This window comes from Falco rusticolus, chromosome 12 (assembly GCF_015220075.1).
Source record: "Falco rusticolus isolate bFalRus1 chromosome 12, bFalRus1.pri, whole genome shotgun sequence".
In the NCBI taxonomy this organism is placed as follows: domain Eukaryota; kingdom Metazoa; phylum Chordata; class Aves; order Falconiformes; family Falconidae; genus Falco; species Falco rusticolus.
Window position 1 is genome coordinate 2149975 of NC_051198.1, and position 105861 is coordinate 2255835.

The 105861-nt window shown below is 37.5% G+C and overlaps 1 protein-coding gene across 15 annotated transcripts; it reads right to left on the reverse strand.

Annotated features, from left to right (window-relative positions):
- Positions 1–1583: 1583 nt before the first annotated feature.
- CCDC88A (coiled-coil domain containing 88A) lies at positions 1584–81522 on the reverse strand. 15 transcript variants are annotated; one of them, XM_037405226.1, is made up of 34 exons: positions 80434–80995; positions 80219–80319; positions 61677–61785; positions 57376–57445; positions 52739–52797; positions 51279–51362; positions 50626–50766; positions 49322–49491; positions 45125–45206; positions 44299–44457; positions 40293–40439; positions 39173–39317; positions 38263–38447; positions 35979–36116; positions 32426–33496; positions 31749–31876; positions 27801–27942; positions 27004–27180; positions 26315–26476; positions 23206–23483; positions 22855–22998; positions 21609–21795; positions 21108–21253; positions 20381–20473; positions 19974–20188; positions 14111–14194; positions 12867–13070; positions 12489–12560; positions 11875–11961; positions 11443–11523; positions 9792–10057; positions 7642–8128; positions 3177–3276; positions 1584–2627 (listed from the first exon to the last, which is right to left on the reverse strand). In XM_037405226.1, the coding sequence occupies exons 1-33, from the start codon at positions 80494–80496 to the stop codon at positions 3212–3214; spliced, it is 5742 nt and encodes a 1913-aa protein (XP_037261123.1). In that variant the 5' UTR covers positions 80497–80995; the 3' UTR covers positions 1584–2627; positions 3177–3211. The 15 variants fall into 15 exon arrangements, with proteins under 15 accessions (XP_037261123.1, XP_037261125.1, XP_037261124.1 ...); XM_037405228.1 differs by lacking the exon at positions 11875–11961 and having other exon boundaries at positions 27801–27939; XM_037405227.1 differs by lacking the exon at positions 11875–11961.
- Positions 81523–105861: the final 24339 nt, after the last annotated feature.

The following is a 105861-nucleotide window of genomic DNA, read 5'->3' on the forward strand; positions in this document are numbered from 1 at the left end:
ATCTGTTAATTCAAGACATGTGCGTTTTTATAAAAATAGCAACGCTACTGAATGGTTAGGGTTTAATAGTTTGAAATGCATCAGCCCTCTGCTGTCAAAGACAGCTAGGAAAAATCCAGTCACAATCACACCCTGAAATGAGCTTGAAAATATAATGATTTAGAATCAAGAGATATTTTCCTTACATGTTTATGGTATTTCAATTCTCTTTCGTAGCAGCTACGTCTTTAGTAAGGGCTACCGGCGTTCCAGATTTCGTGTCTTTGTCTGTGAAACTGTTTCCTCCAGCCTCTGTGGCTCTGCCCGCATTGTGGTACAGGCATGGCAGGGAAGCCAGGCTCCACCCTAGATTCTCATTGCTTCGGATACTCCTCTCGTCAGGGCTCCCTGGCACAATTGCTATCGGGGGAGAAATTCAGCTACACCCTGAGCTCTGAGGGCATACAGGAACACACCGGTCACCTGCATACAGGTATACAGGCCTTGACACACCGCACCTCTTCCAGCCGCTGCCATCCGTCCCGCCCGCCCCTCTGGTGGCACCTCATTGCTGGCTTGGAATGCCCCGAATCCTCCTCAGAAACGTCACAGTTACCGGTTACAACGTGGGAAGTTATTCCAGATGCAACTGAGTTCAGGCTGCCTACAAAACTGTTGTGGAGCTGGAGGGCAGGAGGGCTCTGGGCTTCAGATCACTCCTGGGACTGCTGACCTATGGTGATGCTCTGCAAAAACCACTATGAAAATCCTGACGCTGAGAATAAGGGACCAGAAACAGATGCTAGAGTGGGTTGGTAATCAAAATAAACCAATTATTTTCATGAAATACCAGAAACATCTTCAGAAGAAGAATGGAAATTCTATGTGGTAGAGAGCTGCAAAATTGGTCCTATTTCCACTTAAGAAAAAAACACTGAAGTGTTTAAGTTCTCTGTGACAACAATCCCAGGCTGAACCAAGTATTTATATCATAACACCAAAATACTCTGTTCAGATCTAAGTCTTTTAGCACATCTTATCATAAAGTGTTTCAGAAGGGATTCGCATTAAGGAAGAAAACACAAGAAAATTTCCACTTCTAAAGCTTACTGACCTTGCCTCTTTGTTCCCCTTTCTGACAGGAGTTCAGTAAAATAAAGAAACGATTTGCCAGTGTGCTTTCAAATCTGTTGAACTGCCTTCTCTCTCCAGTGAAAGATGATTCTGTTCCAACTGTCCCTGACAGCCTGAGCCTTCATAAACGCCAAAACCTGGGAGCCTCACGAAACAAGCTGTTCCCAAGCGGTAGCGGCTGTGCCACAGTCCGGGCAGCCTGCGAGCCCAGCGCCGCATGCAACTGTGCTTACCTTTACTCATGGGAGTGGGGAGAGCTCTAGGGGAAGTTACACACATCCCTGTTGGAAGACAGGACACTAGGAGGTTACACAGTTAGCTTAACCCTTCAGAACGGGAATATGAACGTGCTTACTGGTTTGTAATAAAATATAACTATGGTAACTCATTTTGGATCTGCTTTTAAGTTCTTATACACTTCTTCTGAGCTCTCTGCAGATGCTTTCAAGACAACAAATATATGCAACCACTGAATGTACCAATAACAGTTGTTGACTTTAATATAAATCAATAATGAACAAAATGCATCTTACTAGTAAAAGATAACCTTAAGGGGAACTGATTGTAAAATGCATATGATATTATTTACATTTCTTTTTGCCATCAAGAAACCTCCTAAGCCACAATCAGCTCATGTCAAAAGACAAACAATAACAATAACAAAAAAATTACTCAATACATAAACATTGTAAGACAGTCTTATCCTGGAAATGCCATTTGTTGAGAACAGCCTTATATTAAAATAAAAGTTATAGAAAAATCATACCTGACAATTTCCTGTCAGAATCATATGAACATATATACGCAGAATAACTTGGGAATGTGAAAAACACAAATGACAAACAGTTCTGTATCATACGATTATCCCATGACTCCCACTTCGGTTAGTCATCCAACTTTCTCATGTATGTAAACAAAGTTTTCTCCTGCAGTATGCAACTAAAATCAGCATAAACCTTTTTAAGAGCAATTTCATGCAGATTATGCTAACCCAATAAGGCAGTGAAGTGCCAGTAAGTTGTGAGGTTGTTGTATCTGTATATACAGTCATTTCAACAAAATGCTACAGCATTTATTTTAGATTTACAGAAGCAAATATAAACTGCTAGTTATGGGATTTTTTGGCTAATTATTAGCAGAAGCTTAAGCAAATCAGTGGCTAATTTCATAAACAGAAGATGAAAGAAGTTTTGTTTGTTTTTTTTCCCCTGGAGTAATTCTTGAGACCTTTAAATTCTTGGTCCTTAGGGAGATGAGAACTGTCCTTTATTCAGTAGATCTTAACAGTGCAATGTGCAATAATTCCTAAGACCATCTACAAATTTTCGGCAGTAGACTCCAGTAGAGCTCCTTGATTCAAGGAAGGAAGGAAGGTAGGTAGGTTTTTATTTCCTGCTCTAGTCACGAAGAATGTAAAAAATTCCCTTAATTTTTATTAATGATTCCTACAGTCGCTGTCTTGTTACTTCAGATATAAAGGCTTCATACTGAGATACTGAAGGACACTTTTCTCTCTGTGTTCAGTTGAAAGGTAGAAAGAGAAAAGAACGTAAGAAAAGCTTAAAGTGTAGAAGTATAAAATACAGAGTCAAGTCACTAACAGAACTAACAGCACTAATAGCATGCACCAAAGATGTTTTAATGAAGTCAAGAGAAGGACAGAATGCCAAAGACAAGCTTCATAAAAAAAGGCAGTTTCCTTGTAGCATAGAATACTTTCTATATTTTGTTAAACTACTCTTTTAGATTTATCTGTCCCTTTCTAAGGACTTCAATATTACTTCTTAATGTTATTTCTTTGATCTTTCTTCTTCAAGAGATTTGAAAAATGTGTGTAATTTTTACAGGCAAAAGGCTAAATGGGATGAAGTTCCCTGCCTACACAGGCAAAATAACTGCTGTAAAACAACCTCTTCTGGCCTAACTAGTAAGCAAGAGAGAAGCCAGTTAAGCAAGCAGTATTTACATCTGGTTAATGCAATGTGCACTTGTTCTTATATGTAATGCTGTTAGTTTGTTGTAAATGAAATTAATCTCATTTACATTTTGGGCAGGAAACTCACCACTTGGCCCACATCTCATGTAGTGGGTAATAGAATTAGGAGCTTTGTTGCTCCCTAGACCTGCTTTTTGAATTTCTGCTTTCAGGGATAGCTTCCACATCTGCAGAGAAAAGCATTTCATGTTATTCATTGTGTTTACCAGGACATGAAAAACACCCTCATGCATTAAAATACATTCTACTTATTAGTAGAGCAAAAGAATATACAAACACTTTTTTTTTTTTTTTTTTTTTTGGGTAAGAGGAAAGGACGGAGGAGAGAGATAGGAAGAAACTCACTGGAAGTGCCTACTCAACTACACTCATTAAAATTAATCCCAGCATACAGAATAACAAGGTATTATTATTTTCAAAGCCATAATCAGATATACTCAACTTTTAGATACACTAACTCTAAATTTCTGCCTGTATGAGAAGGAAAAAAAATAAAAATCAGATGTAATCAAGCCTGACTGAAGCTAGTAGCAAACTTAACTCGTCTTTGCATTTTTACCTGCCACACATTGACAGAAATGTTCACATTCAGTTCTGCAAAACAGAAAATGATCTTTGCATGCAACAGTTTGAACATGCAAAATGCAGTATCTTAATTTACTATTCATGTAAAGCAAAGCATCAAGCAAACCTTTAATGCAAGCAAATTTTTGAGCCCGAACAACAAAACCCTTTTTTTTGGCTAGCAGCCACAGGTTTAGTGTTTATAATTACCATGCAAAGCCCTAACTTATACTTTTTAAATGCAGCAGGAAACCAAGGAATAAGCAAGCACACCAACGTTTTACGGTCAGCCACCTGAACGGCTGAAGAGCAGTAGCGATTAGGTCTGAAAGGAATTTCACAGATCCTTCCGCTATTTGAACATAGACCAAGAGAGACATCCATGATGTTCCAGCATAAAGACCAAAAAGTGCAGGAAAAATAATCCTTGAAAACATTTGTTTCCTTTCAAAGATAATAAACAGATGTTGACAATTTATTATTCAGGAACATTATAAAAATCTTTAGCAGCACGCTTTCCCTGCCGCAGCTGAAAATTGAGCAAAAATAGAGGCACAGAAAGATATTATCTTCAAAACTGAAGTGCAATTCATTACAAATTTATAAAGCAATGCAAAATAGTAGCTTGAGCTGGACAAGGTTAGTCTACAACTCACGTAGAGGACATGAGACACTGGCGTTCAAAGACACTCACACTCGGTTATCCTGAAGCCCTTTGTGTATAAGGAGAAGCTGTTTTAATGCTGCCCCCACAATGGAGTTAAGTAATACACAGGCTGGAAAGGCATTAAATATCAGGCATAAATGTTAACCATCAGATTTGGTTTGTATGCAAAAGTTTGGTGCTGTGAAAAGAAATGAAACAATGCAAACTGAAGTGTCCCACATGCAGTGGCTGGGGAGAAAAAGAAGACCAAAAAAAAAAAAAAGTATTTTGTTGCCTTAATACCAAGCTTTAACTTCACTTTACAGGGATAACCTTTAAAATTTCTCTTTAGACCTTGGCCTTGCTCATGACTACAATCGGGGTTCAGTGGTCATGCTGGAGGGTTCGTAATACACCTGGAGATAACACTGGTATTTTTTGCAGCTGTGGCAGTCTAAGGACCTAAGCAAGACGAGGCTGGCAAACAAGGCAATAGCACGCCTGAAAGCTTCTCTGATTTCTTGAACAGCCGTTGATCTAAATAGAAGACAGTGCCTCTAGCTACCGATCCTGTTCGATCAGAACAAGCTGGCTCGCTGCAAGACACAGGCTTGCAATCAGTTAAGAGAAATACAGCTACTGGTAGCACAGTATGAGTTTACAACAAGCACTCTCAGAGCTAAGGTTTTCTCCATCACTCCTTAAATAACTTGCAAAATGTATTACACACACACCACTTCAGGTAACAGCACTGTTCCGCTCAAAGCTAATTCAAACACGTCTACAGATTAGTAGAAATGAAGTCAAATGACATGACCCAAGATCAGAACACTGATCTTGCTGTGTGAGAGCAAATGCGTGTGAAGTTACCATTATATTTCATATTTGGTGGGGTTTGGTCAGGGTTGGGTTTTTTTGTTGTTGTGTTTTTTGTTTTTTTTTTTTAAATGGTGAGACAATTCTAGAGGGAATACAGCAATAACTAACAGCACACTGTGAACAACACTGAAGAGAAGCGAGAAATTTATCAGCCCAGTAATAATGGATGCCTGCAGACATGGTGAAGGATGGCTGCTTTGTATTTTCAAACAGTAATTTTACTCTCCACAGAATGTCTTTTCAACGTCTAATCTTCTCCCTTCATTCCTTTTCCCCACCGGGAAATGTAGCTGGAGCTCTGGAAAGGGCCATCTCCACATGTTATTAGCTATTCTCCTGTTTGAAATGGCAGCCTTATAGATGAACATATGGGATGTCTGCTGCTTTTCCTGGGGGAACCGTGCATTTGCTACCCCTCCCTAGATAAACACTGAGGAATTAAAGTTCAACCCACACAGAGTACTACAACTGCTGCAAAACTGCTGGCAAAAGAAATTTAATTGTAAAAAAAATCAGCATATAGCATTCGTTATTTTCAATATTTATTTTCATTTTTAAATATTTTTCCTCTAGATTTATTTGCATTGGTTTTTTTATAGCATATGTAATTTTGGCCTACCGTAACTGTCAGTAACTATGTCCTCTTGCAAAAAAGTGCTAATGTCTGAAGCCTCACATAATCATAGTTTCAGTACAATACAATTTTAAATTCTATTTATGTTTACCATTAAGAAGTTCCAAGCAATTGCAGAAACAGTGGCATATTAAGTAATTACTTTTCAACATTTCTCTTTAGCTGGTTACTCGCTTAAGCAGTCCTACGCTCCCATAACTTTCCAAGCAATTTTGGGGTTTTTTTTTTTAATTTATTTATTTAACTGTGGTATAGTTTAACAGTTTTTCTGTTATTTTGTTGCACATCTTGCTTTCTATTATATCAGTGTTACTTCTATTGAGAAGAAAAAATGAATTTCCACCATAATCAATACAGGTCTTTATTACCATACATCACAAGGAGTCTCATATTAACTCTGTTATTTGACTCCTAATAAAACCGTACACTTCACCACATTTGTACACCAGACGTGGAAAGACAAAGCATACAAAAGGGAAAAGGTGGAAAGGATCATTTTTTCATTACAAGTGCTGCATATCATGTGACTATTTATTACCTCTTTATAAGAATTATCATCTATGTTTAGGATTATGAATGGTCTTTGTATTTATCGATGTTCAAATATTTTAATAAGGATGAACAGTAATTTGTTTTTATTGTACAAGCTAGAGGCGCTGAATTATTGGGCTAGAACTTGTTCCTTGTGCAAAGCGCATTTATGCCAGGACATGGCATAAATGAAAGGGGTAAGACACTGAACTCTCTCTAAATGCTTCTTTTCATTAGTATCTCGGTTTTGAAAGGGGAAGGAAAGACTTTTACTCCAGATACATAATCAATGTGTTACTGACACATCTGAAAGCATCAGCACAACTGAAGAGTACTGTCTTTGTACCGGCCGTTCTGTTGCTCACGGGGCCATTTTTGGCAATGCAGCATGCGATTGGTTTAACATGCATTCAGGAACGTACAGGAAAAAAACAAAAATATTTGTGATGCGTGACAAATAAAAATATAGCTGGTATTATAAAGACTTCAAGGCATGCAAAATATATACAGTGCAATTAATGTTTCATGCAAACTTTGGTGAGGTTACAATTGTACAATCAATCACACATGCTAGAGTACACAACTGAGCCCTGTGCCGTTGTGCTTGGAAAACAACCCACAGACCTAACAAGAATTCGCTTTTTTCATCGTAGTGATATTTTCTCTAAATTCAGGAGACGTTGAGAACACCTAGATGTCACATTAGACTATATATATATATATATTTAATAGCAGAACTTCCTTATCATACACAACCATACTCATACCACACAGTTTTATTATCTTCAGAAACCAGTAGTGGGGATTCAGCCCCACTGGAGTTTACACAGGTGGTAGGAACAAGTTCACTAGTTAGAACTGACCATAGGTCACCAGGATCAGATTTCTGATTAGCTGAAGGCTGTTGCTGATTTTTTGCTACTGATCTAAATGCTGACAGATTTGCCTGATCAGCTGTTTTTGATGTAGTTCTCTGGGGCAATCCACTTATATTACTAACTAATTCGGTGTTAAGGGATAAAAATGGCTGAGTCACAGTAAATGATCCTGTGCTGTCATTACCAGATATACTGACTTTATCATTAAACACACTTGTGCTTAGCAAAGTTCTCTCACGAAAATTTGACCTTTCCATCCTTGAAGTCTTAGGCACATCAGAGTTACAGCCTAAATTATGTGGTTTAACAGTATTAGCTGCATCACTCTGTGGAACACAATCTACTCTGTAAGCCACACAGTGAAAAAAATTAGAGGATAACTGGTGTGCTGAGTACTCACTAGAGGTTGATGGAACACTCCTGTCAGCGGTGGACGGTGCTGGATCAACTGATACCGGTTGCCTACTGTCCTTAGATAAAAAATCGTGAATGCTTGTCCTTCGAGTAGTTCCTTCTGCTGTAGAAATCACGCTGCTTGCACGAGGTAAGGTAGCATAAGGATTGCAATCTCTTGATTGTCGCTGTGATACAGTTGCTTGTATCTTTTCTTTAACTGATTTGGCCTTCCCTTGAGTGCCTGATGTAAATTTTATCGGAGAGCTGGTGAAGTAGGTATCTTCAGTTTTACGAAGGCTGGGCCTTACAAGTTGTTCTGGTTTAATGGATCGTCCATCTGAGAAATCAACTGTATTTTTTACACTTAATGATCTCACAATACCACAACCGGCAGATGGCTTTCTCAGCTTTTCCTTTCCTGTCAGCTCTGCGGACTCAGATAAGCTTTTCATGACTTCATCTAAAAGATTCTCTTCACTTGCAGATTTCATCTGTCAAAAACATGGAACACCTTATAAATTTTAAAATATAATTTTGACCTTTTCTTAAGCAATCCTTGTGGTCATAAATGAAGACCATTTCTAAGCAGCTGGCTTTTTGGTTTTATTTTCTCAGATCTAGAAGCAGTATTAAAATCTACAGTCACACTCATGAGTTTTTTGTACACCTTACAAGTACTTTCAAAACTAGGCATCAGACAGACCATGACGATCTGGAATTAGTTCCTGTAATACTGATTAACTCAACAAATCAGATGATCAGAACTTCAAGTTTATCATCATCTCACTCGCCCTCTGCCATCACTCATCAATTCTTCCTAAGCGATTTCATATAGACTATTAAATTTTAACTTACACCGATCATCTGGAGCTAAAACCTTAAATTTGCTATGCGCTTAAATAATTAAGACAAAAATGAGACAGTAATACAAAGCACATAACCTTTAGGCACCCTTGGTGCCTCAGTTCAGACCCAACAGCTCCCAGTTTTTTTCTTTTTGGAGAAAAGACTTAATAGCTAGGCTAAAAACCGTTTGTGATTGCTATCTACAGACTCAGTGGAAAAACGCCGTAGTCGTCTTCAAAATGGTAAAAGAGATAATTTGGAAAGAATTAAGCTAAAATCATTATGGAAATGCTCTGGCAGAAGACTTGAAAGAGACCTCTTGAATACCCTTCTAACCTGAATGATTCTGTGATGCTATGAAAGGGATTCTGTGATTCAACAACAGCAGTGGACTAGACTTGATGACTCAGGTGTTTTATTTTATTCCTACTGCCAGAAGAGTATTGTCTAATGCTTAAAAATCAAAAATCCTTGTCAGAGACCACAGGGAAGAAGTCATTTTAAGCGCTGTAACAAAAGAAATCCAGAAACTTAATCGAGACTCAAGTCATGACCCCAGACAACGCCAATCACAATTCAGCTGTGAAAGTGTATTTTTCAGTTTCAATTGTGTTGTTAAAAATAGGTGGAGTCCGATCCTCACGCTTGGTAATCCCTAGTCACAGGAACCAGCTTGCTTTTATCCTAGAGCATGTCTAGGTTTCACACAGATCTATTCAAGAACTAGTGGTGAAGAAATTAAAATATTAGCAGAGACAAGGGGATTCTGGGCTTCTAAAAAACTGTCACAGATTTATGGAAACGTTCTCTTTGTCTTATTCCTCTCAGGTTTCAAGGGGCTCCAAAGCCTTTTTTTTTTTTGCCCAGTAGTTAAAAAGATGAAACTGAAGCAGACAAGAGTCTCTCCTCAGGGAACGAAGTATAGCACCTTCCTGTTGATGGAAGACAGATCTGACAACAGCTCTTACTGAAGGCAGGTGCTGAGCTGGAAGAAGAAACGTACACCTACTTGGAGGCTGCGGCCTTCCACCTGAGCTCTGACGAGCCTACCACATGTCAGCACACCAGACATTCCCGTGCAGTAGGGATCGACGTTTATACCCAATTCAGTAACCCGTAAAGGGTCAAGCTGTGAAATTTCAAATGATCTGGTGTATGATACAGCAAGGATACAGCCCACACCACTTCTTAATGCAGGTGTAACCAATCTCCCTACAAAGTTTGAAAGCAGTTCTACTCACTGTAAGTCTTCTATTAATTCTGTGCCCATATAGGATAATATGTAGTTAAAATATTTTATAAACTAACCTCGCTTGAGGTACTCTTGTTGCTTTCTTCTAGAAACTGTTGCAAGGTAACAACTTCACTTCCAGGAGAACTGGTTTTGGTCGGTTTTCCACGACTATCCAGTGTTTCTGGCATTCTTTGCTGGAGCACAGGACTAGACCTTGTATGTCCTTTCAAATACTGAATAGGACTGCTGCTGCTGCTCGACCAAGCCTCGTGTTCATGTAGCAGACTAAATTCTCCGCTGCTGTGACTTTGCGGCCTGCTTTGATTGTGAACTGCACCTGCTTTTGGGGTAAATGGTATTAAGTATTTCCATAAGAAAAATACATGAAAGCTGTTAAACAGTGTAACAGTTCTCAAATCTGGAACATTATCAGATTCAGTTAACAATAATTCTATTTAAGAGACTAAAAAGTCCATTCGTCCTTTTTTACTCAAGCCAGATGTAATTGCACTCCCTTGACTTACCTCTTTCAGCTCCTTACACATGACATGATTTTTTGGAATGAAAACTACCTTTCACTTATCATCTGGGCTTCCACCTACATAATGCTATATTCCAGGAGACTTAAAGAAAACGCCTCCATTCTTGTTCATCATCACTGTGAGGCACGCATTCTTAATATAATATTAATGAGTTTTACATTAAATGAAAGACAAAGGATGGAACAGAAAGAAAAGATTGTCTTCAAAGTAGTTCTTCAACAAGAACTACTGCGGAATGCTGCTTCTCCAGCAGGTTCTGCCATTACTTCTAGTTTACTATAATTGTGACCTGAAGAAAGCATATGGCATTAAATGCAAAATATATGACACACACCAACTGTTTTTATTTTTCAATAACTGTGAATTGCTTAAAAAATACTGATGAATAATCAAGTATTTCCCACTTCATGTTACTCCTAAGAAATGAAATTAAGTTTGAAGAAAGATGAATTGTTTACAGCAGAAATTTCTAATACGGTATTAGAAACTAGGGCAAGGAGTACTTCAGAGAATCTTTTACAGAAGGGAGTAATCAAACAGAAAGTAAACTAATAAAGCATTCATCTCTAAATTTCCAGACAGATACTGTTTAATAAATGCAAACCATGAATAATAAATGAAGTCTTGAGTAGGCAGCATTCTAGTCTAGCAGAATGGCCGTTACAAACAAAAATACATCAAGACTCGAAACATATGAAATTTAGGTAAGACTGCTAAATCCAGGAACGTTATTAATCTTTTAAAAATAAAATATAAAAGTTCACAGGATGGTATCCATATGCCATTTTGTCCAGTTTGTGTTGTGTGCTACACAGCTTTACAGCAGCAGTACACATGTAGTAGGGCACTAGGAGAAAAAAATGGAGCAACTTCTCTGCTTAAAACCAAGTGAATTTGAAGTAATTTGGGGGGAATTCTTATTTTGTAAGATTATTAAGTGGGTTAGGTTTGGTTTCATATAGTATATCACCCTTTTAATATTCATTAAAACTATAAGTTGTATTAACACTTGTATCCTTTCTTATTTTGTGGAATCAAGGCTATATAAAACACTTAAAGTAAAACATGCTGTGGTGTGTTGTGGGAATTTTTGTGGTTGGTTGTTTTTTTTTAACCTATGTAGATGATCTTACAGAGGAAAGAATGGAAATGAAGCATGTATGCAAATTCACCTACAGCATACCTTTGACTTCATGGAGTGAAGCATTGTTATTGCTATTGCTAGTGGATGTTCTGCCACTATCAAGGCTGGCTGGTCTGGAAGCTAAATTGAAAATTAGGAGACACCATGATGAACAAACTTTTAGCAGACAACACGGTACCTTTACATTCTGATCACAGAATGCTCAGAGGCAGGAATCATGCACTATTTCACAGGCTGAGCATGCCCATTGTCAACAAAGTGGTTTCTTACAGATCAGAAAGCGAAGGGATTTCCAGGCAGTCCAAGAGGACGCTTTAGAAAAGGGCACTACAGGAATAGTAAGGTACAAGGGAGAGGAAAAAAGAAATAGAGTGTACATTTAGAATTGAAACTGACTGGTTAGTGGGAAACCAGGATTTTACAGATGAAAAGATGGGCATGCAGAAAGCTGCTTGTGATTAGGTCACTTACAACAGATTTGACAAGGAACCTTGCACATTGTTGAAATGCCACGAACAGGAGGAGCAAGAGCATCTGCACAGATAATGTCCTGTACTCCTATCCAATACAAGGGAAATGTGCTGTTATTATCTTCAAAACATATTAGGTGTTTAGTAACTAGAGTTAAGCCTCCAATTCTAAATAAACTATTATAGCTTTCACTTCATAGCTTTGCTTGAAGGAACACGTAATGATTTTATAAAATACAGTACAAGACAAATTTAGGTTTCAGTGAACAATAAACACTGGAAAGTAAGGCCAGATTTGGGCTTTTTAGGATTGAAATTATACCTTCTTTTTATTTTACTATTAACTCCAAATAAATTTTTAAAAGGGAAAATGTTTTGATCCTGTTCAGATGCACTTCACAGATACTTTCTACTAGAGATATAGAACATCTATCTGATGCAGTAGTTAAGAAAGAAAAGAATCATCTGAAGAAATGATACTACTATACATTCAAGAGATATGCAAATCACAGAAAGCATGCTCACTTGTAACAATGCCATTCACTTATTTTTCCAAACTTCTTTAACATTCAGATAATACATCCTAAATTCATTTAATTAAAGTTCACATCTTACCATGAACTCTTGATCCTGTACTAGAATCATCACTAATACCTTGCGGACTTACATCTTCAAAGGATGTAGTATCTATACACAGAGATATAAAAGCAGATGTAAAATAAAAACAAAATTAAAAGATTATTGAAATACTTATCTGTAAATCATACTGAAATATTTTTTCAAACCCATCCATTTTTACTTAGGTAACGTTCTGTAGGAAAAATCCTGACACATTTTATAACTGCAGTTATTAAATCCATTCAGTATCTTAGCACTGCAACTCACTTATCAAGGTTGCTTTTTGCTGAAAACTTAAAATACAAGTAAAACCCATATTTATATGAAATTGCTGTTACACAATCACATCACAGTGCAAAAAGCTTCTACCTATACCTTTATTATTTAGCAACTGCTTGGATCTGAAGCCTGTAGAAGAGTTGACAGTGGCAAAGTTGATAGCTGTAGTAGAGAAGGCCATAGCTCCCAATTCTTTCCTCCTTTTACCCGTAGATATATCATCAGGACCCTCCAGATGTTCAGAACTACCTGTCCATTGTCCTCCTGCTAGGACCATGGACTGCACCAGGTCATTCATGGCTGGGATGCAAATGAAAGCAAATGATCAGCATGGTCAATGTATTTGCTTCTGTTCTTATTTTGTATTGCAAAATGTTGGACAGTTTTCTAAGCATTAAAGTGTACTGAAACTGGAAGACACGTAAACACAAGATCATCCACGTTATGACATGCAATCAGCTCAATGAAATGACAAGTGTTGTAAGTCAGAGACTTCTTTCAGCTCAGTATGGGTCTTAAAACTGATTTTATTAGCTATAATCGCCATGCTTGCACTGCAGTGGTATGTAGTATGTGTGTTAGAAGCTTTGGTACACTGTTTGCAATGATAAAATGGAATGAGTAAGGATAAAATGAGCAAAGGTGCTTATACGATACAATGTCAACAATGATACGGGATCCTTGTACAGTGCAGGTTACTGCAGGGATACTGTATTTTACATAATAATAAATAAAAGGATCTGAAAAAGATGACATCTGATGATATCCACCTTTACTTCACAAAACCAGAGAAAATCATCCACCCCCATTATAAAATAAATCAATACAACATTTTGGCAACAACAACTGATGAATACTTGGAGTGACAGACCACCATACAGCCTTGTGCTATTTTCTACACTCTCTTTAACAAAAAATTACAGTGGTTTCTTAATAAAAGGCTTACAAAATGTGTAATTTAGAACTATTTAGGTTAACACAGTGCACTGTAAATTTATATACACATAAGAGATGTGTATATAGACAACTATGTATACAAATATATGCAATCACAATGCACTGAATATATATATATATGTATGTGCGTGTGCTTGTGCATGTAAATGTGTGGGCATGTGTGTGCACATGTGCACATATATAAAGTATTCAGTGCCAAGGTTTAAAAAAAAGAAAAAGAAAAAGCAAAAAGAAAAAGCTCCAGCTCCTTGTATTGTAGCAGGACTTGCACATCGCAAAATAGGAGGAAAAATACAGCGCAGTCCAGGGAGAGGTTAGTGAAAAATTAGTAATGGAAGCCAGTGTAGCCATTTAAAAGAAGCTGAACTGTCATAAAGTCTTACACATGGAGCGACGGTAGAAGGCCTTCATTTTGTCTTTTTCCTTCGGTCTGTTCCTCAAAAAGGGCAGTCTTTTCAGTGCAACCACTTTTATGTCATAGCATGAGGAAAAACGGAAACAGGGAAATGAAAGAAAAAAAGGGAGAAGAACAGATGGAAGTTAAATGTTGAAACTAAGGACAGAAATGAATGTCTGAGTTTAAGCTATGTATGCTATGCTAAAAGCTATCATTCTCATGCTTCCATGTGTGATAATGAAATATGAAAACTACACTGAAATATGAAAACTACACTATGAAAACTTTAATATACTCAGCAATGCACCGAAAATAAAGGTGAAGAGCCTAATACAGTTTGAAAGTTCTAACTGCCAAGCTCTTGAAAAAAATAAAGGTAACTTCTTTGCAGACGATTATAGAAACCGACAATTATATAGCTTTTACTGTGAAAAACAGTATTTCTCGAACATAAAAATGTGAAGCAGAAAAAGCTTAAAATGAAAGCAACTCTACTTTACAATATGTCCACATCATTATTTTTTGAGATTAATAGCTTTTGTAATGTTTTGCTCTGCATCTCTAGTAGGACACAATCTCTTGTCTTCATTTGCTCCATTTTGTGCTCATTAATAATTTTGGTCATCTACTGCCTTGTAGAAAAATTACATGGACCTTATGTTCAATCTACTGTTTGTGATTTTAATATTTTACTGAAATAATCCACTTCAAATCTGTAACAATAAAAATAAAATCAAGATTTATTGGCCGAAATGGTATACACCAATTTTTTTTAGCTGAAAAAATACCAAAGATTTAAAAAAAAAAATAGCAAAAGAAGATCCAAATATGAGTGTTGCTGTAACATTTTGAGACAGCTAAGAGAAAACTGAGATACATAATGCTAGGAAACAGAGTTAAAATTAACAACAGTATTAAAAGATGGAGGAGGGGGAAACCACAAGTTAATCTTGTCCTCAGGTCCAGCTATTCTGCATTAGTAACTGATTACTGGCAGACACCTGCATTTTGAAGCATCAGATATATGTGTCAGCTGGCTGCCAAGCATACAGGAGCCACATGCAAACAACTGGCATGTAAAGATCCGGAAAGAAATGCATCATGAAATTATCAAAATGGTCTTATTTATGCAGATATGAAAGCAGTGTAGTCCAGTCTTATCAGCCCAAGATCTGCTTATTTTATCTCTCTGAAGTCACTTTTGGGACACATGCTTTGTCTTTCACCTTGGTTTTCTGCTCAACCAGTGGCTTGCCATAGAGCAGTTTCTATTTGATACAGCAGTGCATATATAGATACGCATTTACAAGTGCACATGAACCACCTTGAAAGAGAAACCTCCCTCTCCACCGTATCATTCTGCATTTGCACTTCTAAGTAGTCTACAATGCAATACATTTTACGACTTCCCATGAATGCCTGACTGGCATAGCCACAAGTGCCAAAAATAAGCACAGGTTTCCACAGTTGCAAAATACAACTCTATCTTGACCAGAGGGGGACAGCAAACACCCTCCTATGTCCAGTCCTTACAACGTGGGGTGGGGAAGAACAGGGAGAAAAGGCAGGCACATGGGCTACCTATGTAAGATAGGAGTACACAAGTGCAATTTCATCGCTGAATTACTCACTACGTAGGTATACAGGTACTTTTTATTATGTACGTACATACGCTTGTAGATACATCATAATAACCAGGGTTTTTTGGTTTGTTTTTTTGCAGATGAAGAAAGTATTCTTTCTCTAGTAGATCCTGAAACATTAAGCCAAAACCAACTCAAACATACGTGCTGCCTGGCTCAAAAAAAAAGCAGAGGCGCTGCTAAACCTCCCATAAAGGAGGCACGCGCGCTGTCGATCTAATTGTATATGACAGTACATAGCTGCCAAAGGAATACGAGGCACAGCATCAGACTAGCTTGCTAGAAGGTAAATTTTCCAACAGGTAACTAACTAATCAGTATTAGTATTAATGCCATCAAACTAAAGCGGTAATTCTGTTCTATTTCTACTTTTTGTCATCATGGTAAAACATGACTCTCCCGTAACTTCCATAATCCTTTACAGACAAGATAACCGATCCCTCTATAATCCTTTACAGACAAGATAACTGATCCCTCTTAATTAAAAACATCCACCCTAATCTTGTTATAAAGTAACCAGGGGATGTTCAAGAATCATGTGAGTCTTCCATGATTCTTGTTCATTAACACAGATAACCTCCAAAAGGGCTGGACTTACAGCTCTCAGCAATTGTACCAAACACAAAACCTCACTGCAACTACTTGCTCCTGAAAATCATACATCAAAACCTGTCCGTTGGTAAAATGCAACCTCCTTCGGAGGAAGAATTATGGAAGTTATTTCTGCACAGAATACGACTAAAGAAATGTCCTGCAAAAAATAATGGAATGGCAGAGCTACAGCAGAAACCACCAGGTCACCACTACATTTAGCTCCGGCAGCTTTATCTCTCTACACTTTTATTCCAACAGACGTTAAAAATGGGATGGCAGGAGGGCTATTTTGGTCTTAAGTAATCATCTACTCAAAGAACTCTAGTTATAATTCATTAACTTTTCTTTTCTCTTTTCAGTATTCTGTGAACATATTCTCAGCTCTGAAAGCAAGAACAAGTGATGAGTCTTGCAGAATTCCTCCGCTGATCAGGAAATCTCCCACTTTATAATCCCACTGTTTGCCAGAAATACTCGGGGGAATTCTGTATGGACAGTATTAAAAGCCTCCAATCGTTTTGTTCATGCACACAAGAAAGGGTTCAGCAGACACCTTCTAAATGTTTTGGTAACAGAAAATGGAGCCCAATGTACTACCTCCACTACGATACCATGTGTCTGCTACTGGTCCTACTATTTAAAGATGACAGGCTTACTGATAGCCTTCATTCCTTGGGACATTGTTAATAATGTGAAACGTCTCCAGTGGAATCTAGCAAAAGTACTATGTTTTGCTCCACAGGGGGAAGAAAAAAAAAAAAAAAAGTTTCTACTTGTCTGCCCTGAGTCTTCTAAGCAAAAGCTCAGAAAGGTATCCCATCCCCTCGGAGGAAAACAGGCCCTGCACAAAGCCAATGTCAGATCTATGGTATTCACCTGATCACTAAAAGTGTTCAATAAATATTTGTGTTCAGAATCTGGGAAGACTGAGGATGTACTTTTAGCAGGTGAATACAGATAACAAAAGCGAAGGCGAAACTCTGCAGTCAGAGGAGCAACAGTATCCACACCGCCTGCAAGATCTAACTGGTGCTGCACACCGCCACAGCCTACGGGCACCCCTCCTTTCCAGAGCCCCTCTGGAATTTGCCAAGGGCTCCAAGCCCCCTGTGACACCGCAGCTACTGTTTTCTCCGCAGAACAGGGTAACCTGATTTTTGTGTCAAGATCACCTATCTTTGTAAGATAATAGGTCTCTTGAAAACATTTGCATGAGAAAATGTCCTGTATTAGGAAAACAAGTCTCCACCACCACCTTCAAAAGAAGAAAATCTACACATTTCACATAGCAAATCCATTTATCAGTAGTGGTAGCAGCAGAATAATTCATTTTGGAATCAATATCTCCTCTTGCTTTCTCAGACAGGGGATACGGGGCAGGAAACCTAAATCTCTCAAAGATCACTGTGTCAGATAGTCTGTCCTCTAGCTTTTCAGAACAACTGATTTGTGCCAGTGACTGCAACTTGGAGAAAGTAAACTGCCTTCTCTTGCCAACTGAAAGACACGCAGGACATTTCACCTCAGCAGTTCCCTCTGGAACCACCTCCATTCCCAGAGGCAGGGTGGAACGGGACGTGTCTCTCCCCGTACCCAGAAGTGGCTGTGACGGGCATGGAAAGCTGCAGTACCTGAGCAATTGCACTTCCAGCTTTTCCATTTCTTTGAGTTTCTTTCAGTGCAAGCCGCTAATGCCAAGCCACTTCTTACAGAAAAGAAAGGAGCCACAGTATCTTGGTATTTAGGATTTACAGTCATTCTAAAAGCAGAAGAAATAGACTGCAAAACATGTACCATTATCTGTACTTCTCACACTGAGATACTCTCTTAAGTTTGTGAGACAGAACTGTCCCAGTAAGATTGTCAGCATTGAACTGGCACATAATTCAGCCAAATTCTATCAAAAACTGTGGTTTCCATGGCAACATGTGTACTGGAGGAAGGTTAGGATCCAGAATTAGATCAGCCCTTCCAGTTTGTGGATAAACACACTGGGATTAAGGGCAACATGAACAAGGTCCATGGAGTAGAAAATTAATGAGGTCTGAACAACTTCAAACCTCTTTTGAGGATCAGCCACCGTAACTTCAACCATAGCTTCCCCAGGAGGGTAACTGCACACTACAAGGTCCCAAGTATCATGCAAAGAAAACTGTCACATAAAAGAGCCTTTCCAGGACATGAAATCGTTGACACAGATGCAGATGGTCTGAACCAAAGCGTGCACACTCTGGACTCAAACTAAGACACTTGGAAACACAACCACTATACCTCCAGTCACTCCTGAATTCCACAAGACTTCCAGTTTATATGTAAAAGCAACAGTTGCTTTTTTTAAAATTCATAAGTACCTGTTTTGAACCCTAATAGACCCTTCCACTGGAAAAAAACCGTTTCCCAAATTGACAAGTTTGCAATAAAAGTGTTAAAATGTATCCTTATACTTATTTTCTCCAGTTATTAAAATATTCACAAATCTGATTTTAAGTTTCCCTTAAAGAAGTGGATTTAGATGTTTTAACTTTGACTAAGCTTCTGCAATAAGCACAGGAGAAAAAAAATTACATTATAATGGCTTCAATAATTTTTAACACCACAAATTCTTAGCTGGCACAAAAACCAGAATTGCAATCTGCTGCCTTTTAAAACCCGGAGACATTAAATTTTTTAAAAAATACTGCAAAGATTCTGTGTGAATGTAAATACACATGTATCCTGATGCTTTTATATGCACAGCCAAAATGCTTTTGGTGCATAATTAACAAATAGAATCATTACAACCTGATAACTTGGCTGCAATATTATCTCTTCAAGTTGTGAAAAACTGGACAGATTATGATTCATGCCAGAAGTGGGTTACAAAAAAATATAGATAATAAAGATACATGCTGCACTGAATCTGGCCTTTTATACTGTGAGCATCCTACCATGATGGCTATCAGGCTCTTTCAAGGTTCGCAAATGGTGTCTGGAATATTTCATCTACCCACCTCTCTGTAACCCCCCCGCAGTCTCCCTCTCAAGCCACTTAACTCTAATCTTCAGGATCAGTAGCAATATCTTTTCAACAGCTTATGTCTCTACATTAACTCTTCCTATTGCATATTCAAATATCAAAACTCTTCATTGCTGGTTTTGGGAGATGCTGCAGGAACACCTCCAGACCGAAGGTCTTTCTAGCAACTGAAGGCTGTTAGCACAGCCACAGCTTGGAAAACCCTTCCAAGACAAGGGGAAAGATTCATGCTGGGACAAGAGGAAGAAACAAAAAAGGGTACTAGTGGTGGCAACTGACCCTCTGCCTAAAATTCTGTTCACCTGGCCCAGTAACAGTGCTTGCTTTATCTTACCCAAGCACCATAAACATATTTTAACACTGAAATTCAGAGCTATACAAATGCTAAAAACTACTTCCTGGCCAAACACTCAAGGAATTTGCAAGAAGTCAGTATAAATCTGTCATTAATAAATTAATTCAGGCTTCATTCCTAAAGACTTAAATTATCTTTAAAAAAACCCACACAGACTTTTCCAGCACCTCTTAATTTTAATCATATCAAAAAGACATTTAGCCAAGGATTATTAGAAGAAAAAATGTTTTGCAGTACTCACTACTACTCTTTTTGGTCCCCAAGGTCTGGCCATCTTCAAGAGAGTTTGAGCCCACAGAGGAACTATCCTGACTGTCCTGGTGGGGCAGCTGAAGAAATCCTTCACTGGATTCTGAACGGGTAGGTGTAAGGGTCACGGACTTCAAACGTTCTCGATTAACATCCTTCTTAGATTTTATCAGCTTCCTCATTTTCAGAGTAATCCAGTTGCCCCTTCTGTTACCAATAATACAGTACATTTATTGCATTTATAGTGTGTTACTTACGCTTTAAGACCTTTCCTAATTTGTGTACAAGAACATAGACATGATTCTGCTCCCCTGAAGTTTAAGGAAACCTTGATTTTCAGCTGGAACAGAACAGGTATGTCATGCTTTAGATTTGTCTTTATATCACGTTCATGAGTACCTTCTTGGCGGAGATGGTTCATAAAATTTATACTGATCCATTATCTTCTCCTCCAGTTTCTCCTTCTGTCGCCTTAATTCATTTAGCTTGTCACTGTAAACAGAAATTAATGATAATGTATGCTTCGAAAATGTATATATATATACATAATGTTAGTAGCATGTTCCTTTCGATATCTGTTATCTGAAAGTTGACACCCTTCACGAGGAATTCTTATGTAACACTTGCTTCTTACTGAAAAATCAAGAAAGAGATACAGCAAGCAAGCAGTCTTACGTTTAATGGCATCATACAAAATTTAAAAATTTCCATTTGCCTTTGTTACACAACAGAATTTCCCCCCTTTTTAAATAGCAATAAAGGGCATATCAGCTTTAACAGAATCATTTAGACAAGCACATTTTCTCTCCTCTCAAATTCGCTAAAAAAGTTCAGAGATTACAAACAAACCTAGAAACTTTGCCTGCAGTAGAATGAGGAATCAACAACATTTTTGTTTCCTCATTTGCATCGTCACTAATGAACACAGTTGCACTGATGCTTTAGAATAAAAATGTAATGTTTGTAGTTTGTTATCTGATTTTCATAGATAATTTGTTTTTAAAAGAGTAACATTTCAGAAGTAGCACACGTTAATGTCTACATAAAACAGAAGCTTTTTTTAAAAAAATACAGGTATTAGCATAACTGCCCTAATCACAGTAATTTTATTGTTTTAAAAACTCACATGTACTGCCTTTGCTCTACATGGAAGAGATCCTTGCTTTCCATATTCTGCTCAAGTAATGTTCTATTCTGTAGCATTAATGTCTGAATTTGATCTAGTAGATGTCTGTTTTCCTCCTCCAGATTTCCTTTAAGCTGGCTAAGCAGCTGTTAAAATACATGAAATGGTACATGTATACGTGAGCATAATTTACGCACAGATGAGATTATCAAGAAAATCTACATCTACAAAGGTATTCTGATAGTCAAATCAAACTGAAAACTTTACTAAATCATGATTCAGCTGATAAAAGCCTCTTTGATGCTTTAAATAATTTAAACCAGTTTACCTAACACAAGCCCCAGTTTTTGCGTTGCCTATACAACAGGCAAATTGCTTTAAGACCCACTTCGTTATCTATAAACCAAATGACTCAAGCACTTTATATAATGAGTCTATAAATACACTTATACAAATATTACAATGATACCAGTCATGAAAAATAGCATAATTCTCACGTACCTCACACTGATTATTTAGTTTTGTTGATGTAATATCCAGTTGTTGATACTGTTCTCTGAGTTTAGAAAACTCAGCTTCTAATCGAGTTTGTTCTAGTTTGGAATTATTCAATAATGTTTTCAAATTCTTATGATCAGTTTGGAGAACTTCGTTCTCTCTCAGGAGCTGACTGTATGTATGAGTAAGCCTGGAATTAAAAGACACCATAAAAGAATACATGCAGATAGAAGGAAATGTATTCATTACCCACATTCCTACTGAAATGTACAGTTTCCAAGGCTCTGTACCGCTCCACAGAACACATACAAACATTTCTTACTATCATCCATGGTAGGTAAGTCATCTCAGTCTCATTTGCCTTGCTGTGCATTCTGCCTTTAAGCCAAACACCCTGGGTTCTCCATACGTTTGAGAATAAAGCAGGATTTCTAAATGTGGACATTCCAACTAGTCTGAAGATGCCACTTTTCAAAATACAAGAATCTTACAAAACACCTAGAATTTCATGCCAACACAGAACAGTAAGTAAATGGGAATGGTCCAAACTTTGGCAATCACGGAGGTTACATATATTGATTCTTGGGCTCTCTTTGTCCCTGCTGGGCCCTGCCACGTCCCTTTCAAAAAACAACCTCCAGTTGCTACTAATCCTCCTCGCACAACAGCAAAGGTAGGAGGCATTTAATTGTGAGCCTCTTTATCAGACGAACACATCTGAACACTTCTTCTTGAGGTTGGGAGTTTCACGCTCTGTGAGTACTACTATTAAACCTGACTACTCACGGCAAGATGTACCTCAGCTGCAGGGGTCAGGCAGGGCTTCAGCACCCACTGCATTTCTACTCCTGCTGGCATCAACCTCAGGTATCTCACCCTTTAAGCAACTCATGCAGAGCGGCTTGCTTCCTCTACAGCTCACAACCATACTGCACAGTGCTTAGCATCTTGAGACATGCCAGACCATCTGGAAATTCAGTGTCCTCAGGCTATGATAATTATTTTTTGTGGGTTTTGGTTGTTTGTTGGGGTTTTTTTAAAATTGTTTTTCTGTTTTGTTTTTCTAAAATTACTATCGCAGACCAACACACTGGAGTTGCTGTAAGCTATGGATCAGTAAAGTCCTGAATTGCAGCACCAGGTATTAAGAAATGCGAGAGCATGCAACACTTGTTTAGATTGTACTGGCAAGTGCTCAGAACTCTATTAATATATATATATCTCTCTCTCTCTCAGACTTTTGCTTTACCTTTCATTTTCATGACGAAGTTTTTTATACTCTGTTGCTACAGTTTCATGTTTTTCACTTTGTTGCAGCATCTTCTCCTGTTCTATCTTGAGTACTTTCTCCAGTTCTTCCAGCTGTACTTTCTGTTTCAGCAACTGATTGTACCTGCAAACAGAAGTAGCATTTAAGCTTCTTTTTTTGGAGTGACAAGAAAATATGGAATTTTTTTGAAAGGGTGATCTTTCAAAGTTTTAAGATCTCAATGTTATATTTAAGCAACACTAATTTTATTCATACTAGTTATACAGTGTTTTTTGCTTTCTGCTCAGGAATCTCAGACTCTTAATTCTACTCGTGCATATTGGTATTTACCTATCTTCTAAGTCCTTATGCTCCACCTCCAGATTTTTGTGTGCAGATTTAAGACTTCCATGTTTAGCAATCAGAGATTCATACTCAGAAGCTTGGCGTTCATGTAGGTGTTCAAGTTTTTCATGATCTTTGAGAAGCGAATCATACAATGATTTCAGATCCTCATGTTCCTTGAGCACACATTCATTTTCATTTTCCAAAGCAGACTGCTGAATCAACAGCTGTGCATTCTGATTCATAAGGGATGTGCTTTGAGAATTAAGGGTAGAATTTTCAACCTGCAGTTATAAACATTTGACAGGAGTTGCAAATTAATTTCATAGTCTGGATTATTTTGTCTATCTCCTCCTATTGACAGATTTCTTAAGTGTAACCCTTAGCATCTGAGCAACTTTCTAGTTGTTCCATTACCTGAAAACCTTTAATGGGAATAATTTTTTTCTTATATCCCCACAGACAATTCCAAATCAAAATATTCCAGTAATATTTTTTATAGCATTACTGCAAGACAGCACTTAAGAATATGCTTAAATTGACGCTGCAGGGGGCAGAATAAAATTATTTACCTTCAAATATCTGTTAAAGTGCTATCTAGAAGAAAGGCACATTTTCCTTTCAGCACTGATAGCTGTAGCATCACAATACCTCAGAGAAATGGATCACCAGTGATCCTCGTATCACATAAGCCAAATCTGTGACATGGCTAAACTTGCCTTCCATATTGGCATAGATTTGTTTTAGTTTTTTAAAATCTTGACCGTACAGAATCTCTATTGTCACCACAAAATCCTTATTGTACCTATATATGCTTTACAATGAGGCTTCAAACAGTGGTATCCATTTAACAGAGAGAAAGGGAAATAAAGTAATAGCACCTGGAAGGAACTACCCACATTCTGTGTTACTGAGGAACTGCCATTCACGGTTCTCTTCCACCAACAGTAAGGTCAGCTGATCACCTTACGTATGTGTTGTGAGACCTGGTGGAAAGTACTCTTCTAGAAGAGCACAATTTCTTCTCCAGCAGTTATGGTAGCACAGTATTAATTTCTATTAACACATTACAGCCTTCAACATTAGACACACGAAAAAAATCCCAGAACACCAAACCAAAACCAACTTAACTTTGTATGCTTTTGGGAAACGAAATCTAATCCTTTGATATCTTAAAGAGAATTGACAATACCTAACGTGTTTGTCACCTGCTCTGTATTAGGCTTGTTTCCTTCTCTTTCCTATTCAAGAGATTAAAACCACAAACTACTGAGGCTTCTAATACCCTCAGGGTATCTATTGGGGGGGGTGTGGAGAAAAATCTATCACTCCAGTGCACGCTGTTACTAAGGAACAAATCCCTTTCTGTTGGAACTGCAGCATTCTTTGTTACAGATGAGAAAGCTGAACCTTTCACTGGAAATGAAGTAATGTCTGATGGCATGTGCATGCTGTGAAACTTCCCTTGACTGAATCACCGAGTTTGATTTAGTTCACAATTCCCAGCTATCCTTTAAGACATCTTTTCTCTTGTATGTTCTTTATGGGTATCAGAAGAAACACAATTACCTAAGAACAGTTTTGACTTGACCAAGTCCATGTAGAACAGCTTAGTTTACACTTCAGATTTAGCTAATAGTTAATCACGCTTATTACATATTTCACCTTTTGTTCTGATGTACAGTTGATGGAAAGTCGTCTTGCAACTTGCCTGAAGCTACGAGCAAAACAGCTGAATTCTCAAGGAAGGAGAACAACTCCCTTTCTCAGCCTGTTGGGTGTAACATGATTTCGTCATCCCCAGCAACAAAAATTACATTGCTTGGTGAGGTTCACCGCAATAATTTTAAAAAATGAAAGGCGGAAAATGCTTCCTTCTCCCAACTCACTGCCCCATTACTTTCAAATATCTACAGTTAATTAATTCTCCAGGTTTTTCAGATAGCAAAGGTCTGTGCCGTTGTACAGTTCACAAGGCAAAAAAAAGGAACTACACAGATATTCCTGTTTTTTTGACAAATGGTTTGCAAAATACACAGAGAATTCTGAGTCCCAGAGATATATCCTCATCTGTTTAAAATAGTGCATCTCCATGCCTACATCCACTAATTTTTAACAGCTAGACAAGACACAGTGTGTGCACCAATGTTCTGTTTTGTTTGTAGGCTCGCCAGCCACAAAGAGGAGTACTGTTCACTAATTAGATTTCAATGTGGTAGACAGAAAGTGCATCTGTGGTACAACTAAGTTCTGCTTTCCAGAAAGAGACAGGATGATAACTTGAGACATTCACAAAATGCATTATTTTACACATTTAAAGACTCCTTCGCTCTTTGATTTTTGTCCACCCCAATATTGTTTACTATTTCTGCTGAATTGCAGACTTTGTATTCCCTCTTTAAGTAGCTTCAATCCTTATAGCTCCAAAAAGCATTAGATCCACTAACCACAATATTTCATTTACGGAGGGACAGAAGTATTTAATAAAGCTGTTAAGGTATGAAGAACGACACCTGAATTTTGGCCATAAGAGCTGCAAGACTCTGTGGGCAACCACTTTTATAATTTCCATGGTCACACATTACCTTTTTTTTCCTCTGATTTATCTGAATTCAATCTTCACATTTTATGTAGTTTTCAGAGGGTTTTTTTCAAATCTTCTGTACTTACTAACATCTTGATTTTCCTCTTAACTATGGCTTTTACTTTTTTTTTTTTTTCAACTCTATTTATAAAAATAGAGAAAATACTGAATTTATTAGAGTCTCTTTGGACACACTATGTCCCTGACCTAATTTAGAAGTAAAAAAAAAAAGTAAATTAAACAAAATTATCTTAGAAGACTGGATAAGAGAATCTACCTCCTAAGTATAAAGTCAAGAGTTTAAATTGAACAAACATGAAGGATTAATACCAACTTCTAGAAATGTTACTATTCATCAGCAAAGTGTCATTTGAGAGCTCATGCAGATTATTTGCACATTATTTTCTTTTCTATGTCTGTACCAGAAGTGAAACGTGATTTACAGTACATTACTGCCATTATCTTTAAAGCTTTCATGTGAAAAAACTTTGAATTAATTTTATTTTTGAAAGCAAAATAGGAAAATATTACCTGCAGCTTGGCATTTTGAGTTTGTAGAGTTGTATTTTGTTCCTGTAGAGAAACAGTCTGTCTCTGAAGTGCAAGAATCTGAGCCTGCAGATTACTATTCTGTGTCTCAAGTTGCTTTAATTGTGTCTTCAGTGCTTGCTTCTCTGCCTGCAGTGTAGCATTCTTTATATGTTAAAAAAAAAAAAAAAGAAAAAAAAGAAAAAAAGAAAAATTGAGTTCACGGCTGTTTACCGAACTTTGAGAAAACCACCCCTTGTTTCTCCAAAAGAAACAGAGCAGCATGACTTCGCAGAGATTTACAAGGTGGAAGTAACACAAAGTGGTATTATCACTGTAGGTTAAGATTGAAAAAAATGGGTAACTAATATTGTACCTATGGAGAAATAGTAGAGAAATCTCCATGACTCATATAAGTAACGATTATGTAAGAGGGATTTAAGAGATATCAAGTGGGTTCAAAAGGGCCAATGTACATTTCCACATTTCCTTTTAAACGCTGGTCAAGTGCTTTATGAAATCCCTCAGAGCAGAATCCAGCTGCTTCATGAAACTGTATTTAATTCAGGTTCTGCTTGGTGTGTAAACTAGGTGATAAATTGTATACTTTCTTAACAATACTCTCATTCGTATTACTGGAACAGCTCACAACGAATAGTTAAAATCAGAATAGTATTTAAAACACATCTTACATTCCTTTCCACTTCGATTAATCTATCTTTAACTTTCAATAATTCTCTAGTAGTTTCCTGATTTTCTTTCTCCCACTTATTGACAGACTGATTTTCTTCTCCACTTCTTGGAGGTGAATTCTGAACCATCCTTTCCTCTTCTTGTCTTTGCTTGAGAGCTTCATAGTTCTTCTTCACCTGAAATTATTTAGGACAACTTCCATTAGGTTTAGAATTTTTCATTGTCTACATCTTGATTTATTACGTGACCATACCACTTCCCAAAGAACAGTAAGTGCTACATTACTGTATTTCCACATTTGCTTTTTGTATATGTTTGGGGAGATGATGTACAAATTATTTATGGATATGGATAGCTTAACCCTGAGAAACACTTGCCTAACAAAGAGACCTCTATTTTCTGTTTTATTTCAGCACTTTTAACTGTATCCCCCAACTTTGTCCTACAACCAAGGAGATTGTGTTTCTTTTTTTAAACCAGTCCACTTGGGCTGTTCAAGGTAGGTCAGAAAACTGAAAATGACTACTTTTGGCATCCCAAATCAAATCAACTTCAGATTATTTATCCACCTGACATATTCAATGACCAATGAATAAACTCAACAACTTTTCATGTGATTTCTACACTGTGCCTGTATTACTGCAGTCTCTAAAAAGCAGTCATGCCTTTCTCCTGCTTTACCTTATCCGAACAATGCGCATCTTTTGCTGTCTTACACAAAAGGTCAAATGTAGAAATAACAATAGCTGGTATAGGAATACTTTAATCTTACAGAAAAAAATGTCATTCTCCTTACTGTTTTAAGTTCCTGACGGAGTTGCTGGTTTAGATTTGTTGATTCTTCTAAACGAGCCTCCAAAGCAGCAATTTTTTCTTCCTTTATTTCAAGAGACTTCTTAAGTGTGGATTCTAATTTTGACTCCAAAAGCTTGTACCTACTGGTCAATGACATCACACACACAAAAAAATATCTGTATTTCAAAAAATTGAGGTATTTAAATTCTAAAGTGTTCTGAAACATTTCAGCATACATTTAGAATACATTCAGAAATGCTTGAATGCTGACTCTATTCAAAGCATGAAGACACCTCAGTACTAGTATCAAGCCCTATGTTTAAAAACAGACATAAAATGGTAGTCAAAAACATTTCTGAATCCTTCTTTCTTTTAATTAGATACACAAAAAGCCACGTTCAGCCACACCAGTAGGGTGCTGGCTTTATTTGGATTGTTAGTGTGTGTGTGATGACAGCACTCTTCCTTCTGGCTCAACTCCAGTGAATCCAGCGGGGACCCGAACCAAATTAGAATGCGAAATATTTGGAGAGTGAGATTTTCCATTTCCATTTCCTGCCAGCTCACAAACAGGAGGACGAGGGAAGGAGACGGAACACAGTACTTTGCAGGTGCATACTCATTTGATGTATGAATGTACAAATTGCTCACTCTGCCCAGCTGCTTGATATTTTAAGACTGTTACCACTCCTGATGTGCAAAGCTTCCATTATTTGCCATATTTACAACACTGTAGGGCACCTAAAAACCCCAAACCATGTATCTGGGAAAGAAGTGGTCAGATTTAGAATATATTGGTTTAGAACAGCATCTCCTTTTAAGAAAATACTGAAAACCCACACTAATTAATCACTTTTAAGCACTAAGTCACTGTACGTGTACTCAGAATCTGGAAAACATCCCACATCTCTTCACAGTGGGATAAAATAAAATAAACCAGACCACTAATATCCCCCTTTTTAATCTCAACTGCTGAAGAATCTATCAGTTTACTCAATGGAACAGATTGCAAGAGACTCCTGAATGGACAACAGCATTAGATCTAGTCAGGAACTGGAGCAGAAGACCAATGGTAAGTGAATTCAGAAGTAGAAAGCTGTCCAGTAGCATCATGTAGTAGGATGAGAAATCCTAGATTTTAAGGTATGACAAGTAATTCACAGGGACTTAAGAAGCAGTAGGCAGTCTATGACTAGGAGAACAGATAGCATTTCATCTTCTTGAGCTAAAGCATGTATTCAGCTACAAATAAGATTTTTTTTTACTGAAAAGTTAACACAATTATACAGGAAACAAGAAAAAAGATTAATAGCAGAGATCCAATATCCAGTTTCCTTTTGAACACCTGAGAATGAAAGATGGTACAAATTTCCTAATACCATTGAGATGTGGTAATTTCAGGTTCAGGGTCAAAATCCATTTGACTAAAGACAATAGCCATTTGAAAGGCAAAAGAAAACTGGTCTCTCCAATCAGGGAGAGAGAAATTGTGCATTTTTCATTTCCTTCATCAAGATGAGAGAGGCTGACCAAAAATACACTGAGAAGTAATTTTGGCTACAAGGCCTGAAGAAATAATTGCTAACGCCCCACCTACGTCATGATATAAGGAAAGCAACCCAGGTACCTTTTGGATGAATGGAAAAGCTGAGAATAATGGAAAGGCAGGATAGTGGCAGAGCAAAATTTCAAATCAGCCAATGTTTCCCCTTTGAAAACAAATATTGCCTATTCACAATTCTCCAGCTCTACATGAAGTTTGAGAAGAAGCTCAAACAGTAGCATAGCCCAAATTCCTCCACATCTAAAACTATTTGGCCACAAGCCTGAGCTCAGAGGTAGGCTAATGTTCTGGGTAAGCTTCAAGATACAATGCTCACTGCGTACCTCCCCATGATCAGCCTGAATAGGCACATCATACTCAGCCTGATATCCAAGTATCTTCTAGCATCAAATATTCCATCTGCTTTTGTGGTGCTCTCACATAATCAGTGCTCGACAACCAAGTTTACCACAAACACCTTTCTAGACAGGCATTGTCTCCTGCTGCAAAGCAATCTGCAAAGAATTAAGCATGAGCTGTTCTTAGGGCAGTGCAGCTGAGCAGCACCAGGTTACAAGAGATCTAATGCCAGTAGCTAACATTTGCCAAGTGCAGGTCAACCAACATGTAATGCTTGAGCCTGCTCCTTGGTCTGGGCTCTTAATACATAATATATAGGTAGCAAAAAAAATGAGCAGTGACTCCTTGAAAAAGGAATAGCCGTTAGAAGAGAACTACGGGGATGCGGGGCAAATGAAAGGAACATTAACTTATTTGTTTAATTCCCAGACACAGCTAACCTGAAAGCAAAGGAAGAAATTAAACCAGTCATGATAGGTGCCATAAGTATGTTAAAAGTTCATTTACAGATTGTAATACAACGAAATCTGGATAAACCTCTCTATTCCACAGGGACACGTTACTCCAAATCTTCTTCCAAATTAGATTTATAGATCCAATGTAACATCATTATGTAAAATGTGAAGGAATCACTAGTATTGTACGGCCCAAAATCATAATTCATATAATGTCACAAACCTACAAGAAGTGAACCTACAACATCTCATCTTCAGAAATACAAGCACTTGTAAAGGGTAAGCGCTCTTGTCTGGGAAACAGAAGTAGACTCGCAAATCCTCTCATATAGTATAATTTGCAAAAGCACCTTTACAGAACAATATTAACTCCCTTTGCAGAAGCACTCCAACCACTTGGAATCTGGAACATGATTCAGAAAACTGTTGCTCAGTCTAGACTTCGTCGTCTAAGTAGTTTAAGCTTCAACTCAGCTCAAGGATTAGTTCTTTGTACAGTATATTGACCTAAGGACAAACCAAATGCATACTATGCACTGTATGCTACACAGTAATGCTTAAATCAGAAGAGATCACACTAGTCAAAGTTCTGAGGACTTTTCTTGACAGAATTTCTCATCTGTGAGCTGAGAACAGTGGATGAAAGACACCACCAGAAAACAAGAGGTGGTAACAGATTCTCCCTACAGGATTCTGGCACCACCCCAGTAACAGAGCACTGGAAGCAAGAAAGGGAACTGAAGGAAAAAAAAAAAAAGTTATTTGGTTTTATTTTTTTATATATATATAAGGCCCAAAAATCAATCTAAGTGTTCACAAAAATCGGTTGTTAATAACAGATCATGAAAGCAGCTTTGTTGGTTTTGTTTTTAAAAAGCACAACTGAATAGCATCGTGAAATAATGATTGGCTAGAAGCCCATACTAGTCTGCTTTTCTCCTGTCACAAATTTTCCTCAGATCCCTGCAGGATAAGACAGAACACAACATACAGTAGAGGAAACAGATGTCAGGATAGCAGCTGCTTTATAATGGCAGGTGCGGTAGAGTGATAGAGCCCTTATGAAGTTTCAGAGACACTCAAGAAGTATTGGATACTTCCCAGCTTGTGTAAACGGGAATGCAGTTTCCTTTTGGTAGGAAGAACTAGAAGGGAACAGTTGTAAGGAAAGAGCAAGACAGTTTTAAGGTATTTAACCCATTTTGTGACAAAAGTGTAAAAACCATTTCTATCAGTCAAGCAGTCTAAAAGGAAAAATCCCCAAACTTCGGTCCTAGTATCTTTTACTGCTACTGTTCCAGCTGCTCATTAGAACAGAAAACATTTTCATTATACATTAACTGTATCTACTGACATACCTCAAGAAATTTCTTAGTAACAAAAACCAGCAACTCCCTTTCACAGCCAGCTGAATTTTTTACAAGCACATCAACTACCTTATTAATTTCAAAGAACAACAAGTTCCATTTTGGGTCTATTAGTGTGCCTTAAAAATCTAAGGGCATGCATGAAACCAGTCCATAAAACCATCTGCTCTTTATGAATAAAAAAAGACCCTCACTTCTATGCTGCTGCAGGTGGGCATTCTTACCTGTCATCACTGCTCTGCTCATCATGCAAGAGACGCTCCTTGTTTAAGCCTATTTTTTCAAGTTCATGGGCAAGTTTTTCTAGATCATTGTTCATTTGTTGAGTCTTTAATTTTTCATTCACCAAGTCCTTATGCAGAAAAAATTACAGTCAGTATTATCACATAAATCAATAATGTAGCCTTAATCTTAGAAGTGCTGAGGCAAGAGTCTTTTATCGCTACATGACTGGAATAACTCTGCTTTCCTTCCAACTGTTAGCTTTCAAGCTATATTAGACACTATATTGCAACTGTTAATGTGAATTCACTCCCTCCCTTCCTGTAGAACTCGCCTTTCAAATTGGGTCTTGAACATTACGGTGAAGGGGAGGTGTTTCAGTCAGAACAAATACTAACATGAAGAACCTGAACAACGTTCATTTAACAAAGGCTCCATGGCTGCCTGTACGCAACCTTACAGAACGAGGTATAATATGGTTATATTATTCCATTGTTTTATTATAATTATATACATTTTGATTATCTAAAGCTTTCCCTACTGTAGCCATTAAAGATGTTAGTAGTACACAGATTAAAGCATAAGAAATACAAAAGACAACCTTTTTTCAAAAATACAGATATAATTTCTCTACGTTACAAACAGATTATGACTGGAATGGTAACTAATTTCTGCTTACCTCTCGTAAAGTGACAAGGGTTTTCTTATCAATGGTAGCTCTTTTCACGAGTTCTTTATTTTCTTTTTCTAGTTCTTTCAGGCGAACACATGACTCTTTATATACAACTATTTCTTTAAATAGAGATTTATTTTCCCTTTCCAGATTACTAATTTTTACATTGTTTTCTTCTAAGGTACTATCTTTAATTTCTGCTTGTTGTCGAAGTCTCTTATTTTCTTTCTCTAGCTGTTTCTTATCTTTTTCCAGTTGAGAAGTCTCTTGTTCTAACAATTTATTCTCCTTTTCTAATTGTTCTAGGCGCTTACTAGAGATTTTCAACTCTTCCAAGTTCTTTTGCAGAGTCTGATTTTCAGACTCTAAATCTTGTAATTCACTTTCTAATTGCTGAATCTTCTTATTGCTGTTTTCAAGGGCTTTCTGTAGCCTTTGGTTTTCTGTGTCCAGGCCTTGGTAGCTGACTTCCAAGCGTTCAGTTTTCTTAAATGAGGCTTTCATGAGTTCAAGGCTTTTTTTAAGCTGCTCCTTTTCACTCTCCAGTTCCTTATTTTCTAGTTGTAACTGTGCCACTTTAATGCTTGTACACTTCAAGGATTCAATTGTTCTTCTTAATTCTAAATTTTCCTCATCCAGTTGCGAATTCTCCTTTTCTAATGATTCCAATTGAAAAGTGAGATTTTTTAGGCTATCCAAAGTTTTTTTCAGTTTTCTGTTTTCCATTTCCAGGTCTGAGTTTTCTTGTTCTAAGGCCTCGATCTTCTCACAAGTAATTTTTAAGTTAGTAATTTTTTTCTGTAATAGTTCATTTTCCTTCTCCAGACGATGCAGCTCATTCTCAAGTTCTTCTGCTCTCTCCCCTTTCTCTTTGTAGTGTTCCAGTTCTTTTCTGACTTGTTTTTTTTCAAATTCAATCTTATTTAACTTACTACTGGTCTCTTTAATGGACTCATGAAGGATTTTATTTTCTTTTTCAATTTCTTTCATTCTCGCTTCAGCACTGATTTGTGAGCGTTGTCTCAGAGAAGCTACAGTTTGATTCAAATGTTCATTTTCTTGTTCTAAAAGCTTAATCTAATTTGGGTAGAAAATTTGTAAACTCTGGTGAACAACTTGCCAACAAGTAATTACTTCCATATATAAACTGAAAGTTACTAAGCTAGTAAGATTACATCATATTTCCCTTTTATTTTAAGTTTTTTAAAAAACAATTCTCTTGCTCTATTGGTATTTAAAGCATTACAAACATTGTGTATGTACACACATGGAAGTCTGACAACAAAAGAAGTCAAAGTGAATCTTCAAATATCTTCCTCTTGGATATTAGCAAATAAAATAAAAATAAAAATAACAAAGCACAACCCAAAAGAAAGCTGTATCTGTTTTTTAGCATAATTTCATTTTCATTTGCATTTATCCAGATTTAGACTTTCTTTTTTTAAACTCTGTAATTTCCAGAGATGCGTGTCCACAAAGAATGAAAGTGTAGTCAAGTTCTAAACCAAACCTGAGATGCAGGGAGGTGTGGGATCCATAAAAGTGTCTTTATTTCACTTTGAAAAAACAGAGGTGATTGGTGGGCTATGAGGGCATCCTGATCAGTCAATAACATTTTGTGAAGGAACACATCAAAGTTACATTAGTTTTCTGAGTTAAAATGAACCCTTGGACATGCTGTTCCAACAGCTTCCAGACAAAGTAAATCATATTATAACGGAATTGTTTTCTTAGGTAACATACTCCCATATCTACTTCAAGGATAAAGGCAACATTTACAGCTTAATCTTAGTACATCTTGACTTTTACAGTTACTCCAAATAATTAGAAATTATTTGGGTATGTAACAACAGGCAACAAAATCCAGAAAACTGTTTAGATCAATATTTAGGAATACACTAATAGCATAAGGGATGTTTCAACAATAAACTGTTTTGGAGAAAGCCAAAAGTGTCAGTTGCAATGATAAACAGACTGAGAAAATTACAGACTGTTCTTTCATATTTAAGTCTGAATGTAACTATTAATTATAGCATCTGTGACTCCATTCCCAGCAATGACAAACTTCTGAAATGATTAACGAGAAACTAATCAACAGGTGTGTAACACCACAACTTTGTAACACTTCTTTACATAACCTTGTACTTTACTGAACATGTATAATTATTTTCCATGAATTCTGCTCCTATAAACGAAAAAATAATGATCAATGCCTCCATAGTTTCTGATTAAATCAAATGACCCCTGTATAGTCAACTCACACTAAGCTTCAGCACAGGATTTGTAAAAGCCACAAAAGATGCTGCTAACCCATCACAGCTCTTAAGAACATTATTTTTAAGCAGAAATAGTCCCACTGAAATGTCAGTCCTACTCCAACACATTTTAAAACAATATATGTATCTGTGATGGTTGCACTGGGACTTAGGACTTACTCCAGAAAGTTTTGGTCCTTTTTTCCTAGAGCATACTTCTAATACAATGTATAAATCTATTACTGTAACAATGAAACTTCTAAACAAGTCAAGCTGGCATATTTTCCATATTTTCTTTAAAAGTATCCTTAAATGAAAGTAAAGCTTCAGTGCTGAGGGTTTGGGGTTTTTTTGGTTTGTTTTTGTTTTTTTACTTTTTCTCTCTTTTCTAAGTCTAGAATTTCATTTACTGATTAAATTTGGCCTTTAAAGTTTTCAGGACTTTTGAAATATAATATTCTGTATTGCAACATACAAAAGATAACTACAGTTCTAATTCTGAAAGACTTGATTACTAAATGGGGCATATTTCCAGAGTTTCCATAACTCTTGCTTTCTAGTGGCAGCCTTCCACAGGTCCTCTGAATTGCTCTGCAAAGATCTTTAGAAGGTGTCAGCACCCTTAGATACAGATACGTCAGTGACATTCAGTACCCACCCCAATACAGCTCAAATCACTTACAAAGACCCAGATGCCTGTTTCTGGCAACCAAAAATAAATTCTGCTAGCCACCCACAAGTCACAGCTAGAAAACATTCCACTATAGGGCAATATTATGAAACTGGACATGATGGTTCCTACCCCAGAAAAACAAGACTGAACGACACAGGAAGAACAGTTTCAGCAGTGGAGCAGCAGACCAGCTCTGCTATACCGGTCTCTGTCTGGTCCCTTCAAGGGACAGGCTGCTGCAATTCTCATTAATACTCCGACATTACTTCAAACACTGACCAGCTGTCTGGAACCTGTTTTCCTCCATTGAGCGGCGTCTGGCTTACCTCCAAAGTTCCCAATTTTCTATTTTGGCTGAGCTGCACCCTTTAAGCAACCATAGCAAACGTACAGCCCAGGAAAGCCACAGAAGCCTTACAAAACACTAAAAAGTTCTAAAACTAACAGTGAAGCCTCAGCTAAAGATGAATCATGTGTCTCACTGGCTGCAGGTCTTAGACAAACAATTGTGCTGCAGATGTGTCCTTTCAGCAAATCTGCTCCATTTACAACACTTTTGTGCCTGTAAAAAAAGTACAAAAGGAGAACAGTACAGTACAATGCAGCATTAAAACTTGATTTTGCTACTCACTTGTCGCTCTGAGTTTTCGCGAAGTGTTTCAAGTGTCTTTTCAAGCTGTGCTTTTTCTTTCATCAAATCTTTGCTCAAATTCTCACTGTTCTGAAGACTTTGTTTCTCTTGACTAATTTCATTCTCTAGCTCTTCAAGCTGGGGAAAAAGAAATACATTTTTTAAAATGTACTTAAAAATTACAATAGTATTACTCTTAGCTAGGTTGAAGGTACCCCAATAGCAATGAATTTGTAAATGAAGAAGGTTGAAGGAAAGAAGAAAATGGAATCTTCTGTTCTATATCTGAAACAATTCATCTCTTCTTTACTTCTGCCAGAATTTTCTCCCTGGCTCAGAAGACTGTATCTATAATGTACTTTTGCATTAAAAAAAAGGGTCAGATTTTATTAGGCGCTGGGTATTTCCCAAGCATCTTTTTTTCTCTTAAAGTTCCATTTTAGTAAGATTTTATACTGCTTCGCGAAGTCCCTTTTAACTTATAAGGACTGAATGTTGTTTGATCTTACTCAACTATTTCAAGAGATACTTATGACTGTTCCTTGGGAATTAAATAAACAGGTTTGTTTTGTCAAATGGTTCCAACTCACAATGTCACCAGACAGCAAAACTCTTTACAAGTGAAAAGAAGCAAGTGTGATTTTTCTGTCACATGTAAGTTATAATTACTTAGAATATAAACCTTCCAGCAGATGATTGCTTCGATGTCAAGCCCATTGTCCACGTGCTACCCAGTCCTAGAGAAGTCCAGACATAACTCAGACCCCAGGCAGGGGGAAAACTTTTAGAAATAAATTATCTTAGTTATATACATTTAATTGCTGCTAAGTAATACTGAGAAGTAAAATCACAAAGAGGTTGTAGAATGGAATTTGTTACTCCATGAAGCAATTTGTTGATCCAAAATATGCAAAAAGCATGGTATCAATCAGGCCAGAACCTGAATTCAGTATTTCTCTTAGGATGAGAATACTAGTGTTTGACCAGCCTTTTGTTTCCTTCTCCTTCCTTCTCCCAAATTCCAGTTTTCCCGGTCCCTTGCTTAGCAGACCAATGCATATTTTACAGGGATATTGGCACTTTAATAGGTTTTTGCAAAGGAGAAGTAACTGGCTCAATCGCCCTAGCAGCAATGCAGTCACCCTCCACTTGGGAACCAAATTTACCCATTGCCTGACCAACTGCCAACTGGGCACTGGAACTGTAGTTCCTGTGGTCACTTACCTTTTATTTATAAGACTATTATTGGTTTGTTTTAAGAGAAAGCGTGTCCAAATACAAGTAGGCTATGAATACAGGATTGGTAACAGGCATTTTGTTCAACTTCATGCTTTCTACTGAAGTGATCACTGTTCAAGTATCATTTTTAGGGGCAAGTGAGAAAAAGGACTTGTCACCAGACATCTAAGGTGGTAAGAACAGTAATCAGACAACCACAAGGATCTACTGCTTCTTATACCTACTCCTTTCTTTTGTATCCTCCTAGCTGTCTTTCTGGTACTATACAGAAACTCAAAGCAGCACACAGGCTGCTGCAAAAACCATCATATTGTTGAGAAATCAGAAAAAGCATGGAAGTATGAAATAAAGTAGGGATTTCTTTCATATATTTTTAATTATCTCTTGCCCACTCTAAGAACAGTCTAACACCTGAAACATCTGAAGCAAAAGCTATTTCAGAAACTTTAAGACATTTCACTTCACTGTAATTAGTCCCCGTTTTTCTCAAATTTTTACTCTCTATAGATATCACTGAATAAACTATTTGATAATACGTAATTTGCAGAGTAAAATATTGTAGATAAATCTGCCAAACTCCTCTCATTCATTTGCTCATCAATTCCTTGGCCCGTGTTCTCTCTTTCTCAGTTACAAATGAGGACACATAACAGAGTTTTTCTGCTTAGACTTACCAGTCAATCTCCACCTATGTACACACACCTTCCCCTGATTACAAAAAAATAGTGTTCTCAAGTATCATAAAAGTTTCATTACTCATTTATGTCCCTAATATGTTAATATTTTTCCCCCTACTGGTGTAAGACCTTTCTGAATATAACGATCGCATTCTTACATCAATAAAAAAGCATCACTGAAAAAGAAAAAAAAAAAATCTCTCAGAGGTTGTTTTCTTTTTACCATAACCTTACAGAAACTGTAACACAATTTAGACCCCAGTAATACTTTTTCCAAAATAACAGGAATTCGTAAAATTATCCTTTAGAAAGAAAGTGGCTAGCAACATTATGCAACTCAGACAATTCAGACATACACTGATGATTACCTTTTTGCTAAGTCTTTGGTTTTCTTTTTCCATCTTCAGAATCCTCGAACTACTGCCTTCTACAGAACCCACTGCACTTTGCAATTCTTCCACTGTCTTCAGCAAACTTTGGTTTTCCATTTCCAGCTTCAGCAGTCTGCTTGATGTCAGTTCATTTACTTCATGGCCAAGTGATTTCTGTGGCACTGTATGAGAAAAACACCATAAAGAAAAAAAGGTTACCTATTACCTGGTCTTCTTGGACTTTGCATTTTTAGACTTCGGGGATATAGAAGCCTTTGATGGTCCTCCAATGCTTTCTTGGTGAATAGAGCTAGTTAGGATTAATTACCCATCCTCCTTACCTAACAGGTAAGGCTGCAGATGCATAAAAGGAAACCTTCTACTCATCCTAATGTTCCTAATCACAGCAGAGATTTGTTTCCTGAAACTGAGGATGTATTTCTGAATTTCCACAAATCCTTTGTATGGGATCCCATGTATGACCAAGCATGCTATATTGGAAGAATCAAAACTTTTGCCACAGCTATCTCTGCAAACTATTACTCTGAGAAGCTTTAACAAAACTTTCTTAACTTTGGGAACAGTAAAGCAAGTCTGAATGGCAACACAGTATAACTCCAAGATATTTATGGGGTTCAGTTAAACAGAGATACAAACAAGAAGCACAAGAACAGGGACATTTCATGTAGGCTCTATCTCCAAGGATACATGGGAATGAGCAAAAAAAAAAACCAAACAAAACCAAACCACAAGAAACGCCCCCCCCCCCCCCCCCCAAACTGTCACCTTCCCCCAGAGAACAAGACTCTCTACTTTAGAAATAAGGACCTCTAATTTCCTAATGCTGTCCAGCCTCTGAGCTTTCAATTTTTCTATTTTATCTGTTTGCAAGTATTACTCTGTTTACCTTCAGAAAGTTCAGTAGTCCTATTTATCTGTTCAAGTTCCCAGCCAAGATGCAATGATTCATCCATACTTTGTTTCTGAGCCATTTCTAGAGTCATATTTTCCTCCATGAGCTCCTCAATCTTCTTTCTGTCCATATCACGTTCCTTAAAAATTATTTCATATGTAACATTAAAAAAAAGTCTCAACATGCATAAATTATTTTAGTATCTAGTATGCCACAGAGGAATGCAAAGTGTATTTTCTGATTTGCTAATACACAGTAGGCAGGGAGGAACAGACAGAAGTATGGAGAACTTGCAAGTGTAACAACCAGTAAAGAAAAATATGCAGAGAAGAACCTCTTCTCATCTTTTTCAAAGTTCACTTCTCTCCAAGTACCAGGGAAGAAAGTATACATAAGCACAGCTTGGTAGCACACAAAAAACCCCAAACTGACAAAGAAGCAAAATTTTACCTTCTCTAATCTATCCTAAGACTACTTTGATGCAAAAAAGCTGTAACAGGACTCAGTCTGTGATGAGAGCTTCTCACCTGGCTCTTTACGAACCCCTTCACCCAACACACTAACAGGAATAAGTTGCAGCTGTAACTCTCAACATTTTGCAGAAAATGAAAATAAACAGAAGGTAATAATCTGCTGTCCCTTGCAGAAAAGGCCCCCCAACCCACCTACCCCCGGCAAAATATGACTATATTTTGGAATACTTATTTTTGGAGAAAACCCAATTAAAAACAGAATTATTTTGCGAAGAACCTTCTGATAAATATGTCACCATATTGCCAGAATTTGAAATACGAATCGCCTCTTTTATCTATGTATTTAAGTGACAAAAGACTGCCTTCACATAAAAAACCCCCTCATCTTATTGTTCTTACTAATGAGTCTTTGTATTTCTTATCACTGTAATTTAGCTACCCAATTAAACACTGTACTGCCTTTTAAGAAGAGTACTGCCTTTGCAGTTTTTCCTTCCCTAGGAAACTATCTGAAAAGCGTTAGTAAATCAAGAAATACCCTCTTCCTCTCCTCGCCACTATTTTGATTAGAAATTCTTTCATTAAAAAAAAATTAATTCAATGCACATCAGTTGTCTTTGTTATCCTCCATTTACACTTACCATCTCCATATCATGCAATTTAGCTTTTAATTGTAGATTCTCTTTTTCTAACTCATGTAATTTATCAGAACGGGCTCGGGTCCCCTCTAATTGATCTTCCAACATTGTCTTGGTTTCTAGCAACACCTGATTGTCTTCCTTCAATTCCTACAAGAATAAGCAACCACAAAACCTCAACAAAAGCATTTCCTTATTCATACAAACTTTGATACACATAATCACTAGTTTTAGAAATGTTGCTCTAATGCTAAAACACTCTTTTGGAAGCTGTAACAGACATTTCATAAAACCAAAATTACAGGAATTTCACATAACTGTAACTTACAAAACTGTTATGAAAAGAAAATTCTAATTAAATATATATTTTTAATAATTAATAATATAATTAATAATTATATAAATAATAATTAATTAATATAAATCAAATAATCCCTAAACCATTAAGAATAAAGTATTTGTAATTACAATCAAACCATAAATATCTCTGTGATTTGAGATGTGATCTGGAAAGGCGTATTGCACATGCATGGATTACAGCTAAACAAAAGGCTGACATCAATAAAAATTAGAGGTGTCTGGCTCAAAACAAACAAAAATAAGTACTTCACATACCATGTAACTGAACTGCGGAGCTTACTGTACATAACTGTGTAGATGAAAAGGCTTACATGTGTTGAGAAGTCATATAATTCATGCAAGAGGCCAGAAAGCTCCAAATACCACCTCTTACAATGTTAAGCATTGGAACAGGCTGCCCAGGGATGTGGTGGAGTCACCATCCCTGGAGGCATTTAAAACATGCCTAGCTGCAGTGCTTAGGGACATTGTTTAGTGAAGGACTTGGCAGTCCTGGGTTAACAGTTGGACCTGATGAGCTCAGAAGCCTTTTCTAACCTAAGTGATTATACAATTTTATGATTTTGCCGAGCAGAGACTGCTGGAGGCCAGGAGAGCACAACAGGAAAGTATCACCAGGTACTTGCCCTGTTCTTTTACTCTACTCTAGGCATCTGCTATTGGCCACTGTCAAAGACTGGAGATGGATGTAGGCGCTCCTCTTCAGTCCATAATTTGTTTTATTATCAGACTGAACTCCCTCATCTTTGGTTGGCAGGAAATTGAGAACAAAACTGAAGAAAATAATTTTCTACAGGCCATAATTAGGTTTACAGGCCGCTAGGCAAACTTACTTAAGCCCAAAGTAAGGACATGATGTTGAAAATATAACTGCATTCTCAAACTACAACCAGTTGTATTCAAAAGTCCTAAACAGCTTTAGTTTATGTACATGGAGGGTTTTTTTAATGGCATCTGATGAAAATAATAATGTGTAAAATCATACAATTAACAATTTTAGTCATTATATAAATACAAAACTTTTCCAACTTCACTATGCAGTCAGCTGCAAGATCTGAAAAAAGATCAGTGAATACAACATAAATCTTTATCCTTCAAACTCCTCCCTACACAAATATTAAGTTAACTTATAATTATTTTTAAGAAGCAAAGCCAACTAATTAACATCTGTCTCTATTTGAGCATGCTTGAAAAATCAGACAGTTAGAAGCTATGAAACATGTAAACAAATTTCAGGTTTCTTACTAGTTTAAACATTCTATGAAAATGAAATTTCTACTGTGCAGTCTTTTACACTAACTTCTTCCTTTGCCAATTTTTTTAACCATATGCTTTCAGTCTCTCTTAGAACAGTAGTAGATACACACATAAAGTCATTCACATAAAGATGATTTTCAAACAGCTCACATAAGGTTTTCTTGTACGCAGTCAGGCTGATAACAGTGTTCGCCACTCACAGTACCTGATTTTCCAACAGAGCCAAGTATGCTACCCTAGTACATCATATATAGTTAACAGCCAAATACTCTGAGGAAATTAGAGACCATAAATCACGGCACTGGACCTCTATTGCTGAGCTCAAATTCTACACCAGTATCTTGTTTAAACTACGTCAAACACTTAGAAAAGATCCAGAGTTGGAAAGTGATTACCAGCCTTTGTTTTTAAGTGGCATGCAAAGGCAGCTTTGGAGCGTCCTCAAGAATGGATGTTTCAATGACAGCTGGTAAGGTCCATATTTAGTGTATCTTGAGAAAGTTTCCGCCAATTTCATCAGACTATTTCACATTACACAGTAAGATGATAAAATTATTTCCACGAACAAGGCTAAGAACAAGTCATCTTAAAAAAAGTAATTCTTGGGAACCATGACTTTTAAGTTTCAAAAATGCCTGAAGTATTTTTAACAATGTTTTAATCTGCACCATGCACCTTGTCTCTCACCACAGTCTATTAACTTTTTTACACTGCACTTTGCTTAGAAAAACTACCAATCTCATTTTGCATTAAAAAAATAATAACTCCCATGTCAGTTGATATGCTTTATTTCTGACTAAAAGTATTGTTGCAAGTTTTTGATGAAGGAGCTGCAACAGAACATTAAAAACATTTGGGTTTTGCCTTGCAGTTTTTCCCCTCTCATCACAGTAGCTTCTATCACAGCAGTAGCTATTTTATGCTGTAACATATGAAGTATACATTCGTTAAAACATTTCAACTTTTAAACATTCAAAGTAAGAAGTCTCTTTCCAAAGGATGCCATATCAGTGGTAATGAGCATTATTTTTTCAGATGCGGTAACTAGAATGTTTGGGATACTGCATCATGTCCAGGCAGCAGTTCACTGGGAAGAAAATCTATGGAGGTTCACAGATCACAATGTTGAGATGTTGCTTAGGAGTTACTGTATTAGAAGTTGTATAGAAAAGTCACTTCTCTACTGTATTCAGAACTGATAAAGCGATAATTAGAGTATGAGACCCAGTCTTAGGGACTCCATTTTAAGATATGAATTAAGACAGAACCCAGAGAACAGAAAAAACACCTTGTAAGGCACACCGTTGTGGGGCTGCAGAAGATGAGGAGCTAGAAGAGAGGACACATAACACAACACAGTCTTCAGAGAAGAAAAAAGCTGCTACAAAAGGCTGCCGACACTTTGGTGTTAAAGCACCAATTAATGCCAAGCATTCGTTTGAAGTGGTATGGGTATATAAAAAATAGGACTGAATGAGTTCCCAAGACCCCATTCAGGCCTGTGAATCCAAGAAGCCACATTAAATGAAGGAGTCAGGTAAAAATACGCTGTGTCATAGTTTAGCCTAAGATCTTGTTTTCACTTTTTGGTCATTTTTACACTAAAAAGCGAGCTTCATACCAGTATCTCAACAACTGCATCTACGCAACATAGTATTTTTAACAAGCATTTATTTGGAGTTGTCCCTGCTTTTCTAGGGGTACGTGGGTGGGTTTTTTTTAATGACCACCTTGACAATTTCTTTAAACTTTCAGTAGTTTTGACTCCCATATGTAACTGTTTCTTTCACAAATTCTGCCACCTTGGCATTTGCCCAACAATTTTGCCATTTACAGACAGAACGATGGCCTATTAAAATCCTGCATGCTGATTTGTTTCCCGAACTTCTAATTCATGTCAGAACTGTAAGTGTCTCATGCCTGGTGTCAACGCATCTTTTTTCAGTACATTTTATCCATGGAATGCAGTCATGCTAAACTCATTTATGTGTATAGCCAGCATTTCCTCAACACTTTACTTAGAAAATTATCTTCTCTTAGGAGATCAAAAAGAGGAGAAAGGTTATTACATTTATAACACATTTTTAACTAATTCCTCCTTGGGTTTCTCAATACATAGTATAATATCCTAAACAGAGGCTCCTACTGATCTTGCTAGCTTACAGCTACGGTGAATACTGCTGACTTCAAATGAAGCTGCATGCCACTACACACAGGGACTCTTACCCTAAAAACTGTAATTTATCACAAAAAAATGACTATCATATATCCTAGAGCAAGAAGCTGTAACACTGTTTTCACGCCCCAATGCTTAAGTCATCAAAGCAACTTTGAAAAAGCCACAGCAAACAAAAAATGATGGTTATTTGCTATTTTTTTCCCCTGAATATACCTCCACTCTAGCTTTGTAGAATTCAATATCATGCAGCCTCTCTTTATACCGGCTGACTTCACTTTCAAGCTTGTCGACTCGAATTGCCTTTTCACGAAGGGCATCTAATTCATCTCTATAGACTCTGGCAGATCGGGCATCTGAGAGTAAATTCATATTCTGGAAAATATGAAAATACAGCAATTAAAGGCAAGAATAATGGACAGTACATGCTGAAGGATAACATAGCTGCTTCAGTATTTAAATCAGGGTAATGCAGAGGAATTAATTCTGAGAAAGGTAAAAAAACCAATTTTTTTAGAGGCTCAGTCCAGATAACGTATTTCCAAGAAAACAGCATTGGCCTTTTTCAAGGAGAAGTATGTACATATGCGTTACTTTCAGAACAGTGCATTCCTTTTATGGATAATATTCTCAAATGACCCCCAATAACTTCATACACTCATATCCTAATAATAAATCAACCAGGTGTTTTCCCTCATTATCAACATACAGACTCAAAAATATAAAGAAAACCAGACAAAATTTGAGTGCATTGTTTTTAAGAAATATTCAGCGTATGTACAACCATGGGATCTGTTGGCGGTAAATTGCCTGAATGCAGAAACAAAGAAGTTAGAGAAGGAATACTAACTTAACTCAAAATATTTTTCCAGCATGCTAGACCAGATAAAGGAACAAATTACACAAGACCATGTTCAAAGTGTGAAATAAAAAAAGCATGAAAACATAGTTCCTAATAAAAAAAAAGGGGGGGGGGGGGGGCAAAATCGTTCTGATGGTGGCAACTTTTTTTTTTTAAACACTAGATTTACAAAAACCATACCTCTTGCTGAAGTCTCTTTAGTTCTGCTTCCATCTGTTCAAGTTCTTGTTTACAGTCAAGCAACTGCTCAGTCTTTTCCTCACTTAAAAGAGAAAACATGTTTCAGTTAAATATGACCGCAAAACTTTGTAATTGTCATCTTGTATGAGAATGAAATACTGAGATTCACGAGACTTCCCTCTTTTAATCTAGAACTTCACGGACATCAGAGTGTAAAACTTAGGTATATCATTATGCTTTAGATATTCTTTAGGTCTTAGTCTACATCTAATCCTTTAAATTTGGTCAGATTTTTCATAGTCCTTTGAATTGTTGTTCACTATGATTTCCTACGTATGCAGGGCAGAAAGCATTAGGGTGCGATAAGGGATCTTTTTGTGATAAGGGATTTTTGTGTTAAAAAAACCCAGACAATACACATGAATGTGTACCAGGAGATTTACATCCAAAAGTGAACTTTGAATAATTTCAAAATATATGTTCAAAAGGTCCAAATATTTTCCAGGTGAACCAGACAATGACCACCAATGCATCCTGTCACAGATCAGGTAAAGCCAATTTTAAAAGCATTTTTATACTTTTGTAATTACTCTTTCTCTTACAGAGAAGAATTAAGATTTCCAGGTGTCTTTTTGCTCATTAAAAGAAGATATCACTTCATAATCTTAATTTTATGAAACACATAATGAATTTCAATTTTATGGGAAGAACACAGTATCTGGTTTAGTGTTTTCAGAAATTTATAATAAAAACAATTTCACATAGAATACTACAATCCTTACAGGACTCATTTTTAATTTCCAGCTAACACTTATTTCTCAATGCTCAAAAAATAAGTTTGTTAAAAAAATGAGTTTGTTAAACAATGAGTGAAGTACAAGGGAAATATTTAATTCTCTCCAAGACACAGAATACCTAATGCTCAAAATTCAATTGCACCTCAGAACAAACTGTATTCACTGTTGAAAAAGCTGCCAAATCCAATATTGTATACTCATAGAAGATATATCGCACATTCAAACTTGTTACTATATTATTTAATATTTTGCAACACAAGTATGAAACAGAACAGAAGTAGAAAAGGGGGAAATAAGAGAGCCTAAGGTACTGAAATGCATAATACAATCTACAAGTAATCATGCTAACATACATATTTGTTTTAAACAAAACCGAATCAGTTGTTTTTAAAAATAAGCCAGTCTCACAATGAACGACCTTTTTGCAACCACATAGCTTCAAAAAGGTTATTGACAGCCTACAAGTACACGAGGGTTCAACTACATACAGCTCACTGCAACATCACTGCCCACAGCAGATATCAAAGTTTTCTCTCTATGTAGGTGTTCAGAAACCATACAGAAATAAAAACGTATTCTGTATTATATTAGATTACTATAACTTTTCCATTAACATTCATATTCCTGTGTTATCATTCCACACAGAAACACACAGGACTTAACATAGAAAATTAGGTGTGCAATTTCCGTTCCAGAGTTTCTATATTACAAGCCTCAAATCGCTGTTTTGCATCCAACTGAAAAATAATCTTTACAGACCTTTTGTAAGAAATTATATTAGCTTCAGTGCATATTAAACCAGGTATGAAGGTTCGTTGCCAAAACCAGATTATAAATACATTTTAAGATTAACATTTTTAACTTTGGAATTAATCTAATTTTTAATTTATCAAATAAATGCAGCATTTAATACCAAATGCTAGAGACATGAGTTAATTTATCAAAGTCTAGTGTTTTAAATATACTGCTAAGTGTAAAGGGAATTTATTTACAAATTGAATTCAAATAAGAGTGCAAAATGTGAAATGTTCTGAGCCATCACTGTTGCCCTAATTGCATGCTTCAGCTACAAACTAGAGAGGATTGTACTAAATTATACAGAACATACCAGTGTTCACTGTTTAGGCTATCTATTAACTGTCAATCAAACTAATAACAGCAATTTTTTCACTAATTTTCTTGGTGCAGCTGTTTATAGAATATCCTGGGCGGGCTCATTTCAGCAGACACATAATAATACAGACATCAGAAAAAAGGAGCTGTATCTTTTTGTCCTCTGTTCTTCATGAAGACAGAGATTTAGTGGGGGAAGGGGATCCTCCGAGTAAATCAACCAGATACTTAATCCAGTCAGCTAGAGATGATCTGATCTACAAACTCTGATAAGAGCAGACCAGCCTAACTGTGACTTATGCTACCTTCAGCTTTTAATTTTACCTTTCTCCTCTCTCCATGACATGCTGGATTAAAAAAAACCTGCTGTATTTATGCTGTTTCTAAACTATAGGCAAGTTACTATACATATTGAATCTCTTCAGATTTAACATTTGTATTTTAAGTTCAGACTGCACATACTTCACTCTGCTAAAACAACATTACACATTGCTACAGGGAGAAACAGATTCTCCACTAGACTATTATTGTTCTTCCCTTTAAACAGCTCTTCACTACTGCTCAGATTTGTTCCTAGGCTATGAAGACAAAGTACCCACTGATACTTAGTGAGTCAGTTCTCTTCATAAAATAGAAAGGATAAAAAAATTTCATTAGCATATGAAAAACAAAGAAACAAAGGTCTTGGTTACAGTGGGAATGATTTTTCACAGCACTTGGATGAGGTGAAGGAGGTGAATGTACACTTTAGCTTAAGAGCCAGGAGTAGTAGAAAGCACTCCCTTAACTGGATGAATGTAGCATGAACGTAGGATGAACCTTAACTGGATCTAACTGACCCAAGCTGTAAAATCTACTCGCTTTACAAATTACACTATTCCTTAGACATAAACAGCCAACCCCTGCCAGTAAATGCAAAGCCTGTTTCACTGCATAGGTTTGCAGTGGGCCAAGAGATTTAGTGGAGTTTGGTTTGCATAATTTTTTTTCTTTCTTTCATTTTTCTCTGTAGAGCAGCATGGCAGACAGAAGTGGAACAGTACTGAAGGGCATGAGCAAATATCGTGCAGACAAGGAAACCTCTACACAGAAAGAAAGAAAGAAAGAGATGGGGGACAGGTGATTATGCTAATGATAATTTTCTTCCTATCTGCAACAAATGTAAACATTTCATAAACTGTGAATGAACTATAGATGGCTCTTTCTTACTCCGTTTCCAACAAGAAACAGGTAACTAAATCACGCTGCCAATAAGGAATCACTACAGCACTATCACCTTTTTAAAAGGACCGTTTTGCCACTAATCCTCAAATGGTCAGGACACGGCTTTTGTCTCCAGTCCCTAGCTGGCTGCCACATGTAATAGTTCAAGTGTGTCACCCCATAGTTGCCTCAAATCACAAAATCACAGAACGGTTTGGGTTGGAAGGGACCTTAAAGATCAGCTAGTTCCACCCGCCGCCACGGGCAGGGACCCCTCCCACCAGCCCCGTCCAGCCTGGCCTTGGGCACTGCCAGGGATGGGGCAGCCACAGCTGCTCCGGGCAGCCTGGGACAGTGCCTCATCACCCCCACAGTAAAGAATTTTTCCTAATACTTAACTAAATCTACTCTCTTTTAGTTTAAAACCATTAGCTCTTGTCCTATCACTACAGGCCCTACTAAAAAGTCCATCCCCATCTTTCTTATAAGCCCCCTTTAAGTATTGAAATGCAAAGCTATTCTCTTAGACACATACATAAATACAGATATATTAAACCCACAGTCAGACATTCATTAATGATAACAAACAATAAGAGGAAGCACAAAGAACTTGCCTCTGGAATAACAACATGGACACAATATGTAATAGAAAAAGATAAGGCTGCATTAGATTAGCTGTATTTCTAAAAGACCTAATTCATGTAGAGCAAAGAGCCCATTACTGTATTGTAATAAGCTCAAGAGATCGTTCAAACAGTTTTTCAAAAATTTCAGAGTGCAAAAGATACAAAATTACCATAGCACTAGTTCACCAGTTTCACTATGTTTATGGTTAAAAAACCCAACGACATAATGCATAATACAAATTAAGACAAACACCGATGTATTTGTCACACCGGTTCACAAATATGCTTACATTATCAAAATATGCTTCCTGGGGTGCAATAGCTGAAAAAAAGCATTTAAAACATAATTTCACATTTGAAAGAATGAAGAATTTGTCTAGTACTACTGTTGTGCAAAACCAACATAATTTTAAAACCCTACAACTCTCAACACACTTCTGCATTCTCAATGTACTCACAGCTCTTGCCTAAGCCGCCTTATCTTCGCTTTGGCATCTGCTAGCTCTACTGACAGGTGCTGTCTGCTTTCAGTGCGTTTCATGCCAGGAGATCCACAAGGTGATTGTGCTGCTGATGCATGAGGTAGAAAACGGAGACAGTCCCGTTCTTCTGAGAGTTCTATGATAGTCTGAGGGGGGGAAAATAAAGCATAAATGCATTCAGAGAGCCAATTCTATATCACAAACTATATAATTCACTGCCTTAATAAAATGAAGGCTGAAATGAAGCAAGAATAATGGAAAAGTTTTGCCATGAAAGAAGTCAGAAGCCCTACACACTATATCTTGAGCAGATAAACAGTCACAGCTATTTAACAGTACTGTTTGGCTATTCTTAAACTCCTCAAATTTAGACTTTCAAGTCCACAAAATTATCAGTGCTCAAAATGGGCTGGGTGATGAAAGGGCATGCATTCCTTGAACATGAGAATAAATATGTATCTCTAAAGAAACTAGTGTTCTTCAGTGAGCAGCAGCATCCTAGGATAATAGGAATATTCCTATATCATCATTTAAATACAGGTGTTATCCTAGTATGAAGATCTCTTGTATTTTAAAGTCACTTTTCCTTTGCGTTGCAAAAAAGTATTACCACATAACCTCTTCCCTCATGGTTAAGTTTATGGTTTTACTCTTATCAAGGCCATGAACTGGAAAGACTAAAAGTTGCTAACTGTCAAAGGAGTATTTGGAATAATTGCAACATTAACATATCCACACTCTACTGAAGGGCAAATCTGGGACCACCACGATGATTCGTAACTTGCAGTTTTTGTTAAATACATTTCTCTATCTTGATTCTCACACAGTGCGATGGTTGTGCCTCATGATATGTTTGTAAAACCCCTCCTCTCCTAGTATGGACTCTGCTCCAGTTCACTCAAACCTATACCAGGGGATACTGTAAAGTAACAGGTGTCTTTCAGCGACTGACTTGCATACTGATAGGTTACTGACTCCTGGAAACTTCAGCTGGTAACAGCATTGGATTTTCTGTTTTCAGCTACAGATCACCTATTTAAAGTTCTTTCAGACACTGGTTACAGGAAAAAGATAAACTGTTACTACCTTTTCTAGTTTGTCACAGTATTCAGCAACTAGTATGCACACCATAACTATGTGAGACTTCCTGGCAGTAAGGAATCCTTGCTTAAATATGCTAACAGGACACACATTAAATTATTAGTTATAAAAATGGTAAGTTGTATCATCTTAAAAAAATATTTCTTATATTTCTCTTAAGTAACAAACCACACCCATACCTCTGAGTGCTCATCTCTTTCATCTATAAGTCTTTTTAAATGTAGCGCCATATTTTTCAAGAGAGGTTCAACATACTCTTGTGTCAATACAATGACATCCATCCACTGCAGGTCAAACACATTTTCCTGATTATGAGTTACCTACACAGAATGAAATGGAAGAGAAAAAAAATATCCTCTTTAAATTGTAAGCGTAGGAAGGAAGCACAAAGAAAAAAACCTTGAAAATAGAGGAAATTGTATGTAATGGAATAGTTGCCTGTCTACCTGGAAGTAGTACCTTGTACTTATGGCAAAATAAAAAGCAAAAGGCGATTATTTCATTTTTTATATATTACATATCACATACACAGGATTTGAATTACGTTTTATAAATAAATTCACATACAAAACTTTCACTTAACCAAATTTGCTGTAAAGCAACAAACTTGCTCCCTGGCACTGCATTAACAATGTAATCCAAAAGAGCTCGATCATGAAATCTTTTTTGTGAATCAACTTAAAAAAGTAAAGGCATTTTTTCCTTACAAAAAACACTAGACACACAAATCACATATTTGATTTACTTGCTTTTGACCAGATGCCATTATTCTTCTTACAGGACAATATTCCACCTCTGAAAAAAATTAAAAACACAAAAAACCCCAATGTACCTCTTGAATATGGGCTGCAACAGCTGCTCTAGTATCAAAATCCAGACTTTGGATTCTTTCAATGAACTCTTCTTTCTTCTGACACTAGAAATGAAGACATCTATTTTATACATTCATATATATATACACACACACACATAATCACAAGTATTTTCATTCTTCCTTTGTATTTCTAAGAGCTAAAAGTGATAAAGCTGACATTATAATGATCACATTACTAAATTATTATCCAATAATTTTGTTGAGCAATAAATACTTGATTTATGACATGTCACAGTAATTGTAACTTTCAACATTAATACAGTGACAGAGAAAAAACAGGTATTGAAACGGAGCAAGGAAAAGGTTTCTTAAAATAGCTACTTCTTCAAATTTTATGATAGTGAGTTCCACAGGTTTTTTTTTTAGCGTCCTTCTCTAGTTGCTTATTTAAGTTGTTATGAACACATAACTGATTCTATTTTTTCAGTTTAATTAGCTGATGGTTCAAACTTTCCTAATAAGAACAGCATTCTATCAAAAAAGTTACTAAATACGTGAAACAGTTTCAGTAAGATATATCAATAGGATAATTTTTCGGTACTTTACCATTTTCTTCCTTTCTTTACAGTATCAGGTAAATGGACAGTATTGCAATTAATAAAATATTAGAAATCCCACATACACAGTTTGCTATATTCGTACAATAAAATGTAAGAGGGTGTACAGTTGTAGCCATTTTAACTGTAAGAATATCCAAATTTTCAAGGAACGCAATGGTACCACTAGAGGAAGGAAGTTACATACCACCTCAGCTATTGTCCTGGTTTCAGTTGGGATAGAGTTAAGTTTTCTTCTTAGTAGCTAGTACAGTGCTGTGTTTTGGCTCTGATGTGAAAACAACGTTGATAGGACACTGATGTTTTCAGTTGTTGTGGGGTAATGCTTATACTAAATCAAGGACTTTTCAGTTTCTTGGGCCCTGCCAGCAAGAGGGCTGGGGGGCCACAGGAAATTGGGAGGGGACACAGCCAGGACACATGACTCAACTAGCCAAGGAGGTATTCCATACCATATGATGTCATGCTGAGTATATAAACTAGGGGAACAAGAAGGAAGCAGGGGCCATCCAGCATTACGGCATTTGTCTTCCCGAGCAACTGTTACTCATAATGGAGCCCTGCTTTCCAGGAGATGGCTGAACACCTTCCTGCCAATGGGAAGCAGTGAACGAATTCCTTGTTTTGCTTGCGTGTGTAGCTTTTGCTTTACCCTATTAATTTTTTTTTATCTCAACCCTTGAGTTTTACATTCCCTTCCAATTCTCCTCCCCAACCCTCTGGGTGAGGGCAAACGAGCAAGTGGCTGCATGGTGCTTGGTTGTCGGACAGGGTTAAACCACGACAGGTATTAAAATAGTAAGAAAAGAAATCAGTAACACTTAAACCATTTCATACAGATATAAACATAATTAAACTTACCTGAACCGCACAACCAAGTAAAAGCAGGAGGAGTTTTTTTATTTCTTCAGTACCTGGCTCTAAGAAGAAAACAAGAACAAAAAAATGGTAGGTGCAGAATGGTTATTTGATCTTCTTCCCCTACCCTTCAGAAAACATCAGGTTTTCTCATTATTTTCACATGTTAACCTAGTTTAGAAAATAAAAAGATGAAGAAAACGCCGTCTTTCCAGCTTTCAACTTAGCCTTTTTGCCATCTAACTGCCAACTTTCACTGTTCACAAACAGGGTTAAGATCCATAATAGTTTCAAATGGAAAAAAACATCACTTCAGTCCCTTGTAAAGCAAAACTTCAGACTGGCATTTTCAAAAGTGCTTTGCAGACCTACAATCAAGTTTTCACTTTCTCAGTTATCTCAAGGTTGTTACAAAAGTGCTTAAATGATCTGCCACTCCCAAGCCATAAGAGTTAGGTGACAAGTTCATTTAGAACATTTTATAAAGCTGAATTAGATATTCATCTGCACATCTAAAAAACAAAATGTATTTCCAAATCTGCTCTTAAGCATCTTAATCTCCTAAAGAAGCTTAAGTTAAAGAACTCTGTTTACAGATTAGTAAAGATGTTTCTTACTTTTTACATTCAAAATGTCCTCATCTCGCTACTAAATATATGCTATATCTAGAATACAAATGCCATAAAGTAAACACTTTAAGGATGGCAAAATAGCTTTAGGCTAGCTGGAATTAGATTATTTGTAGTCAAATATAATTTTGCTTTACTGAAACAGAAAACACTATCCATTGGGCTACCTAGGAATAAAAGGGTCCTAACAGCATCCTTTCTACAACATACTCTGGGTTTTAGCCAATAGTTTATGTCATTGTTAGCTAACCAGACAAAAGCAATGCCATCAAACATAATAACGCTGGGTCTGGATAGAAATCTGACCTTTATTCTGCAAAACTGGACTCCTGAGACACAGCTGACGTAACTACTGCTGATAACAGATTCAGTCTCCGCCCAAACAGCAAACGGTGAATGTCTGGCATGTACTGAAGTATGCACAGTCATTTTTGACCCTAACCTAAGTTACTGAAGTCCCTTTTTTTTTTCCCCCCCAAAGGTTTCAGTTTGTAATCACAGATGATTCCAGTGACCATGAGACAATTATAATAATCTAAAAGAAAATTCAACCAGAACCTTCCTTCTGAAATGGCAGTTTGCAATCTTCTTCTACATTGGGCAACTAGGTCTGTTTGGGGCAAACATCAACATCAGAAAGATGTAACCAGTCACTTACAAGCACTTGAAAAACTGTCTCCTTTGATGTGACCCATTTTTGTAAGTGAAGTAATGTAAAATCCTTCTCAAAAAGTTACAGATCTAAGATAATCTTGATCAAAGGAGGAAATTAAAAAGCAACATACAAAAAACCTAAACAAACAGACACAGAATCTTCAATGATTTTGACTAGCTTTCAGTAAAGAGTCAAGCCTGCTGCCATAGAGCAGAGATGAGTGACAGATGCTAAGCTTCTCCACCTTCCTCATAGCTTCAGCAGTTCTCTGTGCATTATAACATTAATTAGAGAAACTTTTTTCCACTTTGACTCAACCTACTTCTCTTAGAGGGAGATATGTATAATCCCAATGAACATGTAACGTTTAAATTTTTCAAAAGAGGTTTGTCAAGTAAATACGTTACAAAGAACAAGGACTCAAATGGGGGATCTTTATTCATTTATACGGACTTCTTCTATCCCAAAAATTCAAGTTGTGAAGTCTTTCATACAGAAATAGAAAATACTGATGCACATTTCCATCAGAAGCATGCTACTTCAGCTAAAGAAGGGGAACTCCACCTGGCTGCCTGTCTCAATCAACAAAGGTTAGCAATACTGTAGCTGAAGGAATGCAACCCAACATCTCACATCCTATGTTCATTTACCCCAATAAATTCATCACACTTTTTTTTTTTTTTTTAAGCAATTCCTGAACTCTTTGGATGCTCATTTGCACACTGCTTAAACATCTCTTGACTGGCTTTTAAAAGCCCATCTGAATATCGTTTCCATGTCTCTCCCCCACATTCCCTGAAGGAACACAGCAAAATACCGAACCACCCCAGCCTCCCACTGCTACCAACCATCTTGTATGTTTTTCTTCCTTCTGCTCCACTGTAAACACAGAAATTGATCATTCTCTTCTACACCCTCCAACCTGCTGCTTGAACTTTGTCCCTGCTCTATCCTATCCTTCGCTCTTCCCTGCACTCACTCATACTTTCATACCCTCTTTAGCCTTCCATCCTCCCCCGGCTTTCTCCCTCAGCAATATGCACTTGTTTTAATCTTTCTTCTTCCTCCACTAAAGAACACTTGCCTCATCATTTTCTCCTTTCTCCTTTCCTCTGTAACTTAACATTTACAGTCACAGCCTGTAGCTCTTCTCCAGTTTTCTCCTCAAACTGGCCTCCTGCCAATTAGCTCAACTGAAACGTTTCTTGATGAAGTCTCTGATGACCTCTTTTTTTACCAAAGCTCAAATCCAGTATTCTATCTGCATTTTCCTTGATTAGCCAACTGCCTCCAATATAATCAAACACGTGTCTCTTCCTGAAATCTTATCTGCCCTTGCCTTCTCCAATTTGTCATCCTCTGGTATTTCTGTACTAAGCATTCCTTAAGAGCAAAGAAGTAAACCTGGGAGACATTCCCACAAAAAAATCACAGCTACAGTCTAAGCTTTAGTGGACCACATCTGAAGCATTAACAGAGAATCCACTTTTGCTATGGGGGCTTGCCTTGATGCAATCAGATTTACACAGCAAGTCTCTTAAAAGGTCACTGAGGTTTGATTTTGCTACACTTGCCCACCAAAGGAAAAAGCTTAAAAATCCCTGTAGGGACGAGGTCCTTTTCAAGTTAACACAGCAAGAACAGTCCTAATTTTCAAAGGGGAACGGTTCTGGATGGACCCCAATGGAACAGATCTATCTTCTGATTCAGATCAAAGTCCATGATGAACTCTGGCAGGAATCCAAAACACCTTGAAGAATATTGTCCATATATAACAATTTTTTTTTTTTTTTTTAATATGTGGGCTATGCTACAGTAAAGTCTTTATTTTCTCACAAATCCAGTAAGGTCCCCACAGGAGAGCAATGTGTACACCAGCAGAGGTTCCAGTTGCCAAACCACAAAAGCTGCACAGACTTAGCTGAGGTCCCAAAACAGGAAGAAGCCTTCTTATTAATGACTAAAGCATAGGGGTAATGTACAAAAATAAATACTAAGCTATCTTTGTGGGGTTTTGTAGTGCATTTTTAATACAATATCAGCATACTACACAATATTGTTAAAGACATATTTTGCCTCAGTATCTTGAAGAGAATAAAATAAAATGCCACTACAAAAACAATACTATGACATGGGTGGATTAATGTGTTTTTTCACTAAATCTGGTTTCTAGGCAAATCCGTGGAGTCTTTCAAAAACCTTAAGAAAGTCTGGAATCAAAATGTAAAAGTACAATGCATTCTATTCTTTTGGAAGAGACCACATTCACACTTCTTGGTGCATATGACAGATTACAGTATCTACACATATAAAAACTTAAAAAGGCTGTGACCTCAGAAGCAAAAGCAGCAATATTCAGAAGCAGAAAGTAAAAATAATAATAAAATAAATTAAATCAAGATACCTACATAAATGGGATATATGCAGATGGGATATGGAAAGTATCAACGTTATGAACCCTGGAATTGAAAAGTGAGGTAACACAGATGGTTCTTCTTGCTCATGAGAAAAGTCTTGTCTCACATACACGGAAGCATGGCATATAAGACATCTTAAATAAATAAAAAAAGCCAGGGGAAGCTACACAGCCTGTTAGAGTAGTTCCTAACCTCTCTGCTGAGGTGCTAGAACATCAGAAGTAGAACACCTGGGACACATTAGACCCAAGTAAATAAATTCTGCCCAATCCATAGTGGCTCCATGCAGGCCAGGTGTGTCTGCTCCGTGCTTCTGGAATTGAGAGCATGGTGCAGAGATTCCCAAGTGGCTGTGGATAGTCAGCTGGGTCCATACAGGCTAATTTTCTTGGTCTGAAAATTGCAACTCTCAGAGCTGGAAGCAGAGAAGGTGGGAGCATGGAGAAGACAGCGTCAGTTCAGGGGAGAAAGCAAGAAGGTAATTGCAATATTTTTCAGGTAACGATGTAAGAGAAGCAGGAGAGTTTTGGGGAAAGAAAAACAAGGATCAGGAGTTGGACCAAGTGAGATGCACTGAACTGCCAATTTTCTCAGGGGTGGCTTACATCAAGGATGGTTAAAGTACAGTAGTTGTGAATACATGAAACTTATACTTTGTCATATCAATAGCTCACTGGTTGCTGGGAAACGCACTTTGTTTCAGTATAAATCCTAATGACAGCCAGTGCTGAGGTTTGGACAGAACACATTTTTGTAAGGCGTGGACCTTTGGTGTGAACAAAGAAAATGTTACTACTCATTATTAAACCACTTATTTGCTAAAAGTATTTACACAATCTTCTGTTGAAAGGCTCAATCCTATATGCATTTTATTTCCAGTGAAATAATACAAATTATTACACTGATATAAATTTTCATCTCAGTTAAAAATAAACTTACCAGAAAAAGGATTTTTGCCAATTATTAATACATTTGGCAAAGACATCATGATCAACTGCTGCAAATTCTCCTATAAAAGTTAATTAAAATATTATTTAAATCATGTATTAAACAAAAGCAAACATCAAATACTACCCACCACTAAAGAGAAATTAGTATTACGTAAGTAGTTTAAAATTTTTCAGGTTTTAATACATACATGTTCAATAATTAATTATTTGGAGTCTAATTAAAATTTAAAAAAAACTTACAAGTAAGAATTACTTCTACAAAAGCCTTGGTTTACTGGTTTGCAAAAGCATCTCAGCATAGTAAAATCCTCTCATAACAATGAGCTGGCTTACAGATCTTAAGCCAACTAGATCCTGTGCCTCAGAACGTAGCAAAACTCCAGTAAATTATTAGTATTCATGTTTCTCTGGCTAGCTTATTGATAGTGCCAACAAAATCTAAGTTGCATTTATACTATAAAAGATTGATTTTCTCCATTTCATGTCCATAGTCTCGGTGGCCTTGCCAAAATGTGCATATGAAAATTACACATTGCAAATTTTTCTGCTGCAGATACGCTGGGCCAGTCCTGAATATAAAGGTACAAAACCCTGTCTGCATTATCAGGCAGAGTTTTAGTTTGGTAAGTCCCACACACTCAAGCAGCAGCTTTGCCTATCTATTCTATAGATTGTATCAGTGGATAGTCAGCCAGTAATGGCTGTAATCAGGTCAAATCCCCAGTCTAGACAGAGCATATAATTCTTCTGAAGCAGAATAGTCTTCCTCCTGTTACCAGATGTTTATTCACAGCAGATGCCATCCTATCAGCAGCTCTGGAGTCATGCTTTTTGTTTTCCCACAATGACAGATTCATGAATACATAAAATGTTCATACACAAAAGCAATGTATTCCAGAACCATCACGGTTTACATCCAAAAGGCACATACTAGGTGTCAAGCCAAAAGCCTAACATAAGAAAAGTGAACTTGCTCCATGTCAAATTTAAAAAAAAATGACAGGATTTCCTGAAAAACACCTATAGCAATTATTAGCTATAGCTATATTTGAAAGGTGTCACCAGTTAACATCATACATAATTTTATCTGAATTGATTAATGTTAGACTGAAAAATATGTACTGTCATTGCACATGCCCAAGACATATTATAAGGAGGGAGAAAATAGCTTTTTTTGCTATAATATAATAAAAATAGCCCACACTAACTAGCTGTGACTTGTACTGCTGAGATCTTGATAAAGAAACTTTTCAAATTAAAAGAAATTAAGTGCACCACAGGAAGTTTTAAATCTATAGAAAACATAAAATGTAAGAAATTCAATGAGTGTTTATAGCTACTACAAACCAAAATCACGTATTTTAAGAAGGGGGGTGGGGGTGGGGTGGGGGGGGCTTTTTTATCGTTTGTTTTTTTGTAATAGCTCAAATAATTCCATGCTGCTATTATAAAGCTTTTCTTACTGTGAAGCAGAGCACAAGCATGGATAACCAAGAAATGTGTCTTCTGTGGACTAGTGACATTATCGCCTCTTTTCACACCTCTACCTTGCTTCACAGATGTCTACCACCTTTTCTGTCACACAGTGCGAACTTCATCAATAAGCTTGGTGCAACTGCTCTCTATCTGTGTTTACTTTGAAAATGACTGCTTCTATTAAAAACCTGAAATTGGAACCTGTGTCCCAAAATTCACAGAGTTCTATTAACTGTTGTTTAACCTGCAAAAAAACCCCACCCTATTTACAAAATTCTGCCTTGCTTGTACAAACTTTTTACAGTTCATTGGCATTTTTTTTATTAAAGACTCACACATCTGTCAAATCAGGCTGACAAAGCACCCATGGGAGTCATGGAAGCTCAGGGCTTCAAAACTCCAAGCCTACCAAAACTTATAAGGTGGATCAGTTCTCCTAAATCAACTGCTGAGAACAATTACACACTCTTATGCTGCCAGGAAATGGATAAGCTCAGAAGACTGGTTTGGGATCTGGTAAGATTCTAGTGATGCTATAAGGAAGTGAAGCAGCTTCCCTGGAAAAAGACGACACAATTGTAATTGCAGAGAAGAACAAAGATGATGCAGGAACCAAAAAAAATGTATAATCTCACAAACACTTTGATTTTGAATGTTATATGCTATCGCTGTAGTTTTTTTGATAAGTACATATACAACACTGATGCAATTTTTTGCTATACTTAGAAAATGCTTTCCACAGCTGTTATAAAAACACATGGAATAAACTAGCATGGACAAGCTCACAATAAAAAAAAAAATAATGTTAATGAGTTAGGATAACAATGATAAAAATTAAAAATCCCCATATCCATTAAGATCTTATTCCTGCTCTAATATTCCAGATATTAGCCAATCTCAATACAGTGGATACTTTCCACATTTCACTACTCTCAGATCTCGGGCATCCCACTGAGATCATATACCAAGCACAATGCCTGTATGGACAGCTTTCCGAAGCACCCAGGTGTGAGGGCTCATGCCTCTGTGAAGGAGTAACCCAGGCTATGAGAGACTTCTCAGATGGATGCCAAGGCATCCGTCAAGCCCTAGCCTTTCTGCCTTGGGTAATTTCACAGGTGACAGGAACTTAACTGATCCCTTCTTGAAAACAAGTTTACTGTGCTACCTTGCTAACCCTTGCACAGGCTGGGGAAAAGTACCAGCTGCCAGGCTGCAGTAAGTCTGACAGGAAACAAAGACTACAGTCCATCTCTTAAAACTTCTCTCCAAACCAATAAATTACCACAATGTGTAAACCTCCCCGTATGCATGTGAGCTTGCCCGAGTCAACACCAACACATGCAAAAAGCAATTTTAAATTTGAACAAGCATTCTAGTTTGGCCTTTACCCCTGCTAAAATGCCAGACCTGCAATATTTGCAAGTTCCCCCTACTTGTACTGTCTGCAGAAGTTGGCATCTCACAAGACTAGAAGACAGACTGGAGAAGGAAATGGGGGAGAAGCATAGAAGTTCTATATAGCTTACACTTACCCAGGACAAACTTGAACCACTAAAGGATGGTGACTAGTTTTACCATTGATTGAGTAAGAATACTTTTTTGTTTTAAAAAACTGTAATAAATAATTTCTCACACAAAGGCTTGGAGTGACATTCACAATCCTGAATAGTTTAAAGGTTAAGCTACATAAATGCAAGCAATTCTGCCTGATACTGCTGCACTAGGACTGGCAGGTACCATAAAGTCAAAAAAGCACAGGGAACGCTTTGTATTCAAATAAGGATCAATCCTGTCAGTGTTTGTGCCTTCTGCTGCACCAGTTGTGAAACACTAATGCCTGATCAAAAATGACTACCATCAGGAGATGGAAAAGCATATGGGTCCCGGCAGGCAGCACTTACACCCACATGTAAGAGCTGCCAAGAAAAGAATGATGTGAATACATGCATACATGTGAAGTGCTAGCTAGAAAGATGTACAGTGGTTGACCACTGCAGTAAGTGACAGTTGAGGATTTTCACTGTACTTTGGAGTTTTTGAAACCATACACTACGTGTATACACGAGGAAAAGCATGCATCAGTACAGGCTTTGCTGTGATGCTCTGTGGGTGGCAGATCAAAGATTTTCTCCCAGATCTTGACTCTCCTGGCAGAAAGGAGCAGGGAAGGGTGGAAGGGCACTAGAAGACACACTGTAAGGGACACTGGTGAGATGTGCAGTGTCCTACTACAGCATGTCCATGTGTACACCACTCTATCCAGGTTCTGCTTCTAGAAGGCATAGTAACCAGCTCCTACCTATCACACAAAACACACAAAAATTCAATGGCTATTTTATAGCTCTAAATTAAGTCATCACGGTATTTACTATGAATTCCCATTTGATTATTTTCACCTCACTGATTTTTTTCCTACTGAAAATCAAATTAATTCTAAAACCAGTAAAATTAATCACATTCTTTTTACAAAGACTCCATTGATAAGACTAAATGCACATGTAATAATTTCTCATAGGCACAAAAGTTGCTTCAATTCAGAAAATACCAACCAATACCACTTAATATACTATACGAGCAACTGAACATGTAGAATATCTATTACATAAACAGATCATTGCTCACATACAAGTGTTTCCAGATTACTATTATAGCTATAAATAGTGTGATAAAAAATTTGACCAGATTCATAAACAACCATCCATACAAGTATCTCAAAATATTAATCTCATTTTTGTTACACTTAAAGGCATAATTATAAAAGAATACTTAGAAATAATTCTAGGCAAAACAATACAAGAAAGAATTACTGACCTGATAGTAAGTTTTAATTTGTTTCACCAAAATAGACAAATTTTGAATCCTTAATGATGCATCGTTGTTCACTTTTTTGTTTATCCTCTGATTAGCAGACTTTGGATTACTGGGGGGAAAAAAAAAAAAGAATTAAACATTCTGAACATTAATCTTTAAAGTTCTCTATATAAAAAAAACTGCACAGTTAATATGTTAGTGTAACAACTTCTTGTCTTGGCTACCATGCCTTTTTTTTCCCTCCAGAAGTAAATAAGGAGTTGTGGAAGTAACTACCAAAGGCAGAAATAAATACCTGGAAACATCTGTCCCTGATACAGCTAGTCAGACCAGCACCCTTTTTGGCTATTAACGCAGTATGTAACTGGAAGCACCCATCACAATTACCGGAGAATGAATGGAAGTAGAAAGTTTTTGTGGTTCTGCACTTCTCCACAACCAGCCTCATCCCTGACGGAATACAGAAGGCACAACGCAGCTGTAACGTAAATATTCCAGCACATACTGCAGACATAAGGAATCATTCTCACTGATGCAGACAATTACGAATAACAGAACTCAGTCTGGCTACATTAACAAATGTCTGCATACTGAAAAACTACACAATGTTGTTTTGCTACCATGAAGCACAAAAATAGAATGTAAGTTCTAACTTTTAGAAGAATGAGGAATATGAAATACATCGTGCTAACACACACTATATTATTTTAAATTTATTTACAGATGACTGAAATCTGTCAACAAAGAGATTATTAATTGGAGTTTGTCATGTACTTTCACATTCTACCAGATTTTTCTCTGGTTTATCTTGGCTTCAGAAAAGAAATCAATCCCTTTTTCCTTTACAAAATAGAAAGGATCTGAGGAAATGGAGATGAGTTGCCCTTTTTCAATACCTCATAACATACCAAGTTATTAACCACACACAAAACAGTGTGACAACCATTCATAGTGATTTTTCAAGAAAAACAATGCAGATTCAGTGCAACTCCCCCACAACACCCTGTAAAAAGCTTAGAGAATTCACAAGGGACAGCCCATGTGAAATTCCTTAACTTTTACAAAGATACTTGATCCAGTTGCACAATGCAACTTTTGATATTTAATGATACTATTGTATTAATGATATTATTGTCAGATAAACATGCAGCTGGCTGGAATACTGCACTCACACAAGAAACTACCAAATTTTCACTGTCGAATTGTAGGTTCCTGCAAGGGTGTGTGTCTGCTGGGTCTGGTTTTATTCAACATTGTCATTAATGATGTAGACAATCAAATACAAAACACACTCACCAGAACTGCTCTTTCCAAAACTTGGGGGGGGAGGGAGCCCCCAAAAACATAAAAACAACCCTCAAAAAAACCCCTTCAAAGACCACTATAGCAATTGAGAACGATCCTGATAAAGTCCAAAAGTGGTGTGACAGCAGTTCAATAACAACTCGTACAGACCAAGGATTATACCTGGGAATCAAAGGCATAAAGAGGAGTAACTTGCTGTAACACAAAAACGACCTGAATCTTGCAGTGGGTACAACCAAATACCAAGGGAAAAGAAATGCCATTGCCAAAAACCCGCTAGTTCATCATTTTTCATACAAGTGTTGTCTAAAAGAGAGGTAGTTACTCTACACATGGTACAGATGATGCTTCGGTTACTAAAAAGTCACACCTTCAGGGAAGGTCTTGTATTTGTACTTTTTCCACAGGTGAATCCCCTGGGTTCTAAGCAGCATGCAAAGGCTCACCACAGGCCCTCCCTCAACTACGTGGGCATACCGTATTGCCAGGTGGTGTACAGGTACACCTGCCCCTGGAGAATGGGAAGTGCCTGTCGAAAAGCACATCCATCACAGAGTGTACACCTGCAGAGTTCCTTAGAAGGACGATGAATGGAGCAGGTTACAGGTCAGCATGAACTGCCCTGGCAGGACACCGAGGACCTGCAACCCAAAAGCCACATGCTACTGATGCACATAAACTGAAGGCTGTGTAGAGGACACAGAAAAAGAATATGCATCTTAGAGAACAAATATATATAGTTTCTTTTGACAAAATATGTAAGTAGTCTATAAGATCATCAATATAAATATGATTCATACATTTCTACACAGATACTCGATTCAGCTGTAACGCATAAGTGTGAAGAACCAATACCTCAAAATGAACTCTTTCCTCTACTCCACTGAACACAGCAGTATCGTGACTTATTTTAACGCAATTTATCACTTCGATACGTAGTTTCACATATTCTTTGTATAAGTGTCACTGTAGACAATACTTACAACTTTTTCATTTAAGTTATCTAAACAAACTTTTATTTGCCTTTTACAGCTTGCTTTGGGTTTAGCACATTAGAATTTTTAAAACATGTATTTATGTCTTTTCTTCAGTTTATTGCTATCAGATTTTCCTGGCTTGTAAGCATGAATAGAAATAACATAAAAAACCACTACTGCGAAAGAAAGTCAGATCATATATAAAACACACTTCCAACACAATCATTTTTTGAAAGAAAAGCAGCAAGCATAGCATCTTTTTTCTCATATATATGAAAGTAAATCCAGGAAAATTAGGACATGGATTCTTACACAGGAAATTGCCTCATTCCTAAATGCTCATCACCACGTTCCTAAAAATATTATTGACAACTGAAGTATATTTTAGGATATATTAACCAAACTGCATGACTAAAATGTCACCTTGGATTTATCAATTCAGCCAACCTACAGTTGCAAAAGAAACTAAATGGGCTAAAAATTATCGTACTTCGCAGATGGGCAGAACTGAACTCCTTTCCAAACTGAATTCATTCACATTTCTTAAAATTCAGAAGCGAAAATCCAGGATAAATCCTGCTGACCTGATGGCATACAGAGATCAGCTGAAGTCTCCTATTTCTACATTCATATCTCCAAAAGGCTGATTTGGGCTCTTAATCTTCATCTTTAATCTTAATGACTATCGGATTATCTCAAGGCTTTTTCATCATCTTCAGCAGCGTTTCTATGGCCATACATTTCAGATGACTCTCCCTTTAGAGCACTCAAAACAGTGGACACTAGTTTCCTGGATATTGTAACAGCTCTTATTTTAGTATCAACACAAAAATTAGTGTGCAACCACAAGAATTCAAAACAGCAATGTCAGAAAAGTTCAGGTGTTACACTTTCTCATTTCAAAAGCTGTACTAGAAAATTTAGACAGATCTCCTAAGAACAAAAACTTTAACATTTGCATAGCACTGAATTTTTGCAATGGCTTGTAAACATAAATCGTTACACACTTTTAAGATAAATTGTTTCTATCCCAATACTACAAATAGGAAATGAACACAGAAACAAATTCCTGAACAACAGCAGAAACAATCAGTGCCGAAGATATCTGTGTGGAGGAGGAAAAAGAAAAGAAGGTGAGGGCAGTGAGAACCCAAGATTTCTTAGGGGACAAATTCTTAGTTCCCCACCTCTGTCACCACTGCCATCTTCATGTTTTGCAGAACAATATTTCACTATGGGGACTTGCACACACCAAAGACACATCACATGAGCACTGTGTTTTATTTGATGATATGAAAATAAAATTTTAAAGTCAGAAGTTATAACATTTGGGCAAGATCAGGAACTCTAAGGTGTCATTATACTTGTACCTGGACTTTGCTCCTGAATACCATCATTTCAAATGATGCACTAAAAGGTACTAATGGAATCTGAACACTTTAGTGGACATTTGGCAACAGTGCTACAGCAAGTGATTCTTATGTTTCATCTTCTCCATCTTAATCCTTAGAAATCCAACAGAAATCAACTCTACCAAATAATGCATTAACAAAGATAACCAGAAATTTGGTGGTATTAGTCTTGTGTCAAAGTTAATGTCGATACATATTAAAGGTACTTTTAATCTTTCAACTACTGTTGAAAATAAAGTAACTTAGTAACTTTATTTCCACCAATCACTCCACATATCCTCCCCCCTGCCTTTTTTTTTTTCCCCCCTTTTGTTATGTAGTGTGTATCTTCATCTATCAAAACCAACTCAATGGCTAACACACATTCTTTGTATTTAACAGACATTTCAGTTTTGTTTTGTTTTGTTTTTTTATTATAAAAGTTAAACAGTTTTGGGTCAAAATGATTCATTCTTATATCTTAAAACGGAAAGCATTCAAGTGTTTGGAGATTTTTTTTTTTCTTTGGCATTAATTGCAGGAAACTATTTACGAAACTGCAAATTTTGCCGAGAAAACTTGGGCCACAGATGTGCTCTGGAATGGTATCTTTACCACTTGAAAAAAACTCACAGTTCAGTTATACAATACTCTGCTAGTACAGAGTCAAAAATTACAATCAGAACATCAGCCCCAGGACAATGTGGTGCAGAGCAGATTTCTTTTAATAACTTTAAATTTTTCCAAAGATTATGGTGACAGGTCCAACAGAAACCCAAAACTCAAAATTCCCTTAATAGTTTTCAGTTTAACCACTTCCTTTTGAAGACCAATAAAGTTCTGTTACTTAAATATCACTACTAAACTCTACCAATCATTTTTAATGTAATTGAACATGTACCCTAAGTAACTCATCAGAACTAGTATTTCTTTGATTTTGTCGCTTTCTTGTAAAGATTGTCGTAGTGGCTCGTTATTCTTCAAACACAGGAGGTAAGTTGCCTTTGAGACTCTCAATCAGTACATGCTTGCAATGACTAGGATGACTTTGACTTAGAAAAAAAATTTTCTAACTCTTCCCAAAGTGAAAATCTGCTCTCAATACCTTCCAGTGAAAACCAGCCTTTAGCTCTGTACACGGTAATTTAAATCTTTCTAACCACGTGATGTCACTGAATGATTATATTTAATATATTATATTTAATAAACACCAAATATTAATAGGCTACCTACTAGAATGACCCACATGTAGAAGCGTAAACGTTTAAAATCGAGACCACTGAAGAATCCTTCAGTGTTTGTATTTATCAATGTTCCCTAACCTTCAGTCATTGATTTCTAGCTTTCAGATTATGTTTGAACTGTCAGTTTTGGATTGCAATGTACATTGAATAGCCAAGAACAGGCCTGACAGATCACTTCTCACACCATGTGCTGTTACCAAAAGGACTGTGATTAGGTCCTTCAGCAGGACATTATTTTAAAGATAAACTCACCTTCATTCCCAATACTGATAACCAGGCCTCATTCTCTCAAAGCCTCCAACTTTAAAGCTCAGTAGTCTCCTTAATCCACAAAACACCATTTTAAATAATCTTCATTTAGTCAATGTGGTCCATCTCAAGTATTGATGTCTTAATTCGTTCCTCTCAAAGAGGAAATAACATAGCATGACGTTAGCTACACATTTTCTATCACAGGTTGTTTGTATAATTGTATTTTGTCAGACTGGTCCAAGCCAGGAATAAACATAGTAATTTTCTTACCAAGCATTTGAAATAACTGTATTTCATTAGTTTTTCTCATTAAAGTCCAAATATTTTTCACACAAAGATAAAATTCTAAACATAAATTGCCAAAATCTGTATTGCTTTCAAGAGCACGCATCTTTAAGTTAAATTAGTTGCCAGAAAATATAAAGTATTAGAGATTTTAATAAATTACCTGTATCCCTATGTTGAATTGTTTAATTTTTACGATCAAGAAAATTTTGGTAATAATTACATTTTTATTAATACTAAAAAAATCTGCTTATTAGAATACACTTGGTCCAATACCACTGAAATAAACTAGTACATGGTGTTGGGAATAGAAAAAGATGCAAATGAAATAATTTTGAAAATAAATCTGTTCTAAAATAGACCACTGTAGAAGACAACTTTAGAAAACAGGTTTTTTTAAAAAACATAGGATTCTAGTGGCTACTGTGCTAGTTACACTATAAACATTTTTAAGGCAATGCATGCTCTGAACTCTGAATTGCTCCTTTTATTAGGTGGACACTGAAGTGCTTCAGTGGCAAATAGCCTAGCAAAATAGGGCAAATCTGTCTAGAAGTCAATAGGAAGCAGAGCAGTAAAAGATACCCTTAAGCAATTTTACATTTAAGAGCAACCTACTTATGACAAGATACATTAATTTCAATAGCAATAAAAACAGATGAGAGCATCTATCCCAATAATGCATTAGTTTAAAAGTACTGATTACAGAGAACTTCAGTGATTTTGAAATACTATCAGTGTCATTAATTACAGATTGAGACCTCATATAATCAGGGATTATGTGTCTTTAATTTTTCATTGACCAAAATCTATCAGAAATGGGAATGTGATAGCTTAATGGCTTCATGCTTAAATCTATGCAGACTGCAAACCAGTTGTGTCCTCTCTTGCCATCTGTTCCTTGATGGTACTTAATCATTAAGTCTAGTATTACAACAGACCCTAATTTTAAATATATCGTTGTTTGAATGTATTTGTTAAGTACAGCGAAATGCTGAAACAAACACTCTGGGAAAAAAAAATCTGCACAAGTGTACATCTCAAAGGGTAATAAATATCAACTGTAACTGTGATTTAGCGTACAGTAGCACAGTATTCATTTTTACACATAAACATTGCTTGCCTAATAAAGTTATATTTTTTGTGAAGTCCCTTTCATTGGAATACTGAGGCTCACTCTTGCTCTCTGCCAGATATTTCAATAATTACTGATACCAGAATTTTTTGATAATTTCTAATATTCAAGCAGCATTTCCATTATTTACTGTAAGCAAGAAAATCATCACATACAAAATGTATTTCACAAAGAAATTTGATACAGCAATGTCCTTCTACTGTGAATGTTAAAATATAACCAAGGCCTTCACTGGAAAGTAGTTGATACTCTGTAATTTGCTTTAAACACCTGTAGAGACACCAGACAAAGCAGTACCTTAAGGCAACAAAGTTACCAGAAGCACCTCTGCATACGGGGCAAAAGAAGCAATTTGATCAGTTTTAAAATCATCAATCACAGTCAAAGGGTCAGTCTGCAGGAGTTACAGTATCAAAAAATGGCACAGGTTCTGAAGTACAATATTGTCAGTGTGATCTGAACCTTGTGATCACGCACGTTCTAGAAACACTAGTACAAGACGGCATACATCAAACTCCTCCTGCATCTATCAATCAGTATGATCAATTTCTGCTGCCAAAGAGTATTTCCATACTAAACCTATCAAAAAGATAAAGAAAAAATAAACTGCACTCCTTTTCTATACCTTTGGCATATGTTCATCAGGATTTCTGTGTTGATAGAAATGGATTTAAATGGATGACTTCCCTAAAGAATAATTCACAACACAAACTATCCACTGTTGAAGGGTACAGAGAACTAAATCATTACATTTTTATCTGAAAAACAGATGTCAATAGAATCCTTCCACCTCTTGAAAAACATCATGCAAGACATGCAAGCCCTGAGGCTGCAATGATTGACAATACTGAACGATGTGATGGCCCAGTGGTATTACACAATGCATGCATGACTATTATAACTGCAGAGCCCCAGTTTGACTTGCTGAAGATACAAGGGACGTACGTTCTAGATTTGCTCAAGTGTTCACTTTTGAATCCTACTTAGCCATTGTATCTTTGTGTGCTTACACAGGATCCGGTAAAAGGATGCTCTAATCTTAACTTGCAATAAGCAAGTGGTGTGATTTATACTAACCACCCTTCTCTAACTTTTTAGCAGGCATTTATGACAATCTACCCCTTACTTGTAGAACACCTGTATTTCTACCCCTGGGACAATACTGTTTGAGCAGCGATCACTGCACAGTTAAGATGGTCATGTAGTTCTGCAGACATCTACTCAAACATCTAAAGGTATCATTACAAATGCCAAGATATCCTTTACCACAAAATAAGGTGCGTATTAGCATCTCAATTAAGGACATTTTGCTAACTCTGCACTGACTGACTATATGTACCCAAAGTTCAACAGTTGTATTGAAGGTTTTTTGCCTCATGCCACTGAGTTTTATGAAGTAGGCCTACCCAAAAGCCTTTTGGCCCTTGCACAAAACCCTGCTTCCTAGGATTATGTCCAACACCACGAACTGTTAGGAGGCTGAAGTCCTATATCTACTTTAAAAAAAAAAAAAACCACAACCAAGCAGCCTACAACACATTGACTGGCTGGTGAGGAATCACAGGGAACACTGCCAAGAACATATGAGTAGATACAGAGCATACGCAGCTTTCCCACTCCCTGTCTTAGCTCTGCAGCATCTGACCAGGCTGAACTACTCACAGGGCAGCTGCACAATGCCTAAGCTCTCTTGTTGGCGCTCACTGCAGAGGAGTTGCCTAATTACTCATGGTTGAAGTGAGCTAGAATAGCAGTATCTGAAACAGTGCCACAAGCCCTTACACCGAGGAACCTTGTCTCTCCCTTCTCCATCAATATGGACCTGCTGCACCTCATGACCTCAGAGCTGCTCTGACCAACAACCGCTCTGCTGGTTGGTCTTACTGTTAGTGATTACGATTACTATTTGCACGAAGAGACATCCCCTCACATCTGTACGCTCGCAGGTTTACACATCAATGTGCACACAGTCAGACAAAATCATAGTAGATTCAAGTGGTGTGGTGACTGATCTGTAGTTTCTCCCTCCCAGGGTTTTAAAGAAAGCAGAATCCAGAACAGCCCAGATTTAGTGGATGTGCTTTCTCTTTTCCTTAACATTGATAAGGAAAAGCAAAATGTAGGAGAAAATAAGACATGAAATAAAATAGGTCAATAGTCATTTACTCAGAACACACTTGCTTCACTGAATTAACATAACCCCCAAAATCCGTAACTTCTAAACACAGAAAGCAACAGCTGTCTTTATCATCAGATAGTATGAGACAACTTTACTACTATTGCTTCAACTTGACTCAGATGTATACTTTTTACATAATACCTTTTAGTGTGATGGGAAAAGTAAGTTTTCTGCCAAAGATTGAAAATAGGGAATCACTTACTACACCAAGGAACCTGGGTGAGTGTCCTGCAACAATCAATGAGAATGTGGAGTAGCCTCTGCTCCACAGCCAGCAAAAGGTATGCTGGCAACCGCCACATTAAAAAGTTTCACTGATTGAAAGGAAAATCTGTAAGTTTCAGAGTGTCACAGAACACTTAGCACTATCACACAAAATAAACACTCCTGAGTATTAAATAACTCAGAATTCCTAGAAGAAGCGACTTTAGAAACAAAACTTTTTTTGAGCAAACAGATGAGAACCAGAAAGCCTGACAAACACTCTTTACTACTTCAGCAAACCTAAGTATCTTAAAAGGGTCATCTTGTTGGGGGTTTTTTGGTTGTTTTTTTTTTTGGGGGGGGGGGGAGTGTGGGGTGTGGGGGGTGTGGTCATTGCTAAAGGCCTAGTATCAACTATTGTCTGAAAAGGTAGAATTAGACTGTAGTACTTGCACTACACTACTTTCCATATTAAAACAAAAAGGCAGCAAGAGGACAGAGTCCACAAAGGACAAGCAAGAAAGGAGATGGATATTCCACAGAAAGTTTGGCTTTCTACTTTAAGCATTATGTGTTTTTTTCCCTTTTGGGGTGAGGGGGTTTTACTTCTGAAATGAGTTCAAATGTTAAGATCTATTCAGTCCAACACTAATTAACAGAGTGACTGAAAACTATCTGACTTTGTGATTAACACCTCAATGTAACTGACCATTAAAACACTGCAAACATTCACACCCACAATAATCCTGTGACAACAGTAAGATTAGCTTCACATAAGTAAGCACGTTCAGATTTGGATCACAAGGTGCAGCGTGACTTGATACCAGAGGGCAATAAAGTGAGAAAATGTTTTTACCATCTACCTTGGAAAGAACATTCTGCAGACATACAGGTAAGTAGTTTGGAAGAAACATCAGAAACAGTTATACAAGAAACAGAATAGAGCCAGCAAGTTGTCATCACAGATAGGAAGCAGCGAGCAGCACAGAAGGAAAGCAAACAAGCACTTATTGCCCTCAGCAAATGACATTTGCGGAGCTAACACACTTACCAAGATATGTAAAATATATTAATGTAAGGGAAAGTAATGTAAGCAGGATTTAAAAGCAACACACATTTATAAAGTCTTCTTCATTTAAGCTTAAAAATAACCTCTTAAAAGATTATTGTTTGTATATACAAGTTTTTCTCTTCTACTCTAACCAACTTCCAACACAACAGCATGGGCTTTGCTTTATTTGATAATCACAGCACTACCTTATAGTAGAACTTGGAAAGATGTTCATTCATTTTATCCTTTACTCTGAACTCTGCTGAAGCTATAAATTCTCAAAAATAATTAGTTAGTTCTTTGAATTCAAAATTGCCTGACCATAGGTAAACATCGCACCCAGTAGTCAAAAATGCATGAAATACTGATGTGAGATCAGTCTAATGAGATGACATCAAAGCTACCTGACTATTGCACTTTTAGTGACTAAAAAGATCTTAAGTTGTAAAAACAGTGCCACATAGATTTCCGTTACATACTTTAGGTTAGAACATTATGACTCTAGAATTTCCCTTTCTTACCAAGCACAATAAACCTTCTCTAAGTAAATCAATAAAATATACATCTTCATCTTTTTCCTTACAAATTTTTAGACCACCAAGTGACAGATCTGAGCCCTTTGTATAGATTATTACCAAGAATGAGACAAATTCAAATACAATGGATAGAAGGGGATTGCCAAAGCCAGTAAGTTGCATTTCTTGTAAAAATTTTATCTATGTGAACAGCTTCACTGCTTCAGCACACTAGCTGAAATGTGTTATACATTGTGCATGTGCATCAATTCATGTGCAAGCTCCTACTGAATTAGATACAAATAGAACAGTACATGAAGGACCTTACCCCTATTAACTACCAAAGCTACAAGGTAAACATACATATAAGGGCCCGTAAAAGTGCAATTTTTCATCTTAAAACATAAATATTAATATTCTTGCTAAGATGCAAACAAGCACTTTGTAAGTATGACACCTGTCTACATTCTATCATACATCAACTAGTATCTGTATTTTGTTTCTGTCTGGCATACACAATGCCCTGAATATATAGCAAGTATATTCCCAAAATACCAGGAAGTGACACCAGACTTTTTTTTGCTCAAGGGCTTAATTAAGAAAAACAGGTATCACACAAACAATAAAGACCAAATATTTCCCTGCAGTTTAAAATAAGATTAATTTCTGTAATAAACCTAAGTGGACTCTATCTCCTATCAGTATAGAAAAGGAAACAATTTTCAAGTATATCTAAACATGCAACATGAAGTTTCAATCAACAGCCAGGAATATGATACAAGCTGCTTATGAGTTCATCACTTACTATTTCCCAATCCAAAAATACAACACAAGATAATTTTTGCATTTTCCTCAGAGTAAGCTAATGGGAAAACGTACCAACAGAGTTTGGGTCCAGCAGTAGCCTTGCTTTGATTCAGTGCCTTAACATCAGTTAGTCTGATGAAAGAAAGTGGGGGCATTTTTTAAATACTGCTTAAAAACAACTGTCTCAGAGGCCCTGCCTCTTTGGAGCATAAATACAGGGCTCTCTAAAACAAAGCAAACAAACAAACAGAGACTCCCACACAGTTATTACCAAATAATCTCTGACCACTGAGGTCATGTGCTCTAACAAAGCAACATTTTGAAAAAAAGTCTTGATCCCTGAATAATTACTACAAAGGAAAAAAGTCGCACAGTGTAAAAGGCAAGGAAGGGAACAAATTGGTATTTGGTTTACAGAAAAAGGAGGAGGAACCAAAAATAAGAATAACATATGAAAGAACACAAAGCTAAAAAGCCCCTTCTTCACAGAACAAACAAATGAGGAAAATCTAGAAGCTTCACAAAGTTAGCATAGAATTAAGATGCGCCTGATTTAGCAACCAGTTTGTCAGTTAACTAGCTTAGTTTTTAAAAGAAAAACCAGAGCACAGCAATACTTTGCAAAGGTTTGTGGTATAGAGATCCCCAAACTAGCCATATGACCTGAAGAAATATAGCCTTGCCAGCGAAAGATGCGAGCTGATCAGCTTAGGTAAGGTATTCGTAGCTGACTTAAAACTGGAATTTACTGCTGCTATGCTACCAAGAAATATGGCAACATTGTAGGGTAGCTTAAGGTGTCTCAGCCACCTGAGCAAACTGACCTTTCTGGTATAAAAATCAGAGCAAAACAAGTTGTGTATTGCCTTTCCTTACAACACAGGGAGACAGAACGCTGGCCACACAGAAACAGAGGCAGGTAAAGAGCAAAGCCAGCCCTGCAAACAGAAATACTACAGGCAGCCATAACCGGAACTGCAAAGCTCACCCAGCCTCAACTCTGGGTGCTGCTAAGGTCAAACGATGCTTAGATGAGCCAGCCACTCAGCCATCACCCCGAATGGCTAAAGCTCGCAGCACAGCTGCTAGCATGAAGCTGGGAGATGTCTTCCTCTTGCTCAAAGTCACACTCATAGCATTCCCCACATGGTCCTGTGATTTCAGCTAAAGCCACCTCTGCCCTATGTAACAGCAGCTCTGTTCAGCAGTGCTGCACTGTGCTCTGTGGCTGTATCTGCTCTGTTACCTCACACAAGCATCTCTGCCCTGCAGTCTTCAATGTAGTATAAACGTGTCTTTATATATAAAACAGCCTTTACTGAGCTATGTCTTAGGAGACAGCTTGCCAGCACACTCATAACTTAATTTTCTTGACAATGAAACATACAAAATATATGCCTAGAAAGCTACGAGTAAGTTTATTTAGTTTTTTCATAGAGTGCTTTGAAACAGCACATAGAATGTGAGTGAAATGCAAAATACTCTGAAAATAAAAATATAATGCCATAGTGAAAATACATTGTTTCCTTGACAGAGTATTTTCAATGCTGGAACAAGTTACTTTGATACTAGATCTTCCAACTAAGGTTGTTATTTATGGAAGAGGTGGATACACTCAATAAAGCACCTTTGTATGTATTAAGAAATGTTTTTTAACACAAACTTTTATTCCCTGGCCCCAGCTGCTAGCCTAAACTAAGGATGGCCTAAGCAGTATGCCACCAAAAGAAATAAGGAGACAAAGACAGCTATGCAAGATAGCACCAGAAGAAGAAAACAAAGAAGTGGATGTATACATGCAAAGGAAGATTAGGTTCTTTACTTCCTAATCTTCAACATGCTGTAAGAAACAAGAATGAACCACAGAATAGTGGGCTGCATGGAAATAAATCACAGCAGACAGGATGAAGGAGAATGGGCATCACCTGTGGAAAAGGGGAAAAAAGTATAAAAAACGTAGTAAAATGGAGACATAAGCAAATATCAAACACTGTAAGCGTTCCACATTGACCCACACTCTTTTTCCCTTTAGCTGTCAAAAAGCCAAGCATCTCAGAAGTATCAGCCAACATCCACTTCATCTGCCCAATATAAGTCTCCCTGCATGCAGATATTCAAGTCCAAAATTAATCATCATTACACTATAAGAACTATCTTTTCCTTTTTTGTAATCAAAAGGTTCCAATACCAAGAATCTTGACCACAGTGCACACTGTGCTGAACCAATTTATTAACAAATTTGTTTCTTAATTAAAAAAAAAAAAGTGTTTTAAGTTCAGCTTTCCTTAAGAAAAGTTTAGGCCATACTGCTGCAGAACCACCCTTAAGAAGAACAACTCTCACAAACGACTAGAGTGACATCTACCTCACATCTGTGGAGGCCTTTCAGAGCACGTCTGAAAACTGTAAATCAAATCCATTTGCTTCATGAAAGTGAGAAAGGTGCAGAATTTTTTCTGGGATACGTGCTTGTATTTTTACTGCCAAACCCACCAATTTAATTTACCCCAAAACTTTTTTCCATTTCCCTGCCCCGACAGAACCTGGCTAAAGCTGCCTCTTGCTATTTGGTCTTCTTCACCAGAAAGAGTTAATTGGAGTGCATGTTCCTGCACTCTTTCACAGAGCCAGGCAGCTGGCTCAAGCACTAGAGATGGAGTCCAGTTTTCAGGAAAAGATATAGGCCAGAAGTATGGGCTGGCAAGCTCAACTGTTTGGAAAAAAGCGAACTAAAGACTAGGAGCTCAGAATAGGAGTCAGTGAAGCAGTCTACACATTCTAGGCACACACCACTAGAGCAGTGGAAGGAAACAGTCAGCTGCTACACCTGGAAAATTCTATGGGCATGAAAGGACTGCATGTGGATCCAGTCAGTGAAAAACAGTGGGAGAACAGCAAATGGGAGAAAAACAGGAGCATAATAAAATATTTCATCCTTTGAAGTAATTTTCAGCATGTCTGGATACAGCAGTGGATAGTATTGAGTAATATATTCAATGAAGACAAACGTTATGAATGGAAGACTGTGATGAAAGTGGACAGGTTCTCCAGACAGTGGATTAAATGAACTCAGTTTCAGAGTTTGGTTCTATATATTACATATTCTGCGTACAGTATTGTCCAATAGTTCCTTTAAAACTGACCAATTTCCACAAATACATAGTGTAGTAAAATAAAACTATTAAAACTGTAATATGGTTTTGAGTGTTTGTTACTTGACCAAATATTAATGGTGGTGCTAAATGTAATGAAAGTCCCCGTCTTGCAAGTACTTGCAGTTGTCTATTTTTGTTCAAAGAACCCAGTAAGACTCTTGTTAGTTTGGGAACCACAGTTTGTACTATGAGACAAACTTCTTACACAATCCTACTGGAATTCAATTAACAAGTATCAGAGAACAAAACCTATTAGAAATGAAAATTAAACACACTCAGAAAATGAGTGTGTTTGTAAGAATACCTTCATCTTTTGGGATCAAAAGAAGGGTATATAAACACTACAGTGCTAAAACAACAACAAAAAAAAAATAAAATGAGGTGTTGTTAGGTTCTAGAAAAATACATCTAGGACAGCTAAGAATCATCTTACTGTAATTGCACCATTTGTTTTAGTAGCATACACATTTTACTCAAGCACATGAGCACTTCATAACGTCAGAAGTATTATGATATAGAGGTATATTAAAGGTATGAAGTATTCTTGGTATGTTCCTTCACGTCCCTGCCACAGCAGAACACCACTGCAGTGGATCTCTTGCTTTCTGATTTATTTCCAAGAAGCATGACCCCTTTTTGTATCAAAGAACACACAGATAAAGGCTCAGATTTAGAAAGACAGATGGGTTTCTATCCAGAAGTATCAGATACTGACTGATCCCAGCAGAAGGTAGGTAATCAAATACTTTTGAAGAACTGGACCTAAATTTAAAGGGGAAATGAGATAAATTCTCTCAAGTTAGGGGCTGATATTGAAACACAGGAATTCTCCACATGTAAAAATAAAACAGAATTTAAAAAAAAATATTAAATTGGTGTGTAACATGTCTAGCAAAGGAAGAGCTCTTCAGATGTATTTGGATACCAAACGGAATCTGTGTATTTTCCCATGTACTAAAACGTTCAAAAAATCAAAAGCAAAAGACATACAAGAATATAATGAATTATTCTTTCTCATATATGAGGTACTAATAAATTCAATGCTGATAAAACCTGACCACCTCCACACCATTATCCTGCAACTATTCCAATGCTGACATCTATTTCCTGTATCTGAATCATGACAATCATTGAAAATAACTTCGGTGCAGACAAGCACAAGGCGGGAGAAATGCTGTACTAACAAACTCTTACTTGCAGCTGAAGGTAGGCAGAATTAACTCTTTTTAAACTGAACAAAAAGCTTTCTCTAAGTAACAATGTCACTTTTTTTGATAGCATAACTGTTTACAAACCTTTCTCTAAGTAACAACACCACTTTTTCTGATTGTGTAACTGTTTACAAACCATGCTCAACACTTTTATGGTCACAGAATTTGTTTTTCAACATTCGGCAAAAATAATGTAAGTATTAAAAGTATGTATAAAGCAGCACCACAGCACCTCTAACAGCCTCTACTTGTTCAATCCTTTAAGGCCCTTTAAAGCATCTGCAATGGCTTTCCAACCATAGGAACCAACCTACACCACAACCACATGACAAAGCCCTTAGTTGACAGGTATACACTAGCTGTATTCTCACACCAAAACACGAACAACCTGAAGTATCTCAAAACTAGTCTAAATAGTAAGCACCATATAACACAACTCATGTAAAAAAAACACTCATGTAAAAAACCCCAATTTCTAGTGGTGCTTTCCACATATTTCTACAAACGGCACTCCTGGTGACTTCTGCAAGCACATTTCTCTATAGCTTCAAGCTCCTAACCACAGACCTCTAGTTCTCATGTGAAGTACGTAATTGAGAGCTTTTAAAAAAACAAAACAACCCTCAACATTCTGAAGAAAAACATTTTCCTTTTGAAGTCACATGATACAAATTTTTCTGCCACATTTCCTCAACATATGGTAGTAAAGACTGAAAGAAAAAAAAAAGGAAATGGAAAATACTGCAAGTTATATTGATAATTGGTCAGATCTGCGCCTCTTAAATGTTTTTGCAAATGAGGACACATTCAATGGTGGATATTCAAAGTGAATAGGACTAGAAGTTAACACAGGCTTCCACAGTGACTACACTACAGATAGAATTAGTCTGCAAAACATGAAAAAATGTTTCCCCCCTTTCAATCCTGGCAAATAACCCAAAACAAACTAAACATCCCCAAAGAAAGAATACAGTTCTGGAAACTTCAATTCTAAGTAGTAGTCAATCATAATACACTTCAGTCACCCCAAAAAATTTTAAATAAAATACACCTTCCAGTATAGTTACATATTTCTAAAATCAGTTTTATTTGTACACCAGTTTATTTACACACAAACTACCTTAAACTAGAGGTGTAATTGTTCTGACTACTATTTATTTGAAACTTGTATCTCTCATGTGGGTTGTTTTGTGGGGTTTTTTTTATACATACACACACAACTCCTAAGCAAACTACAGTAATCATGATATAGGGTCAAAAATGCACAAAGCCAAAACCAAATTCAACACACAGTGCCTTAAGCATGGGAATGATCCCTCTTGGCAGCTTTCCATTTTACATATATGTATCCCACATATGTATCAGATATCAACTTATACTCTTAGTATTGAAAAAAAATACTGATAAAGTTTAATTTCAAGATTATATTCTTTGAAATCACCTTGTTTCAGTTCCAGTACTAAATGTGCCTTCCAGCTGTCAAACATTTTCACCAAGCGGAAGCTCTATGTGTTAAATGCATAGTCGTAATTGACAAGCTACTTAATTTGTGTAGTCCAAAAAAGTAAAAATTGCAAAATAAAAATAGTATGCTTCAGTGAATGTATCACTTGAAATTCTTATGAAAATATGCCAGAAATACACTCAAGATTTTTTTCAAAAATTTCAATTTCACCAGGTTTTCCATGTTTCTCAGTATTACAGAAGTGAATACTTGACATTTTAGTTGCACAATAGTAGGTGACAAAGAAAATACTGGTTTCAAAAGCATGTGAATTCAAACTTAAACATGGTAACATGCAGATCTTTTCACACAGATTAGTTATACAAGCTGAATCCCAACAGCAAAAGCTTTTAAAGTCCTAAAGATGAGTAAAACTATAAACAGAGTAAAAGGTTGCCCATCACTGAGCAGTGTTCCTGCTCAGTCATCACTGAGCTGCCAACACAAGCTGCTCGTGCACTGATGTATCCATCCAGACATACATAAGCCTACATTTTTTCATACCTATACAAAAGATATGTCTCTGTAAAGACCTAAAATGTTTAAAAAAAAAGTATGGATACTTTTTTCCACTAGTAACACCTTTATGATTCTATCACTAGACACTTGACAGAGGTGCTACTCTCTAGCATTACAGTAGCAGGCAACATTCCAGTCAAAACTGTGATTAACAGAAAGTAGTTATAAAGAACTTTTTCTAACCATCAGTTTCCAATAAACAATTTATAAAACCATGTAAAAATGTTTCTTCTGCAGTTCATACCCAGAAAACATTCTATACTCACAATTAAAGCATTAGCTTTACTGCACAACTGCTATCTACTCTAATTTGGAACTGTGAAAAGTGAAAAGGAAGGAGTTAAAGAATGGTCCATTTGCTCAGTAAACAACATTATGTGACTAGCATACGATCCTTAAGTTATGTGTCACATGAACTAAGATATGTATTAGAATCTTATTAGCCAAGCAAATTTATTCAGAATTTTGTTTATGAGCGTGACTTACAGTAGAATGAACCTTTATGCTTCTCAGTGGAAATCTGGGAAACTATTTACAGTCATCCAATTTTCCAGTAAGTTCTACATATCATGATTCAGCCAGTATTACACTGTACATCCTGCAAATACATCACTTGGACATTAAACTGTAAAGAGTATCTGCTATGCTTTGAAGTCTCCTCTTAACTGACCACATGACTCCTTCAAGTATAAAAGAAATCAATTTAAGGTCAATGTAGGGGGGAAAAGTTTTCATAAGAAAGCAAAACATACACAAGAAACAAGATGACAGTGAAAAAATAAAGCCAAGGCACAATTTGCAGACTTACATTTGCAGCATGACTTCGTTCAGAAACACGCCATCCACTAGCGCCACATATTCTTCCAGGTTGGTCCCATTTCCTCCAGCTAACGGTCCAAACGTCTTAACCTAAAACATAATCATCACCACCGTGACACTAACGCCACCTTACTCTCTGCCGCAAGGCATTTATCTTCAAACAATGAGCAAATGAATAGTGTGTGAGGAAAAATGAATGCTTACCCAGGTGACAAGAGGGCTAGACATGAACTGCTCCAAAAGGGGTGTGAATATTTCGTTCTCCATTTTACAAAAAAATTAACATCAATGTAGCTCCTCTGATGCAAAAAATATGAAAGTCCTTCACTGTAGCAACTCTCTGAAATGCTCCAAGGATTTAGCTGAAGTAAGCGAACCCCATTTTCACCAAGCAATGCAACAGCAACAACAAAAAAGTCAGTGCACTGGCAACTGGGATTTGTCTTCCTCTTTCAAGAAAAAATGCATCTGAAAGTCCATCTACACGTATTTCAGCCTTTCCATTGATGTCTCTCCCTTCCTACATACCGAACGGGTAGAAGGAAGGAAGGGAAGAAAAGAGGGAGGCTGCCTAGCTACTGGGATTCTGCATCAGACAAAAAAAGAAAGGAAGGAAAAATCTGCTTCAGCAGCGGCAGCACCTCAGAAAGGAAGGAGAAATTCCAGTAAAACTCTGCAAGCTCATCCTGCCCCTTCCTCACAAAAAAAGAAATCCAGGCGAGGGCAGGCAAAGAGGAGCAGGGACCCCCACCCCCACTCACAGCAAAGCCCCCCCGGCTGCTACTGCACACAAGAGAATCCCGCTGCCCCCCACCCACCCCCGCAATGGCACAGGCAGCCCACAGAGAGGGAACCAGCCCCCAGCAGGGATGAGAGGCTATTTTAAATCAGTTCCCTTTTTTAACCCCTTCCCTTTTCCACTAAACTACGGCGCAAGACAGCGACAGGACCGGCACGCGCCGCCTCGCCTCACAACCTCGCCCTTCCCCCCCACCACCCGCCCCCCGTCCTCTCCCCTCGCCCCCCGGGTCCCCGCCGCCCCCAGAGCCCCCCAGCCCTGACGCCCAGCTCCAGCTGTTCGCCTGCCGCCCTGCCGCCCGCCACAGGCTCCCGCGGCACCAGCTCCGCTGCCCACCCCTTCTCCCAAATAACGGCCACCTCGCCTCAGCCAGGCCGGCCGTGCCGCATCACTCGCCCCCTCTTCCCTCCTACACCGACGGGCGGTTCCAGCGTATGGATCCCTCCGCTCCGGTCTGCGTGCGGCAGCCGGTTATCCCTCCGCCAGCCCGGGTCCCGCCGCCCTCAACCGCCGCTCGGGGATGGCGGCGCAATTAGAAAGAGGCGGGGCCGGCGGGAACCGCTGCAGGACTCGTTCACGGGCGCTGCGGCGACGGCGGCGCGCGAGCCCAACGGCCGCGCCGCGTGAGGCGGGAGGGCGGGAGCCGGCGGGCCTCTGCCCCGCAGCGCCGTGAGGAGAAGTGGCGGGGTCCGGCGTGCGTAGGTCTGCCCTCGCCCCGGGGCGCGGGAAGGGAGGTGGATGCTCTTCGATTCCCCCTGTGAGGGAAAAAAGGTGCCGGTGAGGAAGAAAGGGGGGGGGGGGGGGAAGGGGAGTCGCTGACGCCCTTGAAGAGAAAAATGAGGGTTTATGGCCCGATCCGCCCCCCAGCCACACACTCCCGCCAGCCGGGGAGGGAGGACAGGTTTTCTCCTGAGGTGAAATCCAGACACACCACGTTAACGCAAAATCCAGCTTTCTGGAGAGGTTTAGCGGGGGCAGAGGAGCACAGGGAGGGGGGCGACCTGGTTACAGAAAAGCAAATGATGACAAGCAATTTGCTTGCCTAAGCTATTGTCCTTAAGCTATCTCCTGCCACTTGGGTTTCAAATCTCCAGTGCTGCATCAACATACGGGACCGTATCTGCTTAATAGATCATGTAGTTTATTGACAAAGCATTTTGCAAAAATCTCAAGCTAAGTCCAGCTTCTCTCCTATGTAGTATAAATTACATTGCAGCAGAATTTTTCCAAATACCTTTAGTTTTACACACCCAGTAAAAAAAAAAAAAAGACACCACAAAACAGTGCAGTAAAAGTGACTGAAATTAAGTCCTTTTGAAAAGACATCATAGTAACAGCTAAACAGATTAGGGTTTTTAACCCAAAACTGGATAGTGTTTGTCCTAATGGTCCAAGATTAGGAAAAAATTCCAGTCCTAAGCTTTTCCCCATATGTGAAACTGAATAAAATGTCCATGTAAAAGATGTTAAAAAAATTATAGACCTTGAAATATTAGTATGTAATTTGTATTCCAGGGATTTATTTTTTAAAAACAAAGTTGTATAGTTAAAAGTGACTTTGTTTTGATTCTCACAATTATACATTTTCAGCAAAAATCAAGTCATTCCCTTCCAAGACAGGTCTTTAGAGTGAACTGGTAGTCCTCCTGTGAAACAAAAGAAATAAGGAAGGGAAAATCTGCAGTCTTGGATCTGAATAAGAATCTGGTGATCCAGTGGGTGAAATAACTGCCAATAAACTACTAGTCCTTAAAGGCAACTACAAAAGCATTTTTGTAAAAGCCTGACTAACCAACCGCTAAACTCCCTGTTTCTGGCAACAGTATATAATTGCAATTGTGCATGCAGTACTTACTATGGAACTTCCCTGGCTCATCAGTTTGTTCTTGTGTGCTCTAATTAGGCAGTAATGACTTTGGCATAAAGCAGTTTCTAGGAATTAAGAGACTGGCTAGTAGAAGTTGATAGCCCATGTAGTAGTCACATGTCAGTAACACCAGCTGGCTCATGAGTTCCTGAAAAACATTTTCTACTGAGATTTCATAACATAGAGATGAAGATTTCATTAAACAGTTTTTACTTCCATCCACACCATGCAGTTTGCATGCATTCTCAGCATTGCTGGTTGTCACTGTTCCTTCAGAAAGCCTATTATATTTTAGAGAAATATTGCATAATATCTTCATGAAACACATTGTTAGCAGTTTTGTCTTACATGATTTACAGTTCCTTATTAGAACTGACAATTAGTACAAGAGAAAATTTCAGACAAGGTATCCAGAAACATTCATGTGAGTTTTGGTTTGTTGTTTGGGGTTTTTTTTCAGACTAAGAGCCTCAAAACCTGTGAAGAAGCTCTATAGTTTCTGTAGCTTACACTTTGTCAAACCAAGTGCAAGAATTATTTACCTCATTTTCACATATATAGATATCAATCAGAACGAATTGCTGAAAGGGTAGCTATTTACAATGTAGTAATAGCTAGAGGAAATTGGACGAGCTAGAGGTTATTCAGTTGTCTTTGGTGTTCATCACATAGGCACTGGCAGGATACCTCTACATGGCAGGGACATTGTTAGTACCTACTGGTATAGCCAGGCTTGTTTGGCTGTGGCTTTCCTGGACCAGCTCGCTTGCTTGTGCTCAACCACAGAGAGATTCAAACTAGTTATTTAAAATGCAGCCACATAAGGGAGGTGAGACAACTTGCCATAGGACGGGAAGCTGTCTACCTTTAATTGCTGAGCCCTTGCTTCACAGACAACCCTTGAAATGAAGTAAAAGGTAGAAAGAATTCTTCGTCTCGAGTTGTTTTTCTGATTCCAAACTGAATATGGAAGGCATCCATTTTTAGCATAGCTGTCAGGAGTCTTCAGGACTATTGATCCAGGAAATGCTAAGAAGTCACAGCTGCACTTCAAGTGGCAGGGCAATATCACTATAATCTGTAGCTTGTGATATATTTGGCCGCATTGGTTTAGCACTTTTTACGTGGGAAGATTCCTAAAAACAAGTTTGATGACTACATTTTCTAGTGATAAGTCCCAGAACTTTGTTACTGCAATTCAGAACCGGCTGAGGAAGTTGGCAACCTGAGTTAGAAATAGAGAAAGCTCGTGGCTGCTTATGTCTCAAAGTGGGAACTGACTGAAATCCTCCTCCCTCCACTCCTTCACCCCCTGGGGTGGAACTGGATGCTCAGCTGTCTGGTGAAGTGTATGCTTAGACCAGTACCACTTCCTAAGTTAGCAAACCAGCGGGCCACCTCAGATAGTAAGAACCCATCTTTGTGCCTCTCCTCTCATAATCCCAGAACTGTACACCTCCTAAAAATCACACTCCTAGCTTTCAAATTTCATTAGTGTATATGCAGCTTTCCTAAATGATATGATTCAATTTGAAATTACATCTCTATCTTCCCCTTGGAAAGTAACATATTCTATTTTGGCTATAGTAGAAGCAATAAGATAGTTTGAATTATTCTTTTACTTTGAAACACTAGGTTTAGTAATAATTTTCCTGCATTTAAGTTTTAATAGTTTAAACTATTCTAGAAATGCATATTCTGGAATATTTTGGAACTAAAAAATGCAGAGAACCGTCTTTCACATCTCCATTCTCTAGAACAGTCAGTATTTAATACCATGTATGGCCTACTAATTCTGAAAGAAAAGATTTAGAGATTAACCTTGTTATTTGAAATTTAGTGTTTGTTCTTCTATGGGTAAAGCATCCCCATCTTATTTCTATTGGTACCACAAAGATTCTACACAGAAGACAGGGAAGTTATAAAGAATCTGTGCCTAGACCCCAGATCTGCAAATTACAGAATTACTCATGATCTCACTTTAACTTCTTTTCCCTCATAGCATAATTTCCTATGCCTGTTGTTGCAAAATAAAAATTGAAAAAGAATGACCAGAACACAAAGTAATGCCTTGAGTCTGCATACAAAGTGTAACTGTGTACAGCCCCATTTACCTCCTGAGAGTTTGAAAAAAAAATTCTGGTCAGCCCTGCCCACAGTGAGCCAGGGGAGGAGCCTGGTTTTGGAGAAGATCTACCCATCTTTAGCTGATGCAAGAGACCGTGGTTTTCTCTTCCTCTCCTACACAAGCAAAGGAAAGCGCAGCAGAGACAAAGCTCTTGCTGCTGTTTTTGCGTACTGATCTGCACAGCTCAGTTGCTAGGCCTTTGCCTGGCCTGGCAAAACATCAGAAGAGGGCAAAACAGGAACCATGGATGCTTGGGATCCACAACAGCGTTATGAAAGTGCAGTCAAAACTAGAATTTTCTGAATATGGGCTGACTTGACAGGACAGTGGCTGGTGAAAACTGCAAACTAATGATAAGGACAGTCACCATCCTTGTCCTATCTTTGCTCCCGGAGAAACCTGTTTCCCTGTAAAGCCAGGGCTATAGGAGTAGATGAGGTAATAAAGGGAAGAGTAAGGGCACTGAGGGGTCGAGTCTTTTTAAGTGTGGCTAGGAATTCCCAAAGCTCCCACAAGTACAGTAGACTAAAAGTTACTTCTTGTTCCACAGGAGTGGAAAGAAGGGGAAATCCCACAACAGTTGCTGAAGATTTCTTCCCTGCTACTGCATCTGCTCTGATGTGACCAAAATTCCCCATCAACTTGAAGGGAACTTCCTGAGCAAGGACTGTAAGTAACCTCAGAATTAGAGTATTTGGAGTGAAAAATTAAGAACAAAACAGTAGGGGGTTAGGGAAAGTGGCTGTTTTCCATTTAAGGTTTTTCCAGAGATCCCAGACATTTTACAGTTTATGTCCAGTTTTACTAAGTAGCAAGAAATAAGTACAGAGACAGCAGACAAAGAATATCCTGTACGGTTATCTGTGATTCAAGACAGTTCCCCACATCAGTGTCAGTGCAAATGCATCAGAATTTCCTGTCAGATAGAATGCTAGTCGCAGGAACAGGTATTTACAATTTCCAGCCGTGGCTGGCTAACATATCCACATCCATCCAATTCCTTTTTAGCCATGTGGATATTGAATCCATCATTTTCAATTATTTTACAATTAAAAGTGCAATCTGGCACGTTCACACAAATCTAGCAGTGACTTCCAATAATGATTTTTTGTTAAACAGTGACTTGATTATATGAGGTTCTAACTTGAAGTACTTAACTACGTTTTTTAAATACACTGCATTTTAAACTCAAGAGAAGTCAATGCAGTATATTGACAGGGGTAGAACTGCAACAGTAGAGCCAAATTCTAACTCCTACAACATTGCACATTAGACAAGTCTTAATTCACTTGAAAAACTACATGGGTACTTAAAACTGTGAAACAGTTGGGGAAAGTGTTATATTTAATACTACTATTGAGCTGAAGAAGGAGGCGCTTACAGCTTTTTGTTCCTTTTCAATCAGTTGGACTGGCAGGAAGGATGTTACTGTGGCAAGTCAGCTGATGTGATCAAAACCAACGAGGTATTTATCTTTATTTTTGAATTTAATAGCCATTCCTAAATGTTTGCTTAGGCCCAGACTCTTAAGAGAGTATCAGACAAATACTGCCTTACAAAAAAAAAAAATTTTGAACTTAGTATTACAATTCAGATCTTTTTCCTGCCTAGTCAATAAAACATTTATCTGCGTTTCTAACTTTTATCTGTGAACTACAAGACTGTCTAATAATGTTGTCCATGAACTTCCCTTTGTTATTTGCTACATACAAGCAAAGTAGATTGTTTTCTTTGAAAAGCAAGTGTTAAACGTTACAGCAAGGACAGCAGTTACTTAGGACAATAGCTTTGGTACTAACTGCTGTTGTGGCCAGTGGAGTGAGACTGAGCAAAAGCTCTTGCTGACATGCCTTCTGTCAAACAAGTTCCTGCCAGTATGAGCAGCGTTTCCTATGAACTGGGTCAGAAAGATGAATTATAGGGCACACTATGCATTTCCTCTGACAAGAAGCAAAGCGCAGCCCAGTCTGCTAATTGTTAGCAATTACAGCTAGCTGTGTATATGCAGATCAGTGGCTAGAAAAGCAAGGCACTGTAATTGTATCAGCAGCACTATGCCATCTTGGATCTGTAACATACAGAAACATTGAGCTGATTTTCTACTCCAGTGTTTTCCTTTAGTATAAAGCACACTCGCCATTCAGCTTAACAAAACGGAAGAGGTTTTGTATGCCTTGTGACAAGACTTTCTTACCTCTTCAAACTCCAGTTGCCTCAGTTTCATTTTATTATGACATTGTTTGCTTTGCTTCACACAGCACCACATTACGGGTAATTGCCTCCCCATCCTTTGCCACAGACTCTTGCGGGTGCCTCCCTACTTTCATCCACGTTTTTGCAGTCTTGATGTCACTTGACCCCAGTAGCTTGGGCAATGCTGTCATGAAACCCCTATTTATTAGCTCAGCAGAGGTTATTAGCTTCCATTTCACATAGAGCCCTGCATCACCTTTGATGTTAGCGTGTCTCATTAGAGAGGCATTCCTCACCAGCTGGAGATGGTGTTTAGGATCTTCCCAAAGGTCAGTAAATAATGAGCTGGATGGAGTACATTTCTGTTTTTGAAATTTCAGTTTGTGTACATGGACTTTGTAATGCCCACAAGAAGAATGAAAAATATACAGCACTAAGAATATAATTGTAGAATCATTTCAGTTCAAATGTTTTCTTCTGAGCTCCCTTCTCTCAGGATTATCTATTCATTTTCATGTTTGAATTTACCCCTGGTTATTTGTCAAATTATATAAGTCTCAAAACAGCTTTTCTTTCTATGAAATACTAGTGAAACAATTAAAATAATTTAAGAATCTCTATTTTACCTTTGGGAAAATCCTTTGACAACTTGTAGAGCAAGAAAATACAAGTTACTCTTTTACATCATTACATTAAAAAGACTGATATTAAAATATTTGAACTAATTTATAGAAAAAACCTAAAGGTCACAAAAAAATAACTAATGCTGGATAAAAAACGGTCATTACACTTACTAGATAGCATTCCTGATTAAGCTTCTTGCAAGAGTGTGGATCATGAGCCACCTAAAACTCGGAACAGCCTACTCATTCACACCTCTTTCAGAGGCCACTGTTAACTGTAAGACTCCTTTGTTTGCATTATGTCCAGATGGTTCAATTCACTGTGATACCAGTTTAATCATGAATTCAATTAAATTGGAGATGAACACAAAATTGGTATTTTTACCTACTTCTGTTCATCTTTGGAAAATATGCCATAAAGATTTTGTCCTGATTTCAGCTGGGATAGAGTTAATTTTCTTCCTAGTAGCTGGTACAGTGCTGTGTTTTGGATTTAGGAGGAGAATAACATTGGTAATACACTGATGTTTTAGTTGTTGCTGGGCGGTGCTTACACTAAGGCAAGGACTTTTCAACTTCTCACACTGCCCCACCAGCAAGGAGGCTAGGGGGCATAAGAAGCTGGGAGGGGACACAGCTGACCCAGACTGGCCAAAGGGATATTCTATACCATATGATGTCATGACCAGTATATGAACTGCTCGGGAACTGGCTGGGCATTGGTCAGCAGGTGGTGAGCAATTGCATTGTGCATTGCTTCTTTTGTATATTCTTTTATCATTATTATTTTCCCTTCCTTTTCTGCCCTATTAAACTGTCTTTATCTCAACCCACAAGTTTTATCTGTTCTCTGATTCTCTTCCCCATCCCACTGCAAGGGAATGCGTGAGTGGCTGTGTGGCATTTAGCTGCCTGCCAGGTTAAACCATGATCCTCTTTTTGGCACCCAACATGGGGCACAAAGGTTTGAAATAATGACAGATCTGACCAGAGCATGTTAAAACAAATTTGTTACTTGCATTCATTATATTAGTTTAGTAGTTGCTGGTCACAATGTTGATTTATTTGCTCTCAGAATTGTGCTTGTTCTCAGAACTGCTTTATGTAACACCTTACTTGCTGTACGTGTTCCCTGTTGTGCTATTTATCACCTCTGGGGGCTGGATTAAGGTTATCATTTTGCTGTACAGCTTAACACTGGTTTATGATATGATAAAATTACTGGCCATGAGATGGGTCTGGTATTTGTACTTAGCATTGCCGTCATCTCCATACTTTGGGAACCATCTCTTGGAAACTCCTAAGAAGGGGAAGGAGGAAGAAGTGGATGAGGCAGGCTACTCTAAAGCAGGGCCATCATGAGGAGGAGGAAGAGGCAGAACTCATAAAACAAGGCAATAGCCACCCCATCCCTATCCCTGAGTGAGCTTCAAGATATGCAAAAAGATTTCAGCTATTGTCCAGATGAGCATGTAGTCACCTGGCTGCTCCGATGCTGGGGTAATGGGGCCAGTAGCCTGGAACTGGAGGGTAGGGAAGCCAAGTAAACCACAGTAAATGCTAGAGCTCTTTTCAGTAGCGCACAATTACTGGCACGTTCATATCAGCTTTACTTCTGTTACGTCTAGTGAATGAGCTAGTGGTGTATAGTTACAATACCTAGGTTATTTTCTGTAGTCTGTTAGAAGTAATCTTGAGAAGAAACTCAGAGGTTCTTATCTATATAATCACAGTGTGATAACTACCATTATACTAAATAGAAAAAATGATGTTAAGTAGAAGCAATTAAAATAGTGACTGCTATCCCATGTTAACAAATCTGAACTTCTTAGCTATTTCCCTTTCCCTTATTTTCTTATTTTTACCTTACCATTTTTAACCCAAATCTACCCCATTTTTAGAATTTTTGTTCAAGTATTTTTCTATGGCGGCTAGTTTTTCTTCTGCTGAAACCTACAGTGGTACATTTGGTCATTTTGTTTAGGCTTTTCTGAAGCACTGTCACATCAACAGCTGTTTCCTGTATATTCCTTTCCAGTGTCTAATATCTTCCTTGGGTGGATTCTTCTTGACAGCTATATATACACACACCTATAAAATGCTATATTTTTTCCCAAGGTGGACAAACAATACTGAAGTTCTTTATGATTTTTACATACTACTCTGTAAGAAAATTTCTGATATTATCTAAATTAAGGGTATAATTTAGTGTGCTGGTGGCTTAAAGGTGAAAGGATTGTTTGGCAAAAAGAGTAATCTTCCCCTGTGATCTCACGCTGATACTGAGATGTCAGATTTTTTTCCTTAATCTATTATGAAACAATTTCACATACTACTGATTTTTCAATGCTTATATATTAAGCAATCTGCTAAAATTATTTGATTTTTTTTGGTTTTTTTGATAACCTGGGTAAGATTAGAATTCCAATTTTTGTGTATATCTGTCTCGATTCCAGGTTGATAGTTCTAGTGTGGGCCAGAAAGTATTTTTGCTTAATATTATTACTTGTAAATATTAATAACAAGTCAAAACCCATATAAAATATTAATCAAACAGAAAAAACATTGTAACCCATTTCACAAGTTTTTTCAGAAAATGCTATACTAAAATAATAATGGTTCTAAATGTATTCCTTACAATTACTTTTTGCTACTATGACCTATAGGATATTTTTTATCATAGAAGTAGTCCACCTTAACAGTCTACCTTAAAAAGATGAGATTATTCAGCTTGTTAAGTCTGTATCTCTGTAAAAGGAAAACACCTTAACAAAGAATGGTTTGTTGCTGACCTGCAGCTGGTTATGGTATTTCATGTGAAAGCCTATTTAAGTCCTTAATGGTAACATTTATTCCCTCTCCCTCAGAGGAGTATTTTACAAACAAAATTAATTAACAAACGAGGATAGCCAATTTTGTGCTATAGTTTAGGCTGACAGTCACCCAAAAGGGGCGTTGGCACTAATAATCATCATTATCTCAAAGTATCAAGAGGTCTTCTGACTCTGATGAGATCTCTGCTGGAGCTGAAGCTTTCATCCTGGAGTGATGCATGTGGAGCACAGCAGAACAGATAGCAGCTGGCAGAAAAAGCAGCAGTTCTTACAGAGGGCACAGGAAATAGCTTACAAGTAACCTCTGACTCAAATTATCAGCACCTGAACCCTTGATACTTTACCTAATCCATCCGTAGTTTCATTAAAAAGATGACTGACATGCTTCCAGCTTGTGAGGATTTTTATTTAACATTGCAGAGCTGATCCTTCTACGCTGAGTGCATATTTGCTCTAGCAAATTATTCGGGTTGACTTGACTTCATCATAACTGTGCTGCTCTGAGCTCAGATCTTTTACCCTGCATAGTTCTTTCTCTTACTGCTTCTGTCTTGTCTTGATGCAGTTAAGTGGAAGCATGTAACAGTGAAGTATGAGAAGTACTGTAGTTTCCTTCATAGCAACACAGACTGTGTTTTAAGAAATTAGTCAGGCATTTAGGAACTGCTAATCCTTCTTGTGAAGAATTCAGGGCTTGTTTCTTTGAAGGAATTTCTCACTTAAGGCCCAAGACATAGTTCAGTTTTACCTACTAAATGCTTTTGCAGCAAGACAATTATAAAAATAGTAAAAATAGGGGTTTAGTGTTATTTTCATTCCTTACTGCCAGTTTTCCTTGGCTTGTTTTATGATGACTTCATTATCACCGATAACATCATATTTATATGTCTGCTCTTTGAAGAGTTAATAATTATCCCAGTGCTTAATAACAGTAGTAACAGAGAAATCCAGCTGTTCGAGAGGTAGTAAAAGAAGCTTAACAGCATACATGTTTAGAAATAAATTGCAGTTGAGTTATCATGGGTTTGGGAAACAGACACCAAGCAGGAAGCTTCCTCTAAATTACCAAATAAATTCTTCCTGTATCACATTTTTCACCATCAATATGGGTCTGCTCAATTTATATATCCTAGTGTCTAACAGCAGGAAATCCAGTGTCGCATATAGTAACATTTGATTTCCCCTCTGCTTTTACACCAAAAAAACTTGTAGCTGAAGGAATAGGAAAAAAAATGAAACAGTAAATACCAAATTTCTAAATAATAAGCCTAGTATAATCCTGTTTTAAGTGGAAGTAAAAATTCTGGCTGTAGACATTATGTAACTAGATTTACTTTATACCAGACTTATAAAATTGAAAACCCTTTACACTTAACCCTTAACACTTCTTTTAGCTTCTTTTAACTTTGACTTTAAAAGTTATTCTAGGAGCTCCTTAAGCTTTTTTGTTAATGTACTACACAGGAAAATCGAGCTGAAACTGTACCTGGTCTATACTGTGCTTAAACCAATAGTGCCCCCCTGAGGAGATTTTATTTCATGTGTGCATAGGAGTAGATGGCCTGATGAGGATGACTGTTCAACTACAAGGTAAAATAAACACAGTACTTTTATCTATAAATAAGCCCCACCATTTATGACATTTCTATAGATTAGATTTTCCATTAGGCTAATAGGGATGCAAACAAGCCTTGTTGTTTCCAAACCTCTCTGTAATTTCGGCTCTTCCTAAAAATGTGTAACTAAATTGTTGTATCCAACTATGGGACAAATTCTGCAATCTTGTATTGAGGATTATACTTGTAGGACCATTAAACTAGACAAAGTTGTCAGACTTCAACCCTCTGCCATCCCACCATCTTGAGAAAATGACATTGCAGATCCTACATGCCTTCTACTTCAGCCTGCTCATGTCAACAAGGCACTCATTTGGCTCAGGGTACATCTGTCTGCCTGTGCTCAAAGTTCTGTCCAAACTGGAAACCAATAAACCGGTTGAAATACTAGCAGCATAGCTATAGTAACTCTGGATTCAGCTGCTGCATGTTTACTGAGAGCCCCTAGTGAGTTTGCGTAGCCTCTACCATTATAGCTGAATTTCTACTAGTATCTGAGCAGACTTTATCTAAACCTGTCTCAGCACATCTACACTAGCTATTACCACATTGCTAAATAACTATGTATAGCTACCATCAGAGGAATACAGGAAACAATGACTGAGAGCAATGAATTTTCCCCCCACTTTGAACATTTGCCATGCTATGAAATATAAAACTTACAGATGAAGAAAAAAATACTTTAAAAATGTTTTTCAAAACTAAGAACCACCCTAAAATGCCAGCCTTCCAAAACCAATGTTCTCTCAAAAACAGGAAGAAAAAGTCTAACAAATCTTGAACAAAAAATAGCAATGCTGGCTTGCAGTAAGGACCAATATAAAAATGCTTTGCTTCAAAAGATGAGAGTGGGGGAAAAATAATCAGAAATTTGGGCAGGTAAGAAGGAATTCAGAAATAAACAGGCAAGATGTATTATGACACACCAGATTACTAGAAGAACAGGAGAAGGCATGCTAAAACAAAAGTTTCCTGACATTGAAAAAATGCAAGAGAAATGCCATATGAGAAATTCTGGAAGCATCATATATAAAAATTTTTAAGAGAACTGCTGATGTTAAAATCAAGAGTTGGTGCTGTTACAGGGTGTGCCCACGTAGAGGAATGGAACCAATTAATTTTACTGAGCTCAGTTATTACTTAATGAAATTATCTGCATCCATGCGATGCAAATCTTAGTTTGCAGCAATTGGCAAGATTTTACACATATGCTTCTGTTAGAAAGTAGTCATTTGATGGTATAGTAAGTTAGCACTAGCTTCCATGTTGATGTCTCAGAGCTATACATTATTTTTCTTTAACACACAACTTTCCTTCTCATAACACCATGCAGTTTGCTTCTGTGATTTAGTGTCACAATTTGAGCTCCACCATCCTTTGTACTTACAGGACTCACATTAGATTCAAATCATGCAAGAGACTGGCTGAGCCCTGAAGGAGAAGCAGCATGCTGAAGTAGACTCCAATAACAAATCTCTCAGGCCTTTTATCTGCCAGCTGTCAATTCCTATGCACATCCAAAGATCCAGTCCTGCAATTAAGACCTTGGCTTGTTAGCATTTATCTTGTGACTCATTACACCTGCCATTGCTGTTATGCCATTAGCATTGCACTTCATGGTACAGACTCAATATGCACCTTAAAAAAAACCAATCGCCTCATATTGGGTAGTTGTGAGTTTTTCTTCCCCAGTCAGGTACATGTAAGCAATGACTAGAGAGAATTCTGTTTAGAATCAGTCCTGTCCTGTCTATCTCATCTGTTTCTAACCAACCAAAGCATCATTCAGCCTGTCACAAATTAACACCTTATCTTTGAGCTCCCCATCCTGACTTCTTAGTGTCAAACCCACTCACTCATGTATTAAGTGGTGAATATACTGAAGGCCTAGCGTAAAAAACATCACTACAGTCTTCAGAATTAAATAGTACATTTTGCTCAATGACTGACTCAGCCACCATCCCATCCCATCCTCTCATGCTGGTTTAGCTTCAGAGTGTGCCACTCAAAGTACTTCTCTTTGCCATCCGTTATTCCCTCTGGCATCCTGGATTTACAAATGAAAATTCTACCACAGAAAGCGTTTGCTGGGTGTATAAGCAAGAAGCTAAACATTTTGTGAAGGTCAGTTTGAATCACTCCATCATATTACGGATTAGTATACAGCACAGAACACTACATGAGGCCTTTTGGAGGCTTTTTCCAAGTATTGCATTTCATCTGTACAAAAGCTTTCAAGACATTTTTCTCATATAAAATTATTCTGGCACAAAAATGCATACAAACAGCAAGGAGCTAATAATATTAATACCAAACATGCTAAACTATTTATTTCACTGCAAACCATGTGTATTTCTGCAGGGAATGTAAAATTGAATTTTAAGTACAGGAAGTGCTCTGTTACTGCTCTGGCAGTTGTTGGTGGTGTTTGCTCTGAAATAGTATGGTAAGCCTGTCCAGCCAAGAAAAGTGTCAGAAAGGAGTCATCTATCTGTAGCACCAAAACATACCTTGCTGGTCTCTTGTCAGCTCTCCCAAACAAGCATTTTTTCTACTTATCATGCTGAACACATTACCAGTATTAAGACTCCCAGCAGAGTCTCAAATGCAATTTCTAACCTCCCCCCAGCCCTTGTCCTCTATCCAACTCTCCTCATGGGCTAAAGTCCTGCCAGGATTTCTGCAAGAGTGCAAAAGCATGGATTAGTTTCACCCCATGAGCCTCAAAACCCTGCTTGCCAGCCCACTGTGGTAATATGCAAAACAGCAGAACACCATAAAACCTTGCAGAGAGCAATCTACTACAGCCAACCATGGCAAACATCTTAAGAACAGATACTGAGCTCTGAGGAACCTTGGCTGTGGCAGTATCCCAGTATTAGGAACTGACTAAGAAAACATCATAAATGTGCTTCCCTCACCCCCACCTCAACCCCGCCCCCCCAAAAAACCCTAAACAAACCCCAACCACCAAAACAATAAACCACCCCAAAACCAACAACACGCTCAGAGGGAAGGAATTATAAGCCTGGTTTTACAAGGTCCTTGAGGCCTCTTCATACTGGGAATAGCAGTTTATCTTGAAGACTGTCTGACCAGCCTTTCTACCTACAAATTATTGAAAACAAAGGCTAGTTGCTGACCTATGATCCCTTCAGCTGAAAAGCAGGGTGGCTTTCAGTCTTCTACCCCTCGAGAAAGTAGGGCTGAGACTAGAAAGAAAAGGCCACAGCAAAAGCTGTATGCACCAAGAACTTCACACTGTCTGTCTTCCGTTGTTACCAGTAATTTGAAATCACTAGTTTTTGTACCACTCATTGCACTTAATTTCCTGTCTGTTTTCTACAAAAACTAAATAGCCTGCTTGCTCACACCTTTGTAAAGAATGTTTAGAGGTTTTATACAATTGCCATACTTAGGAAGTTTTATAAGGTTAAAAAAAAGCACGAGTAAGACATACAGTGGGTGAATCAAGTCCCATGCAATGACAGCATAGCTCCCAGCTTTGACTTCCACTGTGAGGTAATCCATGACACAGTCATGAAATAATCCACACAGCATCACTTGATAATGAACTTTCTAAAAAGCACAGTTACCAAATTGTTGTTGTTTTTTTTTTAATTGTAACATTAAGGCACAAGTAAAAAAAAAACATATCCTGAATACATAATCCACAAATTTAAGCTACTTAATAAATAACTCATGGCGCTTTCATAAAAATCAACTATGAAAAGTTACACAAAGCTTAATGAAAACCATACATGCACTGGAATTCTACACTCGGTTTGTTGTCCAAGTAGGAACACAAGCAGCCCTCCTTGTGCTACTATCATTTAGTCTGTTTATAAAGTTGTGAAAGGTTCCACTCTTCATCTCCCAACCCTGCTTTATCGTGCCTTCCTATTGTCACGTGTACTGGTATGGCAGTTGTATTCAGACGTTCAGGGAAATGCTGCTCAGCAGCTCCTAGCCACTTACAACACAGCCTCATCTCTCTCTCTGTTCCAGATGGATCCCCTGGTACAAGCCTGATTAGATGGTACCTTAGCAGACACTAGAAAGGAAATACTAGAGCAGGAGTGAAGTACCAAGACCACAGCAACGCCATTATTCTTCACAGTGCTGTCTATGGTAGCAAATCTTTTCCAGTGATGCTAGAATCAAATTGTTCCCCTCACCTGCCTTTATTTGTAGCGGGTAAAGTTGGCTCACAAGTAAACCTCTCCAGAGGAGAATAACAGTGTAGGTTTTTCCTACTTACAGATTGAGAAGCCTAACATTACAAGTGGGAAGAAAAGTAGGAAGTCTAGTTGTATCTGCTGTCTTAAACAACTGGAGAGCCCCTTAAAAACCTTACTGACTTTTGGGAGGCCAGTTGGAACAGTAAATCTCCAGAAAAGTCACCTTGACACTACTGTGTCACCCTGAACATGTGGCTTAATCATAACAGTGAGCTGCCACAGCTAGAGCATTAACTGTTCACATGGAATCTGTTCCACACCTGGAAGACAGATAACACACTGGCAAATGGAACAAAGTTATGCTCTCTATCGTATGTCATTTGCTAATCTAATTTGCATAATTATTCCAATATCTGAATTGCTACAAGTCCTATACATCTGAAAACTATGAAACAGGACAGACTATGTTCTATACAAAACCACTTCCATCTGTATCTCCGCGGAAATATTTCTTTCTTGTATATCCAGTTGATTTTTCTGTTTCAGAAATATAAAGCACAGTTTCTGCAAAGCAGTCTAATACACAGTCTGTTTTGGTTTTCCTGGCTTTTATAATCAATAATACAATGTGATTAGCCAAAGTTCTTGGGGGCAACTGAAACATGTGGATAATAAAAATCAGAAATGCAAACTCTACTTAGGTTCTTCCAAAGAGCCCCCCCGAACTTCTGTCTGCACAGTCCTAAATGCCTTCTTGAAAGCCAAGCCCTGCAGTGAGACTAAATGACTCAAAACAAACCCATGTCCCTAACTGTGTTGCCTGTAAAATTCTCCTTTGCACTACACAGGCTATGAAACTCCAAGGCTGGGCAGCCTTCAGAAACTATTCTACTTTCACTCTCCATATATCCTCAGGTAACACTTCAGTAATCCTGATATTGAGTAGCCTTTTTTAAGGGAAGTTCTGAAAAGAAATTAAAGTGCGTATTTCCTCAAGTGTTAAAAACAAAGAGAATTTAAAATTGAAAGTAGTCTGTATGTAATGGAAGTCTTTCTGCTTACCTTGCATGACACTGGGCTGGAGATGTTAGAAATTCAAAAGAGAGATCTGGGACTTGTATAGAAAATGTCACAACCTCGAAAACAGACATGATCTTTCCCAAAACCCTTACACAATTTCTAAGGCTACAATTTTTTTAAAACTGTTACTATCAAGGGTGTGTGGCAATCATGTTCCCTGACCTTTTCCTACTCTTCTGCAGTAAGAAAAATGCCCTTGCATCTGGCATTTTATTACTGCATTCTTTAGATTAGAACATGGGACACAGTATAAGGCAATCGCAGGTTTTCTAGTTAGGCAAAAATCAAGAACAGTGTTGTGCTTCTGTCAGCTCTGAAGGAGTTTAAATACTACCGTGTTGTCAGTAAGGTTAACAGTGCAGCCTATGACAAAAGCTAAGGCTGTATTAGTTACTAATTTAGTACAATAAAATAAATTCAGTAGACAGTGCTGAGAATACCATGTGCGCAGTTCAAGAGTTTTAGCTAAAAGTCATTTTAGTCTGGTCTCCCTCAACCAGCTCAGGCATAGTTCAAAGCTGGTGCAAGGACCAGACATTGTTTTGGAACTTTAGAAAGTGATGACTTTGGTGTTCAGTTGTGACAGACCTTCTGGTGGACTAAACCAAATCACCATGCAGTAACTGGGCAGCCTGGAGATTCACTTCAGACCTGCAATAACGCTCCAAACCCAAATATTTATGCAGTTTAGACTGTGTAAAAGACATTTTCACACATATCATACAAAACTGAGACATAAAACTCCAAAGCAGGGTGTATCCTGCCTATCTGAGGAAAAAAAACCAAACATTTGCACCATCTAAAGAATTCTGGCACAGTCTGTCACTGAGCTTGTAGCCTCTATTACATACTAACTTTCTGCTCTAACTACATGTAGTTGCAGAGCAGCAATGAACAGCTCACTTCATGAAATACATGAATGATGCTTGTTTTCAACACTGAACAAAGCCTGAAAACCCTTATACAGTATATTTAACTTGTAAGTGTAAAACCATTCTGAATATTTCATAGGGAATAACACTTTCTTTGTAAGGTACCATTATTTGTGAAAGGCTGGAATGAGCAAAGGTTGCGGTAGACTTATTTAGATTTTTACTTTAGATGCACCTAAAATACAGCCATAGAGAGCAGCAGAAGCAGGGCTACTCCAGAGGAGTCAGGGGCAATAACCACACAAGGAGGGACACAGACCTTACTGACCAAAGTCCTGCAGCAGCCAAGCAGGGCAAAGCTGATAATAGCAACAGATGTTGCCACCCCCCCCAAAAAAAGCCCCAGACAGTGCAAGATAACAAGCAGAACCAGAAGGCACCTCAGGAGCAGAAAGAGACTCAACTGAACACAAACCTACCAACAGCAGAGCTCAAGCAACAGGCCAGCATCTGAGCAAACTCAAAGAGGGTCCCAGGCCCATGAGCTGGGGGAGCGGAATGGGGGGGCGGGGGGGCGGGGGGGGGCGGCGGGGTGGAGGCCAGGGAGCTCAGGTGAGGCTGGGAAGGGTGATTAAGGTACACCCAGGGTCCTGGAAATAGGGACAAATCAGCCAAAACCAATTTTATTTACTGGGTAGTATATTTTACTTTAGGAGTTGTTTGAAAATACAAAATTAGAATGTATGCCATATATATATTTCCATGATGCTGGGTAAATAAAGATATGAACACATCCTGAGAAAGTACTATATCTAGGAACATCTTAGATTTTTTTATGATAATACTAAATTAGTCAAAATACTAAACTGAGTCAAATAGCTAACTCTGGTGGAGAAATGATGCTGTGAGTAAATCTTATCAAGAAAATAACACAGTTGCTACATGAACTCAGGATTCTTAATTTAGTTTTTATTAAAACAAGCGAAGTAGTTTGAATTTGCTGGGATGGTATCATCCTGCTTCCATTAGATTTGGGATGGACATGTGATTTTTCAGGGCCTGATTTCCCAGAGGCAGTAACTCTTCCTGTCTCTCTCTCTTTGCACTCTCTGAGAACTTTTCCTGCGGCAGAGAAAAGCAGATTGTCTGTTTCAGTCAAATTCTTGCTGAAAGAAAGAGCACCTTGTGAGAAAAAATATCCTATTTTAAACCTAATTTTTTTTAAAAAAATCACAGATAGTATACTTGTGCTCAGGATTTATGTTCAAATTTAAAAGGGAAATGACAAAACTCCAGTCAGAGCAACCTCCAGAGCCCTTGACTGTAACCCATTACACAACAATCAATCCTAATCTAATTATACTGATTATATGAAATTGCTGGTGAGACTGAAATACGGTATTATCTCACAGAGTTGTTCTCCACTGTTTACACTGCTGTTTTACCGCAGCTATAAGCATGGAGTGATATACTACTCATAAATGTCAGAAAATCCTTTAAGACCACTAGATACCCTGCTGCGCTACAAACTTCTGCCGACTATGGTAATGTGGACCCAGAATATGCTGCTTCTGCTTGTGTAATACCAGTGCTCAGATCGGGCCATGAGGCTTTTTTATTGACAACAGCTACAGCACTTCGTAACATCGGCCACGATGTGCTGACAGCCTTCCTGGTTACAGCAGGACAGTGAATGGCACTTCTGAACTCCAGAATGGCAGGGAAACTCTTCCACGTGTAGTCCAATTAAGGGTCATGTCTTAATTTGTAATTAAGAACGAAGAGTCAGGAGGGACCATTTCCCAATTTTGCGAATGCCTGAGATCAATTACTAGCTGAACAATGAGACCAAGTGTAACCCTTGCAAGAAAGAAGTGCTGCTTATGAGAAAAAAACACTTCAAAATGCTTAGAACCATTACAACAGCAGTCAGCTTCAACTCAATGTATTTCTGGAATTTAGATTTAGACTTGGCAATGATTATACATATTTTTAAACCTTTAGACTGGAATATGGCAATAGTATAAAGCAGTGAAAGCATTAACCTTAGAAATTTTGAAGTGCCACAATCACAAGGTGAACTACTCTTTTGTTCCATTCTGTGCCTCTGGCTGTAATTTCACATGAGCCAGCTTCCACCCCTTTCTCCCTCCACTCTCCTGGCTGCCAGCATCAGTCAGAAGAGTCCTTTGACAATTCAGAGAACCGTTCCTTAATTTTCCATTGAAACAGCTAGAGGATACCAATTTGTTTAAAGCATGTCTCTTCAATATAGGTTAAACTTCAGCAAAGTTTTCTCTACTTTAGGATGGAGTTTCTTACCAGGTTCTTACCTTCTTATGGGAGATTCTATCTAAATGGGAAAAAAACTATTCCCAAGCTGCAGGAAAATGGTTTTCCTTATTTAGTCCAGTGACTTTGAACAGCCACATCCCAGATCTTTTGTGTAACCTAACTGCAAGGCTATTGACTACATTTAGCTGGGTGTTTCCTGCTGGACCTATTTTATGTATCAGCTGAAAAGTGAGGACTGGACCCTGGTAACCTGTGCTCTAAAGATTGCTGCTTTAAAGGTCCTTCAGTTCTTCTGAAGGTGTGACATCAATAGTTTTACAATGGCAGTCTAGAACAATCTTTTTAATTGTTGTCATTCTTAAATCTTCCAGGACTGGTGCATGTCAGAAATTTGTAGGTTTATGTGTATGTCAGCTTTTGTCACTTGCACGGTTTCCCACAACAGCAGTTTGGCCATTTTGCCTTCACAATATTGTCTACAGGGGCAAAGAGGGAATGGAGAGGGGAGAGACAGCCAGAGAAACAGCTTATTTTGAGCTATCATTCTCTGAATTGCTCTTTATTTGTATAATCTCCTTTTAAATAATTTCATGTGTTCAGATGGTAAAGACTCCAGTAACTGTAATAAGAGAATTCAGTAGTTATTTCACAGGATTTCCAATTGTCACACAGAGGAAACAACTGGGAGAATAAATAACATGTTTATGTTCTGCAGTGGCCAATGAGTTTCAGCATTTTGCTCAGGGTTTCTAACCATCTCATACCCTTACTGATGCCATTCCACAGTTAAGTTAGGGCTTCCCATACTACCCTTCCTGATTCAGTGAAATTGTCTAATTCAAAATAAAGGTCAATAGAGGTCACAGGGCTTTTTCTTTCTTTTTTTCTTCTTAACTCGCTCATGGCTGCAGAACTCCGTGCCAGAAAAGATTTGAATAACAAAGCTCACAGGCTTCAAATCAAACCATAGAATTCACCTTGCCCTAGTTCATCTTCCCTCAATAACAATCAACAGAAACTGGACAGAAAAAGCTAAATCATTACAAGGTTTTTTAGAATTCAGGATGTGCAGACACCACAGAAACATTAATGGTAAAAGCCCTACAGCAATTACTAAAAGACTGCTGAAATACTTAGTCAATGTGTTAATGAAAATTCCTAGGGAAAGTATACATGTATATATGTGAATAAATCCTATTTTTGGTAAATGAACAAAAAAAATTGTTTTGGGAAAATATATGAAATCAAATTTATGGATAGACTTTTGGATAAATATGTGGGTAAAATATGCATGGTTTACAGTTTGTGGCAAGTATATTAATGAAAAAAAAACCTGTAAGAGGGAAGAAGTAATTTGCACTTTTTAGTGTCTCTTATGTCTACAAATTATAAGGGAAAGCATTAGATGTTGGTCACCTTAGGTGCTTTTAAGATTAGATAATTTAGCTAAGAAGCATTATTATCATTATATGAAAAGCTTAAAATATGAATCATAACGGCTCTTAAAAATAAGACTTAGGAGGATTGGAGGCAGCAGGATCAGTTAGTTTCTTAGTAATAAATCGGTCTGCTCATTTTTAATCAAAAAATTAAATAGTCATTTCTGACATTTTAATTGGAGAAGTCAGTTGAAAAATATGACAGGATAAAAGAGAAGAGGGACTGCGTTAAGAATATTTGTATGTTTCTATTAAATCCTCCTTTTGTACTTAAGCACAGATTTAGTAGGGAGTAAGTAAGTAAGGAGCCATGTTGCTATCTAAACCCCATGTTCATGGTGGAAAACAGTTTTGGTTCCCTCTGTGGCATCTCAGCGATGGGAAGGTGTCGATAAGCGAGCAGCAGAGGCGAACTTGTACCTTTAGCAGGGCTCTCATATTGGCTTGCTCTGCCCTGGGGCAAAAAGGAAACAGTTTGCTGGACAGTGACATTCCTGGATGGGTTTGTTACTGGCCCTGCTCTTGGAAGAGCAGAGCTAGAAATAGCATCTGACACAGGAGGAATTCCAGTGGAATGGCTGTACATTTGTACAAAATGTTCAAGTCTCAAGAGAAAAGACAAGCTTTATATAATGAAAGATAATGACCTAAATAGAAAGATCTTTAGAACTTCCTGTGGGAGTTCAATATCCTTAAGGGGAGGAAAATTAAGATCACTTGTGATTCCTTATTTGACTTTAAGCACTTCTTCAATTTGTTTGCATTCCTTAGAATGAATTTAATTTCTATTTTAACTTTGACTAAACTATACCATGTTTGACAAAACCCCCTTATCAATAGGTAATTGCAAATAACCCCAGAATTATTAGTATTTTAACTTTTGATCTTTCATGCAAATGTCACATTAACTCTGCCTATTAGACTGAAGAATATTACTGGGGAAAAAATGGGAATGTTCAGGTGCTAAATTAGATGCCAGAGACACCACACTATTATATAAACTTACTGATATTGGCAAACAGCTTAATTAAACGTTTTATGTAAGGACTGCTGAATACTTTCCTAACTGCATGTTAATTGTGCACATAAACCCCCCACCGCTTGCTAGAACATACTCAGTTTCTTCCTGGTGAAAAATACGGAAGAATAAAAACATGAACTTACATTTTTAGTGTATTTTTGCATGTGCTGTTGTGTAGGGGGAAAAAAAAGATTGGTGCAAGGAATTGCCAGGGAATATGTATGTTGACATTCATGTGAGACCTATGTATGATAAACAGGATACAGAGCTTTAGCTCTGACCATAATGTTTGCCCTGTGAATCAATATACATGTGAGAAGATAGTGTTTGGTAGATGTTTTTTTGCTGTTTTATATAAATATAGATTCCTTTGGATGAGCAGTCTTGCTTCCATGGTTTCTTTTTTCTCATTGTAAATATTTTGCAGCTGGCTAGTCAGGAAACAAATCTTGACTGAGTTCCCAGACAAAAGAATTGTGCTACTCCTTAATCATCTGGCTACTGACTTCAGGCTGCTATTTTCTGGAGGGGTCAGATACAAGATGAAGAGAAAATGCACGCACATAAGCATGTCAATCTGAGCAAGCAAACTTGTAGTTGTAAGGCTTAACCTGACAAACATAGTCCAGGGTGCCACCCTGCTGACGTGAGAAGCTCTGCCCATTTTCCCCTGACACATTCATATATATGAATAAATGTTCTGGCCTGAAATTTGCAAAACTGTTTCTGTTTTGATTCTGTGGAATAAAAATAACAGCTTAAAAATTTATGAACTGCACAAATTTAGAGGCCTTAATAAGTCATACTTTGAGCTTGAAACCTATTTAAAATGTTTTAAAGTAACACAGTAGAACATCACAGTACTTTATACATTTTAAATACAGTGTATGATGTACTTTTTTTTCCGCCACATTGTTAAATATACAATTTCACTGTTTTCCCATAGCCTTTCCATTAAATTTAATAACTTTGTGGATCTAGTAGGAAAAATTGGATACAAGGAAGGGTATAGAATGTCTTTTATTAGAAGTTTTGAAGAACAAGTTAGATAAAAATATGTCAAGGACGGTCTAACTGTACCTTTGGTACACAGGAAAAGTGCTACACAGCTTCCCAGGGTTCCCTCCCACCCCACAGGCCCACAGTTTCCATGAAGAAAAAGGACTTTGCACCACCATTTTCCAGAAGATCACTTGAGATCAGGGTTCTCTTTGTCAGATTTATAAAACAAGACTGGAATTTCCTTTCGAACATATAACTATTGTCTAAAGAAATCCCCCCCCAAACTAAAATTTATAAAAACAAATTGGAAAATTAGTGACTAGGGTGAAAATATGTATAGTTGTTACAGTTGTAAGACTATTTATTGGATATTACAAATTAGGTGGATGGAAGAATTAAAGCCTAAAGAAAAGAGTAATAATAAGTTTTACTAGGTATTGCACCTTTGCCAATATCCTCAAAATTGCTCAAACATCAACAAAATATCCACATTGAAAAGACTAAAAGGAAGAAATTAAAGGTGATGTAAAAACTAGGGTTTTTTTGCCAATAGCTAAAAGCTCACCTGCCTCATTTTTTGCCTTTGTATTTTTATTTTTCAAAGTAATTAATTTTGACTATCTGCAATAAACTTAAATTTAGGTGCATGGATATACTTTATAACTTTTTCAAATACCAGAACTAGCACAGATAACACCTGGACTGGCTATCCTGTAAATATACAGAGGGCCTGAATATACACAATAGTTAAACAAATACTGTGACACAGTGCCTAATAAAAGAGGGGAGATTGATATTTTTTTTTTTTACCCGAAGACAAATAAATTAAAAAATGCATTAATAGATCAGCAATGGCAATCACCAATAAGAAGTCAGATAGTCTCAAGATTTTGGCATTTCAGACTCCCTAGTTGTGCTATAGGTCTAAGTGCAGACACAGAGCCAGCATTAGACATATCAAGATCAGTCAGAGCAGTTAGCAGAACTGCTTTCCTTTTGATCTTATTTGCTTTTTTCAAGGCCATTTTTTCCAGCAGAAAATATTCACAAGTTATGCTGCTACTATAGTTTTGTATTTTGATGCTAGAGAGGAGTTAGGCCCTTAATGCAGGCTTTAGTTACATTGATGAGATGCAATCCAGTAAAATGTTCATAAATTGGCAAACTATGTTTGGATATAGAGCTGTACTTGGACTATAACTGTGCAGTATTTCTGTTCTAAAGACACACGCAAAATTAATAGTCCATAACCTTCATTTCATACTTAATTAGGATAAGAAATAACTTTTAGGAGGCATTAATAGAGTAACAAAATTATATACCAGCGTATTTTCCATATACTTGTGAGAAATGAAAAAAATAATGCAGCTATTAGTTCAAGAATTATTTCCTAAAAGAGAGAATGAAGAAAAGATACTTCGGGCTTTGTGATTTTCTGCATTATGCATATGAGTGGAACCCACCGGAGGTGAAGAGAATTAGGTATTGACATAAAGAATTCAGCGGTATGCAGAGACTGGAAAGGCTTGACAAAATTTGCTTGTCAGTATATATAAAAAGCAATGAACCAAGAGTACGTCAAAGTGTCTGATGGAGTAACTTGTACAGAGAAGACAGAAAATTAAGCAATAATTGTTCTTTTGTGAATCAGACAGGAGAGCATTTCCTGCTCTGTCATTTGT

Coding starts and splice junctions, on each gene's coding strand:
- CCDC88A (XM_037405215.1), bottom strand. CDS start 80,496: ATGGAGAACGAAATATTCACACCCCTTTTGGAGCAGTTCATGTCTAGC. Junction 45,207..49,321: donor AGGCGGCTTAGGCAAGAGCT/GTGAGTACATTG, acceptor TTCTCTTTTAAG/TGAGGAAAAGACTGAGCAGT. Junction 11,962..12,488: donor TACAGGATCAAGAGTTCATG/GTAAGATGTGAA, acceptor TGTATTGGATAG/GAGTACAGGACATTATCTGT.